Source organism: Mustela lutreola, chromosome 10 (genome assembly GCF_030435805.1).
Source record: "Mustela lutreola isolate mMusLut2 chromosome 10, mMusLut2.pri, whole genome shotgun sequence".
Classification (NCBI taxonomy): domain Eukaryota; kingdom Metazoa; phylum Chordata; class Mammalia; order Carnivora; family Mustelidae; genus Mustela; species Mustela lutreola.
In genome coordinates, this window is record NC_081299.1 from 81,570,477 (window position 1) to 81,714,655 (window position 144,179).

The following is a 144,179-nucleotide window of genomic DNA, read 5'->3' on the forward strand; positions in this document are numbered from 1 at the left end:
ATATGGTGAATTTGGCTGATTATGACCTTAATAAAAAAGAAGTGGATTGCATTTTAATTTCTATATGTATCCTTTGTTTTATATATTCATAATGTATTTCATTGTAATTTTCTTCTGGCATCGTGCCTTTCTCCTTAATTCCAGGTTTGAAATCCTAACATCTTCCTGATTCCATTTCAAAGAACTTCTTTTTAATAAAATGCTTTCTGATATTCTTTTCCTTGATGTCAGTAGGGGTATCTCCTTATTAACTTAAGATAATTCATATTTTTTTCTTTAAAAAATTACTATGAAACTTTTCAGCCACACAAAATGTCTGAAGAATAACATAATGAACACCTGTGTACCCACTGTCTATCTTAAGAATATAAAACATTATTGCATTATTCTTATGAATCAACCATTCAGGAACATGTTGCTTTACTTATCTCACTCATTACTAAATAGTACCTCTTCGTATGATTATATCACAACTTATTTATCTGCTCTCTTATTTATGGGTAATTTCCTTTTTTGGTAACTCTTTATCATTATAAACAACAGTTTTTGTGAACATACTTATACATGTGTCTTTGTAAACATGACTAAACTTATCTGACATATTCCTAAGAACATATTAATACCCAGTTGTTCTCCATAATGACTTCATAAATTTACACTTTTGCTGACAGTTTCTTCTTCTTCATCGACATTTGATACGGTCAAACTTATAAATTTTTGTTAATCTGATGGATATAAAGTGGCAATATAACACTGTAGTGTTTAATTTGCCTAATTAGCAGGATTTGAGCATATCTTCACTAATATATTTTGTCCAACCAAATTCCCTTTTCCTGAATTGCCTTTTATAGATTTTTACCCAATTTTCTTTGGCACTGCTTTGTTTTTTTCTCTGATCTAGTTATAGGAGTTCTTTATATATTCCAGATACTAACATTTTATTGGATATACGAATCTCAAAGAACTTGTTCCAGTTGTTGGCTTGGCTTTTCACTTTTTAAATGGTTACTCAAAATGCACCAGAAAATTTTAACATATAAAAAACTTGAATTTTAACATAGAGAAATTTGACCATTTCCTTTTAATTCGACTTGTCCTCATCCTGAGGTCATAACATTATTTTCTGCTTTCTTTAAAAAATTTTTTTTACCTTGTTTCTAATTATTTAAATTTATTTTTGTTAATATTGGTAGATTGAGAGTCTGTTTGCTGTTTTTTTTTTAAATATGGGGATAACCAGCTGTGTTGGGTTGGATTCCCCAAGAAACAGACTGGTACTCATGAGTTTACCGAGTTTACTGAGGAGATACAAATTTTTAAAATATAGAGTGAAAGAAGAGAAAAATACGGATACAACACAGATTTTTAAAACAATATAACAAATAAGTACATTTGAAAATTTAGATGAAGTAGAGTAATATTTGGAAAATTAGAAAATGCCAAAATCATCACAAGGAGAAAATCTGACCACATCAAAGCCTACTAAAGAAAATGACATATTTATCTAGAAGCCTTCTGATATGGGAGAAACTGTACTCTAAGATGGCCAATCAAATCAAGGGAATTCCAGTCCCTGTCTCAAAGCCCTTCCGTTTCCCCAATTGCACCAAAAGTACCAAGTATTTGGAAGTAGAAGGGTATAAATTACCCTCCCTTCTTGTGCTCAGGGCTCAGACTCTTGGAGAACGGTCTCCTCTGAGCCCGCTGGTGTTATATAAACCTCCAAAGTCTCTGAGTGTTGCTTGGTTCTTCCACCAAGATCTAGTCCAGGTTCTGTAATGTTTGGTCCCCTGACAAGGAAACCCAATCATGTTGACCCATTGTTGCCACCGGTTTGGGACAATGGCGGGCAGTGATGGAATGAGGGATCCTAATGGAAAAGGTGCACCCAGCCTAATCTTTGGCAGTCTCCCACCCCATTCCAACGGACTGCCCCGCTCTGCTGTTCCCACCAGGACTCAAAGGAGATTTGGCAGGTGAGGACCTGGTCCCAAGATTGGATTCCGATAAGGCCTGGGGCCCCAGGACCCAGTCAGGCCCACCCGTGAGGGTGGAAGGGGAAATTGATCACTTCCCAGAGACCTCTCAGAGGTCTCACAGGTAGGACCTCCTGGGGGGGGTGAGGGGTAGGTCTCTCAGGTCAGGAATCCCCAAGTGCGGGGGACAGGAAGGAATTTCCAAAAGGAATTCCACAGGTCAGGGCCTCCCGAGGGGGAGGAACTGTAATAACTTTGGTGTGAATGCGTGAGTGAATATGCAATTTGACTTGGCTTGTCAGGTGGACCGATTCTGTGGCTCCACGGGAGGTACCCTTAGGGTCCCCAGAAGCCTATGGAGTCCGAGTGGGCCCTAAACCTGTTTCCATGGTGACCTCATAAGGTCTAAGGCAAGCGCCTTTGGGGCACCAGTCCAGGGTTTATACAGACTTGCTATGGCTAAGAGGTAACCACGTGTCCTATGGGAGACTGGACAGGCGGGCATCTGACTGGTCTCTCCTCAGGAGGGACACGCACCCTTTGTCTGTCTCTATGCCACCGAACATGGGAAACACCACCTGGGATCAGGACAGAGCAAACCTACAGCCCTGGAGACCATGATCAAGAATGTCAAAAAAGGTTTCTCAGGAGATTACAGAGTTAAGATGCACCCCACGAAGTCGAGAACCCTATGTGAGTTAGAGTGGCCAACTTTTGAGGTCAGATGGCCATCAGAAGGGACATTAGACGTCCCAACTATCCATTGTGTATGGCAAGTCGCCACAGGGGGTCCATGACACCCCGACCAATTCCCATACATCGATTCCTGGCTGGAAATTGCTCAGACTCTTCCCCCATGGGTGTGGTTCATTTGCAACAGGCAGGGACAAACTAGAGTCTTAGTCGTCTCATCTAAGGGGCCCAAAGGGAACCGACAGAAGTCCCAGCCTCCAAAGATCCTGGCCAGAGATCCTGAGGACAATCCAGTCCTGCCCCTCACCATATGTATCCTCAAGACTGTCTGCACCTGGCCCTCCAGTTTCAGACACTCCACCGCCATCAGTCTCTCCAAAGCCCTTGGATCCAGAGAATGCACTGACGCCCCAGGCCCAAGAGATCCACTTTCCCTGGGACCTGCAGCCAGACTGCACCCTAGGGCAGGCATTAAGCACCTTCCAGATGCCAGTGCAGGAAACACGGGAACCTGGAAGGCGCAATGAAGATGGAATGGTCCAACCCAGTTGGACCTATGATGTATTATCTATGATGTATTATCAGCCTTTCTCCACCACTGACCTCCTCAACTGGAAGCACAACACCCCATCTTACTCTGAAAAGCCACAAGCTATGGTAGACCTCATGGAGTCCCTTTTCCAAACCCACCAGCCAACCTGGGAGGACTGCCAGCAACTACTCCACACCCTGTTCAACACAGAGGAAAGAAGAAGAAGAAGAGGAGCAAGCCAGTATCTAGAAGAACACATGCCAGTGGGAGTTATCGATCCTGTTGCCTGGACTAGCACTGCAGCACCCGAGGAGTATCCCACATGGGACTTCACCACAGAGGAAGGACAGGCTCGCATCCACCAATACCAAGGGGCCCTCCTCCAGAGAATCCGAGCAGAAGTGAAGAAACCCATGAACATGACCAAAGTGTCCACAGTCACTCAACAGCCAGAGGAATCCCCCGGGGACTACTACCAAAGACTGTGCGAAGCCTATCAGGTGGATACTCCGTTTGACCCTGAGGCACAGAATAGCCAACAAATGGTAAATACCTCCTTTGTGGCTCAAGCCTCCCCAGACATCAGGAAGAAACTCAAGAAACTGGGGGGATTTGTAGAGATGAACATCACCCCTCTAATAGAGGTTGCTAATAAGGTCTACATGAATAGGGAGGTCACAGCCGAGGAAGGAAGGTGAAAAAAAAGGTCAGCCTCCTCACTGCCACACTGAAGGAAAGGATGATGCAAAGGCAGGAAAACCCCAACCACCAAAAGGGGGGAAGCCCAGAACTCCCTTGACAAGAGACCAAAGTGCCTACTGTAAGGAGAAAGGACACTGGAAAAATGAATGTCCCAACTGGGGAAAGGCTTCAAAGCCCAGTCGTTACAAGGAAGAACCACAAGGAAGGGACCTCGTAGGCATGGCAGAAGTAGATTCTGACGGAGGGGGACAGGGCTCACTCCTCCTTGGCCCCCATGAGCCCCTGTCAGAATGAAAGTAGGGGGCCAATCAATGACTTTTATGGTTGACACTGGACATCCAGATACAGAAAAATCCTTCAATCTCTTTGTACATGAGAAAGAAGATAGCACTCGGGGTACTCACCCAGACTGTTGAGCCCTGGCAACGGCCAGTGGCATATCTCTCAAAGAAAGAGGACCTGTGGCAGCAGGATGGCTACCATGTCTCAGGGCGCTAGCAGCCACAGTCCAAACAATCAAGGAAGCAGACAAGCTCCCTGGGACATGAACTTAATGTCAAAGTCCCTCATGCAGTTGCATCCCTCATGAACACACAGAGGCACCACTTCCTTTCCAACTCCTGGTTAGCACAATACCAAGGGCTCCTCTGTAAAAACCCACGGGTCACCTTGAGACAGTAAGGACATTAAACCCAGCAACATTTCTCCCCACAGAAGAAGGGGAGACCATGACTGCTCCAAGGTAACTGATGAAGTTTATGCCAGCTGTCCAGATCCATGGGATCAAGCCATAAGGAATCCAGAGCTCATACTGTTCAGTGATGGGAACAGTTACCTATAAGAAAGTGCTTGGAGAGCAGGTTATGCAGTGACCACAACCACTGAAGTCCTAGAAGCGAAGGCATTACTAGCTGGATGGTCAGCACAACGGGGTGAACTATATGCCTTAGACCAAGCCCTCACCCTTAGTGAAGGCAAGCGAGTCAACATTTACACTGACTCTCAGTATGCTTTTGCTACTGTGCATGTACATGGGGCCATCTATATGGAAAGGGGCCTCCATACTGCCACAGGGAAAGCTATGAAAAACAAGGAGGAGATACTAAAACTGCTCAAAGCTGTCTGGCTTCCAAAGGAAGTAGCAGTCCTGCACTGTAAGGGACACTAGAAAGGAGATGACCCTATGGTTCAAGGAAATCATCGAGCAGATAAGGCAGCTAAGACTGTAGTCAGTAAGGACATGAACAAAGTTCTTTCCCTCAACATGGCCCTGACGCCTCTGGAAAAAGCCCCTCCTCCCACTTATACTGAAAAAGAAAGAAAATGGGCTATGGCTGACGGGGCCGCCCTGACTAAAAAGGGATGGTGGGTGATGCCAAATGGAGGGCATCTGGTTAAGGAGTACCACCAACTCACTCGTCTAGGAAAAACTGCAATAGATGCCCTCCAGCACTATGCCAAGCAACCAGTGAATGGTGCATAACATGGACTAAGAATAATGCTTGACCTGCACCACAGCCCCCACCAGGTGTCCAGAGGATAGAAGAAACTCCCTTTGAAGACCAAGAAATAGACTTCACAGATGTACAGCCAAGTAGGGGCTACAAATATCTCTCAGCGTGTACATACTCTGGTTCGGTTGAGGCCTTCCCAACCAGAACGGAAAGGAGCCGGGAAGTAACCAGAGCCTTCCTGCAAGAGACTGTGCCCTGGTTCAGTCTGCCATTAATAATCCACAGTGACAATGGACCTGCATTCATAGCAGATATTGTACAGGCCTTAGCCAAATCTCTCAACATCACCTAGAAGCTTCACACTGCCTACTGGCCTCAAAGCTCAGGGAAGGTAGAACGAATGAATCACATCCTCAAGGGAACCTTAGAAAAGTTTTGCCAGGAAACTAACCTTCCATGGCCAGTTCTGTTACCCCTAGCCCTCCTGCATGCTGATTGCATGCCTGGAGCTCTAGGCTTCTCCCCTTTTGAATTGGTATATGGACAGCCTCCCCCATGCTTAGGGAGCCTTCCAGGGAACTTACATCAGATTGGAGATAAGGACATAAGGGAACCGGTTCAGGCACTGGTTCAGGCACTGTCCTAAATAAGCTGAAGAAATTTACCTTCGAGAGAACTCTGATCTAGGATTGCAGGCACACTCATTCCAACCAGGGGACTCCATTTGGATCAAGGATTGGAAAAAGGATCCCCTCAAACTACAGTGGATGGGGCCTCACATGGTTGTTTTAACCACTCCTACTGCCCTCAGAGTCACAGGTGTCACTCCGTGGGTCCATCACTCCAGAGTGAAGACAGCTTATCGTGGATGAGAAGACGCACCAGTGTCGCACCAGACCCCACAAACAGCTCCAGCTTCGCCTTTGACGGGACCCCTAATGGACATCTGCTCACTGTGGTCCCTAGCTCTCATCAGCGTGATATCCCTCATCTTAGGAGCTGGACTCTACACTGTTGCCCCTTCTGACTGGACTTTCCCCCAGACACTTGCTATTGTTACTGCTTATTGGGCCACCTTGGGAATCTTAGGATGAATTGCTATATGTAGCTAATTATGGGTTTCCTCAACCTTGTCTCCCTCCCTGAATAGTTCCAGAGAGCCCCAATGTCCCTATGTAAAAACAAGCCAATGGACATCGGGTTCAATGTCTATACTTACATGCCAGCCAAATACTATCAAAGGTCCACCATATATATATACATATATATATATATGTATATATATATGGAAAAAATATTGGACTGGGCAAATAACTAATATCCAATGGGACTGCCAAACTAGGGGTAAACAAGGGCACCACTGTCTGCTGGGTGTATCTCATCTACTTTGGAATGTGAGATGGAGGAGGGGCCCAGGATCAGGCACTAAAAGAACAAAAAAGGGGTGGGGGCAAGGGGGCCCTCTAGGCACTGGAAAGCCCCAAACCTGACTATTGTGGGATCAACCTCACCGGGCTCCAACAGTTAAGCCAGGTCCTGGACCCCTCCCACCAGGCTGGCCAGGTCCTTACAGCAGCCTATGCACTAATCTGAAACTCGAGCATAAACATGCAAGCCTGCTGGTTATGTCTACCTCTAGTATGCAGAGCCTATATAGGGACCTCTGTAACTGCCTCTATTGGGAGCTGGACCTCTTTAACAAGACCCAGAACTCCACAATATTAATTGGTCCAGTGGCTTTCAATGTCCAGCTCCAGCCGAGCAGAGATAACATTACCTGTTTCATCTCTCCCGGAACAGGAAATACTAGCTATGGTTCAGTCTCAGCTCACCTATGTGCCAGAAATTGCACTACAAATCATTCAGAGATTTATTGTGCCCCTTCTGGAGTTTTTCTCTTATGTGGAAATTCATCTTATAGGTACCTCCAGGAAAACGGGATAGGTCTATGTATGCCTGTCCTCCTTACCCCTCACATCTCTGTCCAATCTGATCAAGAGGTCGAGCAAGCTCTCAGCCCCTACCCAAGCAGACCAAAAAGGGTATCACAAGTCATGACACCGTTAGGTGCAGGGGTACTTTCAGGCTTGGGAACAGGCACGGCAGGCCTAGGTACATCATTCCAGTTCTATTACAAACTTTCCCAGGAACTAAATGAGGATATGGACAGGGTTGCAGACTCTCTACCCTCATTACAGAGCCAAATAAATTCCCTAGCTGCAGTGACCATGCAAAACTGACGGGCCCTAGATCTATTCACAGCTGAAAGAGGTGGGACATGTGTATTCCTAGGAGAAGGATGTTGGTATTATGTAAATGAGTCAGGAGTGGTGACCACAAAAATCAAAGAATTAAAGGAAAGAATATTAACCTGAAAAAAAGAATCAGAAACATGGGGAATCAACAGGCTCAGCCAATGGACTACCTGGCTGCTCTCTTTGGCTGGACCCCTGATCTCCATCCTCCGGCTCATCTCAGTTGGCCCCTGTGTAATAAACCCTCTCACTAGGTTTATAGAGAACACTGTTGCCAGGTGCACCACTGCCCAGATACTGGCCTTGCAAAACTACCAACTCATAGTAGATAATGATGATGACGCCCTCTACACCAGGTGTTTAAAGGGGCATCAAAGGCCGGGGGATGATATGGGAGAAACTGTACTCTAAGATGGCCAATCAAATCAAGGGAATTCCAGTCCCTGTCTCAAGGCCCTTCCGGGTTCTTCTTTCCCTACCCCGTTTCCCCACATGCGCCAAAAGTACCAAGTATGCGGAAGTGCAAGGGTATAAATTACCCTCCCTGCTTGTGCTCGCGGCCTCAGACCCTTGGAGAACGGTCTCCTCTGAGCCCACCAGTGTTACATAAACCTCTGTTCCTCCAAAGTCTCTGTGTCCCGCTTGGTTCTTCCACCGGGATCCAGTCCAGGTTCGGTAACACATCCTCTAAAAAATCTCCTGACTCAGACACCTTGAAAAATAAGTTGTAAAGAAATTTACACAGAACAAATAATGTTTTCTTCCACATTTTTTTCCAAAATGTAGTAAACTAATGCTGTCTAATTCATCTTATGAGATTAGTATAACACTGATTACACAGCAATGTGGAATAATTCAAACAGAGAAGAGTTCCATTTCACAGAAAAGCCACTGATGTAAAAATCCTAAACAAAACATTGGCTAACCAAATACAGTCATGCATTACCTAAGATCACATCAGACAGCCATGCAGTCCTGATGGAATAAGTGGTACCTAAATTACAAGCTCATCATAGCCAAGAAAGCCAGAAAAAGAAAAAAAAAAAAAAAATGAAACGTGGCCCTCTTTTCTGATTTAGCAACAGACAGCACAGCATACTCTCCCAGAAAGAAGATAAAGAAATGAAGCAAACCTTACTATTTCCTCTTCTTTCTTCCTGGGGGCACTTTCGAAACTATGATACAGGGAGAGGAAACCCAAGCAGAAAACACAGAAGAAAGATCAAAGTTAGAGGAGACTGAGGCAACTGGAAAAGGTATGTGTCTATATATCTCTAGGATTTCTACTTCTCTTAATGATGGAGGCACAAGGACTGAATTTATATGGCATCCTAAACAATGAAAACACTGAACAAACAATATGAAAAAAATATTCAGAGTTTCACAGAGAACTTATGAGATCTGCAGAGAAGTCCCTTCAAGTCTTGGACTGAGTACTCATGACTGTGTGGGATGAGCTCCACTATGCTGGGGAAAGAAACTCTGGAAAGCAAACCATCAGAGTTCACATAGTGCTGAGAATGTTTGTGCTCCCATAGGCACAGTGAAGTTGTCTCAGGAAACATGGAGAATTATGCAGTTTTTGTTTTTAAAAATGGAGTGAAATTAGCCCTACAGCTCTGTTGGACTGATCCAGACTAACTTGAAAAAAAGGACTGCAAAGATTAAACTAATTCACACCAAACTAAATGCATCCAGAACACTTTCTAACATTTGTTTTAAAAAATCCAAATAAAATTAGCCATGTTTAGCATTTAAAATGCTATCAGGAATGCAAAAAGGCAAGAAAACTATGACCCACAAGGAGAAACACCCAACTGATGACAGAAATAATACAATTAGCAGGAAAAGGTGCTAAAGCAGCTATCTTCATATGTTCCATATAACAAAAATGTAATGAAAACATAACAAAGAGAGAAATAGAAGATATTAAAAAGACCTAATAGAATTTCTAAAGATGAAAAATACATTTTAAATGAAACATACATGTACAAATTTTGCTGGATTCTTAAGATTAAATAGTATTCAAAAATAAAAAAGAATGAATTACTTATATTCTCAAATCAAACTAAAAACATATTCATCTAAAGAAGGCATATACAAAAGTGAATGTAGTGTATGAACTAATTTATATGAAACTCTAAAAAGGCAAAACTAATCTATGGTAGCACAAGGCAGATTATTTACTTCTTGATTTTAAGGATTGGGATAAAATGAATGCAAAGGTATATATAAATAAAAATATAAATTTTTATTGGAGATGGAAATGATCCATGTTTTAACTGGGATGATAGTTTCAAGGTTATATATGTTTGCCAGAACTCATTGCACTATACACTTAAAATGAACTTACTTCACGGTATGTAATCTTCATACCAAAAAAACTGATTTAAAGAGAAAAATACATCATATTCTAATGAAGTTTATTTTAAGAATGAAATGGTGGTAAATTTTAGATAATACATCCATTTCTGATTAAACTGATAAAACATTATTAAACCAGAAACAGAAGAGAATGTCCTTAACTTCATCGACTGATAAAGATGAATAAAACCCAAACTTGTGTGAAACTTGAAAGGTATTCCCACAAAGGCTAAGATCAAGACAAGGATGCCTACCATCATTGTTATTATTTAATACAATGATAAAGATCCTAGCCAATTTCCTAATTAGAAAAAAAAAGTTTAATAATTGGAAAGAGATAAACTGCCTTTATTTACAGATAATATATTTATCAATATTTTAAAAAAAACCCTCCACATACAATCAATATGCCAATTATTCTAACTAGAGAGTTCAGCAAATTTGCTATATAAACAAATTAATACTATTCCTCTATAGCATGGGTACAACAAACTATTGCCTGCTGGACAAATCTGGCTATCACCTGTTCTGTAAATAATCCTTTATTGGAACATAACCACGCCCATTTGTTTCTACGTTATCTAGGGTTTTGTTCTTGCTACTATGGCAGAGCTGAATGTTACAATAGGGACTATCTGGCCCACAAAGCCAAAATTATTTACTATCTGGTATTCTACAGAAAAAGTTTACCAATCCCTGCTCTAAAACAGCAATAGTCAAATAGAAAATATAATAGAAAAATAAGATGCAATTTATAAAAACAACAAAAATGTATAAATTAACAATAATAATTAATGCATTTATTAAAGGACTTAAAAACAGATCTACCTAAATGTGAATAGGTTCTGTATTTATGGATGGGGCAACTTATCATCATAAGAGATAAATTTCCCTTCAACTGATCTATAAACTCAAGGCAACCCCAGGAAAAATTGCATATGAATCTTAGGAACTTGGCAAACTCCTTTTAAATTTCATATGGAGAATAAAGATCCATAAAGAAGAGTATAGAGGGATAGTTTCCCTTCCACATATTTAGATGAACCTCAAAGCCATTTAGTGAAAATAATATAGTGTTCACAAAGAAATGAGAATTTCAAAGGAAAGTAACTCAGAGAGAGATCTATTTAAATAAATTGTATTTATATAAATACAACACTACAAATGGATGTATGCAGTAGTTAGAAAAGTGTGTTTGGAAACTGCTTACTACTTATCAAAAAATAAATAAACCTGGATCACTAATTTGCCCTGCATACAAGAGTGCAGTTCTGATGCAACATATGGAAATGTAAAAGGTAAACTATAAAGCTATTGGAAGAAAAGGAGGAAGCATGGGTGGTGACAGTCTTCAGTAAAATTCCTCAAAGCATAATTCATGGTACCCCCCCCCAAAAAAACAAAACCTTGAAGGGATTTTGCTATATGTAATTTGCTATTGTTACATAATGGAGGATGCTGTAGCCTATAGTACATGGTACATACTATTCAATTATATAATATATATAATATACTGATACATAATGTATAATAATATGTATGTGACAGGAATTCTTACAAACACAACAAAAAATGATAAAAAAATAAATTCAGAACATGCAAAGGTTCTATATTTATGATTCATGGGAAAATAAGCTCAAACTGATCATAAGCATCCTAAAACTCATTAGTAATAGGGTAAATACCACAAAAATGAAATAATAATTTGCACCCATGAGATAAGCAAAAATTACAAACAAAACAAAATCTGTAGGGAATACGAGGGGATGGGGACACAGGCACTGCTGGCAAATTGAGGGTTATTTTAAACAACAGTCTGCAGCAATTATGAAATTAAGCACTTCCTCAAACAAACACTCTGTGCTGAGTGTATGTACCTCCTGAGTGTATACTCTCATGTATGTGGGTATCTTGACTATGCAGTTTCTGCTTATTCCCACCCACTCTGAACCCGCCCTTAATGAGTGTGTCCTCCTCCTTCCTAAGAATGTGCTCACCTCTAGATCCTTGCTGTGTATGGAAAGAGCATGGATTCATCCTAGTGCCTTGGGTTCATCCTTGCCAAGTATGTGTGCATACTCTCTGAGTGAGACTCAGGAAGCCCACTTTGGTAATATGTCCTAGAAAAATTCTTTCACAGATTCATAAGAGGACATACGAGAGTCTCCATCATGTTGCATAGCAGAGAACTGGAAGAAGTGCTCTAGTTGGGGACAATTAAGTAAATGGGAAAGATGTACACTTTAGAGCACGTGGCTGCAGTGAGAAGCTACAAACTAATGGTATCATAGATAAAGGGATGCATATAAAATTGTATTAAAGGATTAACATAGGAGGGGCACCTGGGTGGCTCAGTGGGTTAAAGCCTCTGCCTTGGGCTCAGGTCATTATCCCTGGGATCAAGCTCTGCATCAGGCTCTCAGCTCAGCAGGGAGCCTGCTTCCTCCCCTCTCTCTGCCGGCCTCTCTGCCTACTTGTGATCTCTGTCTGTCAAATAAATAAACACATAAAATCTTAAAAAAAAAAAAAAAAAGGATTAACATAGGAGAAAGCAATATTATTTATATTAGCTTAAAATATATACATAGGAAGCACTATTTTAAAAGGATACATGCACAAAGATGCAACTGAATATGATAAAATGGATACTTAGTGGGGTACAGGAAGAAAAATGGGGATCAGGATCTAGGAGGAAGGAGGAAGCGGATAAAAGCAGAGAGGGGCCTCACATCAGTACAATGGCTTGTGCTGGTATCTGCAAGTGTTCTGCATAGGCAGTAAGTTTATGAAGTGGTGTAGCCCTGATGATGAGGAGTACAACTAGCTCAACTTTTTGTAATTTACCCAAAGAGAGAATTGAAATCAAAGATGAATGAGAGAACTGAATTTATAACACATGGACATTCGCAAGTAGCACATATTTGGCATATTATAAAGCTTTCTGAAGGTATTTCAGCACATCTTCACCAAAAATTGTATGAGATAATTCAGTCTATCCTGACTAAGTACTTTATTTTGTTTGTATTTAGTTAGAATGATCTCATCATAATTTTAATCCAATTTAAATATATTTTTTCCAAATTGCAGTGAATACACTTTACAAAGTCATTGTTCCTAGATGGAATTAAATTACTTACCTTGGTAATGGAGAGTTACCAGAAGGATGTAAATGAGTTGTTAACATGGCACTTCATTGCCACAATAATTTAGAGCCACTAGCTAGCTTGATGTGTCTGCAATAAATGTTTTATTATTTAGGAAAAATACACTATACAAGTTGCAATGTGCCATGCTCATTCATGCTGTAAATCAACAAAGATCAGCAGACTGAATAGAAAAATGAAAAGCTTATTTAGAAACTGACATAAGCTTTCAGATGAGCAGGGATGGTTGAAGTTAACTGCATTCATTTTTCTTTGCTTGTCATAGTTGCCACTTGAATTTCACTGCTAAAGATAGAAGATAGTTTTGCTTTATGAAATTATATCCACAGAAACAGTGTTTGCATTTATATAGATATAGTCATAATAAAGTAGAATATAAAGAAGCCACACTAAAGTAATAGTAGCCCCAAATTTATGAAGTGTGGGATGGAATTTGCTACCTCACATCTCTAGACTCAGTGAAATCATTCTGTGGAGATCAAAGCTCATGTTAGAAGCCATGGCATGACTTTATGCCCTGGGACTGTATAGTAATGACCAGACAATACAGAATAAAACACCACACATGTAGCATTGGTAAAGCACTTGGCTATTTTTTTCCTTATTTGCTTTATTATTATTTCGACAAGCTTGAAATCCCAGAAAAATTATCTCTCTGCTCACAAACCACATAGTGCCAGCCACAGTGGCAGGAGATCAGCATCAATTTCTGAAGCACGGTCCTCACCCTGACAACCCTCCCTGAAGTAACCTAGAAATTGCCACAACTGACTGCAGGTGATGTCCTCTGTATCGGAACAGTGAAGAGCCAGCTTCTAGCTGTTGTCTCCCTTTCTGCCATGAGGAGACGGTGTCCCAGACTACCAAATGTTAAATTCTTTTGTGTGAAAGAGTCACATATCAATGACATCCACCTGTCTCAGAGTTACCTTCATAATATCATTAGTCATCGGTTAAGTTCATCAGCCTCACATGTTACTTATTAATACAATGGGGACCTTTCTCTATATAAAATTTGTAGGGTGACTGGTAACTTGCTGATTACCATATTAAAATTAACTCTTTTGGAGACAGGCTTGCCACAGATTTCAGGACCTGAAGCCTAAGTTAAAAAAAAAAAAAAAATCTGTTATTTGCTTATGATGGTGAATAGTAATGAGAATTCTAGAAGGAAATCATTTAAGTAATAAGGGAAATGTAGCTAGATGAGAAAGACCTCTTAGCAGTAAACAGCTGTGTGGTGAGTTCAGATGAGGCTCATCTTGTGGAAACCCAGGGAAAGGCCCCAAAGCTCATGAAAGGCATAGAGGCTATCAGGAAAATTCAAAAAGTGACAAGAGAATGCAGAAGCAGACTAAAGCTATATTTCTGGGAGAAGGTGGGTGTAATTTACACGTGGTAAGATACACAGTTCTTAAAAAGTATATACACTTGGGGTGCCTGAGTGGCCCAGTCAGTTAAGTGTTCCACTCCTAATATCAGCTCTGGGATTGATCTCAGGATCATGAGTTCAAGCCCCCTTTGGGCTCTGTGCCAGGCCTGGTGACTGCTATAAAACAAAACAAAGCAAACAAACAAACAAACAAAAAAAAACAAACAGAAAGACAACCAGTATATGCCCTAGTCCCCCTTATCCTCAGGAGATACGTTCCAGGACTGCTAGTGGTGCCTGAAGCCATGGATAGTACCGAGCCTTATTTATACTATGTTTTCTTCTATACACATATACCTATGAAAAGTTTAATTTATACATTAGGCAAAAAAAAAATTATACATTAGGCACAGTAAGCAATCAATAATAACTAATAATAAAATAGAACAATTATAACAAATACTATAATAAATCTTATATAAATATGATCTCTCTTTCAAAGTGTCTTGTACTCTATTCACCCTTCTTCTAGTGATGATGTGAGATGATAAAATGCCTACATGATGAGATGAAGTGAGGTGAATGGTGCAAGCACTGGGACAGAGTGTTAGGCTGCTATGGACCTCCGACGATTCATTAGAAGAGACTGCAGTTGACTGATGGAAACTCAAGCTGTGGAAAGCAAAACTGCAGATAAGGGCAGACTACTATAGTTCAATGAATGTAGGCAGATATATATATATATCCATCCAACTCATATCCCTAACAAAATCTAGAACGTGGCGATTACTGTGGGAAGTTCTTTGTATCTCTTTCCAAATAAAATCACTTCTTTCCATAGGCAACCAATAATTTTACTTTCTTTTTTTTTTTTTTTTTAAGATTTTATTTATTTATTTGACAGACAGAGATCACAAGTAGGCAGAGAGGCAGGCAGAGAGAGAGGAGGAAGCAGGCTCCCCTCTGAGCAGAGAGCCAGATGCGGGGTTGCATTCCAGGACCCTGAGACCATGACCTGAGCCAAAGGCAGAGCCTTTAACCCACTGAGCCGCCCAGATGCCCCAATATTTTACTTTCTATCACCAAAGATTCCTTCTGTATGTTTTTAAACTTTATATCAATAGAAACATAGATTATGCATGCTCATAGTTTCTTTCATTCAAGTTAATCCATTTAAGATTCATCCCAGCTATTGGCAGTATAACTGACCCATTCCTTTATATTCTGGGAAAGTACTGTATTGTGAATAGACACCAAAATTGGTTTACTCTTTCTCCAAAAGTTAATGAATTCTTAAATTGATTCCATTTTTTTGGCTATTATGAATAAAGTTACAACAAACATTCTTAACACAATTCTTTAGGGGGACATATGTTTTCTTTCTTTTGGGTTAAATACCTGAGTGGAATCGATGTACATGTATAAGTTTACTGCCAAACTATATTCCTAAATGTCCCTACCCACAATGCATGAGAGTTCTGGTTGCTTCACATCCTCACCAATACTTGGTATTGTCAGTTAAAAACATAGAATTTAACCTAAAAACAACTAAGACAGAAGTAATTCAAAATTTAAAATTATTTATATTATTCACATCATATGGGTGGGCCTCAAAACATTTATTATAAGCTGTAAGTATAGAGTTATGCTTTACAAAATTAGTATTCATCCTACAATGAAATTTATTTCTGTGGCACTTATCCTTACCTTCCTTTGATAAGTCAGTGTATATATTCCCATTACCTCAATGAAATATCATGAACTGATATTAGCTTGCGAAGATGAATACCAACATCTTTAGGATGCTGAACTGTAAGTGTATTTAGAATTAATATAGAGCCTGGAAAAAAAACATCTTTGTCTAATATTTTTCTGTGCTCAATGTCTTAGATCTTGCAAGAACTCTGGAGACATGGAACACTAAGAGGTAAGAATCTCTTTGATGTGGAATAATTGTGAAAGAATTTATCCTTACTGGATTCTAGTTTTCCTTTTTGAAACTAGAAATGATGTCTTTGTTTGTTGGTTGGTTGGTTTTAAGATTTTATGTATTTATTTGACAGACACAGATCACAAGTAGGCAGAGAGGCAGGCAGAGAGAGAGGGAGGAAGCAGGCTTCCTGCTGAGCAGAGAGCCAGATGCGGGGCTCAATCCCAGGACCCTGAGATCATGACCTGAGCCGAAGGCAGAGGCTTTAACCCACTGAGCCACCCAGATACCCCGAAACTAGAAATGATATTAAAGAGAGGATGAGAGAGAAGATGAGGGAGACATGCAGTGGGAGGGGAGATTCATGTGCCTGGGATGCATGGCACTTTAGGAAGTCTGTGTAGGGTGTCATAAAGTCTGTGGTCATTCTAAAATATTGTGCAATATTTAGGGAGTTTAGTGCATCAGAATTTGTAAGGTGGGGGAAGGAGTGTGTGTTTGAAAAAGTTTATGAGCCAATGACTTAAAAGAGCTTTCTTCCATCTTGATACTTTCTAGATGGTTCTGCTATGAGAGGCTTCACATGCTCTCTGCAATTAACTCCTTTAACTGAGGGAGGCCAGCTGCTGTGAACCTCTGCTCCTAGAAATAGCTCTTGAACATGTAACCAGCAGGCTTCATTACTTCATATGATTTCCGTCAAAAATTTTTGAAAATCTTTCCTTATGAACAGAGTAGACTTGAGTCTGGCAGTCTGAAGTGGATGAAGCTGTTGATATTTATTAGGAAGAAGAAAAATCATTGGGTTCTATTTCTACTTTGATAATAAAAGACAGTCTTCCTGCCACAACTATTTTGTGAAAATAAAGTTGAATGCCTAAACACATCAGAGAACACTCTCAGGTAAGGTTTATGAACCATGACTAACCTTGTCTCTGTGTATTTTAGCACATCTTCCCAAGATGACCCAATGTGCATGCTGCCCCAGTTTAATCTGAAATTAACCTTCACGATGCCATTTGCTGTGTGGCACCTGCCTTTGAGTGGTGTCGTTGTCACACAGTGATTTGGTTCACTAGTTCATGGTGTTCATTTGGACAAGTTACCACTAATGTGTCTATGCTTCAGTATCCTCAACTGTGAAGGAGAAATGACCCTGTTAACAGCGTGCTTCCCTGAGGTGCTGTGATGGACAGCCAATACAATTATTGTGGAACATTTTACCTGATGCAAAAAAAAGGAGTTTTTATGGGAAAGTTATATGACCTTCTCCCTGCCATTACATAATGGTTCAGAGAGCTTGGTTATTGCTTTATGAAAACATTTATTTAGAAAATGCCTTGACAACCTTCAACAACCAGTGTTTTATAGTATAAAATATTAAGACTACTTTTATTACTTTTGCTGCCATCAATTATTATCGTTCTTATTACCACTGGAAAAATGTGAAAGAAGACCCACACTTGTGGACAGAGTAGAATGTTCGAAAGTATAATGAACCAGATGAGCCATAATACATTATTACAGCCCTCGCATTAGCTCAACCATCCTGAAATCTCCACAGGTTCTTATGATAGATGTGGGGATAATATCTAAGAATCTTCTTAACCACATAAGAATAAAAGACAATTAAATGAAAGTTATGAATTTGATTTCAGCCTAAGATACATTAGATAGCTGGATTAGAGTCCGATACCCTATTGATAGAGTAATGTGATGCTACTGTCCAAAGTATAATGACTTTGATTAATTAGAAAACAACTGAAACTGGAACTTCAGTTAACTAGACTTCCCCAACCCCCTTTTAGAGCAGAAGTTCATTTAAAAAGTGATATCTATTATTTAGGGGAAAATTAAATAAATAAGTAAATCCAAGCTCTAGAGGTCCTAGAAAGAAAGCTGCATAATGATCATGATCGTGGTGGTGGTGGTGATAAACCGAGAGCACTTACCTTCCTTAGACATTGTGTTAGATCCTTTGTAGACATGATCTCTGATTTTTTTTTAAAGATTATTTATTTATGTATTTATTTGAGAGAGACTGAATGAGAACATGGGCAAGGGGTTAGATAAGACGGAGAGGGAGAAGCAGACTTTTCACTGAGCAGGGAACCTGATGTGGGACTCTATCCAAGGATCCCAGGATCATGACCTGAGTCAAAGGCAGACACTTAACTGACTGAGCCACCCAGGTACCCTGTGATCTCTCATTCTTAAAAGAACACTTTTATGTTATAATGCTGACTCTATAGGGGAAAATAATGAAAATCAAGGAGATTAAAACTTATATATGGTCATTGTTAAGTCACCAAGTCAGGATTCAAATCTAATTCTGTCAGCCCCTTTGTGTGTGGGCCTTTCCACAACAGCAGCAGCATGCCCCGCTGGAATTCTAGATTAGGAAGTTGACATAAATAAATTACAAAAACAACAACTTCTCTACTCAGGTATTTAAACAGGATCAATGATTTTTTGTGTGTGTGGTGGTTCTTTTTGGTACGATACTTCAGAATTTTAATAATATGCTTTATGACATTGTAGAGGTGGCTATAATAGACAATATTATTCAAACATGATTATGGAACACTTATTTAGAGAAAAGAGAGGGACGTGATTATGCAGGATCAGCATTCTATGGAACTCAACTAAGAAATATTTCACTACATCCTTCTCTACCTGCGTCTATAGATATGCTCAAAGTACTGAATCTCAGCATTGGAAGATTCAGTATTAATAAAAACAAAATTTAAATACACTCATTATGTTGTACTGAGTAAAGAAGGAATGACTCCTAGGTGTCTAAGAAAGATTTTTGATAAAACTCTAAATACTTTTCTAGCTAATCAGAAAATACAGTTAACTAGAATATATCATGCTTTGACTTACACTAATTTACATTGCTCTGAGCAAACTTGAGAGGCCCATTATATTAAGAATTATTCTGTTTTCTACTCAAAATTTAGTGTGAGATGGTGGCAGTCACTCTTGATTGGACAACTCAGTAGCCATTCCCCATTGTCTCTGGCCTTGCCCCTTTCTACCACCATTCCTATTCACTTTCCCAGTCTCCCTTGAAACTGAAGATGGCTACACAGTGCACCCTGGACACTGAAGCATAACTTAAAACTTGAAAATGGATTCTGTGGAGGACTAATGACATAAATAATAGCCTAAAGAATGCTTTTTTAAAAGACATGTGGTCAGTTTTTTAAAATTAAACTTATTAGGATATTATTTGTATACAATACATGTCATCAATTTAGGTGCACAATTTGATGAATTTTGAAAAAAATGTACATATTCACATGACCACTACCACACATGAGATGGAACCTTTACACCATTCCAAAAAACTCCCTTATGCTGAAATACCTCTTTCCTCATCTTTTGTTGTTACCAAAAACTGAGTTTTCTTTCATTGTACTTTGGCCTTTTCTAGAATTTCAGGCAAATGGAATCATATAGTATATAGTATTTGGTCCAGCTTCTTATTTTTAGCATAATGCTTTTGAGATTCATCCATGTTTTATTGTGTACCCATAGTTCCTTTGTTTTCTTTCTTTCTCTGTGTGGACATACCACAATTATTTCATCCATTCACCAGTTGATGGACAGCAGATTGTTTGATTATTAAGAATAATGTGCTGTGACCATTCAAGAGTGCATCTTTGTGTAGATGTATATTTTTATTTCTTTTCAGTGAAATACCTAGTACTTGGATTATCTGGATCATTTTGATACTTTAAACAATACATTCAAACCCATATCACACTGAGGACTCTACACGGTGCCCTCAGGTTCACCAGTCTCTCTATTCTGGCTGGTAGGACTACAAATTATTTCCAGCTTTCTGTGAACTCTAGATGTATCTTGGTGTACTAGCTTCTGGTGGTTCTTTTCTCAGCTTGTATATGTTTCCACCTAAAGCACAGATCCTTATTCAGCAAAAGGTTGAGGGAATTTCTATGTGGTTCTCCAGAATAAACCTCAATGGACAGCTCCCTCCTTGCTAATATTCTGACCTGCCAATCTAAATGACCCAATCTAAGCATTCATGAATTCTGTATTCTCAATTCACCAAGACTGCCAGGTTGTGTGTGGGTCCACTCACTCTGTACTGTGGCCTACAGACTGCTTCTGGGCAGTCAACTGGTGTAGTTATGGAGCTCACTTTCTTTACTTTCTCTCAGGATCAAAGTCCTGTATTTCCTGCTGTCTGATGCCTTCCTGGTTACGATGAGTATATTTCTCTTGACAGTTAAGTCTTTATCACAGAAGTGTAAGTTCACATGTCGGTTTTTAATTAACTGTGATAATGGGGTAGAGAAATGACTCAGCATCGTATTTACTTCCTGATAATAATGTGGAATGCTGAGCGATTTGTAAGGAGAACAGTTTCCAAAGCATTTGGGGTAAGAGCTAAATCAAAGTGTCACAATTTAAAAATTGGTGATTTATATACACTAGTAATAGTCCATAATGTATATATCATAATAGTACCATATATTTTATATGCATTATCTTGACCAAGCCTCCTCACAATCTTAGCCTCCTCCCAATCTGGATCTTCACTTTGCAGATGTGGAGAGTGAGATTCAATGATATATACTGACCCAGGATCCCAAGAGAGAAGATTGTGGAAACCGTTTACTTAATCAATTAACTCAACCCACAAATATTTGCTAAGCATCTAATCTGTGCTAAGCACTGGGTTGAGTTGAATATGTAAAGATTTATAAAATAATTTCTACTCTCAAGAAATCAAAATTTTGCAAAGAAACACTCAAAACAGCACACGGTGTTTATTAGTTCTTAGAGGACAGATACCTTAGAGGACAGACCTAGAGAGGAGGGTAAGAGAAAGTAATATCTACATAATTTAGGGGAATGAGATGAATCAGATTTTTTAAAAAAGAGAGAAAAGAGAAAAAGTGCTCCAATCTAAAGAAGTCCCATGCCATGGCTCCTTCTTAGCACTTTCCAATGTAGCTTCAAATTTGTTTCTCTCTTTGTTGCCATATTTTTAAGAACAAGAAATTCTCCAGGTTCTAATGACTTCCAACACTGAGCTAGTAATGCAAAAATTTGGTTCCTTATCCCTCCCCCCTGCCATCTTCTTAAAAATGAATAGTGTTCATTTTATTTGAATTTTAATACTTAAATGATGGTATGTCATTGTACTTTGCTAATAATTCTTCTTTCCCAGAAATAATGTTATGCTTTTTTCCAAGTCCCTGTCCAGGTTTAACAATTTTTATGATCCAATTTCATAAACATTCTTGAGTTCTCTTTTGATACCAGACATTGTGCTAAGTGCTTCAGGGGATACAAACATGATTAAAATACATTTCCTTTCCATAAAGTACTGAAAATCCAGAGGGTGACTTAAATAAGTACATGACTGGTTATACTACAAGTGCAGGCGAGTCTGTTAAGAAAAACACAGTGTTCAAAGGCAGTTCAAAGGAAGAAGATACTAAAACTGCTTGGGAAAGATCTGAAAAATCTTTACAGAGGAAGAGGCTTCATGAGCTTTGAAGAATGGGCAATCTTGATAGGGAGAAAGGGGGAGAATATTCTAAGCATGATAAAGTATGTAAATGGGGCACATATTATGAACTGAATGTGTCCCCCTTAAATTCATATATTGAAGCCCTAAGCCCCAATGTGATGATACTTGACAGGTGGGGCTTTGGGTAGATAATTTAGTTTAGATGACGTCATAAGGGTCAGGCTCCCCTCCTGGTGTCCTTATAAGAAGACTAAAAGAGCAATGTGGTAGACATAAGACCCTGAAACCTGGATGAAGAACTTAGCATGTATTTTGGTAGACAGTAGAAAAACACAAAGGATTTCTCAGAAGTGATGTGAAGAGAGTGGATCTCAGAAGGATCATTTTGGCTACAGGATGTATGATATATTGTAATTGGGAGATAATTAGAATATGAAGAAAGCTGGAAGGCTAAAGGGGAGTTAATACAGGGTCCTAAATGAAAAGTTAGTGTACAAGGATTGTGGTTGTAGGGATGAGAAGGAGGGCCAGGCAGCTATGAGGCATTTCCAACCAAGGGGATGTTTGACAACCAAGTGGTAACTACAGATTGTAATGCATAAGGAGAAGGAAGAAAAGAATAAAACGGAGATAGGTATATTGAATGAATGATGTTTCCATTCATGGGAACAAGAAAGTCTAGAGAAACTAGCCATTTGGGGCATAAAGTGTTGGTAAGGCATCCAGGCGGAGAGGTATAACAAGTGCTTGGACATGTGGCACTGGAACCTCAGAGAAACACTGGGCATTGTGAAGAAAATATATAAAATATAAGATATGTATTATATATAATATGCATATATATATATATATGTAATGGAGACCTTAATATATATAATATATATATATATATATTATATATATATATATATATAAAGTTCTTAGACACAAGGATTGAGAGAAATGAAAAGGCCAAAAAGCATTATGACTGTTTCACTGACAATGCCTAATGTTCTAGAATTTCTCAGCTTTCTGTAATCTAAAGCAACCATTTTCCCTACGTGACAAAAAATGCAAATGTAGGGGTGCCTGGGTGACTCATTAGGGTAAGTGTCTGACTCTTGATTTTGGCTCAGGTCAGGGTCTTAGGGTCATGACCTGGAGCCCCATGGGGGGTGTGGAGCCTGTTTAAGATTCTGTCCTCCCTCTGCCCCTCCCCCATCCTCTCTCTTACACTTTCTCTCCCTCTCTTAAAAAAAAGAAAAAAGATGTATGTATATGTAAACTCTCAGTCATTTATTTTAACTGATTGTTAGACCTTCCACATTAAAACTATTATTTGATATAGCCTACTGGGAAAAGTTAAAAAGGCTCTGACTCAGTCTTTATAAGTTGTAAAGGTTCTGAGCCTTCTAAGCCTGGCTTTTCATCTATCAAATGGAGTACTATACCTAGGATTTTGGGAATGACTGAATGAGCTAATGGTTGTAAAGGACGTAGCACATTGCCTGTAGCATGCAAGAGTTAGATAATTATAGTATTATCGGCAGTTGTATAGTAGTATGTGTTGAAAGATGGTAAACAAATATCCTTGATTCCCTGAGACTGAGAAAAATAAGAAAATGCCTTAAATTCACTTGCTCTTAGATAAAGCAAATATGAAAAACCAGTCTAAACACCACAAAACAACACACTCACAATAACCCAACAAATCTTAGTTGAGAGTAATATGAATTTTCTATTTTTTTAGAGTAGTATGAATTATTAACAAAAAATACTGCACAGTTTCCTTTCTAAATCTTTTTAAGGAATAGCATTGATAAGCAGCTGCTTGTATTATGTGTTAGACTTCCCAGGGGTTTCAGATACCCTATGCTTTCTATAAGTTTCATTTTTGTGGGTATTGTAATGACTTACTGACTTAGAATAATGAGATGATTTGGAACCTTTAGGTGATTATACCACAAATGAAGGTTAAATGTTTTACTACAATATTCCATCCATTTGGAAGATAAACCATTTGGAGAAATGATTTTAAAATGTAGGAGTGACTCCTTCATAACTGTTATGTCTTTAATTGTGTGCTATTTATAAGACACTGCATATCTTGAGTAATAAGGTAAGTGTAAATGTATTTAAGAAGGTAGATAGGGAAGTGCGTGTGTGTGTGTGTGTGTGTATTGGAGAGTGTGTAAATGTGTATACATGTATAAATGGGAAACCAAGCCTTAACTCACATACACAAAGCAATGCAAATGGCATTTTTCTGGAAGAAAATATCTTATCATACATTGTACTCTTGAGTGCTGCTATTGTTGTCACAGAAAATTACTGAACAAATATTAGTGCAGTCTGTGCTTGGGAGAATAAACATTAAATGTTCCTCCAAAGTATTTCTCAATTATCAATCAGTATATTTAAAACAAGGACATCATCTTTTATGCACACACACCCAGACACACACACACAAGTTCTGCTCAGAGGTTAAAAAAAATGACATATGTAACAACCAAAAGACAGGTTGCCTTCAAAAAGTGATTCATGACATTGGAGAATGTATAATTGATGTGTGTGTTTGTGTGGATGGTGAAATAACAATGCCATCCATTAGAGATGAGAGCTCTAACAACTCAGGCAGGGAGGCAGTATGTATTTTATAGGTCATCTGGGTTCCATTTGGATCTACAGGTTGCTATTCCTTCTCCATACTTGAAAGCATTTAATGGATTATTATAAAAAGAAAAAGATGGTATGCAATAATGGTTTAAATTGAAGCTCTGTGTGTATATCACCACTGTGTGACTCCTAAATGAGAGCTTCATTTTTAAAATTCTCATATGGCATGCTTGAAAGTTTGCCAGCGCATGAAGGAATCAAAACAATGAATTCAGCAGCAGGAAAGAAGGACATAGAAGTCTGGGGAGAAGTGGGGTTTCTTTCTTCCTGTCTTTCTCTCTTTTGGCATCCATGACTATAAATAGTGAAAGTTCATCAGAAAAGGAAATTGCAGAGATTTCTGAACTTCAGAGGAGCAGTAATTGGGCAGTGTTTTTAGAAAACACATTGATTCAGAAAATGGGGGGTAAGGACAACGCTTTAAACCAGCACAAAACAGGCTGGGGGAAAAGATCTTGATGGTAATTGCGGGTGAAAATCAAATCAAACAGCAGCTCATCTGGAAAATACCTCCTCCTTTCTGAAATTGAGATAAGCTGCAGGGTGGAGACTCTTTTCTGCATTGTTAGCCATGAGTATAAAAGTTTATTTCTGCTTTTAATGAGTAGTATTTTAGAAATGTAATGGAAGATAATTTTACTGGATTTCCCCGAGGAAAAGCCTTCGCCCAATTACATAGGCAGTCCTAGCCATTCTAGTGTAATGCACACGATATACATGCATAGAAACGAGTATTTCCCATTAAAATCAAATGGAATGGAATCTGAATACTCCAAAGTCATGAAAGCACAGAAGGTGGGTCAGGAGTGATGAAGTATTATGAAGGTACTATCAGCTTACGATGATGTATGTTCTGAAATGAGGCTCTCTTCACGAGTCCAGAGGGACTGGCATTTCCAAGAACAAACTCAGCTCTCTGTGATTTGGAAGTGGACACTGGGGTGTAGGAAGGAGAGTGTAGTGTAATTAGCTATTTCTTTAGTTCATGTATCAAGCAGGCTCCCTGCAAAAGACCTTCTGTTAAACTATGGTGTTGGCACATGCTGCCTCTAGCAATTACAGACAGACTGGTAACTCAGGGCTTAACACCCAAACACGAAGGCCTGATTCTCAGTCTTTTAGGTAAGTGTGTGCCTTTCGTAGGTACAGTTAGTAGTTCTTGGATGATTTTTGGTAGAAAAGCTTATTAGTTTTTTCCTTGAGCGTGATATTCATGAATGATATTTTTTTCGAAAAGTACTTAATGATCTGGCATTCCGAACCAAGCTCTGTACCTGACACTGAGAATACAAAGATCACTGAAATCAGATTCCTGTCTTATCCTCAAGTTGTACAGAGCTAATGGAAGATAGACATGCTAAGTACAACATTCTGGGATAAATGATCTTGTGTCTAGGATGTTGTAGGGCAGAAAAGAGTGGCTCAGTCACTGTGCCGGTATCTTCTACAAAGGATGGGGAGTTTGGGGAGCTGAGTCTCGAAGGATGAGTAGGGAGTCACCAAGTGAAGTCATCTCAAGGATGAGTAGTGAACTCACCAAGTGAAATCACCAAGTGAAGTCATCTTTCTCAGGATGGAGAAAGCCTAGGACACTCAAACATACCCAGTGTGAGAGAGCATGGGGTACACACGGAAAGGCAAGCCATTTAGAGTGTGGGGCCCGCAGACTGCTTTCGGGAGTGACAGCAAAGCAAGGGGCTTGAGAAGGACAGGGAGCTTGAGTGCTGAGGAGCTACGTGACTTGCTGAAACATCTGTCGGCAATGTAGATGCTGGTGAGGGGTCTAGGGAAATGATTCCGTTTTGTTTTACAGAAGTAACTTTTATATAGAGGTTTGCTATCAGAGGAATGCTGAAGAAGAAAACGGCAGGAATAGAGCAGGAAGAGGGAATGTATTGAAAAATATTAACTGAGTACTGAAGGGGAGAAAGGAATATCAGATGATTCACAGGTTTTTAGTTTTTGTTTTGCAGATTTTCCTGTGAAGTTCTGTTTGTAAAGGGTGGGTCAGCTCCAACTGGTAATTCTTAGCATGATAATGGTGTATAGAAATGCAACAGACAGCTCTGGAAAAAGAGCCCTGTCAACACCCCTCCCCAAGGACTTGCTTCTGGCCCTACCTTCTGATGGGGGTGTACATTTACAGTTTTGTCATCTTGGTGGCCGCCTCACCATCCCTCTTGCCGAAACATCTGTAGCACCTCTGTTAAGTGTGATGATCAAGTAGTCTCCACAGCTCAAAGACAGAACTCTCCCATCCCACAGCACATCACGGCCAACCAACTCTCAGCTTAAATGAGGAGAAATCTGACATACACTACATGAGAGAGATGAGTTCTGAGGGGTGGATGAATCAGTGGCTCTTTCATGATTGCTTTGTCTTTGTGTGTTATTTTTATAACACACTCACTGGGGGGAAGTATTGCAGTTTAGAGGAAGTTGTCTAATTTCTTTATGTGGAATTTCTGTTTAAAGTAGGTACAGATTCACAGCCCCTTCTTTGAAATGTGTGGGACCAGATGCGTCTAGGATTTAATGGTTTTTTTTTTCCCCATGTTATGTTATATTACATCATACCCTGCACTAAGTTATGTAATATCCCAGCAGATTCTGAGATAGCATCTATTACTAAATGCATTAATATCTCTGGGGAGAAGCATATGAATATTTATGCTAAGAGGTATAGACAAAAACTATGAAAATCCTTTTCTCAATTAAGATCAGGCTTCAGTGATAAGATGTGAATCAAACTTAATTTAAGATCTTAGTTTTTAAGAATTTTGCAAGATTCAGGAATTACAGAAGAATTGTGGACTCTATTTCACTCTCCTATCTGGTTAGCCCGACAATTTTCTTTTTTTTTTTTTCTTTTTTCAAGATTTTATTTATTTGACAGAGAGATAGTGAGAGAGGGAACACAAGTAGGGGGAGTGAGAGAGGGAAAAGCAGGCTTCCCGCCAAGCAGGAAGCCCGATGCAGGGCTCGATTCCAGGACTCTGGGATCATAACCAGAGCTGAAGGCAGAGGCTTAAAAACTGAGCCACCCAGACGCCCCTAGCCTGACAATTTTCGACTGGTGGAACAGAAAGATGTCAAAATCAGCCTAATTTCTGGAAACTCCTCTGAGTTGGAAATGTTGATGGAGGTATTAGAACTAAATAATCTGTGCAAAAGGTCTCATTACCAATGCCAAAAGTTTAGAGGTACATATACTGAAACCTGGGTGTGAATTCTATGTCTATAATCTTACCTAAGGAGTTATAACCAACTGCATATATAGGACATTTTGCTCTGTACTCAAATTTTCTGAAACGTTCCAGATCAGAGGGAAAATTATGGTGAAGTCACCCAAGCTTCTGGGTAAAACTGTCATGCAAGCTAAAGCAAGGTCAATGTTTATACAGGGAACAATTCAATGGAAAGAAAAGAGCAATGAGTATTGAAGAGATGCAAATAATAGCAATAAATAACTAAGGATAGAAATATTGGTATGAAATAAATTGATGACTCAAATAAGAATAAATTCAAGGATCACATTAACTATATCTAATTTAATTTGGCGTTTGACATATTTGAGTGTATATGTTATGTGTGCAAGTGTGCGTGTGTGTGTGTGTGTGTGTGTGCATGCTCGCACAATTTTCCCAATTGCTACATATCAGAGTTGCTGGTTCTTAAATTAACTCAGTGCTCTTGAACTCCAGATTCCAAAGGGAATAACGAACGATATTCAAGATGAACTCAAGCTTCCTTGAAATACAATGCACACTGGCTGGTCACACTCTTTCTTTTCATGTATATGTAGACTTTGAGTCTACTCCTCTCAGGTTTCCTTTGAAATGAATGGGTGTACTGGGAACAAGACAGGCACTTACTAGATTATTCCATAAAATGGCATCCAATTGTCTCATTTTTTATTAGTCTAGCCTTACAGAAAACCATTTCTACAGAGGATTCTCTTCAGATCTGATACCAGTGGAATGTACTTTAACATAAATCTCTAAGACTTAGGGTTCCCCCACCACTATGATGCATTTGAAAGTAATACAGAGAAGGTTGAAATATGGCATCTCCCTTCAGAATACTCATGTGATCCTATCACTCCCCTCGCACAGGCTGGTGTCTATGTTCAGCAGGCACTGGTTAAAAGAAAACTGAGTTCTGTGTAATTTTAAAATATTCTTATCTCTAGATATTCCTGGAGATAGGTTGAACTGCAGAAAAGCTTTCACATTCTTCTTTCTCTGCAGTATTGAATGGATGGCAAGCAAAATGGAAATTTCCTCTTCATTTTTGGTTCAGTCCCCGCAATGAATTTAAACCAGGGATTCTTCTTATTCATCTGATTCTCAAAGCCAGCTTTAGCGTGGAAACCAGAACTCATGGAATTGTGGCAGTTGAAAGGGCAAAAGGGAGTTGTTTCCAGAACGTTCAGGAGAAAGCCTTTGCTGAGGAGGGGGCTCTTCCTTCTTGTTCCCTGTGCTCAGAATAGCTGCCTTATCAGACATCTGCTTTACTGATGATGCAGATGGCACTAAAGAACACGGGGACAGGATCTCCTTCTTTAAGGAGGCTGGCTATTAATTTCTGTTCTCCTGCAAGGTAGGAGAACAATGGATGGAATGACAGGAATAATTAAGAGATAGAGCATAAATTCAAATACTGCATAATGCAATCACTTAACATTGTTCAGCTAGCGATGGCTCCTTCCCTTGTTGCCTCTCCTATTTCCCAATATTATTCACTCCCATCATTTACTATGGTTGGACCTCCAGAATTATCAGTTTTCTCCATTATAATTTACAGAAGTTTTAGGTGCTTGTCTATTCTGTTTTTTGCTTGAACAAAATTGAGTAAAGTTACTGAGACTAATAATGGCATATAATTAGACCTTTTGCCCGAGACTTTCAGTGAGATTGCACATGTATTTTGATTACACATATATGTAACATACAACCAAATAACCACACAGTTTCTTTTCTGCTAGAAGAGTATTTTTCAGATATGCCTACTTTAGTGTCTAAATTCTGTTTAATATATTTGAAAGTCATTCATATAAACATGGATTAATAACTGTATGTCTCATTATCACCCATAAAATGGAACATTTAGAAAACCTGCAGATAATCCCTAGTGATAGTTCATGCAATTTCAGGTTTCTCTTCCGCCAAGGCAGGCTGAGGTCAGAGTTTTTATTTTACCCCTTCCACATTCCCAGTGCCAGAAAAAGATTGGGTATGAATTTACTAAAAGAAAGTACTATTAATTTGGACCTTGGAAGATAAAAATCACAAAATCTTCCTGAACAGGCTTTGCGTGAAGAAGATACATAACAAATAAGGAGATAGCAATGCATTTAGCGGTCGAGATCAGTATTTTGACTCTGGGAAATTATTTTATGCGATTTCTTTGCCCAGGTATTTTCAGGCCAGTACATTATAAGGAATCCATACCAGGTGACTTCCTTTCCTCTGCACAGTGATAACTGAAAGTGGAATGGCTGGATTATATACAGACTCAGTAGCAACAATGTCCACACTGAGGTATAGGAATTCTTTTCTGAGAGGTCTACATTTGTAGCTGCCTGAATTCTGTGTCAGAATATCGAATTTTTTTCACCTGTAAGGGTTAATACAGTGCTCAAAAAATGTGTACTGATTTGCACACATCAGGCAGAGCTACAGTTAGATCCCAAGACACATTTAAAATAATGATTCACAAACTTTAATGTACATAAGAATAAGCTGGTTTGCTTGCTAAAAATGCCCCTCAGGCCCCACCTAGGCACAAACTAGGACCCCTGGCAGAAATTCTGATTCACTGGGTCTGCTGCCACTTAAAAATTTGCATTTTAATAGACATCTCCAGGTAATTCTCATGTAGCTTGTCCCTGGATAATATTCTGTGAAACACTGCTTTAGAGCTCACAGGCTACAAATAATCATTTGTTTCTTTATCCTTTCAAAAGAGTTTTTCATATTTGTATTTGAATGTCTATGCACATATGTGTATATGACAATTATAAACACATCCCCATACAATGGAGGTATGAGAGGGCTCTGGAACTGAAAGAAATAAATCAGTGTGACCCAAATGAGCATGTGCTACATCCAAGCCTAACGTGTTTTATGTGGGTTGCTTTTTTAAATTTTTGCTTTTTAAATGAATGACTATTCACCCTACCCTAGGGACGTTTAACTAATGTCACCACTTAGAGCAGGAGTCAGTGCCCACTAAAAAGAGATACTGCATTGGTTTTGCATTACTTGGGGGACAAGCACTCCTCTTTCTTACTCTTTGCTTGGGGATGGGCAATAATTTCATCTGTGATTTAATAAGAACTGCCCTCAAATGAAAGCATTAGAGGATGTAATCATGCATTTTGTTTGATTCACTCATTAGTTTTTCGCCTGGGAGCCTCAGGTTCTGTCATTCCCAAGGTGAAAGAGCCATGTTTCTTTCTGCCTCTTCTGCCCTCCCTCAGCCCAGACAACTTGCAGTTTTATCAGTTCGGTGTGACTCACAAGGAAGATTTCCTGTAAGGTGTACTGCAAGAGTATCTTTCTAGCTTTGATATAATCCTTAACCCTTACTCCCCTTCGCTATGCCTTTCTCTAACTACCCCCTTCCTTTCTTCCACCATCCTCACTATAGAAGCTGTATTTGAAAGAAATACAGAAAGAAAGATCAAAACAAAAGGTCCTGTAAATTCAACAATAGATTATTTACTTTCACGTGTCAGGAGTTTACACCAGATGGAGCCCAGTACCTTTGTGGATATTTCCTCTTTTTATCATGAGTAGAGATTTGCACATGCCTACCTTTGAGATGTGAAATACCAGTGAGCTTTTGCAGGCTTTCCTAGACAAATAAAGCAAACTACCCCCACCCCCCCAAAAAAACCCCAACAACAACAACAAAAATAACAAAAGCCTTCTTCACAGTGTAAACCAAAGGAGAATTATTTTAAAATAAATCAAAGGAGAATTCAAAGTGGGAGGGAAAGTGAGCCTATTAATTAATGACTGTTTTTTCTAATTTTCAGCATTGATGTTAAAATTCAAAGATTCTCCACAAGAGATTGTATTACTATGATTTATATTTCCAGAGAAATATGAAGCTGAGAAAGGATGGAAGAGAGACAATTTCTAAACAATAGAATTTTTTATCACCAGGTGAACATACAACATTTTTTCTTTAAATTCAGCTGTTCTCTTTGTAATCACAAAGGTTTTGCATCCTAAAGAGAGGCTGCAATATTTCCCAAGTAGCCATGCTACAGTGAAAACAAACTTGAAGTCATTAAATTTCTCCTGTATTTCGTTTTATTAATGGTACTTGGTCATGGATGCCCAGCTTGGGGTTATGTATTATTATTATTATTATTATTATTATTATTATTACGCCTTTGGTCTCTTAAAAAATGCCTGAAATCAAGCATTTCCCAGGAATAAGATCTAATGGCAATTAATAATGCCGTTTTATGATTAAATTAAATTGTTTTCCAGGGACCTTAAAAAGTCCAGCATCACATTTCATTTTACTAAAACTCATGTGTTGCTACCGTTCTAAGTGGAATTAATCATTCTCAGCCCACTTTCCTATAATTCTCATGTAGTATTCAAAATAATTTTGTGCGGTAGTTCTCAACTACCTCATTAGAGGTATGAGGAAACTAAGGTTCAAAGGACTGCAGGGGAGGATAAACTCTTCCTCTACTTTCCTAGGTTCAGTTCTAGAGTGCTGCAAAATAAAATGACAAAATACAGAGTAACAAAAAGAAAAAGGACTTGACTTATACATGTGGGACATTTATTCACATGTAGGACAATGCAGTGATGAGTAACTCAGGAATGGTTAGAATTTGAGGCTTCTATACCATCTTAAAAGATGAAGAGGAGGAAGAAGAAAGGCACATAGGGTAAACCAGAAGATGTTTTTGGCAGGATACACGGATTTTCAGGACAACAAACAGGAGATAAGATCGTTTGTGATCATGCTTATGTATACCGGTATGAGCAGTCTTTCCATCTCCTGCAGGGCCACGAAAGCCTTCTGGAGAAAAGAATGGTGGTGGGTGCTTGACACATTCTCCCTTCTGAGAGATCATCTGCCCTGAAGAGGAATTTATGGCGGTATTACTTCCTAGAGATTGCTGCTTTTTTCAGGTGAGGAAAGCTACAAAGTTTCTTTCTTTCTTTCTCCCATTCTCTCTTTTTTCTCCCTCCCCCTTCCCCTTTCCCTTCCTCTTCTTTCCCTCCGTCCCTCCCTTCCCTCTATCCTTCTTCTTTTTCTTTTTTGCTTCCTTGCTTGCAGTGGTTGAATCTCAAATATTTTCAGCTTAAAATAATCTGTGTGACAAAGTGGTATATTTTGGGGTGGCATATCCTGATGCCCTTCAGAAATAAGTGGTTTGAGACTAAAAAGCAAATTTATGATAAAATAAACCACAAATAGATCTACTGACGTCCAGTCTACAAATTTTTCCATATCCTAAACAGGCAAGGAAGAAAGGGATAAAGGGGAGAAAAAAAGACTGAAGGTGGCAGAAATTTTGCTAGCATAGTAACAACAGAATATTCTCATAAGAATAAAAATTTCAGGGGCGCCTGGGTGGCTCAGTGGGTTAAAGCCTCTGCTTTCGACTCAGGTCATGATTTTAGGGTCCTGGGATAGAGCCCCACATCGGGTTCTCTGCTCAGTGCGGAGCATGCTTCCTCCTCTCTCTCTGTGCCTACCTCTCTGCTTACTTGCGATCTCTCTCTGTCAAATAAATAAATAAAATCTTAAAAAAAAAAAAAAAGAATAAAAATTTCAGCGGTGCCTGGCTGGCTCAGTTGGAAGAGCTTGTGACTCTTGGTCTTGGGGTTGTGATTTCAAGCCCCATGTTGGGTGTAGAGATTACTTATAAACAAATAAACAAATTTCTTTAAAAAAAAAAGAATAAAAATTTTATTAATCTTCCAGTTTCACAAATGTAATTTTGAAAATTAATTTGAATATTGACCACTCAGAGTTGCAAAATAGACTCATGTTGTAAGGCAGTGTTCTATTCCCAGAGAGCCATAGTATATAATGTAATTATGATACTCTGCTTTAGGTAATCAGACAGGTAAAAATTTCCAAGCATTTCTGAATCTATGATACTGGTCTTCTGGTAGTTCTCTCATTGGATATGGAAAATCCAAAGAGGCTGTACCAGAAAAATTGGAGGATAGGCCCCATATTTAAACCTCTGCCCCCAGAGTCTGTCTTACCTGGACACATGAGTGAGCAGACTTATAAAAACTGTTCAGAGTTTACTGTAAGACTCCTCACACATATGCAAATGTTGTTGGCTCTGCTCCCCACTGCTACAGAGAAACTGAGGACAAATGAAGACTTCAGGGAGGTCAGACAAATAAAGTGGCCTCTGCTGGTATTAAAGCTGGACTGAGTAGAGAAGCTCATAGAGTCCAGTTATCCACAGGCTACTGGAAGAGTGCCACATGGCAAAGGACATGCTGTGTGAATAGTCAGTCACATTGCAAACACTCTCCCCGATGTTGATGATAAGTACAAGCCAGAAAACAGCACCTTGCTGTAGATAAATATCATCATTGATCAACTGGTGAATGAAACATCGAATTTGATGTAGGAAGGATGACTTAGGGATGTTGCTTATTCTTCTGCCCCCTGGGCTCCAGCCTATTCCTGCCTTTGGGATCGGCCATTACTTCTACATAGAATGCTCTTCTCCCAGATATTCACTTGGATAATTACATCACATTTATCAAGGCTTGATTCAGCTCTAACCCTCTCAGTGAGGCTGACCTGACCACCCTCAGAAATTCTAATTCCCGCTCAGGTACCTCAGGACTCTCAGCCCACCTTACTTTCATCCAATTTTCTTTTTTCTATACTAACTGTCGGGTAACTAACTTACTTCCCCTCTTTCTATCTATCTATTATCTATCTATCATCTCCATCAATCCACATTTTTTAAGTGCCTTTTCTTAATGTCTGTATCTCCCTAGGAAATAAGCTAAATGAGATGGTTGCCTTTTACTGTTCCTTGCTGTATTTTAAGTACCATAAGTGCTCAATAAATATTTTGTTGCATTAATCAAACCATGAATAAAGAAGCTATGAATCTGGCAGTTTTATAAAAATCAAATATGTAAATAACTGAGATCACCTGTATATAATACACAACAATAATTTATGTTTATAATGCGGATCCTGAAGCATGTGAGTGCTTAATAGGTTTTGAAAGATTTTTTTTTTTTTTTCATAAAATGGTTAACATTTTTAAAATTGGCATTTCAACTTATCTGGAAAAATAACTTCCATATTGTATTGGAGCATATCTTTTGGCAATGATATTAGCTTATAAAACCACATTGATAATGTGAAGCAATGGAATGGGAACTGAAATTGAAGACAGGACAGGGTTTAAATTTGTGCTCTATTACTTTCCAGATAACTTAAGTTGGACAAATATTTTTCTTTTTCTATCCCTTCTTCCTCCTTTCCTTTTACTTTCTAATTTATTTCATTTCTAAAAAACTTCATAGTTGCCTATAAAAACACATAAAATTCAATAAGATTATAGATTATTAGATCAATATAATAAATGATAAATCAACATAAAACTTTTTAAAAAAGCAATGGAAAAATAAAGTTAGGATAGCCCGGAAAGATAAAAAAGAAAGTCACAGAAAGCTAGGTCTTACAGCCTATTCTGACCAAGATGGGGGATTACAAAAAATTCAGTTTGAGTTGCCCAAAACTGAAGGCACAATCAGATATACATTTGATAAAAGCAATCCCAACTCTAACAGATCCCAGGGCAAGACTACACATAGAAGCCCGTACATGTCCAAATAATTAAAAGTTAAAATCAATCCAGCATTTAAGAAAATCATGTCCTTCTAACTTGACAAAAACACCTCCAAATAACCAAACTGAAAAATTTTAAGATGCTATACCTAGATAGATTAACACTGTGAAACTGTTCTTGCATATTGCACAACATGCAATAGTTGTGACTACTCTGCTACTTCATGCATTTCCCAAGAACCATGAACTGGAACATGAAGAGAAAAAAGAAAATGGATTCTTGGTACTACTGGGAAATGCTATTTTGCTATGCAAGAATCTATTGCCTATATTTAAGTATCAGAGCTCACTGTGCCAATGTTGAATTTAGATCAGGAGTGAGAGAGACACCAAGTATTCTCCAGAAATTAAACTTTTGTGTTGAGATACGAATGGCTCACTACAACATGGGGCCCAGGGCTCTACCCTCTCTTGCTGAGTTTAATGACTATACTTGATTAAAGATATCAATATCTCAGGAGAGGAAAATCCAAAGTAGAAAGAAATGTCTACTTTAAGTCTTCAAAAGGACATCCTGAATGATACCATCTAGTGATTTCCAACATAATCATTCAAATAGCCTAGGAGATTCAAATTCCGTAGGTCTGGGATAGGGTTTAGAAATCTGTGGTTTTAAACCTCTTTAGAGATGATTTTGATAGTTGTAGATACAGTAGTGGACAACGTCCTCCATGATATTCCTGCATAATACCTTGGTAGACCCATTTATTTCTCATTCAGAAATTAGGGATGATAATGCTACTACTTATTTGGCAAGGTTTTAAATACTATGTTCACAAAAGAAGTGTGTACAACAAAGAGCAAGCATTCTACAAAAGTTAGTTAAGTGTGTATGTATGAAGCATGTGAATCTCATTAGAAATTAGGATATGGATTATTTATGCTTCACCTTTTCTTTTGGCGATTGACAAAAATTAGTTTTAGACCCTTGTTTACAACTCCTGCTTACAGGAAAATTTTCTTCTTTTGAAAAGTTGGGACAGAACATAAAAATCTAACTTAGACCACCTTTTATAGGTATGTCTTTTTTGAATTATTAATCCTAGTTACTCATTCCTAAACTCTGAATATCCATATAACTTCATAATTCAATCTTATTTTAACATGTTCGATAAAAATGTTTTTATTATAGATTGATATTTGTTGTAGAAACTTAGATGAAACAAATGATCAAATAGGAGAAAGGATATATCATGAATAATCTCACTCTTCAGAGATAATCACTGATATATTTGGATAAATCATTCACAATTCTTTTCTGTGAAATATTTATTACACAGACATGTTTATATTTTAAAGGAATCATAATATATACATTTTTTTAAAATGTTCTGTTTAACAGAACATTAGGCCATCTTTCTATGTGCATTCCATTTATATAGTTTGCATAATCATTTTTTTAATGGCTACATGACATTCAACTGTATAGATAGTCTAAAATGTATTCAACTAATACCAAACTTTTGGACATTTAGCTTTTTGCTTTTCTAAACAATGCTAGTTGAACATGTGTATATACATATACATGGCCTATTTTTCCAATTATTTTCATAAGCTAAGCAGCAAGAGAAATTGCTGCTACAGTATCCAAATGTTTTCAAAAAGTCATGTCTAGTTAAATTTGCAATATATGACTAACAGTGAGAATTCTTTTTTTTTTTTTTGTCTGATAAGCAACAGATATGTCTTAGATTTGCATTTCTTTATTGGTTAAGAAAGTAGTACTTTTCTTAATGTATCAATCATTCTTGTATTTTTTTTTTTGTGAACTAATTCAAATCTTTTGTTCAAAAAAAAGTTTATTGCTTTTTTAAATTATTTCTAAGACAGTTTTTTGTATATAAAAATGCCAAACTTTTTCAGCAAATGGTAAGCTCTAGGTAGAATATCAAGAGCCCAAGTGATATGCAGCCTAAGGGCTTTTTTTTTTTTTGGAAAATTTATTTATTTGAGATAGAGAAAGAGAGAGAAAGAAAGAGAGCATGGGGAGGGGTAGAAGGAGAGGGAGCAAGCAGACTCCACACTGACCAGGGAGCTCAACACAGGGCTCCACCCAGGACCCCAAGATCATGACCTAGCCGAAATCAAGAGTCGGACACTTAATAGACTAAGCCACTCAGGCACCCCTATTTAAAAGCCTAAGGGCTTTTAAAATACAGTTTCTATTTCATTGAAGCTTATGGTTATGGCTATCTAAATTTAGGAAACACAGCTTTAATCAGCTACTGTTCTTTTGTTATTTAGTTTAGTCCATTATTTCAGCTTCCCTTTTTCTTCTACCTTTGACATTCCTCTAGCTTATTCATCTGGTGGTGGTTCTGCTGACTCAGCACCACCCTCAGCAGTCCTTGCTGTCAATCACTGACACTTTCAAAGAAAAGCTGACTTGGTGGAAGATAAAAATGCTTCTTTAGGTGGTTAGATCTTACTACAGTATGGGGGTGAAGATTGAAATCAATTAGAACATGTGCACAAAATAAGACAGAAGTAATGAAATTTGAACTGAGTCTTGTAATGACAAAATCTGCAGTCTGAAGAGAAGGAAAGTTAAGAGTTGAGGTATAATTGTTGAAAAGGAGGAAAACAACATAGAAAAAAATAGGATAATGAAAGGAACAAAAAAACCAGGAAAGAATCCAATGACAATACTATAATGTGGAAAGTGGGGGGTCTTTAGGGGTTTTTGCTGGGGGGGTACTAGGATTCACGAGGGTTGATATTTTTCTACATTGAGATAAAGTCATTGGAATACTTTGTTAAGTCAAAATAGCACCAAAAGGTTGTAACCTCTTTGATCAATAGAAAACCGGTTTTTCATAGTAAGTTTTTCATAAAACTGGTTTTCTATTGACTGGTGACATCATTCTCATTAATAAATAAGCAGGGTGTTTACTCAATGCGCATCAACACTAGTTTATGTTTTGTCGTGGACACTCTCAGCCTGTGGGTAAAAAATGGAACAATGAAATACCTTCTCATTTGCTTCAGTGAGTCCCAGAGGAAGATAGTTGTCCAGAAAAGCCCCAGACTCTTGTTAGTGCTTAAAAGTACACATTAGTAATTGCAGTATAGAATAAACCTTGTTTCCAATTTGCTCCAGGATAATTCACACTTAGGTATAACAATAATCCCTATCCTTTGTGTCTGGGTTTTAATCCAGAAGGTGTGAACAATTTTACAGTAATTCACTGGATGCCATGTCTGGGCTCACTATTAAAATGATCTTTCACATAGTAAGTTTGTGCTTGTTCTTGGCTATGCCTCTTGGTAACTGATACTACATAGCGGGGCGTGGGTGGCGGAGAATGACAATCAATGACATGGACATTTGGTAAAATAACAATTATAATGATTTTTTGTAGAAAAAAGGGTGATATCACATACATGGCATTTACCATTTATTCAAACACAATGCACAGTCCTGCAAAGTTTTCCTTATGGCATCGGTCATCTAGAAATGTGGAACAAAAAGGAGATTACAAGTATCTTCTATGGGGCCCCTGTGTGGCTCAGTGGGTTAAAGCCTCTGCCTTCAGCTCAAGTCATGATCCCAGGGTCCTGGGATGGAGCCCCACATCAGGCTTTCTGATCAGCAGGGAGCCTGCTTCCCCCTCTCTCTCTGCCTGCCTCTCTGCCTACTTGTGATCTCTGTCTGTCAAATAAATAAATAAAATCTTAAAAAAAAAAAAAAGTATCTTATATATGTGTGCTCAAATGCTACATACTTTTTTCTTAAGTGGCAATTTATAATCGTTCTAAACTGGAAATTCCTCTGCTCTAGAATTACTTTAGATAGAGAAAGCCAATTGCCAAAGTCTCCTGCTGTGGGACTTAGACTCAAATGCTGCTGAATGTATTGCATGGAGCCAGTGCCTAGAGTTGGTAGCAAATATTTACTTGAAAATTTAATAATGCTTTGTGTATACCAATTTTTTTTTTTTTTTTTTAACTTGGGAACTGTTGGAGGAGAAATGGCTCCTAAGCAGTTTTCTAGTACAACTTTAGATCCCAACAGTATTATGCAATGCTGCAGTATTTTTATGGGATTCATATCCAGTATCCTTATACCTTTTTCAACACCAGTGTTTTTCATTTTTAATCCTTTGGGAATGCTAGTAAAATAGCCCCCAAAGTAAACAGCCCAGGGATTTTTGTTGTTAGTTAGTTATTTTTTAAGCATTTTATTTCAGTCTTTGGTAACAGAAAAATTTTCAACATAAAGTTGACCTAGATCTTTAAGGAACTCAGCTTCCTGAGAATTTAAATGGAGTAACCAAGCAGGGAGGTGGCCACCACTCCAGGATACAGGCAGCAGTAGAGAAGGAATTATTCACATTCACTAAATCCTAAATTGCCATCGCCTTCAGGTACATGGACCATTTACAAAGATTGGGGGTATGGTCCCAGCAATGTGTTACGTGGTCATGTATTACAAAGTTGCAAAAGTGAGGGTTTTTTGTATCCTTTTTCATTAAGAAGATTTACCCAAGTTGTATAAACTCCAAGCCTTGAAAGACCTGTATTTACCTATAGGCAGAAGGCAGTTGTTCTCCCTGTCCCCAGGAATGTTCGTTTGCTTATATAGGCTTGTATTAGTCAGAGTTCTTCAGAGAAACAAAATCAATAACATATAAAAGGTTATTTTTAAAAAGATTTTGTTTATTTGAGAGAGAGAGAGCACAAGCAGGCGAGTGACAGAGGGAGAGCAGGGAGCTCAATACGGGACTCGATCCCAAAACTCTGGGATCATGACCTGAGCTGAAGGCAGCCCCTTAACCAACTGAGCCATCTAGGCGCCCAAAGGTTACTTGTTATGAGGAGCTGGCTCACATGATTATAGAGGTTGAGGAGTCCCATGATCTAGAAACCTAACAAAGCTGTTGGTATAAATCCAGTCTGAGTCCAAAGGCCTAAGAACCAGGACAGCTGAGGGAATAAATCCCAGCCTGATGGCAGAGGAAGACTGATGTTCTAGCTTCAGCAGGCAGGCAGGAAGGGAAAGAATCTGCCCTCCCTCGGGTTGTTGTTCTAATCAGGCCCTCCATAAACTGCACGAAGCCCATTCACAATGGGGAGGACAATGTACTGAGTGACCAGGAAACATCCTCCCAGACCTATGCAGAAGTAATGTTTAATCTGGACACCTCATGGCCCAGTCAAGTGGACACATAAAATTAATCATCACAATAATTCTAAGGGAAACAAACAAAAAAAATTCATATCACAGCTTAATAAACTTTCAAAAACATGAAGGTTGATTCCAGAAGAATTTTCAAGCTTCTGGAATTGTCGTTTTAATGGTTTGCTGGGTTTTCTGTTTTTGACTTTTAGTTCCATTTCTTATTTTCTGTTTCTAAGCGATGATTTTTGACTTAATGGAAGTCGGTTTTGTTTATGCCTTAGTGACAGCCACATGCTTGAGTTGAGTCAATTTAGAAATTTAATTAATGATGAATTTGTACTAGATGTTTACTGTACCTTAATATCTGCAAATGGCAATACCTGCAAATAATACGGGAAATTCATGTGTCTACACTGGGGGCTAATAATCGAATTTTTTGTACTGCTAGGAATGTGTGATCAGAGAAGCTGAAACAATACCCACAAAAAACAAAGAAGTTGAAAGCTGTTGCCCTGCTGAATGAAGTCCAAGCATTTTGCCATGACAGGCCAGCCCTCCAGGCTCTGGCCTTCGCTCTGGCCTCTTCAGTCTCATCTGTGCTCACTACATCTCTTAATAATCTATGTATCCAGGAGACTGAACTACCTGTGGTGACCTGAAAATGTCAATGAGGTTTCTACCTCCATTGCTTTCCCATGGTGTTTTTCTTTGCCTCAAATCCCCTTTGTTTTCTTTTTTGCCTGGTAATTTTGCATTCATTATTGAAAATAATGCTTTCTCGACATTTCTCTTATTTCTTGAGCCCTCAGGACAGAGTCCGTAACTTTTTTCTCTTCCTTCTCTCCTTCCAACACTGTCCTCCTAACACTGCCCATCTGAAATTATTTCTCTACGGAGGCACTGGTCGCCTGTAGACTGAAAACTCCTTGAGGGCAGGGCCAGTGTCACCATCACCTGAAACAGCCGGACACTTCAATCTGTGCTTACTGAATAGAACCGCTTGGATAAAGGTGTTTATAAAACAAAATCTCTTTCTTTTTGTCTCTTTGTTTCTTCATTTTAAAAACTAGAATCTGAAGCCCTCAGTGTCTCTATGTAGAATCGGCTGCGTTTTATTACCTTTGAGAGATGATCTACACTTAGAGATTACTAGGTTGAGTTCACAGAGATATCGTTGAGGATGTTTAGAGACCTTTCACCATCATCTAAATAACTAAATCAGAACTGCTGCTAATGTAAATTGGAGGCCTTTGTAATAAAGTGTTTGATTCCGTTTTTTTTTTAAACGTTTGACTGCTGAAAGCTTTGTTTAAGGCTCACTTCTCCCTTCTTTGCCTTTCTGCCTCATCTCTGGGCAAATGGGCTAGAGGCCAAGTGTCGCTCCTTTGGCACTGTGAAAAGTTCAAACCACGCCTGGAACCCCCCAGCCTGGCCACGCGTCCTAAACATCATAAAAACCCCAGTTCTGTCTCTTTCCCCTGCCCTATAAAGCCAGGGACTTGCTTAGACTTGCTTATGAATCACCCTGCTTTCTCCAAAGAGCCTCATTATGAGAGTAATGGAGTTTTTCATATCTTTGGATATCTGTGTGGTGTTATCCGTCTCGGCATTCAAACCGAATTTGGGGTGCGAATCCATCCTGATTCTGTGGGGCATCTACACAGCAGAATGCCTCTACAGTAACAATAAATTTCAGGGACAAAGCCCCTGGTAAGTGAGACTTGCCAATTTTACATCTTACTTCCCATCATCCTTTTCATTTTCTTCATGTTTCTCTTGAGCAGGGCAATAGGGTTGTATGCTTTAGATGCAGTTCAAAACAATGACATGGAATATAGCAACTTCCTGTCTGTGAAGCAGGGTCACACAATTGACCATATGCTCTTGGATTAAGTCATGTGGTCATGTTGCAACACATTAAAACGTCCAATTACAGCTGTTAACTGTCTCTCCTAATCATCCTTATTTCCAAAGGGAAAAATATATTATCATTGAATAAGCCCCAGTAAATATTTTTATGCTTGAGTTGATTAGTCTCTATGAAATAATATAATTTTTGGTAAAATCATAACATTCTGGTATTTTATATTAAGCAAATCACTCTTTCCCCCACTCTTATGTTTTCAAAGGAGAGGAAAAAACACTTTGAATACTTTATGTACTATGTAAAATGTGTTTTTCCTGAGGTTAATTTTTCCCCCAAATTACAATTCTCTATTTCAATTTCTTGGATTTGATTCAAATCTCATTTACATTTATTGAGTACGCACCTTGTGCTGTGCTCTATCACACATGTGTTATTTTATTAATTTCCTTGTTTGAAATTGAATTCAATGTGATGTGGATATTAAGGAGTGATATTAATTAGTCTTCACATCCATCTCCAAAATGTCCTCTCCTTTCCACCTCACTTTCTTAGAGATACAAATCTATAGTGGGATTTCTCAATAACACATAATTTCCTTAGGAGGACAATCTTTTAAATTCAAATGATTCTTGTGGCTAGAATGAGATTTTCTTAAGGTCAGAGAGTACAGATAATTTGGAGGAAAAAAATGTAGCCAGGAAGCTAGATTTCACAGTCCAAATCTACAAAATATTCATGTGCCTTGTTTTAAATTAGGAGACAGTTCTGTTAGGTATGAGCTCCAACCAGGACCTGACATACAGCCAGAGCAGCGGAAATTGCTCTGAGCTTTCCAAGGAGAAAATTATAAACCAACAGCAGAGAGCAGTATGGAGCCATTTTTAAAACCAGAGAACCAGGACGCAGCACCAAAGAGCCCAGAAAGGGCTGGGGGAGGGGGTAGAAAAAGTTCAAAAGCTGTCCAAGGTCTTGATTACGTTTTTCTTTTTATACACGCTCTTTTCCTATTCAAATAGCAGGTTCATGTTTTGGGTAAAAACATACACACACACACACATATATGTATATGAAATATACATTAGAAAAATATATATATGTATATATGTGTGTGTATTTATATATATATATATATATATATATATATATATATATATTTCCCCCCTTCTGCTCTTATTGCTTGTTTTTTCTTCACTTATTTTTTTTGAGGATACATATATATACACACATGTGTGTGTATGTGTGTGTGTGTGATGATTTTTCTAACTAGTCTTCAACCCTGTTTAGGAAGAATGAATATTGAACTAAGTTGTGTTGGCTGCGGTGCAATTCCACGCAGGATATATTAATCTATATTTCATATGCAGCCTGGATATCCACAGCTTTCTCATTCTTAGATAAGCTTATAGATACAGTGTATCTACATGCTGATTTCCTCTAATGTTTTCTCTTCAATTCCCCTTGGTAACTCTTTGAGTTAGAGGATGTTATTATATTGTTGATCTCAGTTTGGTTAAATTTCTATCCAATTTAAGTCTGGATCAAATGCAGTGTTTGGAGAGCAAGCAGCGTATGTGAACACAGAAAGCAGTCTCTCTGGCCTGGTCATATTGTCCGTAGATGAGTGTGCCTTCATTTAATTAAATGTTCTTTTTTTATATATAGAAACAGAAACATTTATTTATGCCAGTGCCCTGCAAATGACACAATCTGCTGCTCTTGCTTCCCTGCCATCATCATAAAATGCCAACCTTTGAGTCACATTAGCCTTGGGCATCCGATATAGGTGATCTTTTCAAAAAGCCAGGGCCTTTCTTTCCTGTTTTCAAAGTCTGTCTGGGTGATTGCCTCTGTGCGCTCTGTGTGTGCGTAGAACAGAGAGGGTTCTTGTCCAAAACATGGGGCTCTAAGCAACTAGAGTAAGCATTTTCATAATGTAGCACTCCTGTTTGCTGTTCACTTTATTACTTTCTTGATTACTGGGCATTGTCTGGTAAGGGATGGGCTGAAAGAGTTGCTGGGCTTGTCATTTCCACTGGGGAATTTTATAAAACAGCCCGAATTTCTCAGTGATGGGAGTGAATTCAAAGGTTTTGCCACTCCTTCAGGCCACCTTCTGACCATGTAAGCACCGGACAGCTTTTCCAACAACAAGTGTATTTTGAGAACAAAAACAGATCATCTCTTCAGGCACATACACTTGGATTGTAAAGAAAGATGCCATGGCATTTTTCCATCAAGAAGGTTAAACTCACAGGATTGGATGAAAACTCTCATTTTACCCCTGCTAACCTGTAAAGATTCCATTTTGCTTCATTTATCTTCTCTCTTACCCTATGCTAAACCATCCCTGGCTTCGATGAAAGAATCATGTCTCCATTCATTTCCTATCTTGCTGAATTGCCTTCACATTTCCTATCATCTGCACATAATCCTATTCTCTCCATTATTGTCTTAATACCAAGAACAGCACAAGATAATGGATAGGCACTGTAATAACAGCGTGGCCTGTAGGAGCCCCTCGAGGGAAATATCTTTGATGCTGGTGGAATATTAATGCATCCGAGGTCCCTGATCTTCCTCTTTCACTTCATCTTCTGTTTTCTAAACTACATAATGACTTTCATATACATGACAAAAGCATTAGAACAGAAAAAGCCTCACAGATGAGCAGCAGGGCTGTGTGATATTAAGAAGTCCTATTCTTACTTCTTTGTACAATTTTTGACCACCATCTGAGACTGTATGTGCAGGTAATTTCTGATTTGAAAAGATACTGGTGGAAAGAAACGTAATCATATTGTGTTAATGCAAATGCCCTTCAAAAGCACTGCATGAAGATAAATTAAAATATAATTCTTCAATAATGCATTTGTCCATAGGATGATTTTGGACAGATTAAAAACAAACACCTTGATATCACTTAGACAAGGAGTGGATTGTTTCCAGGGAGGCTAATCGTCCGCAGATTATGAATGGGCCAGTAAATCAAAGCCGCCTACATTAAACCTTGTAGATTAGGTTATAGTTACAATTTGTTGGACATAATTTTTCAATAAAAGGAAAGAATTGATTTTTTCTGAGCATAAATAATACAGCCTAGCAAAATTCAGTAGCAAATAACAAGGAACAGAAGGTCAGAGGAAAACAACTTGGTAGCCGAGTGGCAAAAGCCTTCGATTGTTTTGAGTGAAGTTAAGCATCCTCAACAACTCGCATGAAACACTTAACTTTCTAAACTCTACATTTCTCCCCCCATTTGTTTACCCCTCTCCCTTTGTGCTAGCAGTCCTTGTATATCCACTAAAAATGTTTATGATTAAGTTGAGAAGCTTATAAAAAGTGTATGCATCCAAGCTATTTTGAAAAGGGCTAAATAAAAAAAATGCCCCTGACATTTCCTGGAGCCTTCAAAGGAAAGTTCACAAGTTTTCTGTATGAAGAAAATGAAGAAAGTTGTTTGTAGAGGCTTCTTCTTTTGTAGATGTTGTTCCTTCTATTTAAATGACATAAGAAGGGATGAGATCTGAACTTCTGTCTGTGGAACATACTATTTTTAGTAATTCCATAAAAAGCCCCTGAGTAGGATTGTGGTTTTGGGGTTGGTGTGTGTGTGTGTAGGTAAACATTTATTATACATTATTTTGTTCCAGGCACACTGTTAGGCAGCTGGTTACAAAGATGATCAATCCGGACATGTTTCTCCTGCACTTAGGCAGCTCATAACCTAGACTCTAATGGCTAAATGCTACATTCATTCATTTAGTGGACAAGAAATCTACCATGTGGCAGGAATTGTGTTAGACACAGTGAAGGACACGGAGTGAAGCAAGACCTGATTTCCCCTCCCAAGGCATTTCCAGTTGATAAAAGAGGCGCTTGTGTACCTCTATAGTCTTAGTTGAGGTTAAGCATAAAAAGTGTTATAAAGAGAGGTACAAGTAAAACACTAGGAGATTCAGAGGAGATGAGAATAACTCCAAGCCTGAGGAATTAGTGACAAGGATAGGACTATGGGAAAAAGGAGGCACTAAGTATCTATAGGATTTAAACCAAAGGCATTTAGGTGAAGGAAACAGCATGAACAGAAACATGAAATTCATATTTCAGAAATTCATCTAAATGGATAAGAAGGTAGAAGATAATAGGAGATATAATTATTTGACGCCAGATGATAGAACAGCAAAGATTTGGTATATTTCCAGTCAGCGAAGGGGAATTATTGAAGGATTTTGTCCACTGGAGTGTGATTAGCAAATGATTGATGTGATAGTGTTGTGTAGCTTACAGAAAATAAAGGAGAGACTTGAGATGGGTTAACCAGTTAGGAAGCCTGCAAAATAATACAGGTAAGAAACCCCAAAAGCTCAAATAGCAGTGATCTACTAGAAGAGTTAACTGCAATTATGCCAAGAGCAGAGCAGTAAAAAAATACTTCACTATTTTGTAATGAAAATGTGAGTAAGAGCAAGGTCAACCAGGACTCCAAGAAAATAATACTAAAGGCAGTAGTTCTGGAATTTCTGTGAGGGTCGTTCTTGAAAGAGTGAAAAATCAGCATTGGGGTGAATAGGGTTTATGCCCTCAGAGAGCACTGTGGCATATCTTCTCATCAGTGGGTGTAAATCTCTTAGCAAAAGCGAGACTTTCCTTGTTTCTTTTCCTAGGAGTGCTGGTCTCAAAACAGCTGTGTCTTAATTCGGTTTGCAGAGTTTCATCCAAAGCCAGATTGGTAGCCATGAAAGGGGTTCTATCTCCAGGGAATAGAACAGAATTACTCTACAATGATCAACTCCAAGAAGAAAACTAGTGCCTATGCGAACCTATCACATAGCTCTCTGAGCGTTTTAACTTCATTTTAAAAGAGCGCAACACTTGTTGTTCAGTACATTTCAGATTATGGAAGAGTCTAATGATGGACTGAGATAGTGTGGCTTCTTTAAAACCCGTCTTAAAGAAGAAAAATGATTTAACATGGAACTTCACAGCACTGAACTCTGGAAACTGGAGTCCATTGCTTTAAAACCCATTAGGGACAACATTATTGCATTTACTTGATATTTTTCCGTTTACAAGTCTGGACTTGTGACCTAGACACATCATTTGTAACATGGGTAATAATGGAACTAAATGCTCAAGAATGTGCATGGTGTTTTCAACCAGGCTTGATGGCTAAATGTTTCAAATGGTTTCATTTTCAATGCTAAGTGCTTTGGGTTTTGGATAGCTTGGCTTCTCCCGCTTCCACAGACTCAGTGATAAGAAGGGCTGACCTCTCCTTTTTGAGGAGAGAGGACACCAGCCTATTTGCCCCCTTTTTTCTCCCTTTCCTTCCTGCCTTGAGCCTGGAGAAAGCATTGCCTCGAACCTGCTCCTTGTGAAAGAAGGCCCATTCTTTCTTCTTTTCTCCCTCTCTCTCTTCTTTAAAGACCCCTCTTCTTCCACCTGGCAGCTGGCTCTGGAGGACCCATTGCTCAAGGTTTGTGTACTAATCCTCAATCTTCATCATAAACTTACAAGTTATACTTATTATTATCATCATCCTTATTTTTTCTAAAGATTTTATTTATTTATTTGACACACCATGAGAGCCAGAGAGCACAAGCAAGGGTGGGGGAGCACGAGCAGGGGGAGGGGCAGAGGAAAAGGGAGAGGCAGGTTCCCCCCTGAGTAGGAAGCCAGAGGAGGGGCTGGATCCCAGGACCCTGGGATCATGATCTGAGCCAAATGCAGACGCTTAACTGATTGAGCCACCCAGGTGCTCCATCACCATCCTTATTTTAAAGACGAGGAACCTGAGATAAGAAGAGGTAAAGTTACCCAAGTGACTGAATTTGCATGATCCAGAATTTCTGGCTCCAGTGACTGTACTCTGAACTATCTCCTCAAATTGAACCATGTATTTATTTAATGAATCACTCTAGGGTTGTGACCCACAGTTTGAAAAATAATGAACTAGAATATACTCAGGGGAAGGTGAAGTTGATGAATGAGATGATTAGAATCCACATCATTGGATAATGACTAAAGGAATGGGAAGCATTAACTCATGAGTGATTTACAGCTTACTTCGTATGTTTGAAGACTTGTCTGGGAGTGAGAAGAGAAGTTTAGAATAATTCTTTGTGACGTAGAAGGTAGGATCAGTTCTGCAGGGAGGAAAGGTCCATAGAAGGCAACAAGTTTTGACTCAGTATTACAGAATTTTCTAATCATTAGACCTGTCTTAAAGGACAATGGGGTCACTTATGAGGTTATGAGTTCTCCTTTCATTTAATCAGTAATTACTGAACATTAAACCAGATATAAGGCACTTTTCTAGGATAGAGCCATGAGTGAACAGAGCCAGCAAATCCTATGTTCTCATGCATTTCCATTCTAGTGGAGTAAGACAGATCATAAATATAATTAGGTAGATGTGTGTGTATAAGATATATAAATAAATATATAACATAATTATAAATAAATGTGTCATATATTTACATAAAATATATAATAATAAATATTTATTATGACTTATCTTATGAAATATATATATTTATGTATAAATTATAAATGTATCTATTATAAATGAGTATGTAACATAAATATATAATATATAAGTATGATATATACAATTATATATAAAGAATATAAATCAATAAATAATACTGCTACTCTGTGCTAAAGGCCATGAAAGAAAGCAAAGAAACATAAGGTGATAGAGAGTGGTTTAGGGTGAGTGCTAATTTATGGAGAATTTAATAAAAACTTCTTGTAAAGGTGACATTTGAGTAGAATCTCTGTTAAAGTGAGAAACAGAATCCTGTGTTATTAGGGAGGGCAGTACTACAGGCAAAACAAACAGCAAGTCCAAAGGCCTTGAACTCCATGCACTTCTTGGACTTGAAGAATATGAAGGGGCCAGTAGCTGGGTTGGAGTGATCAAGAGGGAAAGTAGTAGCAGATAAAATTCGACAGTTGCTGGGAGGAGGCAAGGTAGATTACGTAGGACCTTCTAGATTAGGCTTTAGGATTACGTGAGTAAGAAGGGAAGGAGTTGGGGCAGAGGAATGACTTGATTTACCTTAATTTTTAAAAGAATCATCCTGCCTGTTGTGTAGGAAACTGTGGAGCAGTAGATTAATTAGGACATCACTGTGCCACTACATTTGTAAGCAAGACAGCCCTAGGTCATTACTTATTCGGGACATGGTCAAGGAGATTCATTGCTTTATATCTTAGAAATTAGACTAGAGCACCTCTAAATTCTCTTCTGAGTTTAGGATTTGTGATCCTGTACTTCATCTTACATTGCAAATTCTTTCCAGTGTTAAAAGGTCAAGTCCTTAACATCTAATGATTATTAAAAAAATAAAAATAAAGGTAGCTTTAACAAAAGGAAGACTCTCAAAAATAAGTTTTGTACCTTGTAATCCAATTGTAACTGGAATCAAAACGGACTCGAGATGATTGATCACTACCACATAATTCAAAAGTGGCCAAATCTCAAAGCACTTAGCTCCATCTCCTTAGTCACGATGACTGAGGCTGTGCCCCTACCCTCTATTGAATAAGAAAAAAAGTTAAATGTTTCTGAGATTCTGTATAGTTTAAAGTATGTTTTGTTTGTTTGATTGATTTTTGGTTTTGCTTTATTTTGTTTTCAGAGAGAGAGCAGAGGGAGGAAGGGTAGGGAGAGAGGGAGAAATCTTAAGCAGGCTCTATGCCCAGTGGGGGGCCTCACATGGGGATTGATCTCACAATTCTGAGATCATGACCCGAGACAAAATCAAGAGTCAGACACAGTCAACTGACCTACCGAGGCACTCCTAAAAATATGTTTTCACTGAAAATATTTTCTAGAGTTTTTAGTAGAAACATCAAATTGTTAAACTCTGATTTGGTCTTTGTTGAACTTTATGTCTTTAAGACCTTATTCTTTCATTTCTAGAACACCATATACAAAAGTCTATATCTATCTGAAGGAACAAGAATTCAGTAAGTTTTATAAGTGACATGATGCCAAAAATATTTGCATATGTGTAGTTTATAACTTTACATTTTCAATTAATTTCATGTTTATTTGCTCTTCAGAGCAATATCATAAGTTAGGTAGGGTAGCTCACAGTATTCCCATTTTTAGGAGAGGATTTGGATATTCTATCTTAAAATAATTTTTAAATTACTTCCCATATGCTTGTTTGCCTTATGAAAGTATGAGCTCCTTCACATCAAGGTTCATATCCAAATTTAATTTCCATGCCTGTTCAGAGCTAGAGAGAAGGTACTAGGCACTTAATAAATACTATTTGATAGAAGCCTAGGAAGACTGAATTTCTCTCCTGGTGCCATCCTATTTTCCCATGATATTAGAAACTCATGACCCTACACTTTTTACTCAGTACTCTATAATTTCCAGGCTGAGACTCCTAGTAACTGACAGTAAATGTGTAAAGAAGAAAGAATAATCAGTCTTTTTCTACCTGAGGAAGTACAGAGCGGAGTTGGGTAGGGGGGAACCTCCCAGGTCACAGAGGATTTCACTAGAATAAAGGGTGATTTCCTTATTCTAATAGTTGTGTGGATTCAACTGGGCATTCAAAGGGCACTGGTAAATAGAACTCATTCATTTATTCTTTTATTTTTCAATGCACAGTGGTAAGAAAACCATAATAAGTCCATGATATAGTTTCTTTCTACAAAGCTTATACATACAAGATGGGGACACAAACTATGAGTATGTGAAAGATGTGAACACTCTACATTAGTAGAGGCTGGGAGAAAGAAGCCAGTACAGTCATGAGTCTTGTAAGGGTTGATAACTTGCCCAAGATCATTTGACAGTAAACGAATGACCAAGAAAACTTTCAAGTCACAAAGTTACATATTAGTTTTCTCAAGACTGGTGATGCACATCTCAGAAGCAGATGGAAAACAATGGGGAGACATTGGAGAAGAATATGAATACAGCAGCAAAAGAACTCCGAAACTGGAAAGAACTTAGATTTACATGATGCCTTGCAGAAAAGGAGAGGTATGTTTTCTTCTGAGAAGAGAAAACGGGCTACTTCCTCTTCTCAGAAGAAGATAGACACGCATCTTCCTTTTCCCCAATGAAAACTCTCCCTTACCCCTTGAAAATACTGTGACTTCATAATATACGAAAGGTACTCATTCCTTTGTCTTGCATATTCTCTTAAGGCTTTAAAGAACTTCTAATTTGACAGCAAAACAATTCTGTTTACAACCCATACTTCTCATATATTTTATCTTACCAAAAAAATCGGTATTAATAGGCAAATCTGCTATTTGACTCTTCAGTGGTTAGTAGAGTCTCTTGCATGTTTACTGAACTTCAAAAATAAACGTGAACCCTGTAGATGGTTTCAACACATCCAAGTGTGATTTGGTTGGGGCAGATGGGCTGAGAGGGAAAATACTCACAAGATAAAAGGTTACTTCTCACTCCTATTTCCCTTCATCATTTTTCATCCCTTAATGAATCCACAGAACCCCTGCTGCAGTCAGGAAAACTTTTTAAAAATGCCATATGCTTCTGATAACCCTACTAAACTTCTTAGTACTTTTAGCATATTTTCCTTGTAACGATCACGGCAACATTTGAAGTTCATTGGTGTGCTATTTAGCCGATGCCTCCACTGTCTGCATCACAACAACAACATCAGAGCTCAACCTCAATGAAGAACCTTACGAACAAACACAATCTCATTGACGGAATCAGTTTATCAGAGATAGGAAAGAAGCTAATTTTGGAGTACATTTTTTCTCCCAGTATACACATATATCGTTAGAATTAACAAGAAAAGACAAAAAGGCAAGAAAAAGGGTAAGTTTATATGTATGCCAGCTACACAGGAATGTGGCTTGAAAGTTCTCCACCTTTTCCAGGCTGTCTTAAAATGACTTTCTTCTATTTCCGTAGGTAGGTCACACATTAACTCATTTTACTTTCAGATGTGTAAGAAAATTATGCATGAACAAGTCTTCTAGGTTATAGATAACGCAACATAACAATTGGGAGATTTTCAACTGATAATGAAAGTCTTTCTTTTCGAACAAACTCTTCGGCCATCCAGTTTCACACCACTGACGGAGGACGATTCTAGAGAATATTCGAGTAAGTGAATAAGCTTTTTTTTTTTGGCCTCCAGTATTTTTCCAGCGAATACTTAGTCCATCAAAAAGTGTTTTTTAAAATATCTAGTTATCACCCTGCACTGTGCTAGGTAACAGGAAATACATCTAAAGCACTTAAAATCTAACCAAGAAGGCTACTGAATAATTCAAAGTGGTACCTACCCAAGTAGTCAGTGAGTGACACAAAAATCATAGATTTTCTAGAGTTTAACAGTTTTCTACTACCTCCCCCCTTGAATTGGGGAAGAAGAAACTAAAGTTCCATGAGGTGATATGACATCCCCGCAGTCACATCTTATTGGGGGGTGAGCATGGAACTAGAACCTATCAATTTTTAACCCACTGTACAGTACTTATCACTAAAATGCTAAGAAAGAAAATGTAGGTGTTGTCTGGGTTAGCTGGAAATAGACATAAAAGGAGCTGAAAGCTGAAATCAAATACTTGTATTGAATACTTGAAACTGGAAATGGTATTTTATTCATGAATGCTTTCCAAATTTTGATAACTGCATGATGCAAGCTATTGACAACTAATGAATTTATCATATATGCTGTGTTCGTAATTGATGTCTTAATGCACTTGCAGTTTTTCACCTGAATTTATATGAAAATGAGTGAGAAAGCACTTCTGTTGCTTTACAGTGCTTTCACTTATCATCTTATAAATTTATCTCTGCGTTTCTGTTTCTCTCAACTTTTGGAAAAATGATCTTTCATACCAGTTATCTATGTTCTAAGGAAATTTGTTCTCCTTTGGTTATTTTGTCCTTTCATTTCTATGGGGCCTATTCAACTTCAGAGTGATCAGATATTTCTCTGATAAAAGTCTTGCAATTTCTAATGCTTGGTTTTAAAATTTCATATGGGAGTATAATTCTAAAATTATTTTCGTGTAAAATGCTGTCTTTTGAATTATTACATGTTTAATTTAACAACCACCTTGAAAGATTTTTTTTTTAATTCATTTATTTGACAGAGAGAGAAATCACAAGTAGGCAGAAGTAGGCAGAGAGGCAGGCGAAGAGAGAGGGAGAAGGAGGTTCCCTGCTGAGCAGAGAGCCCGATGCGGGGCTCGATCCCAGGACCCTGGGATCATGACCTGAGCTGAAGGCAGAGGCTTTAACCCACTGTGCCACCCAGGGGCCCCCCACCTTTAAATACTTTCTACTACATGTTCTTTATCCTTTCTCTGTCAGAGTTCTAAATTAACACTTTGATTCATTTACTTTAAATCATAAGAGATCGGAATTTGTTTAGCACGGTAAATATATATTTGGATTTATTATTGTCTGCTTTGTTAAAACACAGTGAATGATCCTCCTTATAAAGCCTTTCATGCTCAGTCCTATACCACATTATTGTATAATACCTAAACTATAAACATACCCATAAACACATAAGATTTGGTGATTCCATTTTATTGTTCATTGGAATATTCCATAAGTATTTTTTTCATGTAATGTCTTTCCGACTCAGAACTTCATTTAAATCATTCCAGAAATATTTCTATATGAATTAGTTACTAGGCTAATATCCATTTCACTTAATTATTTCAGTTTTTTTCTCAGATTTCATGTATACATTCAGTTTTAATATCTTTGCGGTTTATTTGAAAATCAGGATATAGAACTAGTATTAGCAGGAGATGTCTAATTAGCAGGAGATGTTTCAAGTCATTACACTTTCTGTTGTTCCATATAGATCAAGTGGACCTTCAATACTGGTTCATTCATTGGTCTTGACCTTGGTTCTGAACCCCTTCTCTAAAGTCATTGTATGACACTTCTCTGCTCCTCCAGCTTCTAACCTTGTGATTAAATTTACCTTTTAAGACATTGACTTTTTCTCTGAAACTTGTTTCTCTCCCTAAGTATGCTTTCAATTCTCCCTTGAAAATCCTATCCAATTCAATTAGATGTTGTTCCCTCCGGTAGGGTTTGCCCACACCAAAAGAGGAGAGAATGCGACTCATTTAAGGTAAACTTTAAACCTCAGGGTCTGACTGTGGTATCATGTTAGTGTCACTGAATGAGATATTGGGATTGTTATTTTCTTTGGCCTCTATTTTGTTTTCCTCATATAGAGAAGAAAAATTCCAGTCATGCCAAAGGCTATATGTGGTAGTGAAATTATCCTCTGGGAGGATATGGCGTTTGAAGTCAGCGATTGCTTTGCGTAGGTCTTGCCTGAGTTCCCCGAAGATCTTGAATTATGACATTTTCTACTTCTTCTATCACCCCCAGAAAAGTAACTTATAAATAAAACGTGCTTCGTAACTATCATTCCTATTTGTTGACACAGCTTTGTGCAAAAGAGAAAATTATTTTGCAAATATCACCAAAAGTTCTGACAATATTTTCCAACAGTAGCTAGAAAAAGAGGTTGTTCAAATATCAAAGTAATGCACAAGGGCTTTAACTTCTCTAAAGAGCACAGTCCACCTGAAGAACACACATAAAAGCCACTGTAACCAGTTTCTCTTCTCCCCAGATGTTGAACATCTGCATTAACTACTTCCAGACGCCACGGAAGAATCTTAAGACACAGGTGGAAATGTCTCTAAACCTTACATGACTGGCTAGGCCTTTCAGCAGTTGAAGTCAATTTATTAATATCTTGCTATAGATTATCAGGGCTGAGCACACAGGCCCTGTTTGTTTTGGCAAACCTCCGGTGAGTCATGCTCGAGCTCCATGATTCCCACACAGATTTGTCTCGTGAAGCTTCTCTCAGTGACTCGGGTCCTATCAAATTCTACGTATAAGGAACCAGAGTATTCATAAGACTAGAAAAATAAATAAATAAACACTGTACACTTATATCTCAATTAAGTATTTTCACTTATTTTTGAAGAGAAAAATACAAAAGTTGAGCAAAAACATTACTATTTAGAGACAGCTACTAGGATTGAGGGCTTCGTTAACATTTGGAAAGGGAACTGGGATTCTAAAAAATTTCAAGCAGGCAAAAGTGCAGAAGTTGTTTTCCAAAAAGCTAAACATTATGTACTGAACACTCCTCCTAAAAACCCCAAGTCTCATTTCCTTATTTGGCGCCCTGCTGTTTGAGGCCTTACAGCCTCTTGTAAACCTATACTTGGGAGTTTCATCTTCAAACCCTTCAAACCTTGTTACTATTTATTCTCTTCTTGCACAAACTTTTCTCCTGCTTCCTCCCTAAATGTCCTCTTATCTAAAAAGGAATTTTTCTCTGCCTCAGAGAAGTACTAGCATTGAGGAGGATTCAAATCTTAATCTTTTCCCACTGCATTTCATCAAAATCTTTTTCAGTTTATCATAAGCTTCTCTTTTCCTTTATAGAATAAAACACAGCAGAGGAGCACTTGTTATTGACTCCTCTAGACAGTGGTTACAGTATTATTATTTTTAAAAGGAAAAGAAAATGACACAAAATTTGTCTGATATATTGGTTTAAAATAACAGGAAATCACTTCAATTCATATATGGTTTATTCCATATTCTGTGTTTCAAATTCATCTTATTTGAGTATTAGTTGAACACTTTCTTTTTATTTATTAATTTTTAGCATGTATTGAATAAAATAATTTTTAAATATTAAAAGAACATTCCTCTTGCAATTAGTTTGGATCTTACACCTCTAAATTGTGCAACTGTAAAAACAAACTGATAAAAAGAATACTATACTGTAAGACAGAAAACAAACTATAGATCTATAAAGTGAATTACAAGGTAAGCTTTCTGCATTCCCAAAGGCTAATGATGCTGGAAAATTTTTTTCAGATCGAAATTACCCTTAAATAATTCACATTATCTGCTTTTAGGGGATTTCAGTTCAGGTATAAAGTATTAATTTTTGATGCTTCAAACTGTATTTCTATGTATCATATTGTGACAAAATATTTTCTATCGTACGTGGAGGATTCATACTGTTTTTAAATATTGGCTTAAATGGAGAAATTTCTTTAGTGATTTTTCACATTATAATAATAAAATAGAATTTCATCACAGGCAATGAAACACCTATACCCTGAAATTTGTGTTACCATCCCCACGTTACTTGACTTTTAAAATAACCACTTATGCCCTTCCTCTGGGTTAGATAGTGACCTTTATCGCTTTCTTTTAAGAATATGTTTAAGAGACAGCATAGCAGTATAGAAAAATCATTGAACAAAGCATCAGAAAACCTAGTTTCTATTCTAGACTCTTCTGCTCGTTCAAAAATTCAAAAGCAAGTTATTTAGCATGCTTCCTTCTTCATTTTATCATCTAAGGGAAGTGGGTCAGCAATTCCTAAATACTGTTTTAAATTTTAAAATAACATGGCTCTAGGGGAGCCTGGGTGGCTCAGTGGGTTAAAGCCTCTGCCTTCGGCTCAGGTCATGACCTCAGGGTCCTGGGATTGAGCCCCGCATCAGGCTCTCTGCTCAGCAGGGAGCCTGCTTCCTCTTCTCTCTCTGCCTGCCTCTCTGCCTACTTGGGATCTCTGTCTGTCAAATAAATAAATAAAATCTAAATAAATAAATAAATAAATAAACAAACATGGCTCTAAGAGTATTACCCATTTTGCTATACCTTAAAATGCAGCGAAATCATCTCAACCAGCTTTTCTATCATTTAATTTGTCACCACTCATATCCACTTAACCTCTGGATCCTAAAATATTTTCCTAAGTATCATGTATCAAATGTTGACAACCCCCAAATTTCTTTTGCCAGATTTTTCTCCTGCTGCCAAATCTTTCTTCAAAGAGGCAGAGGGTTGGACTTTGGACCAAATACTAACTGCTTTCCAGGGAATATGATTAATTTCAATTTTGTGATTAATCCAAACATGCATCTTATGACTAACATTCAATTCAATTAAGTACAAATTTCATTAGCTCTTTCCATGAATATGACACTGCTCTTTAAATTTACATCACCCTTCATTTTACATCAATGTCATGTGCATTTTGTTGTATTCAGATATTTACTTTCTTCCATGATGAAACTTCACAAATCCAGAGGGCTTGGACTTGTGGAGGGTGGTGGCCTATATCCTTCAAATGTAGAAAGGTATGGGTTGTCGAATACTGTCATTTTCCAGTAGTTCTAGGATCAAAAAGAGAGTACTGGGAAATTGGCTCTTTTCCAAGTAATCAAAGAGAAACAGTCAGCATTAAGCAGAAGACTCATAAACCACAGGAGCATTCTTGTCCATTCTGCCAGTGAGAAATTGCTTCCAGCAACTAAGGAAGATGCCCATTTGGTCTGCTTACATTGCAGGTCCTTGTAATCGGCTTTATTGAGGTATAATTTTAAAACAATAAAATGCATCCATTTTAATTGTATAGTTTGAGGAGTTCGGCAAATACGTACCCTCCTATATCTAGCACACACTCAAGATAAAGGTCATTTTCATCACTCCACCAAATTCATTTATGCCTCTACCCAGTCAACCCCTTTTCTCCACATCCTGACCCAGGCAATCTGCCTTCCATATAACAATTGCAATTTGTCTTTCTTGGGTTTCTTCTATAAAAAGAATCATGGTTTGTTCCTTTTTGTGTGCCTAGATTCTTTTGCTCTCCATAATGCTTTGAGATTCATACATATTTTCGTGTTTATTGCACTTCCTTCCTTTCAATGCTACGTAGCATTCCACTGTATGGATGTACCACAACGTGTTTAGCCATTCTCCAATTGATGGGCACAGGAGTTGTTTCCAATGTTTATACTGATTGTGAATAAAACTCCTATAAATATTCATGCACAAGTCTTTGTGTGAATATGTTTTCATTTCTCTTGGGTAAATAAGGGTAGAATTACTAGATCATATGTAAGTACTCTCTTAACTTTATAAGAAAATGCCAAACTGTTTTCCAAAAAAAGTAGTACCAGTATATACCCACAAGCAATATGTAAAAGTTCTTTCAGTTACCAAGATAGTAGTGCTGAAGACTCTAATTATGTTCCACTGCTATTTATAATCTAACTTATTTGTATTTGCAAATGACTGCAATATACTGTTATGGTGAAGACCACAGACTTAGAAGACAAACTAGCTAATTTGAGTGTTTGGAGTAGAAAATATTAAAACAAAGGAAACTATTAAAAAGTTATAATGACACTACTCTTTATTTGCCAGGAAAAAACAAGACAGTATATAGCACATATCCTCTTCCTACAGGTGTGTTTTGAAAACAAAAACTTTTCCCATTAAGTAATCAATAAATTACATGTAGCTTCTTAAGATGTGCTTTATAGACACTACAAAGATTCTTCTCATTTTAGTATTTTAGAGATAAGAGATAACTATTTTTAATAAGCTTGACTAATAGAAGTGTAAAAATCTTCCTCCTTAAGTAGCAAAAAATAGTACAAATAAAGGATTCTACTCCCACACTCGCTTGTGAACACCTCAGGTCAATATCCCTATATAACTCCTCTTTTATTCTCTTTGGGATAAGATGTGGGACAGGAAACAAATGTTCATTAAATGAATTAATAACAAATGAACAGATGAATAGGCTCCTCTTGTACCCTGTACCACTTTCTACTTTGTGTATCTCATCTCTCTTCCTGGATTAACAAATATTTCAGGATGAGAACAATGTGATCCATTTTTACATCCCTTACCCCAACCCACTTTAACACTTAAACTTTTTAACTAAATGAGTAAACCTCTTTTAGAATTCTTTTTTTAATTCTACCTAGGTTTTTGTGGAAATGAGAAGTATCAAATAGGGAATACTCACTAATTCATTATCAAAATATTCTACAAGCATGTCAGACCTTAGGGTATACCTGGGTCCTTTATAATTCCCCATAAAAAAAGGTGACAGGAGCATTGTATCTATAAAAATGCATGTGCCGCAGGAAGGAGCATTGGTTGCTGTGTTCGCTGCTTTCTCCTTAGCATCTGAACACTTGATATATATCTCTTAAATAAATGTATCCAAAGATCAGTTTTCCAACACTTGTTTAACAGTCTTTTAATGAATATTTTATCTGCAATGATATGCCAACTGTTATTCTAGGCACTGAGGAAACATTGATCTATACGTTTTCTGCCCTCATGAAACTTATATTCTACTAATGGAAATACATAAAAAATATTCTAGTATGGGGACAATTAATGAAACAGAACGTGGTTAAGTGCTTTAGAAAAACTAAGTTAACATGAAGAGAGCATCAAGCAGTAGGCAAGGAGATTAAAACACAGTCTGATCAGAGAAGGTCTCTCTTTTAATGATTGCAACATCTGAGCAGAGAGTGGGAGAAAAAAGGGAGATATTCATGATTTTGCTCAAGAAGGAGCCCTCTAGGCAGAGGAACAACACATGAACAGGCCCTGATGTAAAGGTGCACTTGGCAGATTCCAGAAATGGCAAGGGGGCCTGTGTGGCTGAGTCCAGTGAAAGGAAATGAGTAGGAGAGGAATAAGGGCATTTTTTTAGCCTTCATTTGACTTTTCTCACTCTGAGTGAGACAGAAATCCATTAGAGAGTTTTGAGCAGAAGAGGGAAATGATCTGAAAATATCACAAAAAGTTACAACCATATGACTACACTTCTCAGACTTGGACCTTTCTCATGGCCTTGTAAATGACCTGTTTCAGTAAAGGGACCCTGATGCTTAAGCTTCATTAGTGCCCTATAAATCCTGCCTCTGGATCTCCCTCATTTTAACAGGCTCCCTCCCTGTTTGTTCTAAAAATAATTTATAGGAAAGTCAAGGGTAGAGGCATGAAATCCTGCTAGACTATTGCAGTTTAGGCAAGGGATGATGGTGACTCAAACCAGGTAAGTATGGTAGCAGTAGGTATGGGGAGAAATGGTTGTATGCTTGGATATATGTGAAAAAATAGAGTTAATAGAATTTGCTGATAGATTGATTATAGGCTTTGGGAGAAAAAAAAAAAGTCAAGGATGACAACAGGTTTGGAACTGAGTAACCAGAAAATGGAGGTGCTGTTTACTTAGCAGTAGAGTAAAAAAGCCTATAGTGCAGTAGGACTGCCAGGTACCACTAAAAATTCATTTGATGTTGAAAATCATGTATTCTAAGTAAGACTATATAATATAATTATGTGTTTGTTTCTTCTCCATCCCCCCCCCCCCCCAGTAATATTCAGTTTCCCTTAGTGTATGCTCAGAATTGGCAAAGATCTTCATTTAACCAGGTTTGGGATCTTTCTGGAAGAGTATGAAGGAGAGAGGAATAAAAGGGTTGAGGGTTTACACAAAGCTCTTCTAATGACAATCCAGGGGACATAAGCTTGCAAAGGAGGGAAGCAAATACTGGAGGGAGGAGGAGGAGACACTGAAAAGGTGGTAAGGTACATGGATTGGATTGGCAGTTCCAGAGAAAACAATAAATGCTGGAGTACATGCACGAGAGAGGTAAAGCTGGAAACACAGGACATGGTAGTTGGGGAGTGGTTAGATTTTTAGAATTTAAATCATGGAGGACGTACATTTATTGGTGATGCAAGGCTCATGGCCATAGCTAATGCATGTGCCTACACTATGTTTAGAATGGTGGTACATTTAGGGTTGAGAATTAGGGTACTTATTAGAGAAGATGTCAAGGAAATAAAAAACCTGGTCATGCCACCCTTAAAAGTGTAACTTCAATCATCTGAGTACAGATTCTCCCTAGGTATAGCCTATGTCTATAAAGATAGAACTAACCAAGTACCTGGTAATAATCACACATATTTTTTGCTTTGTTTTTGCATAAAAGAGGAAGAACTGTGGTAGTTAACTTGTAGTGGTTATTTGTGGAAAATAGCAAAAAGGGAAAATAATTTACAATTGCATTAATAATTTGAACACATTTTTGGAGAAAGGAAAGACTTGGGAATTTAACTGGAACATTTTAAGTACAGGGAGATGACCTGGGTCCAGACTCTATGCATTTTTTTCCCTCCAAATTATCACATGGAATTTTAATGAGGCATTTATTAATTAGTAACTTATTAACATGATATGTAGTTCTACTTCTGCAAAATGGAAATACATTAAAATAGTCTATAAGGAACAAGAAGCAAAAGAGTGATTAGAGGATTTACTTGATTTGGAAAGTTATTATTATTATTTTTAAAGATTTTGTTCATTTATTTATTTGAGGGAGACAGAGCATGAGCAGTGTAGGAGCAGGGGGAGAAGGACAAGCAGACTCCATGCTGAATGCAGAGCCCAATACGGGCTTATCTCAGGACCCTTAGACATGAACTGAGCTGAAATCAAGAGTTGAATGTTTAATTGACTGAGCCATCCAAGCAACCAAATTTTGGAAAATTATTTTACTGTTCTCAAATTTTGTTATGAGTTTCTTTTTTCTCTCTCTCTCTCTCTCTTTTTTAAAATTCTCATCACCTATTTCACCCATCTTATCTCCCCTGTGGTAACCATCAGTTTGTTCTCTATAGTTAAGAATTTCTTGTTTTGTTTCTCTTTCTGTCCTTCCTTTTCCTTTTCTCATTTGTTTTGTTTCTTAGAATCCACATATGAGTGAGATCTTATGGTATTTATCTTTCTTTGACTTCTTTCACTTAGGGGATAACATCAAGTTCTATCCATGTTGTTGTAAATGGCAAGATTTCATTCTTTTTATGGCTGAATAATATTCTATTGTATATAGATACCACATCTTCTTTATCCATTCATCTATTAAAGGATACTCTAGCTGCTTCCATACTTTGGATTTTGGAAATAATTCTGCAATAAACATAAGGGTGCATGTATCCCTTTGAATTAGTGTTTTTGTATTTTGGGGGGTAAATATCCAGTAGTGCAATTACTGGGTCATAGGGTAGTTCTACTTTTAACTTCTCGAGGAACCTCTATACTGGTTTCCACAGTGGCTACACCAGTTTGCATTCCCACCAATAGGGCAGAGAGGGTTCCTTTTTCTCCACATCCTTGCTAAAACTTGTTTCCTATGCTTTTGATTTTAGCCATTCTGACAGGTGTGAGGTAATATCGCACTATAATTTTGAAAAAAACTCATTGTGGTTTTGACTTTCATTTCCTTGATGATAAGTGATGTTCATTTCCTGATGATGAGGCTGTTTTCATGTGTCTGAGTATTTCTGCATGATTTGCCTTCAATAAATCTTAGTTTATTTTCATGGATGATATTCTCTAAAGCTGGAGTGGTCTGGAGGATTTGATGCACGGCAATTCCACACAAGCAGTTGTCAGCATACTGGACACTGGAATTGACCACTATCATTTCTTCATTCATTCTAACAGTATGTGAATTGAGCACCTACTATGTGCCATTGATTTTATTATGCCTTATGCACATATAGATCCTGTCCTTGAGAAATTCTGGGCCATGAGAAGGGAGAGATCCTTTAACTCATACTTCCAAATTAATATAATGGCTGCTGTGATGGAATTATGTAGATAGTTCTCTAGAGATCCAAAAGAGGGTGTGCCTAAGGCATCCCAGAGGGCAGGAAGTCACCCTTAGGGAAAAGGGCATTTTCACTGTATCTTAAAGGGCTAGTTATGGCAGTTTTGCAGTCATAGAACACGAGGGATAAGAACTCCCAAAGAGAACAGCAGCAACAAGTTCAAAGGCATGGGAACATTAAAAAGCCTGGCAATGGAGGAGAAAGATGCAGAATTGCCAGACATTGAGAAAGTAAATACAACTGAGAGGAGAAAGGGGTCAGCAGAAGAGGCTGAAAAGGTGTAGAGGGCCCTGATCCGATTGTGATGCATCTGCAGGATCATCCTCAGGACGGATTTTTTCTTTTTAAAAGATTTATTCATTTGTTTGAGAGAGAGGGCACAGTGGGAGGGGCAGAGGGAGAGGGAGAGAGAGAATTTCAAGCAGATTCCCTGCTAAGGGCAGAGCCAGGCACAGGGCTTGATCCCAAGACCCTGGGATCTTGACCTGAGCTGAAATCAAGTCAGACACACAACCGACTGAGCCACCCAGGCTCCCCAGGGATGGATTTTATTCAGTAGCCAAAGAGTAAGATTTCTAAGTATGTGTTCAGTGTGGAAGAAACAAAGAAAATAAATAGAAATAGGTCCTTGCAACCCCCCAACCGTCTTTTCATTTTAATTTCCCACCCCCTTCATTTAAGATTGAAACTTTGTTTAAAGCTAAAATGCGAACAATGCCTCCTCTCAGATTGTTCATTGAGAAAGAGACTCGGTCTTTCTTTCCTCCATGCCTGGCATTTGGTAACACTGATGTCCCCTGCCATGGCCCACACTGTCTGGTCAGTATTTGTTGGGCATGATGGGAAATATTCATATTTCAAGCTCATGCAGCAGAAGGTAGCTATGAACAATGAAAAATTGTGGAGGCAGTGCTGATTGGGACAGCCATGCATTTCTCTGAATACTTTACTGTCACCGTTTCCCAGAACTGGAGATGTGTCTTTAGAGTGAGAGTCTTTGAGAGCTCACCAGTTTTTTAAGAGTCATTGCTGTGTATGCATTTATTTTAGTCAGGGTAAGAGCTTGCTTCTGAGGCCTTGGGAAGTGTTTCTTACACTCTCTGGTAGGTCCTAAGCTACCCTGAACTTCATATATTATTCTTCAGTAACAACTTTCCATCTCACGAGAGTGGAACGCAGGAAGGCTCACTAGAATCAATGACCAGGTAATTGAACCGTCAGGAGCTCTGTTTTGCATGATGCTCTGGCTTTGAGAATACTTGAGAGTTAGCAAATTTGCTTTTTCTAAAGGAAACCAAAGTGATTCATAAAATGAAATTCAGAAGGGTCATGCATAGAGGCCAAAGTGGTTCTGATTCTGTTTTCCCTCTCCCAAGTATATTAGCAAAGATTGTTGACAAAAATGAACACTTAAACCAAAAAGAAAATTTAATATGAAGCTGTCTTAGATGCAAAGGGACAATAGCTGAATAATATATTGTGCAGCCATAGGTCTTTTAATGCAGTCCTCTTTATCGAAAAAATAAAATATTTTTCTCTAAGAATGTTTGTGTGGCACAAACGCTGTATTTTGTGGTGCATTTAGGTCACACCAGAAATTACTGTTTTATTCTGAAAATGAAAACCGAATGAATCTCAGCTGGCCATTTGTGTAAGAAGAAAACAAAGCACCATTTTTTTTTTATCCTTTTAGTGGAGAGCGCCCCACCGTCAATTTGTCTGCAGAATATATGAAATAGTTTATTACTTGTATGCTTCTGAGAGCAGATGAGAGAAAAGTAAGATTTGATAACTCAACTTTATGAGAACCAATCTGCCTTGCCTAGACAGAAGGAAGCAGAGTTTTATAGGATTTTCCATGGGCTGCTACCAACTGGAGTCACTCAGGAGTGCTTTCTGACCTGTAATAATTCATGAAATTTATTACTACTTAAGCTTGCCTGGACAAGTTTTGGCCGTTAGAAGAGTAAATAATTTATTTGCAGATTATATCAAGGTTATCTTAAATACTTCATCAGAAGAAGGAGATGTGATTGCATCATCTCTCCGACCAAACAGCACACCCCCCTTAGGTGAAACTGGGGGCTTATCCAGAAAGGGGCTGCAGGACTGTAGCAGATTAGCATAAGTGACGCAGTCTGAGTGGAGGAGACCAGGTTATGCCATTAACTCGGTGATTATCAGTGCTGTTGCTAGAACACAGTCTTCCTCTGCCAGGTAGTATTAGCTTGAAACTATCTGTGGGGGAGAAATTAGACTTAGTCTGAGCCTTCCCGCTTCCGCCACAAGGCTCAAGACTGAGCCTCCCCCTAGCTTTGCTAAGGGCAAACTTACAGCATGTACCGTGAAGGAAACGCCTGAAAATGAAGGGAACAAAGGGAAATCCATAGCAAACTGGTGGGAGTTTCTTTCTGACAGGCAGAAAACAAACCTAGTCTCAGAATCAAGGTTTCTGTCAGCGGGGAAGTGAAACAGGAACTGCTCTGGAGATCCGGAGGCCTGATAGGGACTGGCCTCTTTATCATGAAAAGTGGAAAGCAGTAATTGTGGAGGCAGCTGCAGTCTTTAGCAACCCCCCAGACCCCACAAGCAATTATAAGATGGTTTCAGCAACTATTGGTGGTGGTAGCCTTTATTTCTTTTGAAGGTAACTGCATCTTTTGACATATCTTAAATCATGAGAGGGGTTTATGTCCTATCACTTTTTGTATATCTCAGCAGTTCCCATACTGGGCTCTTGATACAAAAACACGGATGCTCAGTAAATGCATGATTTACTTTTGGTAATAGGTGAGGATTATTCTCCTGGTTCATAGTCAAATTTAATAGTTTCTCTTTGAACTTTTCTCTTTTTTGCTTTTATTAGTTATATGCTGTTATAATTTTCATCAAGTTATTCACAACCTTTTCTTACACTGCATTTAACATAATATCACAATTCTTAAGGAATGGAAATTCAGAAATTATAAAAATCATTTAATTTGAATCTAATTTCACTGCTGTATATATTGACAGTATATCAAGGTTTAGTTTTATTTTAAACTGAAATCAGTAGTTTTATCTCTGGGTTCTGCCAATAATTTGTTAAAGGTTAAAAGGAATATTTTCAAGAAATACTGGGACAGGGGCGCCTGGGTGTCTCACTTGTTAAGTGTCTGCCTTCAGCTCAGGTCATGGCCCCAGAGTCTTGGGATCAGGCTCCCTGCTAGGAGGGACATCTGCCTTTCCCTCTCTCACACCCTCTGCTTGTGTTCCCTCTCTCGCTGTGTCTCTGTCAAATAAATAAAAATAAAATCTTAAAAAAAAATAAAAAAAAGAAAGAAATCCTGGCACAAAGAATCAGTTAATCCTCTCTGAAACTCTATCACTTAACATTATAATTAAATTCATATTCATTTTAATTCATTTATTCAACAAGCATTTATTAAACCCCTATTGTGTGCTTGTTACTCTGCTGGCACTGAAATTTTTAAAGAAATTATACATAATAATCCCATCAAGAAACTTATAGTTTATTAGAGGGTTATAAGACATGAGCATAATTAATTTGAGACATAGTAGAAAGTGATGTGTTATAACCAAGTATAAGTAAATGGCAATGGGAATCCAGACAGAGAACATCTGCAGCCAGAGAAAGCTTCCTAAGAGATGTAATTTTGAATTGGACTTTAAAGGATGGATGAGGGCGAAGTCAACTCCAGATAAAGGGATAAACATGAACAAAGGCACAGAAATGGGAAGTTGCAAGTTGTGTTCATTGCTAGGGTAGAAGGTAAGACAGATGTTACGCATACAATGTCTTTTTTTTTTTTTTTAAAGATTTTATTTATTTATTTGACAGAGGCAGAGAGGCAGGCAGAGGAAGGGGGGGAAGTAGGTTCCCTGCTGAGCAGAGAGCCCAACGTGGGGCCCGATCCCAGGACCCTGAGACCATGACCTGAGCCAAAGGCAGAGGCTTAACCCACTGAGCCACCCAGGTGCCCCAAGCATACACTATCTTCATGGATGAATTTCTTCAGCTCCTGGCAAATTCTATTTTGCAATTTAGAGGTAAGACTTAAGATGGGGATCATATGCTAAATTAATTTCCATTAAGATATTAATTACTGCAACTAGATCCTCTCCTGTGGAGCTTTGGTTTTGTAAAGAGACTTTGGGTATAGAAAGTAGAAATAGCAGAGTCACTATGAATGAGGGGAGATGGAATAGCACCTAAAAATTATAGAGAAGAAAGGTGTGATAGCACAAACAATGCACAGAGATTATCTTTGCCTTTTCCTTTGTGATATCTAGAAAAACACATATGTTTTAAATGCAAATTTCGTTCTGTTCTAGTACTGACACTTCGTATTAATGTGTTATATTATCTTAGGTGATCCTGTCTATGTAGAATTTCAATTTGTCTTTTCAGCTCGGTAACTTCAAACTTTACTGAGGCTTTCAAGGTTCAGAGTCAAAAAGACTCTGAGGGGGGAAAAACCCCCTCCATTTGAACCAAGAAATAAATTTTGCTAGGAAAAGTGAGAACTCAGACTGATTCTCATATTTGATTTTCTTTAAAAGCACATTCTTCTTTTCATAGGTCTCAGGCAGTTAGGATAATGATGGCTTGCATAAATTAACTAGCTCTTGGGTAAGTTGGTCAAATCAGAGATAACCTGGTATCGAATTACTAAAGATCTTATTACCTATCAATTTCTTAGTAAAGGATTTCTTGGACAATAACATTTTGTATAACAAGAACTACCACCACCCCAACAGCAAATGCTGCTTAAACAAATTGAAGCTATAATCATGTATATTTCTAGCAGAAAGCCAAAAATGGCCACTGAAAAAAATCCTTAAAGATAGGTTAGTTATATAAAATATGAACAATAACTAGACAGTATCCAATTAAAATGCATTTTAAAACCAAAGGAAAATCAGACTGCCTAAAATGAGGAAATGGAATTAAATACTCCACCAGCCGAATCTCACAGAAGAGCCTCAAAGAAAGATGTTTGTGTAATATTAATATAATTCTGGGCATTAACTAGCAATAAAGTTCACATCACTGTTTTTGGTTATTCAAAAAGTTCCTAAGTTTAGTCACTGAAGTTGACAGGCTTGTCTATGTGATTCCAGCTTATGTTAGGAAATGTGGTTTTAATTTTCTCTCCCATTTCTGTGACTTTTCTCTTACAAATATCTTTCTGTTCCTCTGTCTTCCCTCCCTTTCTTTAACATTCAAATGCATTTTCCTAGGTCTTCACTCTCACAGAAGAAATTAGTTGAAAATGTTCATTTAATGTGTCTTAGTACTTTTTCTAGGAAGGCTTTGTATGTATAATAATAAAACTATCTGGACACAGATATAGATACATATGCATATACTAATCTGTTTTGAAACGTCTGCCATTAATGATGGTAGAGAGTCTTCATAGGTAGTCTTCCCTATGCTTTCAGACCATCCCCACAGGCAGTGCCTTGCCCATTTGATGGATGAGGCCAATTGTTCTTGTGTGTGGCAATCATTTTGAGGAAGACAGGTGAGCACAGATAAAATATCAATCAAGTAGTTGATCTTCAACATCATCTACTAAGAAAATTCTGGATTCCCATAGAAAAAAGGCACTATCCATCCTATGCCCTATTCCCTTGAGGCTTCCATCAATAGCAACTTTCTCTGGGAAAACACAAACTAGAGTAATCTAATCCCCAAACTGCACCATCAAACCAGCTTTATAAACTCCAAAGGCAAAGACCTGTTGCTGGGAGCAGTTTCTCAGGGGGCAACTGTTTCAGCAGGCATGTGGAGTGGCTGCTGGTGGTGACACAATAGAGCAGCCCAGTGTACTTCCACCTGTCACCCCTGCTTCAGTTCAAGGGTTATTTGATAACATTGCTTATTGACATCTATGGGAATACTTGTGAGAATTACTGTTTATAACATTAAAATTCTGGCATTAGGCTCAATTAAAATGTATAGATGCTTAGTTTATAGAAGAGCAAAGAGAAGTAGAATAGGAAGGGAATGGATCTGGCTCTCTAGGCTGGACAGTTGTGTCTGGATAGCAGTAAAAGTGAGGTAATATGAGGGTTATGAACAGGGACCTTGGTATTAAGGGGTTAGTTCTTATCCGCACTTCTTAGCTGTTGACATTCAGTAAGCAGTGCTGCCGTGAGGATAAAATTAGGTAACACAATTTATGCATTACAATATCTGGCACATGAAAGGCGTTCAATAAATGGCACTCTATTGCAATGTTCTTTTACATTTTGTAAGTTGCTTTTAATTGAACATTTCTTAATATATTTTGGAAAAGAACCCCCTTTGACATTCTGATGAAAATGCTGAACTCTTACTTCTCAAAAATGCCTGTGTATTCTAAATTTGATATTTTTCAGTGTTTTTATGAACTTTCCTAAATATAGTCAATGTGGTGTTTAATTGTATATGTTAACTTGGCTAGGCTATGGTACCCAGGTGTTTGGTCAAACATTAGTTTATGTGGTGCTGTGAAGGTGTTTTTCAGATGTGATTAATATTAAGTCATGAGACTGCAAGTACATCAGATTAACCTCTATAACGTGTGTGGGTCTCATCCAATCAGTTGGAAGTCTTAAGACAAAAGACTAAGGTCTCCTGAAGAGGAGGAAATTTTGCCTCCAGACTACCTTCAGACACAAGACTGTAAGAATGACTTCTACAGGAATTTCCAGCCTGCCAGACTGTCCATAATCCATGGATTGTGGACCAGCCAGGTCCCAACAAGCCTATGAGCCAATTCCTTAAAATACCATTCTCTCTCTCTCTACCTCTCTCTCTCTCTCTGTCTCAGCAGACAGGTAGACAGAGAGACAGATGGAAATAGTGGTAGAGAAACATTCAGATCTATTCATCTATCTCTCTGCATCCTATTAGTTCTGTGTCTCTGGAGAACTCTAATATACCTAAGGACTCACTAGGGAGTTCAGACAAACACACACATACACCCCACTTGGAATTCTCTGGAGAAGACATTCAGAAAACAACTTGATCCAATTGTCTCATTATTAAACCATGCATTTCTCACAGAATGGTTCTATCCTTCTCCTAGTGGTAGTTAATTAGGAGATAGGGAACTATTCAGTGTTAAAGTACAAAGTGAACACTTCTGGTAAGTATTGAATAAATGCTTCCCACTTTACTCTTTTAATTCCGAAGGTGATTACAAAAGTGATTACAAAAGTCAGTCATGCTTTTGGAAGCACCTAATGACAAGGATCAAAACCCCTTCACCTGGCGTTTGGGACAAGGCTCCCTTAGTGCTGCTGTGTGAGGCCCACTATTTTCTGGAGGACTATTATACTAACTTTAACTATCTCAGGCGTGCTGGTGAGAAGATTTTAATAGATTCTTGGAAGAAGCCTAAGTGAAGGAAATATAAAAATAAAAAGCATTTTTCCATCATTTTTCCACACATTTTAAGGATTGTTTGAGGTTTTTCATTTTTCTGAAGGGCTGTGTGAAATTTTATAAAAATCAGGATGAAATGTTTGGAAAAACTTAGAAGCAACAATCCAAGTGAACCCCTAAAAGCTTCAATAATAAAGAATAAGAAGAGTAGAAAAATTGGGAATTAATTATAGATAAAATTTCTGGGCATCATCACCTACAAGTTTAATTAATACTTTCCTTGATGATCTGTACTAAGAGTCTGTGAGACCTATATAGTCTCCAGTGCAGGAAACTTACTTAAAGGGAACTGTTGTTATCACATGAGATATATGATAAATGGATAACTAAGTCATTAGTAAGACTACTTTTACAGTTCTTTGGAAGGACAAATCCACTAAACTATTCAGAAAAGAACAATGTTACTGACAGTGTATTGGTCAAAGAGAAGAGCATCTTCTTCACATGCCCTATTCTTTCACCCTTTGTCCAGTATTGCCTCTGACATACTTCATGACCAATTTGTGACAGGTTTTATCTGTAAAGTGGAAATAATATCTGGTTTTCTCACAGAAACATTGTGAGGATAAATGAGATAAATCATTTGAAGTGTTTTGGGCTTCACTGATGATGAGTTCTATATTTCAAAGCATTATTATTTACTTCACAAGTGACTTGTCACCATTCCTAATCTGTGTAAAGCACTTTGAAATCCTTAGAGAAAGACTTGCTATTGAGTGAAATTTTAATACGAGTGGATAATATGCAATACCTAGAATCTATTCTGTTAGAGACCCCATTACTACTGTGTGGGGGAAAATAATGCATGCTGTAGCATGGTAGATAAGAAAAAATGTCAAGGCATACTTAACCTTTTAAACTTATTTTCTGATCAGTCCTCCCAATCTAACCTAAGAAACTTAGGTTAGAGACAGAGCATATAAGTATATACTCAGTCAGTGTCACAGTGGCCCTTAAAACTCCCCATCTTACATTAGTAGTCCACCTAAAAATTAATTGACATACCCAGTATTTACTGAGCATTTACTGCTTGCCACTGACTAGATTCTAGTGATTAAAAAAAAAAATAGTCAAAGTAAGAAAAAAGCCTGGTGGACAATGAAATAAATCATATTAAGAAAATTGGGGCAAGCAATCTAATCAGTTAAATTAGAAACACCAGTGTGACATCCTGACCTTAAAAGACCCTTTTTTTTTTTTTTAAAGATTTTATTTATTTATTTGACAGAAATCACAAGTAGGCAGAGAGTTAGGCAGAGAGAAAGGAGGAAGCGGGCTCCCTGCTGAGCAGAGAGCCCCATGTGGGACTCGATCCCAGGACCCTGAGATCATGACCTGAGCCGAAGGCAGCAGCTTAACCCACTGAGCCACCCAGGCACCCCTTAAAAGACCTTTTTAAAAAAGTTTAATACTAGAGTTAACAAAGATGGCGGAGAAATAGCAAGCTGAGACTGCTTCAGCTAGCCGGAGATCAGCTAGATAGCTTATCTAAAGATTGCAAACACCTGAAAATCCATCGGCAGATCGAAGAGAAGAAGAACAGCAATTCTGGAAACAGAAAAACAACCACTTTCTGAAAGGTAGGACCAGCGGAGAAGTGAATCCAAAGCGACGGGAAGATAGACCCCGGGGGGAGGGGCCGGCTCCCGGCAAGCAGCGGAGCAACCGTGCACAAAATCAGGACTTTTAAAAGTCTGTTCCGCTGAGGGACATCGCTCCAGAGGCTAAACCGGGGTGAAGCCCACGCGGGGTCAGCGTGGCCTCAGGTCCCGCAGGGTCACAGAAGGATCGGGGGTGTCTGAGTGTCGCAGAGCTTGCGGGTATTGGAACGGGAAAGCCGGCTACAGAGACAGAGCCGACAGTAAGCTCACAGCTCCGTGTTACCTTGAACCGGTCGCAGGCTCGGTGAGCTCGGAGCGCGGCCGGAGGTCAGGCAGACGGGAGTAACTGGGCGCGGTTCTCTGAGCGCGCACTGAGGAGTGCGGCCCTGGGCTCTTAGCTCCTCCGGGCCGGAGACCAGGAGGCCGCCATTTGTATTCCCGTCCTCTGGAACTCTACGGAAAGCGCTCAGGGAACAAAAGCTCCTGAAAGCAAACCCGAGCGGATTACTCACCCCGGCCCTGGGTAAGGGCGGTGTAATTCCGCCTGGGGCAAAGACACTTGAGAATCACTACAACAGGCCCCTCCCCCAGAAGATCAACAAGAAATCCAGCCAAGACCAAGTTCACCTACCAAGGAGTGCGGTTTCAATACCAAGGAGAGCAGCAGAATTCCAGAGGAGGAGAAAGCCAAGCACGGAACTCATGGCTTTTTTCCTGTGATTTTTTTTAGTCTTGCAGTTAATTTAATTTTTTCTTTTTCATTTTTTTTTTTCTCGCCTTCGGGTAAAATTTTTTTTTTTAACTGTTACCTTTTTCTTTTTTAACGATTTTATACTAGTTTATCTAATATATATATTTTTTCTTTTTTACATTTTTCTTAGGTGTATTCTTTTTTAAAAAATTCTTTTCTTTTCTATTCTTCTTTCTTTTCTTTCTTTTTTTTTTTTTCTTTCTTCCTTTTTCAACCTCTTTTTATCCCCTTTCTCCCCACTCACGATTTTGGATCTCTTCTAATTTGGTTAAAGCATATTTTCTTGGGGTTGTTGCCACCCTTTTAGTATTTTACTTGCCCCTTCATTTACTCTTATCTGGACAAAATGACAAGACGTAAAAATTCAACACAAAAAAAAGAACAAGAGGCAGTACCGAAGGCTAGGGACCTAATCAATACAGACATCGGTAATATGTCAGATCTAGAGTACAGAATGACAATTCTCAAGGTTCTAGCCGGGCTCGAAAAAGGCATGGAAGATATTAGAGAAACCCTCTCGAGAGATATAAAAGCCCTTTCTGGAGAAATAAAAGAACTAAAATCTAACCAAGGTGAAATCAAAAAAGCTATTAATGAGGTGCAATCAAAAATGGAGGCTCTAACTGCTAGGATAAATGAGGCAGAAGAAAGAATTAGTGATATAGAAGACCAAATGACAGAGAATAAAGAAGCTGAGCAAAAGAGGGACAAACAGCTACTGGACCACGAGGGGAGAATTCGAGAGATAAGTGACACCATAAGACGAAACAACATTAGAATAATTGGGATTCCAGAAAAGAAGAAAGTGAGAGGGGAGCAGAAGGTATACTGGAGACAATTATTGGGGAGAATTTCCCCAATATGGCAAAGGGAACGAGCATCAAAATTCAGGAGGTTCAGAGAACGCCCCTCAAAATCAATAAGAATAGGCCCACACCCCATCACCTAATAGTAAAATTTACAAGTCTCAATGACAAAGAGAAAATCCTGAAAGCAGCCCGGGAAAAGAAGTCTGTAACATACAATGGTAAAAATATTAGATTGGCAGCTGACTTATCCACAGAGACCTGGCAGGCCAGAAAGAGCTGGCATGATATTTTCAGAGCACTAAACGAGAAAAACATGCAGCCAAGAATACTATAGCCAGCTAGGCTATCATTGAAAATAGAAGGAGAGATTAAAAGCTTCCAGGACAAACAACAACTGAAAGAATTTGCAAATACCAAACCAGCTCTACAGGAAATATTGAAAGGGGTCCTCTAAGCAAAGAGAGAGCCTACAAGTGGTAGATCAGAAAGGAACAGAGACCATATACAGTAACAGTCACCTTACAGGCAATACAATGGCACTAAATTCATATCTCTCAATAGTTACCCTGAATGTGAATGGCCTAAATGCCCCTGTCAAAAGACACAGGGTATCAGAATGGATAAAAAAACAAAACCCATCTATATGTTGCCTCCAAGAAACACATTTTAAGCCCGAAGACACCTCCATATTTAAAGTGAGGGGGTGGAAAAGAATTTACCATGCTAATGGACATCAGAAGAAAGCAGGAGTGGCAATCCTTATATCAGATCAATTAGATTTTAAGCCAAAGACTATAATAAGAGATGAGGAAGGACACTATATCATACTCAAAGGGTCTGTCCAACAAGAAGATTTAACAATTTTAAATATCTATGCCCCCAATGTGGGAGCAGCCAACTATATAAACCAATTAATAACAAAATCAAAGAAACACATCAACAATAATACAATAATAGTAGGGGACTTTAACACTCCCCTCACTGAAATGGACAGGTCATCCAAGCAAAAGATCAGCAAGGAAATAAAGGTCTTAAATGACACACTGGACCAGATGGACATCACAGATATATTCAGAATATTTCATCCCAAAGCAACAGAATACACATTCTTCTCTAGTGCACATGGAACATTCTCCAGAATAGATCACATCCTCGGTCCTAAATCAGGACTCAACCGGTATCAAAAGATTGGGATCATTCCCTGCATATTTTCAGACCACAATGCTCTAAAGCTAGAACTCAACCACAAAAGGAAGTTTGGAAAGAACCCAAATACATGGAGACTAAACAGTATCCTTCTAAAGAATGAATGGGTCAACCGGGAAATTAAAGAAGAATTGAAAAAAATCATGGAAACAAATGATAATGAAAATACAACGGTTCAAAATCTGTGGGACACAACAAAGGCAGTCCTGAGAGGAAAATATATAGCGGTACAAGCCTTTCTCAAGAAACAAGAAAGGTCTCAGGTACACAACCTAACCCTACACCTAAAGGAGCTGGAGAAAGAACAAGAAAGAAACCCTAAGCCCAGCAGGAGAAGAGAAATCATAAAGATCAGAGCAGAAATCAATGAAATAGAAACCAAAAAAACAATAGAACAAATCAACGAAACTAGGAGCTGGTTCTTTGAAAGAATTAATAAAATTGATAAACCCCTGGCCCGACTTATCAAAAAGAAAAGAGAAAGGACCCAAATAAATAAAATCATGAATGAAAGAGGAGAGATCACAACTAACACCAAAGAAATACAAACTATTATAAGAACATACTATGAGCAACTCTACGGCAATAAATTTGACAATCTGGAAGAAATGGATGCATTCCTAGAAACATATAAACTACCACAACTGAGCCAGGAAGAAATAGAAAGCCTGAACAGACCCATAACCAGTAAGGAGATTGAAACAGTCATTAAAAATCTCCAAACAAACAAAAGCCCAGGGCCAGACGGCTTCCCGGGGGAATTCTACCAAACATTTAAAGAAGAACTAATTCCTATTCTCCTAAAACTGTTCCAAAAAATAGAAATGGAAGGAAAACTTCCAAACTCATTTTATGAGGCCAGCATCACCTTGATCCCAAAACCAGACAAGGATCCCACCAAAAAAGAGAGCTATAGACCGATATCCTTGATGAACACAGATGCGAAAATACTCAACAAAATACTAGCCAATAGGATTCAACAGTACATTAAAAGGATTATTCACCACGACCAAGTGGGATTTATTCCAGGGCTGCAAGGTTGGTTCAACATCCGCAAATCAGTCAATGTGATACAACACATCAATAAAAGAAAGAACAAGAACCATATGATACTCTCCATAGATGCTGAAAAAGCATTTGACAAAGTACAACATCCCTTCCTGATCAAAACTCTTCAAAGTGTAGGGATAGAGGGCACATACCTCAATATCATCAAAGCCATCTATGAAAAACCCACCGCAAATATCATTCTCAATGGAGAAAAACTGAAAGCTTTTCCGCTAAGGTCAGGAACACGGCAGGGATGTCCATTATCACCACTGCTATTCAACATCGTACTAGAGGTCCTAGCCTCAGCAATCAGACAACAAAAGGAAATTAAAGGCATCCAAATCGGCAAAGAAGAAGTCAAATTATCACTCTTCGCAGATGATATGATACTATATGTGGAAAACCCAAAAGACTCCACTCCAAAACTGCTAGAACTTATACAGGAATTCAGCAAAGTGTCAGGATATAAAATCAATGCACAGAAATCAGTTGCATTTCTCTACACCAACAGCAAGACAGAAGAAAGAGATATTAAGGAGTCAATCCCATTTACAATTGCATCCAAAACCATAAGATACCTAGGAATAAACCTAACCAAAGAGACACAGAATCTATACTCAGAAAACTATAAAGTACTCATGAAAGAAATTGAGGAAGACACAAAGAAATGGAAAAATGTTCCATGCTCCTGGATTGGAAGAATAAATATTGTGAAAATGTCTATGCTACCTAAAGCAATCTACACATTTAATGCAATTCCTATCAAAGTACCATCCATCTTTTTCAAAGAAATGGAACAAATAATGCTAAAATTTATATGGAACCAGAAAAGACCTCGAATAGCCAAAGGGATATTGAAAAAGAAAGCCAACGTTGGTGGCATCACAATTCCGGACTTCAGGCTCTATTACAAAGCTGTCATCATCAAGACAGCATGGTACTGGCACAAAAACAGACACATAGATCAATGGAACAGAATAGAGAGCCCAGAAATAGACCCTCAAATCTATGGTCAACTAATCTTCGACAAAGCAGGAAAGAATGTCCAATGGAAAAAAGACAGCCTTTTCAATAAATGGTGCTGGGAAAATTGGACAGCCACATGCAGAAAAATGAAATTGGACCATTCCCTTACACCACACACAAAAATAGACTCAAAATGGATGAAGGACCTCAATGTACGAAAGGAATCCATCAAAATCCTTGAGGAGAACACGGGCAGCAACCTCTTCGACCTCTGCCGCAGCAACATCTTCCTAGGAACAACGCAAAAGGCAAGGGAAGCAAGGGAAAAAATGAACTACTGGGATTTCATCAAGATCAAAAGCTTTTGCACAGCAAAGGAAACAGTTAACAAAATCAAAAGACAACTGACAGAATGGGAGAAGATATTTGCAAACGACATATCAGATAAAGGACTAGTGTCCAGAATCTATAACGAACTTAGCAAACTCAACACCCAAAGAACAAATAATTCAATCAAGAAATGGGCAGAGGACATGAACAGACATTTCTGCAAAGAAGACATCCAGATGGCGAACAGACACATGAAAAAGTGCTCCATATCACTCGGCATCAGGGAAATACAAATCAAAACCACAATGAGATATCACCTCACACCAGTCAGAATGGCTAAAATCAACAAGTCAGGAAATGACAGATGCTAGCGAGGATGCGGAGAAAGGGGAACCCTCCTACACTGTTGGTGGGAATGCAAGCTGGTGCGGCCACTCTGGAAAACAGCATGGAGGTTCCTCAAAATGTTGAAAATAGAACTGCCCTATGACCCAGCAATTGCACTATTGGGTATTTACCCTAAAGATACAAATGTAGTGATCCAAAGGGGCACATGCACCCGAATGTTTATAGCAGCAATGTCCACAATAGCCAAACTATGGAAAGAACCTAGATGTCCATCAACAGATGAATGGATCAAGAAGATGTGGTATATATACACAATGGAATACTATGCAGCCATCAAAAGAAATGAAATCTTGCCATTTGCAACAACATGGATGGAACTAGAGCGTATCATGCTTAGCGAAATAAGTCAAGCAGAGAAAGACAACTATCATATGATCTCCCTGATATGAGGAAGTGGTGATACAACATGGAGGCTTAAGTGGGTAGAAGAAGAATAAATGAAACAAGATGGGATTGGGAGGGAGACAAACCATAAGTGACTCTTAATCTCACAAAACAAACTGAGGGTTGCCGGGGGGAGGGGGTTTGGGAGAAGGGGGTGGGATTATGGACATTGGGGAGGGTATGTGATTTGGTGAGTGCTGTGAAGTGTGTAAACCTGGTGATTCACAGACCTGTACCCCTGGGGATAAAAATATATGTTTATAAAAAATAAAAAATTTAAAAAAAAAAAGTTTAATACTATTAAAACTTTCCCAACAGAGGAGGAAGTAGCCGTAGTTCTAGAATTTACCCACTGCCAATTGTTAAGGGCACCCCTAATATCGAGATTTTCACTCCACTATAAAATACCAGGATGGCTTAGGGGGGAGCTACTTCCATGCCTTATATCTGGATAAAATTATAATGGGCTTGGATATTTTGTTTTTGCCATTAATTGAGAATATTTATAAGGGTTAGAAACGGTGCTATAAAGGACAAAAGAACAAAATTGAAAGGAGCTCCAGATGGCCATGTTGAAATAGTTTGATTATATAAGAAAAGTTATAATAATACTACAGTTAATTGGAACAAATTGAATTTGTGAAAGGACAGGAATTCTTACTGATATTCAAATTTAAATGCATTGTACTTAAATACAGTCCTTCATTCAACCTGTATTTATTTAGTGCCTACTACGAGGCCATCTTCTGGAGCTCAAATTCTAGTGAAGAGAGAAAGACAAGCAAATAAGATTAACAAATAAGCAAAATACCATACATCAATGGTGATGAGTACTATGGAAAGAAATAAATCAGAAAGAGGCTAAGAAATGGCAGAGAGGAGAAGCTGCAAAGAAAAGGCAGAGAACCAGGAGGTTATCCATGGAAAGAGTCTAGGCAGAGTAAAGTTTTGGAGGTGAAGTCAGAGATGTCCACAAAATATCCAGAGATGGCTCATGTAGAGTCTCATAGACCACTAGAAAGAGTTTGGCTCTTCCCTGAGTGAAATGGGCAGTGATCTGTGGCTAAGTGGTTAATGGACTGTGGGTGGGGCAAGAGCAAGAGTGAAACACCACCTGGGAGGTTATGCAATCATCAATCATGTTGGCTTGAAAAGTCATCAGAGTCTATATTTCCGAGTCAACACTAACAGGATTTTCTAAAGGATCTGATGTGGGCTACGAGACACAAAAATGTGTTAATGGCAGTGTCATAACAGTGGCTTCAAGACCTGGAAGAATGGAGCTGGCCATTTACAAGGTTGGGGAAAAGGTTTAGGGAGGAACACGGAGATATGGTACTGAGTTTATTCGGTTTGAGATGCCTACTAGGCATGCAAGAGATGTAGAGTAGGTATGAATATGTGAGGCTGGCAGTCTGGGAGGACTGAGCTGATGAATTTGTCATCTGTGTGTGTGTGTGTGTGTGTCTGTTCAGGTATGCACGTGTACACTGGGGCATGTGCACAGATTGATGAAATGAGGAGGAAAAGAAGAAGAAGCTGGCAGAACAGATTAGGAAAGACAATTAGGGAGACCCATGAAAGTGTTATCTTGGATTCAAGCAAACACAGTGCTTCAGAGGTTAACTGTAACAATAAAGAAAGGTGAAAAACAAAAAAAAAAAAAAAGAGAGAGAAAAAAAGAAAGGTGAAAAACAATAAGGTGTATAATTTTTAAGGATGTTAATAAATAAATTTTGATATATTATTTTGATTTTTAAATTATATCATTATTGATAAAGTTTCTCTGAGTGTAATTCAGTCATCCTGGAAAATGTAGGAGTACTCTGAGAATAGAAAGGGTTGATAAATGATGATGGTTACTTATAACAACAAGATAAAAACTGGCTCCAACTATTCATGTGTGTCTACAAAATCCAAGTGGAAAGAAGGTTCCAAAGTATTTAAAAATGATTTATTATCTAAGAAACTAAGGAGAGGAGCTAACAATGCAGCCTCAGTCATTCCCTCATCTCCTCTGAATTGCTTTTGAATTAAAATAAGATATTAATGAGAATTTCATTAATATATCAGAATATATCAGAACATATATATCATTAAGATATCAGAACAGGTTACTGTAATGCAAAGACATTTCAATGAGTTAAGTATTGCAGGCTATTTGAAACTTAATGTATTGGAAAGACAAGAACTTACAGAAATAAAAATATACAATAGTATATTAGGGAGTGAAGAGAAGAAGGGAGAGAAGGAGAGAGAGAGAGAGAGAGAGACACCAAATACCGAACAAGTGAACATTACTATTAAAAGAGATTCAGCTGAGCCACCTGGGTGGCTCCGTCAGTTAAGAGGTGGACTTCTGATTTTGGCTCAGGTCATGATCTCAGGGACCTGGGATTGAGCCCCAAGCTGGGTTCCATGTTCAGTGGGGAGTCTGCTTCAGGATTCTCTCTCCTTCTGCCCCTTCTCCCATTTGTGTACACACACACACACTCTCTCAAACATATAAATCTTTGGGGGGAAAAAAAAAGGAATTCAGCCAAGTAAATATTTCACTAGAGTTTAATTCCCTTGAATGGCAGGGTCAGAGAAGGTCTTCAGTAACTGATTGATAACCGAGATCCTGCAACATTTGTTGTTCTGAGGAAGATGATCTGTACAGAGCAATAAAATTGCAGAGAAGAATCAATATAATGCTTTCTAAAACCACAGGAAAATATCAAAACAAGGATTAAAATAACCTAGGAAGGTATAAAATCTGGTACAGAAATAAAAATAACAAAAATCTGTGGTGTTGATTTTTTTAGACTAGAAGTTAAATGTGAATGTCACAATAAATTTTGTAATTATTGCATTTAGTTTATATTTTATCTGTTCTTTAAGGCATTTGTAAATGTGTTAGTACTATATAAGTTATTGAAGAGAGATTAAAACTGTAATTGATGTTTACATGTTTAAGAAAATTTAATTTTCATAGTTTTAGCTTTAGGTATGAGTTCAATACTTTAACTATTAACTTATAAAGGGAGGTAAGCATCCTCTTCCCCATAAAAGCTCCTTGGATACTGAAGAATCAAACACAAAGCTGCCTGAAAAAGAGACCAGTCTTCAGGGATATAAGTGCAGGACTGTAGAGACAGATTGACACATATTTACAAGGCTGTGTGGTACATAAAACTGAGGCATGAATTAGGGAAATGATTCTTGAAATTTTTGATCTCAAAACCCTTTTATACTCTTAAAATTACTGAGGATCTGAACAGATTTCATTTATGTGTATTAAGTCTATCAATATTTACTGTAATAAAAGTTAAAAAATAAGATATTTAAAAATACTTATTAATTCATATGAAAATAATAAACCTTTTACATGTTAACATATTTTTATGACATATAATGATATGCTCTAAAATACAAATTTTGGGGGCACCTGGGTAGCTAGAGTTGGTTAACTATCTGCTTTTGGCTCAGGTCATGATCCCAGTGTCCTGGGATCAAGTACTGCATTGGCTTCCCTGCTCAGTGAGGAGTCTGCTTCTCCCTCTCCCTCTGCCCTTCACCCCTGTTTGTCCTGGTCTCTTGCACGTGTGTGCTCTCTCTCTTAAATTCATAAATAAAATCTTTTAAAAAATAAAAATAAAATACAAATTTTAGTGACAATAGCATTGTATTGCATTTTTGAAAATCTACTTAATGTCTAGTTTAGGAGGATCTCTATATGTGTCTGAAATAATCTGTAGCAATATGTTGTTTTGTTTGGTATATAAAGTATATACAGCCTCCCACTGGTATGTAGTTGGAAAAAGGAAGAGAATTTTAATAGTCTCTTAAGATCATTCTTTTATATTATGCCAAAACTCAACAAGCAGTTTCTTTCTTTTTTTTTTTTTTTTTTAAGATTTTATTTATTTATTTGACAGATAGAGATCACAAGCAGGCAGAGAGGCAGGCAGAGAGAGAGAGAGAGAGGAGGAAGCAGGCTCCCTCAGAGCAGAGAGCCTGATATGGGGCTCGATCCCAGGACCCTGGGATCATGACCTGAGCCGAAGGCAGAGGCTTTAACCCACTGAGCCACCCAGGCGCCCAACAAGCAGTTTCTTAAAGCTTAGTGTTAAAGTGGAATCTGAAATAATATAAACTTTTCATGTTCTATGTAAATATTCATTCATTTATCTTTCATATGAATGAAATTTTTAATCCATTAAAGTTTTATAACATCATCATTGATCATGTGGAAAATATTGATTCACTAAGTTATATAAATTCTACAAAAGTTGACACATCTCATTATATAATGTCAAAAAATCACATTTGTTAACATCACTGATCTCAAGAAAAGATTTTATGTATTAGGAGAGATAGCAAGCTCATACGCTGATAAGAGCTTTCCAAAAAATAATTTTCATTTAAAATCTCAAATTTTATAACTATAAGGACTATTAGTTATTTTTCTTGAAGTGACAGATTCCACTTATTTTCAGGAAAATGTCTGCCAAATCTGGTCTAAATAAACATAATTTCCAGTTTTCTTTCAAGTAAAAATAGTACTACATTTAAAAAGCAACTAATTGAGCTTGTAGCAAATGTGCTTTATGTGTGCTTTCCATATCATTACTCAAAATATTGGAAAGATATATTCTCAAGGATCAAGATTAAATAAAATTAAATTTTTATTGCTTTATTGAAAAGTTCTTAGCTGGCCTTTTTCCCCCCCTTTCCAAATGTGTGACTTTAAAACATAATAACTCCTAGTACAGTTGGGTGTGCCTGCTTCAGTTTGTGGTAAGGTGCTGGCAGTCAAACCCCCTATTGCTTTTGTAACATTTGTTCAAATGTCAACACAATGAACAAGGCACATGTTATCTTCATTATTATTGTGAAAATAGTTTTGAATTCACAGCCCCCCAAAAGGTTTTGAAAACCTCAAAACTCTGTGAAGCACACTTTGACAACCACTGTATTAAGCTGTCAAGGGAGCACAGTGAAGTAGCACCCACCCCCAAGCAGGGTATTAGAAATTAGAGACGGAGCGAGCGCTTCTTAGAGAAAAGAGATGTGAGCTGGGCCTAAGGGAGAATTAATTAGTATGTAGCTGCGAGAAAACACAAATAAAGGCGGGAAGGCAAGGCACAGCATGATGTAGGCAGAAACCTCAGTTAATGATGCTGCAGTAGCAGAACCACAGCCAGATAGGAAGTGTCAGATAAAACTGGAAAGCTAGGAAAGTGCTGGATCAAAGAAAGAGAAATATACCACATTAAAGATCCTAGGTTTTTATCCTTTAGTCAAAAGAATGTAGGTTGTAAGAAGAATGGAATTGTCACATTCACTGTAGAAAGATCACTTACATGAAGCATAGATTTGAGAGCAAAACTGGAAGCAGGGAGACAAAGTTCAGAGGATATTCTTCTTGCAGTGGACTAAATGTTTGTCTCCTCCCCAAATTCACATGCTGAGAACATAACCCCCAATATGATAGTCTTTGGAGGCCTTTGGTCATGTGGTAGAGTCCTCGTGGATGAGGTTAGTACGCATATAAAAGAGAACCATCCTGAGAGGATACAAGAAGACAAGCCATCTATGAACCAAGAAGAGGGTCATTTTCAGATGCATCTGCCAGCACCTTGATTTTGAACTTCCCAGTCTCCAGAACTGGGTTTCTGTTGTTCTGTTGTTTAAGCCTCTCAGTGCATCATATTCTGTTATGGCAGTCTGAATGGACTAAAAGGCTGCTCCTTCTTTTTTTTTTTTTAAAGCCTTATTTATTTGAGAGAGAGAGCACACGAGGGGGAAGGGCAGAGGGAGAAGGACAGAATCTAAAGCAGATTCGGCACTGATCACAGAGCCTGATGTGGGGCTCAGTCTCATGACCCTGAGATCATGACCTGAGCCGAAACCAAGAGTTGGATGCTTAACCTACTGCACCACCCAGGCACTGCCTCCTCTTCCTTCTTATCTGTCCTTCTCCTCCTCCTCTTTCTGCTCTTCCTCCTACTTCTTCCTTTTCTTCCTTTTCTCCTGCTCCCTCTCCTTCTTCATTTCTATTTGGTAATTCCAAAACACAAACATATGTTTGTTATAAAAAGTAAAATAAAATAGAAAACAATATGGAAAAACAAAGCTGATCTTCCTGTCTGCCTTCACCCCCAAGATCCCGAATAACCAGTTACAGCATGGTTTGCGTCCTTCAGAGGATAGATCATTTTTACAGTTTCTCTGATTTTGAAGTAGTTGGATATGAGACCGAAGCATGTAGAAAGGTTAGATCAGACACGTGGAATGTTATCATATGAGGAGTGGTTAAAGCCATGAGTGTGGGTGATCACCGTCTTGGGATGTCACACCAAGAAAAGATGAGTGCACTGCAGAATGACATGTGGGGATCACCAAGGGAAGACATGTGCAACAGCCCACAAGTCCAGGGAAGGATGATGGGTTTTAGTGGGAAAATCCTGAAAATAACTTTAGTTTAAAACATTGAGGATGTGCCTTCACAATAAGAGTATGCTGAATAAGTGTTCTGAAGAAGGTTAGTGGGTTTTAATAGAAATGGAAAAGGGAGGCTTTTTGAGACTATAATAATTTTCCTATGGTTTTGTGCACATTATTTACGTATAAGGTAACTTGTCTTCAGTCAGGACTTCAGGAAGGCTCTCAGGAAATCAGCACCCTGAGAAACAAGCGAAGGATGGGATTTATTATGTACTTAACATCAAACAAATGGGTAGACATTTGTATGTCCTACTAGGGAAAAAAAGGAAATACTGATCCATTCTTGAAATATTAGGGAAACTGAAAAATTTCCGGGAAATATTAGAAAAAGGAAGACAGAGAAAGCAGTTACTTCAGTTTATGAAGTGGTGAGAAAAATCTCCCATAAAAAAGTAAGAGCTTGGAAGATGAGAAGGATAGATATGTGGTGACTTTCTAATGGTTAACCTGCTTAAATAGTATATATATATATATACACACACACACACACACACACACACACACATATATATATATACACATAATTTTTAAAGTAATGTATATTTTGGCACTTATAAGTATTGCTTTACCTTAGTTTTATTCAAGTGGAAATAAATAGCATTCTGGAGCCCTCAGAATGAGATCAGAATGGGTGCACATGTGAAATCGGCAAGCACTTACTATTGTCACAATGAATGGATATTGACATATTTTCCTATGCAATTATCTGTACTCATTACAGCACATCTGACAAAATTTAATTTTTCTAACATCTATATATAAGACACTCTGGTAGGTACTAGGGATATGCTGATGATGAAATACTGTTTTTCTCTTAAAGAATTTGCATTCTCCCTAACACATCATTGACGTAAACCACCAACAATGAATATATCATGATAAATATGGTGCAGGGATTGCCATTCAACAAGTCTAGTAAAATCAGTTCTACTATACCTTCTTATATGGTAGAAAAGTGTTTAAGTCTTTTATCTCTTTTCTGTTCCCCAAGTGCAAGCCTTTGACAAGAGAAAATCACCTTCTTACATCTGATCTAAATATCTCTTGATAGGAAGTGTTGTAAAATGATGTAGTACAGTTGAGCACCCTATGTCCTTCTACCCCATAAAATGGAGTCACAATTTAGCTAAATGGGGTGACATGTAAAGAGATGTACTAATTGTTACGTGGCTAGACCAGAGTACTCTGCAGTAGGTGGACTGCACAGACTGGGTTTATTTGAAATGCTAATTATCTCAGAACAGATTTTTTTCCCTCTCTGGATGTGTTATATTTTGGGATACATGGTTTGTACAGTTTGTTGAAATCCATGTAGTGATGAGCCATTTAGTGGTGAGAGTACTATTTGTGTAACATACAATGTTTTTCACACAAATCTACTAGGTCTAACAAACTGACACTTGCTTTCCTTAGAGATAAATCCTCTACAGAGGACTAACTCATCAAACTAGGTCTAATTAGAACAAGATCTGGGTATCCTTACTGTTAGTTTTATTCAAAGAGTAATATGATCAAATGGGTGACTAAATTGGGCTTAGGCAAAAAATCTACCAGAATGTAGAAATAGTCCTACATTCATGAGGTCTGGGTACTTTTAAAAACATCCTTAGCCTTAGCCTTCTTTTTTTTTCAGCCCCCTCCCCCAAATAAAAGCACTAAGACATTTTCAGAATCATGTACACAAAACTATAAAACTAGAATTTAATACAGGAGAAAATCCAGAGGACTTGGGTCCAATGACTTTTTAAAAATATATATTTTATTTATTTTTTTAAACTTTACATCCAATATGAAGTTTGAACTCAAAACTCCAAGATCAAGAAGTCTCATGCTCCACCACCTAAGCCAGGCAGGCACCCCTTGGCAGGCACTTTTTAGATACAACAGTAAGGGCATAATACTTGAAAGAACAAATTGATAATTTGCATTTCATTAAAATTAAAAGAATCTTCTCTGTGAAAGATGCTATTAAGAAAATGAGAGGACAGAACACAGACTGGGAGAAAATATTTGCAAAGGAGATATATGATAAAAGATTGTTATCTAAAATAGACAAAGAACTCTTATTGTATTGACAAGAGAAAATGACCTTCTTACATCTGATCTAAATATCTCTTGATAGGATGGGACCCCTGAGTGCCTCAGTCAATTCAGCATCTGCCTTTGGCTCAGGTCCTGATCCCAGGCTCCTGGGATGGAGCCCTGCTCAGTGGGGAGCCTGTTCCTCCCTCTGCCACACACATATCCCACCCCGGGCTTTTGCGTGCTCTCTCTCTCTCTCTCTAATAAAAAACCTTTAAAAAGTAAATCTTTTTTTTTTTTTAAGATTTTTATTTATTTATTTGACAGATAGAGATCACAAGTAGGCAGAGAGGCAGACAGAGAGAGAAAGAAGAGGAAGCAGGCTCCCCGCTGAACAGAGACCCCAATGTGGGGCTCGATCCCAGAACCCTGAGATCATGACCTGAGTTGAAGGCAGAGGCTTAAACCACTGAGCCACCCAGGCGCCCCTAAAAAGTAAATCTTAAAAAATAATTAATAGCAGGGGCATCTGGGTGGCTCAGTGGGTTAAGCCTCTACCTTCAGCCCAGGTTATGATCTCAGGGTCCTGGGATGGAGCCCCGCATAGGACTCTCTGCTCAGCAGGGAGCCTGCTTCCCCACCCCGCCTTCTCTGCCTGCCTCTCTGCCTACTTGTGATATTTCTCTCTCTCTGTAAAAAAAAAAAAAGAGAGAGAGAGAGAGAGAAATCAATAGTAAAAAAACAAATGAGCAGAAACTTGAATAGATACCTCACCAAAAAAGATAAGCTGGTAATAAATAAACATAGGAAAAGATGTTCCACATCACATGTCACCAGGGAAATGTAAATTAGAACAATGAGATCCTACTACACACCTATTAGAATGGCCCAGATCCAGAACATTAACTACTACAAGGGTTGGCAAAGACATGGAACAAACAGGATTTTCATTCACTGCTAGTGGGAATGCAAAATGGTACAGCCAACTTTGGGAGACAGTTTGCTGGTTTTTTACCAAACAAAACATACGCTTTCCATACAGTCCAATGAACTGTACTCCTTGATATTTATCCACAGGAGTTTAAAAATTTAAATCCACACAAAAATCTAGACACAGATGTCTAGAGAACTTTTATTCATAACAATTCAAAGTTGGAAGCAACAAGATGGCTTTCAGTAGGTGAATGGATAGATAAATAGACTGTGGTATAGTCAGACAATGGAATATTATTAAACAATAAAAAGAAATGAGCTACCAAACCATGAAGAGACAGTCAGCGAAAGAAACCAATTTGAGAAGGCTGACTACAGTATGATTTCAACCATATGATATTTTAGAGATGCAAAACTACGGAGGCATATAATGATCAGTGGTTGCCAGGGGTCAGGTGGAGGAAAGGATGAATAGGCAGAGTACAGAGAATTTTTAGGGCAATGAAACTATTCTGCATGATACTATAATGGTAGATACATACCACTATACATTTGTCAAAACCTATAGAATGTACCTCACTGAGAGTGAACCCTAATGTAGACTATGTACTCTGGGTGATGATAATGTGTTAGTGTAGGTTCATTGATTATAACAAATGTACTACTCTGGTTCCAGATACTGATGGTGAAGCAGGCTGTGCATGGGTGGGGGTAAGGGTTATATAGAAACCCTGTGTACTTCCTACTCAATTTTGCTATAAACCTAAAACTGCTTTAAAAATTAAAATGTTTTAGGGCGCCTGGGTGGCTCAGTGGGTTAAGCCTCTGCCTTTGGCTCAGGTCATAATCCCAGGGTCCTGGGATCAAACCCTGCATCAGGCTTTCTGCTCAGCGGGGAGCCTGTTTGCCCCTCTCTCTCTGCCTGCCTCTCTGCCTACTTGTGATCTCTGTCTGTCAAATAAATAAATCTTCAAAAAAAAATTAAAATGTTTTTAGGTGAGTTGTTTGGGAAGATCATCATCATGTTACTATAAAGAGTCAAATTTTAAGGTACTTATGAAAGGCATAAGATCTATCATAATGCTCTATTCATACAAAATCTAGTTTCCTTGGTTTGCAATGAGGAATCCAGGAGGTAGAAAACAATACTCATTAAAGAGGAATCCAATGAGTCAAAATGTGTTTTGCAGCCACCATGGTAGGTGTTTATAGCCTTCAGAGGTCACAACTAATTTTCTCTATTAACAACTAGTTATTTTCATAGTGACCCAGCAGAATACCTTTAAAATCCCATTATTTAAATTTTTAGAAGATATTTAAGAAATGGAGAAATTGTCTGTGTTAATTAAACTTTATAAAATACAGAAAAAGATTGACTTAGGGTTTAAACTTTCACATATACTTGACAGCTCTCCTAGTAAGCCTGAGGAAGGGTTACAGGTGTGCATGGCAAACGTCCCCTTATTCCTTTAGTTGGTTCCTGCTTTGCCTATCTTCAGAGTATGTGCAAGCCCTTGCCTTTCCTTTAGTAACTTTGCTAAGGGTGTCAGCACGGAGAGTTCCTTATTTTGGGAATGGGTGTTTATGATTTTAGATTTTTTCTCTATTCTGTTCCAGCAGTGAACAGACTCTTAACAAATCTCCAAAATAAACTCATTTACCAAGGCTTTCTCATATTTGTCATTTTGAGAGACCGAACAAACATCAGTAAAAGAAGCAATCCAAGTTCTCATGCCAAATATGTGTATGTCCAAGATCAGGATTTCTTCATGTTTAAATGTGGATTTGGAGCCTCAAGTGCTAGGTATTTTTAATTTTCTTTCTAACTTATTTTTGTTTCTCCTCCTTCACTTGCTCCATTTTTGATGGACTTTAAAGGTAGGGCTGCTTGCCACTTACAAAAAGATGGGCTCTAGCAGACGGAAGGCTGAGTTACCTTCTATTTTATATGGAAGAACACTTGATTTCAGGCCAATGAATTACTAATTGTGGCTCAGAGAATGCTTTCCAGATGACTGGAGTTTGGTCCAAAACACAAAAGGACCCAACTGGTCTGAAGTCTGAATGACAGTCCCAGAGGGAATTGGACAAAGGTTGGAAGGGATTATTTTTGTTGCTGGAAACACATCAATAGTATCTGCAGAAGTAGGCTAAACTGGGCAAGAAGAGAGGACAGAGTCCATCTTTGGTTCTTTCTCCATTTTTTCCACTTTTTTTTTTTTTTTAAAGGGGAAGTAATATAAGAATTTGAACTCAATTGTTCTCCCTGTAACTTTCTGTTAGTGGAGATACATGGTTGGCTGTCAAGTTCAGGCCTGCTTCCCCACCATCCTCTTCTGTATCTGCATTTCATTATTTCTTACTCCTCTCCCCATTTTTTGGACTTCCTAATTTCTTTCTATCCCTATTGCTCGCTCATTCTAACCTTTAATGTCATTTTCTTTGTATAAAACCCAAACACTTTCAGAGGCCAGACAAGCCTTCTAAATATGTTAAGTGACAAGGCAGTGAGTGCATCAAAGAGTTGTGGAGACTCAACAAACTGAAATTCATGAACTATCCAAATGTGGTCAAATTCTAACGTGAATTTATTGACTAATAAACAAAATCCAAGTGCCAGGTCCCCCCAGTCATCACTTTGCAACTGCTGCTCTATTTCATTCATAGCTCCCTTCTTTTCCTTCATCTTTCTAAAAAATTTCAGGGTTAGGGTGGAACTTAATAATCTTCAAATTCTGGTTCTGCCTTACTTTGCCAATCACAAACTTATTTATAATTATTTATTTATAAATTGTGCATAAGTATTTATAATTGATTGATCAAATGTATCAATCCAAATTAATCTCCCTGTCCCTCAGGTTTCTTATCTGAAAAATGGGATGATAATGGTATTTACTCAGAGTTATTATGAGATTACATGAATGAGTACTTATAAAGCACTAAAGAATAGTCCCTCGGTAGGACACAGTTACACTATATAAATGTTTTAAAAATAAATATTAGATTTTATTATGGCTAGGAAATCTGCCCAAATCTGAATTTCACTTTTCTGCCTGCCTGCCTCCCTTCGCTCCCTCACCTCTGTGTTCCTGAGGAAACATGCTTACAAATCAACAAGGAGATAAGACACAGATTATGATTTGATTGATTCACCAATGATTGGCTATTTGGTTGAAACACGCTGCTTCAGCCTGACACCTAAACAATTTCCTCACTACCCTTAAGTATGAGTTTAAAAATTGTAGCTTATTAGCAGAATCAGATGTTAGAGCTTCAAAGAAATCAGCATGATCTTTGTCATGCATTTTCGCACAATTTGCAAAAGTATGAAACTTTAATTACAATTTGTTCTTTTCCTTACTGACTCCCTGCTCCCCAACCCCTTCCCTCAACACATTTCCCCACACATCGAGAGGCATTCCTATGCCTGTGGGCATTTGGGGGGATCTGACTACAGAAAAATTGAAGGAACATTTAATTTGAATTTCTGGGGTTATATCTACGAGGTTTATAGTCACTCCTTGTATAGTTCAATTACAGCTAACTGTCCCAGGGTAAAAAAGGCTTCTAAGAATGTTTCTCATGCTTTTCAATTCAGCTTTCAAATGTTTGCAAGAATGTTTGAGATTAGCTACTACACCAGAACACGCAAAACGTCCTGAAGTCTTATAGCCCATTTATGAAAGAATTTGAAGGAGATTTTTAAAAAATCAACAACAATGCTAAGAACATGTATGATATTATAAACAACTCATCATAAATATAATATATTATAATGTAAACTTCCCTTTTTTAAAAAAATATTTTATTTATTTATTTGAGAGAGAGAGAGAGAATGAGCAAGAGAAAGAACATGAGCAGAAGGGACTGGCAGAGGAAGAGGGAGAAGCAGGCTCCCCGCTGAGCAGGAGCCCCAGGATCTTGACCTGAGCAGAAGGCAGCTGCTTAATTGACAGAGCCACCTAGGTGTCCTAAACTTTTTCTTAAAATGAACATGAATCCTTTTTTCTCTTTCAGGACCCAACTTAATTACAGAAAAATACTGTTATTAATTTTGTTGCTCAAGTTGTACTGCTTTGCATTTAGCTGTACTGTCTCCCTAGTGTCCTCTGGTCTGTGACAATTTCTTGCCTTTCCTCATTTTTCATGACCAGGACAGTTTCGAGGGATACTAGTTTGGTATTCTGATGTGTGATTTTTTCAAACACCACACCATGAACTCAATTCTGACACTATCTACCTGAAGATAGCATCAGATCCCATAGGTTAAAAGCTCCATCTGACAAGACTCTCCCCATCCTCTTATCCCACTTTGGATGCCAACTGAAGTTCTAGTTGTCACCTGTGCTTCTAACCCAAGAGCTATAAAACAGAGGTTACGACAACCCCCTCCTTTAGTCTGATTACTTTGCTAGAGCAGCTCACAAAACTCAGAGAAACCTTTTACTTTCTAGGATGCGATTTTATTATAAAAGGACATAATTCAGGAAGAGTCAGATGGAAGAGATGCATACAACAAGGTGTGGAGAAAGGGCCCAGAATTTCCATGCTCTCTAGGCAAGTCATCTTCTCTGCATCCTCTTGTGTTCACCAACCTGGAAGCTCTGGAATTTCATACTTTTGGCTTTTGTGGAGGCTTCATTATGTAGGCATGAGTGATTAAGTCATTGGTCATTCGCAACTGATTCAACTTCCAGTCCCCCTCCACTCTTCAGGGATCAAGGAGGTGGGTCTGAAAGTCCCAACCCTCTAATCTCTGGGTCTGTCTGGTAAAGCTGCATCCCAAGTCTGTCTAAGGCCCCACCCTAATTTACCTCATTAGCATAAATCAGTTGTGCTTGAAAAGGACACCTAATGAAAGACCAAAAGACATTCTTATCACTTAGAAAATTCCAAGGATTTGGGGAGTTCTCTGCCAGAAATTGAGGACAAAGACCAAATATATTTCTTACCATACCTCAGTTTTGGTTTTTCTTTTTCTTTTTTCTTTTTTTTTCATGATTAGACTAGGGTTATGGGTTTTTGTATGAATACTGAAGAGGTGAAGTGTCCTTATCATACATATTCATAGGAGATTGTTGTGCCCAACACCACCAGTTAACTTTCATCACTTGGTTGAGGTAGTGTTTATCATGGTGTTTTGTTTTGTTGTTGTTAAATGCACTAATCTTCTGGAAGTGAGTCACTAAGTCTAACCCATTCTCAAAAGGAAGAAGGAGTGTTGGGAAATTAAGCTCCACTTCTGGAAAGAGCTTAGTTATTTATAATTGTCATGTAAGGAACATAAGCCTTCATTTATTTGAATCAGTATGGACTCTTGAATATTTATTTTATATTATATTATTTACTTTGTTGTTCAAATTGTTCCAGCTTGAGCTATTGGGAGTTCTTTCAGTTGGCATCTGTGTCCCTTTGACTTTTTTTTTTTTCTTTTAACCACTCCCTTACTTTCTGCCATCCTAACATATTTCAGACTCATCCTGTATTTTTCCTGCTCCAGCACCAGAATCAATTATTTCTCCAAAGATTCTTGGTTACTTTGATTAAAATGGTATTTAGAAACCAAGATCTTGGTGTATGTGCGCTTATCATTAGTGGGGTATTGTTGTTTCTAAGACCTCTCCACAAACAGAACTAAGTAATACATACATGTATATATACTAACTTACATATATATATGTTACATATATACATATGTCTAGGATTGTTTCTACATCTACTAACACACACACACACACACACACACAATTGTTTATATATCTACCATCTGTACTACTATTAAGTTAAACATGGGTTCACACTAATGTCTCCCAACTGTGATCCACTACCATGGAATTTATTCTAATTGTCCTCTCTAGTTTGTCTGTAAGTTCTTTCTCCAACAGTAAGAAACCTATCACCCACTATCCACCTTTCTTTTACTTTTTATTCAACCTCAATACAGATGTAAAGTCTCTCATAATTACTAACTGTACTTCCATGAAAAACGACTGCCACTAGAGTAGTGTTTATGTAAAATTCCTTTCTGTTTTTAGTTTTATAGTTTTTAAATTTTTGTCTTTAAAGTTTAACTTTATAGCCAAAACACTATTTTTCAAAGTTACATAAATCATCTCTTCTTCCTCTTATCTTCTTCAGTGCTGATATGTTATACATTTATAACAGTTTAATCCATTTGCCCTTCAACATCCTGGTTGGTGCTTTCTTTTAGTTTGCATTCATTAAAGTTTACTCCTTTTAATATACAATTCCGTGGGATTTGGCAAATACATGGAGTCATGCATGTACCACTCAGTTCAACTCCTTTTTGCACCCAGTAAGGTTAAGTTCAGGTCCTGACCTGCCATTAGAGAACACCTCATTAATGCCTTAATGTGACCCCTCTTTGTTCTCCAAAGAACACTGGATTCTTCCTTTTTCTCCATATACTCCAACTATAGAGCTTTTGAGTGGTTGTGCTACCTGAAACAAAGGCCTGAAACTTTGAAGAAGCCTGCAAAATACAGAATATTACATCTATGTCTAAAATATTCTCTTGAGGGGCACCCGGTGGCTCAGTGGGTTAAACCTCTTGCCTTTAGCTCAGGTCATGATCCCAGGGTCCTGGGATTGAGCCCCGCATTGGGCTCTCAGCTCAGCAGTGAACCTGCTTCCCCCTCCCTCTCTGCCTGCCTCTCTGCCTACTTGTGATCTCTCTCTCCGTCAAATAAATAAATAAAATCTTTACATAAAAGAATAAAATATTTCCTTGAGTATAATATTTTTAAAAAGGACTAATCTTAACATTTAATATTTTGTGTGTTTTTCCTTCTTTATTTTCTCTCTTTTCCTATTTATCAATGTGTTTTTCAGATTAGGATCAATAATAGATTCCAAATTGCTTCCACAATTATAATCTAGGTTTTTATCATTTATAACCAATTTAATTCTTAAAGTTTGCAAATTCAGAAGCATTTCATTTCACAGAAAATACATCATGAATAACATGTCTCATTATCATCTATTTAAACCACATAAACAATTTCAGTAGTAATGTCTTGACTAATCTTTTAGTATATAATTCCTTTGTTGTTAATCCAGCATATTTTTTTGCTAAAATATTTTTCTAATTGTTTAATTTTTTCTTGGTTTCTTTAACAGATTTTGAATCTGAATAATTAACACCTTTCATTTAATTTTTTCTTTTGGAGATGTAGAATACATAGTTGTAATACCTTATAAATATCTTTTTCAATTGACAAATTTATCTTTTCCTGGATTTCTATGGACATTAATAGGAGATGCTTGAAACCGTATTTGTTGAAAGCTGACCTGGAACACAGAACTCTCAGATCTGTACATTTAAGTATTTTTCTTTGGATTCAAGGTTGTCAACATGATGTGTGGGCTTCTGCTTTTGCAATTATTTTAAATGTGATTGTTAAGTCCCTTTGGGAAATTGTTCTCCAGTTCTTGCATTTTTTTGTGTACCCTCCTTTTATTTAGTCAAGGTATTAAAGTATGTTTCTTCTTTTGAGAAACATTGTTTTCATTAAGAAGTGAAAAGAGATGAGGCGTGGAGGGAGGCTGGCAGAGGACAGAAAATTTTACTCAGAGAAAAGAGAAACTATTATTGTTAGTCTGAATTTCAATTTTTAAATGAAAACCTGAAGGTCAGAAGAAAGAAACTAGTATTTCATTCAAAAGTAGAATTTAAGGTAAGCCCAACTTTAACTCAGAAAAAATATCCAGTCATTTATTTGCATAATTATTTTCTAGTTTCTAGTTTCAAAATAAAACTGAAGTAATCATTTACAAATTGTGTTATTAGAAGATGGAACTGCTATGAAATTTAATAACTCCAATTGAGTATCTTCTGAGTGAAACAGAATATGTGCATTTTTATTCTTGTCAAATTTAGGGTAATCAACAATACGATTAAAGGCTTTTAATTGAGTTGTCACCAAAGACATAAGCCAAAGATGGCAAATAGCTAGCAAAAACAGCACCATTCTAGACACTCCAAGGCAGACATCAATAATCAATCACAGTGATTTTCCATTATGTCAAGACAAGATCCCAAATCCTTCTTACCACAGCTCTACTAGTCATCCAGTGCTAAGTATGTAAAGGACAAACGAAAAATTAAATTTATTTGCCATTAACCAAATAACTATAAACTTCTCACCTCCCTGAGATATCAAATGCATGACAAAGGATTCTCCTTACTTGCAGGTTGTATAAGTTGTATAAGTTGCACTATTTCTTGAATGACCCAAATAAAAGTCTTTTTAATGCCATGCAATTTTTTCAGACTTATTCTAGCATATTTTATTTCCATATACACAATATTGCAAAGTAACAAAAGACTCTTACTCAAGAATATGAAAATTTTTCAAAAGATCTGTTATAGATATATTCTTTCCATATACAGGATGTGCTTACTGAAACGGACATGGAGATTAAGTGATAAAGTCACTTAACAAAATAGTCAAATATGTAACGTCTATTTTAATGAAACTCAGAGAATATGAGGATTATGAGTGGAATTAATACAGTAAAATAATGAGCAGGATTTACATTTACTGGAAGCTACATAAAAAACAACAAATCAATCTGCACTAAGTTCATTTAGCCTCAGTTTTACATCTCCTAGGACAGGAATTGTGTAGCCTACAAAACAATTTATATTTTATCTGTACCATCTAATTAATTAAATGGCCCCAGAGTACCAGACTCACAAATCTCGTTAATAGCTGAATACTGAAATAAAGGCTGTTCACCCCTACTAGAATAATATTTGCATATCCCCACCTGTGATGGGTAATAAGTACCTGCCACAAATCAGAATTATGAATTTTGTACGCCTAACAAAACCGCAGGGGAAATTATACCTCAGACATTCCATAATAATTGCAGCTAAGCTGTTTAGTGCCATCCACTTATTCTGCCTGAAGTGTTTAAAACAGCAACAGTTGTAAATGAATTCAGGCACATATTCAAGGGAATGTTTTTTTTTTTTTTTTTCAAAAAGTTTTTCTGTCTTGCCATATGTAATTATCTTTACGGAAGTATTCAACTGCAAGTTATAATGCATTCACATTTAAAGAAGCAAATTAGAAAAAAATAAAGAGAGTTCCTTCCATCAGCCCATTAGGTGTGTATTAGACATCTGTTATTGAAACTCTCGAGTAGCTCAAGATGGGTTTCAAGGTATTGACATTCTGAACTTAAGTAGGCTAGATGGGTTGGGATTCTCATTGTACAATCTGTAAATTGGTAAAGTGACATTCAGAGTAGATATCCAGGAAATAGTGATAGTATGATGAAGCAAATGCTGGACAAGTAGTCCCAAGTTTCAAGATTGCATAAGGTGGCCCATCTCTAAAATGGCTTCTCTGAGCTCCAGAATTGGTCTGTGGAGTCTACAAGCTCCTAGGAGGAATCTAGCCTAAGACCACCACAGTCCTGGACCATTACCTGGGAACAGTGAGAGTTGCGAAGGGCATACATATCTCTTCTCAGTGTTAATTAAGCTCCTACATGGGAAGCGCCATTGTAGTATTCAGCACAGAGAATCACACGGGAAGAAATAACAAATACCTTAGTATTCGCTGTTAAATACCAGTGACCATGTTATGGTGAGCTGAACTATCTGATTACTTGTCAAACATTTTGGGGAATTAGTAACTGCAATAGGAGCAAGACATGACCTGTTTAGGAAGTATGGAAGCGGTTTAACAATGTAAACAGCAGTGAGGTATACCAGAGAGATAAGTTAACTAAATATTGGAGGAACCAGTTTCAACTCTTGCCAGGAATTAACCTTGAGATCTTGACCAAGTTAGTTTCTCGGAGTTTCTCTTCCCTCATCTATAAGATGTTAACAAAAATTGTTTCATCTATCTAGCAACGCACTGACCAAATTAAACTGCTTAGGATGGCTGTGTGCCCCACAGCCACACTGTACACACCTTAACATCTCACTGTAAGTGGCTGTCACTATTTATTTTCCCCATTAGGGATTTGGCTGATTGGCTGTCTGCCTTCTAAAGCAAGTTTTTCTACCTAAGAGGCTTGACTGAAAATGGGAAGGAGGGGCACTGGAGAGAATATATGAATATAATCCAATCCTTTGGAGACAAAGGGTCTCTTACTATTTTTTCTGTGTATGCTTAGCTTGAGTACAAGAAATCAACCTCATTTTCTAGAAAAGGGCCCTAAAAATAATTAGGATTTATATATTTTCAAAAGAGTGGGCAGGGCACAATGAGTCACTAAGAGGTGATTAAATAAGGTTGTTTGAGGTTCCCTAAGGTGACAAGACGGTCTGTAGGCTTTAGAAAGGAAGCGTATATAGCCTATTACCATGATGAAGTGAAATTTAAAATTACATTTTATATTTGTAAAGGACTAACAGGCAAGGTCCCTATAGATTGTCAAATACTACATAAAACGCTATAAAAACCAGGCCATAATCTCTCACTAACTTACACATTAGCCCGAGGCAGTAAAGATGGTTTTTATTGGAACTAGATTTTGTGAGGGGAGAAAGAAAGTTACGCACAGTTTATCCTGGCTTTTCAGGCGCTTTGCTTCTTCCTTGAGTTAACATGACGTATTCCAAGTGATTAAATAAACTTGTCTAGCAACTCTTCTCATGCACTTGAAAGGAGGCAAAGTAAAGAAGGATTTACTCTGAAGAGAGGTCTTAATTCTACCACTGAAAAGTGTCCCTATTCTAATCATCACTACAGCAACCAAGAAAGGCAAGAAAAATTAAGTCTTCTAAAATAGCTGATTTCAGAGACCCACTTATACTCCATGTACTAGTTCACTTACCACATTATACCTTTGCATATCTAAAATGTGTGGGAAGAATTCAGAAGATGGAGGAGGGATCATTGTTAGCACATGACCCCAGTGAGGCGATAGTTCGAATTATCACTGAAGTGCTGGGAAAGGCTTGTCAAACATTTTGGAGAATTAGTAATTTTTTTTGTCTTCAAGAGTTACTGTGAACAGCTTAAAGTCAGATTTACAGTATGTGGCAGATTTATCAATGATCTCCAGATTCAAGCAGTCGACCAATATGCATACTGGTGTCTTCTGTTTCATTCACCTTTCAAGGGCTGGGGATTTGCAGTATCCTCGAAGCTAGGACTAAGCTTTTATGAGGGGACAAACTGCTAGCTATTTAAATTTGTCTCTTTTACCTCTTAATTTAATATCCATAAATTTGGACTATTTCCAGGACTAGCTTAAGCAGAAATACAAAATTCTGGCCTCCCCTAATATTTAGACTGTGCCAATTGAGGATTAACCTTCCATAATTTAGAGACGTAAAATGTAGGGGGTGGTGGGTAGTGAGCCTGAATTCTGAAAATCTCAAGTAAAAGACCCATGTTTAATCTCATGCTTTATGAGCTCCTGAAAAGTTGGTGTGGTAGAAAGCATGTATGAACTTTGCTGTCAGAATGTCCTCTGTCCTAATCCCCACCCTATCATTCCATACCTCTATGACTTTGGGTAGCTAAATTACCTTCTCTGAGCTTCAGTTTTGTTTTGTTTTGTTTTCCCTCATTAGCAAAATAGGAACAATGACAACCGTCTCAAAATATTGCTGGGAAGATTAAATAAGATCTCATATAAGCCTCAGGTTAAGTCTTCTTACTGGAACTGGATTCAGGGTTTCAGCCAAGGAGCCCTCAGAGTCTGGGACATAGTGACCAAAGAAAGAAAATGCTCTAAAAAGAAAGAAGAGATTAATGTTCACTGCTATGGAAAGATCTAATAAAACACAACCTAAAACAATCCCTTCTCCTTTTACCTTTCCAACCGCTGTTTCATTTCTGTCCTTTGCTAGCATCTTCCTTCACCTTAAACTTTATCATCAAGAGGACCTATGAATTCCTGTTGCTAAACCCAAAACTCACTTTGGTCCTCGTTTTATTAGGGTAAAACTGGTACAGTTTGGAGACTTAGAAAGGAAGAATTGTAGGTGCAAAGAGCTTGCCTGGATTCAGAGTGAGAGCCTGAATGGCAAATTGTCATTTTAGTAAATGTGTCAACTTGAGCAAGATATCTGACTATTCTGAGCTTGTTTTCCTCCTCTATTCCTAGAAAAAAAGAAACTTACTTGCAAGTTCTGATAAAGAAGAAGAGCAGATAACAATACACAGAAATATATAGTACCCTGCTTGGAATGTGGTAAGTGCCCACTAAAAGTTTTGCTTTTCCCTTTCTCCTGACATAAATGGTACCACATAGCAGCCGTCTTTTTCTTCTACCCTTTGTCATGCAAAGTCCTCCAGGTTAGGAAACTTATTTTAATTATCTGTACATCCATAATGCCCAGCACACTATTTGAAACATTAGAGCATGTTCAGTAAATTCTTAACTGATTGAATGAAAATGGAATATAGGCATGAGTAAGTACACAGGGGAGTTCCTACAGAAGAAATGTCTCATGGTGCTTACACCAGTTTCCTGATGGAAGTTTCTTCTAGAGGGTCTATTGAGAGATCAAGTATAATGAAAAGACTACAAATAATTATCAGTAACATTTTATAAGAATTCATTACGTGGACCTTCGATTAAGTGTGTTTACGTAGTATCTTAGTCATCACGCAATCTGTAAGAAAACTGCTCAGTGTCCATTTTACAGAAGAAATATTTGCTTACACATTTAGGTCACTACATCAGCTAAGAGGGGATCTGGGTTTTGAAACTAGAGCTGCATGTAGAGTCTATGTTCTTAAGCATTATGCTATGTTCCTGACTCCCTACCACATGTATGTTGTGAATTCATGATCGACAAGGCCCTCTGTGAGGTGGCTGCTGCCCCCCTGTCCAAATTTCACATTTTTGTCCCTGCTTTCTTTTCCAGGCCTATTTTCCTTTTTAAACATCCTATGAACTTTCTCACCATCAGGCCTTTCACAAAGGTTCCTCATCTCCTTTCATTAAGTCACCTCTACTGTCACTGTCTTGTGTGTGTTTCTTCTCCCTGCCACTAAACTATCCTTGACTTTAAACATTTTGAAGCATCACAGTGATTGAAATGGAGCATGAGCTTGAAGCCAGATGAAGCCTGGTTACAATATGTATGACTCTGATCGACTTGGCCTTTTGAGTGAGGCAACAACCATATGCACTTCACAGGATGTTCTAAGGACTAAACGAGAAAACGCATGCAAAGCACCTGCTATAGTAAGCACTTCATAAATGGCATCTATTATTAAGATGATGAATACTTTCATTCTAGTCTTAAGATTCCTCACACTGAAGTCATGGTCTAAAAGTTTTTTAAACATTTTAATGTTCATTTCAGTTGTACCTAAAATAAATACTTATTATTTCCTTACATATTACATCTTCAAGATAGAAGTAAGACTTGAGTATCAGTAATTGAGCTTGGTATGTGAATGAAGGGAATTTTTTCAGGGGCTTCTGGGGAAAGGGATTCACATGCAACATTATGTATTTGCTTTTGCATAAGACCAGAAAGCTATGATAATTAATTTTTGAAATTAAAATCAATATAGATATTAAATTATAATTGAGCATGATTTTGCCCTGGACTGAAATTATTGTACTTAACTGTTCCAGTTTTAATTTAGGGCTAATTCAAATTAGGTAATACATTTCTCTCATTGCTATTTAAATTAGAGACAGATTACATGTATTTTATATATTTGTACATACATACCATGTGTGCTATTAAGCTTTGGAGAATATTATGAATTCACAATGAAGATTATTTTAAAACTACAATAAAAATACTGTATTTAGTCCCAAAACTATATTCTACAGTTCATAAAATATGACTGTTTTAATAAATACAGGAGTTTTCCCATAATTCTCTTGGGTAATTTATTTACCAAAGGTTTTCACGTGCTTATGACTATATCAGGAATTACTGAAACCATGATATATTTAAACAAAATCTTCACAACCAACTGGGTTATTCATTGTCTATTTAGATGTCTTTGATTTCTCAACACTGATGCAGATGCATATTCTCCAAGCTATGCTAAAGGCTGGTCAAAGCTATATTTAAAAAGCATGTGAAAGGCAATTTTTATGTCTATGTGCTAGGCAGACCTTGGTTTGTTTGCTTTTAAATCTGTTTTTACATCTCTACAAAATATATCTTTTGTTCTCCTTTCTCCATTTCCCAAAATTCATTCTGAATAATGTCATTTCTATTTTCAAAGATCTTTAGTGTCTCTTTAAGATTTACCAAATGAAGGTAATTAGTACAACTTTCTTATCTTGGCATTTAAGAACACCCAGATACCCAGATTACTCTACAAGTTATCACAGAAACAAAAATGGGAGTAGGGGGAAAAAAAAAGAAACAAAAATGGGAATGGACATTTAAGAGACATTTATCCTTGGCTATGAGGATCATCCCCTTGACATATATCACATTGCATAAATAATTTCACCTTTTCTGAACCTTTGCTATCTCAATTGTAGGATGAAAAAGTTAAACTATGGTTTCCTAAATTTTTTTTTAAAGATTTTATTTATTTATTTGAGGGAGAATGAGTGAAAGAGAGCATGAGAGAGGAGAAGGTCAGAGGAAGAAACAGACTCCCCAAGGAGCTGGGAGCCCGATGTGGGACTCGATCCTGGAAGTCCAGCATCATGACCTGAGCCGAAGGCAGTTGCTCAACCAACTGAGCCACCCAGGCGCCCCTGGTTTCCTAAATTTTGCTATAGGTCTAGAAGTCCGTGTGTCTCCAACTTAATCCTTGCAGACATATTTTTTATGAGGTCCTTAAATGTTTCATTAGTTTCAGCTAAACCACACTACATACTGATTCATGCACATACCCATCTACTTTTTGGCTTCTATTCTCTTCGTATTACTGACTTCTTTCAAAAAGAAGTTCTCTTCATTTCTGTCAGTTCAAGTTCTCACAGTACTTCAAGATTTCCTTTCAGATTACCCTCTCCATCAAACCTTCCCTAACATCTTCCAACTCATGGTGTTATGATCTCTGAAATTTTGTTTGAAACTCTTCAATATATGCCACACACAGATTTTTATTATACAGTAGTCTCCCCTTACTCATGGTTTCACTTTTCGCCATTTCAGTTACCCGCAGTGAACTGCAGTCTGAAAGCAAATGGTCCTCCTTCTGACATGTTGCCAGAAGGTCAAAAGCACCCTAAACCTAGGTCACAATGCCTACATCATTCCCCTCACTTCATCTAAACACTTGGGCATTTTATCATCTCACACCATCACAAGAAGAAAGGTGAATACAGTATATTTTGAGAGACCACATTCACACAGCTTTTATTAGAACATATTGTTATAGTTGCTCTATTTTATTCTCATTGTTAATTTCTTACTGTGCCTAATTTATAAATTAAATTTTATCACAGTTGTATATATATAGGAAAAACATAATAGGGTTCAGTACTAATTGTGATTCAGACCTCCACTAAGGGTGTTGAAATGTACCCCTGCAGATAATGTAGGGATGCTACTATATTGTTTCTTATTTGGTCTTCTCTGTTAGACTTGGAACAAAGGCATTCTCTTACTGACTTCTGCATATTTCTGGAGCACCCAACAGTGCATGGCACATGATAGGCTCTCAATAAAATCCCTGTGGAATAAAAAGTCTGGTGAACCATTCTGATACACTGTAAATGGTAAAATTATCTCCTGTTGCAGAAAGCGCTATTAGCCTTTTATTTGAATTCCATTTTGTATGTTGTTTTTGATTGTTCAAAGATGCAGTTTAATACTGTTTTTTATTATACCATATGAGTATTAGCGCTCCCCTGACACTAAGACAGGCAGAAAGATGATGCAGTTTGGCTCTTTCTTTTCTCCAAGCCATTATGCAGAGAATAAGCTCAGTGTGATGAGGTCATACCCCTGAGTCTAACAAAGAAACAGGTTGCTTCTCAGAGTTACACATCTCAGACTATTTCCTGTAATCAGTTAACAATTTCAGCTTGATTAAAATGTGTACAATTTTCCATTTGCTTAATTTTTTTTTAATTTAAATTTTGGATCAAACTAAGAAATTCTCTATGTCCCCTCTCTCCTTCAAAAACATTTTTCCACCATAAATGAAGCTGTAATTGGAACTTAAAGGTCATTCCCCAGTGATAAATGCTATGTGGATGTTAAAGCAAAGACAGCTCATGTTTCCTACTATCCTTTCACCCTTGTTATTATGATGGAGGCTGCATAGATCCAGTGGAATTTGGCAGGTAAAGGGATCCGGTTGAATCATCTCAAAGCCTGGGAGTTTTGAGGCCTCTGGCTATTATGGCTGAGTAGCTACGAGTATGCAGAAATTGTTGCTTTGTTTGCCCTGAATCCCTGAGCCATCTGTACCACACAGAAAAGCACTGTGAACTCAGTCATTCAAAATGAATATTTAAGAGTTCACTTTTGACATGCTTTTTTGCTTTTTTTTTTTTAATTTATTTTTTATTTTGTGTTTGTTGCCTCTTAAATCTCTTGATCCCAGCTGTCCTGTCTTTCCCTGCACTGGCATCATTCTGTATTCCGCGTAGTAGGAACAGAGATTGCAGATAATCAAAGAGAAGCCATCTTTTAACCCTTGAATTATTTGCATGGTAAACAATCAGGACGGTCTCATATTCCATCAAGATTTTGCTCATTTGTGCTCACTAAAAAATACAAACACACAGGAGGTATTTTATGCTGCCTTCTTCTTGTTGATTTTGTTAGTTTTGTATGTTTTAAACCATTCTCTTTTTCAGAACATCGTACCCATGTGATGAATTAAAATTAATGTCCTTTCATAGATTGTTTACTGAATGTCTATAACAATTCTAAGCAACTCCCAAAGTGATAGTATATATGAACTTTTTCCATAGGTATTCCAGATTGGAGATATTTGTGGCGATGCAATGATTATACTGTGGTATATAATACCTATAAGCATTTTTTACTAAGGTCAAGCGTTGTTACTGGTCTCAAGGTTGAGAAATTCTAAGGAACTAGTTTTCATAGCAAAAAAAAAATTGCTTTTTCAGTTTTACACATTAAAATGCAGAATTTAGAGCCTTAAGCCTCTGAAAATTGGTAAAAGGCCAATAGGAAAGATGTCAGAGAGAGATCTGTTCACACTTTTGAATACCATATGTGACTTTTTAGGATCTGGTCCTGCTCAATAATAAAAAGCCTAATCTTCTACCTACAACCTGTTGAAATCCTACTTTCGTCCAGGATTTCTCCACCTTACTATACTGATATTTAGTGCTGGATAATTTCACTGTGTGGCCCGTGTCTTGTGCATTGTAGGATATTTAACAGCATCCTTGACCTCCACTCATTAGATGCCAGACACTACTAGCAACATCCTCCTGATTTATGACCAAAGGGGTGGGGAGGGGAGACGTCTCCACACATTGCCAAATGCTCCCCAGGGAGTGATGTTGCCTCCCTACCTCCATTTGAGAACCTCACGTGACCTTTTATAATCCCAACATACCATGCCCATGGATCAGAATTTAGTGTCGTTTCTAGATATTTTAACAAGGAACTCAGTGTTTTCAACAGGAGTCAGGACTAAAGGAGAGAAATTCAGGAGAACCCCATCAGACTGCAGGATTTTAAGGGTGTGCTGCTTGACCTGTAGGTCAGATTAAGGAAGCAGCTTCTATCCCTGCCTCACCACAGCTGCCTCTCACACCCACTAAGCCTCTGACTAGATTCAGAAAATCAGCCTGTATTTCTTGCCACCTAACTACAAGGACAAAGAGAAGCAACAATATGCCCAATCACCTTTATCCTTTTAAAGCTCCCATGCCTATATTATCATTCATTGATTGAACCTAATTCATAAACAGACTTCTAGCTTCAAGGAAGTTTGGAAAGTATCCTTTATCCTTTTCTGGCTCTTACAATACACGTAGAAAGTAAAATCTGCTGTGGCTAAAATATCACATCTAGCGTGTCATACTGTGGAACACCTGCTTGTTTTGGAGTCATTGTGCCCTCTGTAGAGATATGCTTTACTCTTTGTTCATTCATTCATTCATTCATTCACTCATTCACCCATTCAACCCTCAGCCAATTTTTCAACAAGTTTTTATTGAATAATGTGCTGGGAATTTCCCTGGTGCCAATAGCTTGAATTAGTTTATTGAGACATGTTAGTGGAGAAGACAAGAACTTGAGAGGGTATTGAGGAGACAGACCAGGACTTACAAATGCCTTTGAGACTGTCTCTCTCTCCTCTCTTTTTCCATCCCTCTCTTTCAACATACTTTTCCTAGAATGGGCTTCTTCATGAGGTACTGAACTGAATTACTAGAAGTTCCAGATTCACTCCCTAAGAGCTTCCTCACCATATAATCATTTTTTTCAACAAATATCAATCAAGAACCCACCAAACATTTATCTCTGTTAGGTGCGCTGAATGGGGGCTGTGAGAATCTGAACAGAAAGGCTTTCTTCTTCCAAATAAAGTTGAAAAAGAATAAATGAGCAACAAAGAAGAATCCTAGTTTTTGCAGCATCAGTCATACGCTTCTTCTTGAACCAAGCTGTGGATAAGATATTAGGATTGATCCAACAGGAGTACAGTGTTGATGCACTTGGATCATTTAGCTAAGGGAGAAGTAGATGGTGGAAGTTAAAGTAGGAGGATTGCATGGCTTGACTACCAGAGGAATCTCGGAGGAGAAACCTGCCGTACTCTTGTCAACGACAACTGCCTGCTGTGTACTGGGTACTAGGCCCAGTATCGAGAATAATGAAGGGAACAAGACAAATTTCCCTGGAAAGGCTCTTCTGTGAAACCTGATCCTGTCAACACCCACTCATGACCAGCAGGGCTAACCACTACCTCTTCTGGGCTACTAGTCATTTGCAGATATTATTAAGTTGCTGTTATTTGTATCTGTTTTCCTCAGGAGGCCATAACACCTTTGAAATGGAAGCCGCTGGCATCTTACCTTAATACTGTGCCTGGCATGCAGATGTGATTCCATGAATGTTTGGTTATCGGCTAAAGGTTGAAAGAGTGAAAGAACAAATGACTGATTGTTTAAATAAATGAATGAATGCCTTCCCCTCATACTGAGACAACTGTAGGTGGGGGCCTTTCTCCTTTCCTAAAGCAACCCCACTGGAGAGGCGAATTTGGCTCACTGGAAAAGTGATGGAAGGGCATCTGATCTACTCTGACATGTTTCAATTTAAGCTTATCCTTCTCTTGCTCCTTTGCTGTAAGTCTATCTTTTGGGCTATAAGATTTTTATTGAATTTTTGATGTGTGAATGAATCACCATGTAAAATGTAAGCTCTTTCTTGAATAAAATTACACAAACAAAATACTCCTGGAAAAATGAGGCAAATAAGTCTCTTCGGAGGTGGTTATTTATTAAGAATGCCCTCCACATTTAAAATGCTCTCATTTCAATAGCCTTAAATGTCTCTAGTTGGAATTTTAGTAAGAAAGACATATGATCTGTGAGAAGTGGCACTTTATCTTGGCCGGCTATAAAAGCATTAAAAAGTTTTAATGACTAAAAGTATTTTAAGTTGCCATATAAAATGTTTTCAGATTTCTTTTATCTTTTTATGGGGGGGGGCAGGGAGAGTGAGGTGGCTATGACTATGATTAAAATCAATGAAGACCCATTGCTGGTTTTAACACTTGATGACAATATTGTATACCACTGTGGCACATAAAATGATATCACCCATAAATCCCTTGCCCTTTCTGATGCTTCTAAGAAAACACATGAAATCATTTTGACTGATTAACAAGGCTATGCTCTGCAGGCACTACTGACCCTGAAGTTATTGGTATTACCTAAAGTATCTGAAGCTATAAATCAGGGGCAGTTTGCATTATTAGCAGCAGGAAGATGTTTCCTAGGAAGAAAGAAGAAGGCAACAATTATTTAGAGTTATTTGTGATGTATTTCCAGTGTATTATGCTTTGGATAATATTAAAAAATGTATGATATTCAATTCTTGCAACTAGGGTTACTAAAAATTAAAGGAGGCATCTCAGATTCAGAGGAAGGCAAGCAACTCCCCACAGTAGATTTTACCTTTTGGAAGTGCTGTTTGTAGTTACTTAGTTGGAACAGACATGACCAAATGGGGCCACTGATTTTCTCTATCTCCTATCCTCACTCACAGTTGCCCATCTCACTCTTCATCTTCCAGTGAAAATAGTCAAGCTGCTCATGGGTTTGTGGTTATAGTGCAGTGCTGGGAGAGAATGGAGGAACACTAAATAACTTCTGATTTAAACATAGAAAAAATAAAATAGTGGTACATTTGTCAAAATATAATGCCTAGATGCACCTGGGTTGTGCACTTGGTTAAGTGTCCTCTTCTTGGTTTCTGCTCAGGTCATGACCCCAGGGTCATGAGATTGAGCCCCGAGTTGGGCTCCACTGTCAGCATGGAGTCTGCCTAAGACTCTCTCTTCTGCACCTCCATCCCACTCATTCTCTCTCCCTCTCAAATAGATACAGAAGTCTTAATAAAATAAGATAAAATAAAACAAAATGCCTAAAGCCCAGCAAATATTCTACACATTAGATGGTGTCTGTTGTTTAAAATCACAAAATAACCAACAGGCTGTGTTATATTAATTGGAGGGTACAGAGGCCTATTCTCACCACCAGTCATATATGGACCTCTCCAAAGTGTTTCTCATTCCTCTATCAAAACCTCCTGAGACAGACAAACACCAGCTAGGCTTGTGGGTGATGTGATTTATGTGATGTTTAGTGCTACTGAAGTATTATACTGGCATCATCCTGGATACAATCTGTAGTTGAGAAACATGTTAATAAATATTAGATGCAAGTTTACCAAGAAACTGTTCACCAGGTCTACTGGGTATTATTATCATAAATTCTTTTGGTTGCAAACAATGGCAATGAACTCCAATTAATTTAATTACAATATTGGATTTTTAGCTTCATCTGAATTGGACTCAAGGATATATATCATTCTTTCCCTTATATATCTGTATTCTTTAGTTTTAATTTATTTCTCAAGCCAGCTGATTTGATGTGATAGAGAGAACAAGGGACAATTTTGTACCATATTAGTCATGTGGTTACTGGTATTTAAAGTATCCATTTATTCATCTGTACAGTAAAGTTAATAATATCTGTATCTCCTGGGATTCCTGAAAATAAAATAGTGGTATGAAAGCACTTTGTAAACTGTAGGACACTGAACAACTATAAGATATCTATGTATCCTCACTTTTAATGTCATAGTCTGAATAACTGCAATCTAGAACCTCCTCCCCCACCCCCACAAAAATGTAAGATTTTTTTTCAGAAGATACTAGTTGAGCTCAGAGAATCAAAGGAAAAAGAACAACCTCACATCAGGAAGTAGATAGATCACAGTGGCTGTGGGGACCTAAGCTCTAAAAAATATATGGCACTATCTTCCCCATATATAATTTAAAACTTATAAAGTTTTACTCCATATGTATAAACATATATATATAGGCTTATATATGTAGTTATATATAGAAAACTCTTTTATTGATAGGGATCTATATATTGATTGACCAATAGATCCTTATCAGTAACATAGTTTAGAGAAGCTCCATAAAGTTCTCATTTTTCTTGTTACTACCTTAATTTTTGGAAATATAAAAATTTCAAATATTTAATATTTTGATTGACTTTGATGTGCAATATCACACATTTTTCCATTTTTCACTACCTCTGCTTTGCTGGTACTTTAAGCAGATGCTTAGTCTGTCACTTGGCACTGCCATTAATATGATTCAATCCCAATGACTTTCAAGTTCTATTTCTCTGCCTTCTTGTTTCAAATACACCATAGAGAGAATCCAAATAGCTCACCTTGGGTCAGTGATCTATTCTTGTATATCAGAGAGTACAGGAACAAGTAGTGTAGGCATGGCTACTGAGGATCCACTCTTTTCACCAAGGCCATTTCCATAGAAGACAGATCACTATAAGCTGGAAATTCATCCCCTTCCTCCCTCCCCCCCATCTCCTTTGTGTTTTATCTACGAGTTGAGGCTGTCCATGTCCTTATCTCCATCTACCCAGTCCCTCAGTATTTAAAAGTTCCTATTTAAAACTGAAATTACTTGGGGTGCTTGGATGGCTCAATCTGTTCAGCATCAATTCTTGGTTTCAGTTCAGGTCATGATCTTAGGGTCAGTAGATCGAGTCCCATGTCAGGCTCCACACTCAGTGCAGAGTCTGCTTGAGATTCTCTCCATCCCCTTCTGCTGCTGCTCTTTGTATTCACCCCCCACTCTCTAAAATAAATAAATAAATAAATAAATAAAATCTTTAAAAAATAAAAATAAAACTGAAATTATAAACTATGTAATAATATAAAAAAATGAATTAAAAACTGATTAGATATTCATTCTGCTACATGGCCAATGTAAAAGTTTATTTAAAATAAATCACAAATGGGAGAAAGAAAAATCTTCACTCAGGAGATACAAGGTACAGAGAATTCCTCATCTCTATAATGGTTGTGACCTCAATTTCATTTGTAATTCAGACCTCAGTTCCCACAAGTAGGAATCTTGAGATGATACTTCTTTGAATCTACTCAAAAGTGAGTCGTCAGGTTTTTGGGGGACAATCTGCCATTTTCTTCCCTTTGTTTTCTGGAACAGCTCTTGTGTTGTCTATTGTCAATGCCTTTGATATAGCAAGAGCATTTAGATTCTTCATTTCTTGTTCTAATAATCACACATTAGTTTTATTTGTTATGTACTATCTCCCACTGGAACCTGACAATCCTACTCTACCTCAAGAAATAGTTATTGCTAATGCTGTGAGCATTCTTGAAAGATCAAAGGTGGCAGAGACCTCTATGGATCCCTCAATGCCCAGATGCCCAGGTGGCTATTCTGTGTACAAAGAAAAAAATGTTTCTTTCTCCTTATTAATATGCATATTCCCAAATATATATGAGAACAGGGTTGCTTGTCTCATAACCTTCTCACTCATACTCTGACACCTGCCCTTTCCATTTTTCTTATTCATGAATGTTGAAAGGCTGGATTAAGAGACTAAATGTGCTGCATAACAAAAAGCTCATCTTCCACTGGCCATTGTCATATCTTCATGTGATGACAGAAACTGGTCTCCATGAGGAAAGATAAACTCATATGCTGAGGAAAACAGACTGGAAAGATGGAAATAACCTGAGTTTTTAAAGACATTAACGATGTACAGAATCCACCAAGCCTGGAAACGTTTTACTCATAGCCTTCTTGGTTTTTGAGCTATTACATAGCCTTTGTTTGTTTTTTAAGGCCACTAAAATGTCTTATTTTCTTACATAAACCTAAAAGACCATAACTCATGATCTTATAGCAAAAATGCACAATAAAGACAGTAATTAGAAAATTTCATTTACTAATTTGTCTTTCTCTTCCATGTTTCCATCTCAGCAGATTCAGTTTGTCACTGGATAATTATCAGCCTCTAATGGTCTCTAGCTCTTTGATACAATATTAATTTTAGTTAAGAAATAAATATATACTTGATTTAGGATGACATCACTATCTCCATCTAAGTGTTTCTTTAAAGCTTTTCATAAGGTACATTTCATAAGGTGTATTTTCCATGTCTAGTACATTAAAATAGTTCTTAAATGGAAAGAGAAACAAATTTCATTTTGTTTCCCATAGGTATAACAAACGGATGAAACTGTTTTTATATACCATAAGTTCTTTAGTTAGAAGGGTCTCTGAAGGACTTTTTCTCCTTACTTTTCCATGAAAAGTAACATATGACTATACCATTATAACCAAGATGTAACTATATTGTTACAATCGATTTTATTATTTAATAAAGAGGAATTTTAAAAACAAGAAGGCTTTTTCAAGATAGCAGAGTAAATACATGTTTCTCTTCCTTCTCTCTACTGACATGACTTCAAATAAAACAAAAGGGATACATAAAGGCATAAACCAAGAAATAATGGGAGTGAAGGAACTATGCATCAATCTAGTTGCTCATAGAACTATTTCTTCTGGAAAAACAAACAACAACAACATATAAACATATTGAGGATTGGTGACCAATAAGGCAAAATGAGAAGGATAAAGTCAAGGAGACTTTATAAAATGTTCAGTTAAGGATGAAACAGATTTTCTCTACAGAAACTCAGTAGGCCTTGCAAGTTGTAAACACTGTATCTAAAAGACTAGGAATAGGATACAATTAAAAGTCTGTAGAAGAAACAGTTGCTCTTCCTATCTTTCTCCTACATCTGCAGGCAGCTGGCATGAAGGATTTAATTTACATGGAGAAAAAAAATGTCAAAATATTCAAGGAATGCTCTTCAAATAAACTAAACCATCTTTTGCAATGAGAACTAAGGTGACTAGTGTGAGAGACAGCATTCCAGGTTTAAGTGATGCATATTCTGTCATTTAGGGATCTAGAAACTTTAACTGCCAGGTCTTTGCCCACTCATAATAAGTGCAGTCTGCCAAGCCCCACGGTGTTCACAGTCAGATTTGCTGCCGTCTCTTAATTAAATGAAGAATAAGCATCTCTATACATTAGGGGAAATCTTATGCAAAGAATAAAAACTCGAATACTTCTTTAGAGACAGAGAGAGAAGGGAAATCCTCTCGATGGGAAAAAGAGGTATTTTGAGGCACAGAAAATACTTAGAAGGTATTCTAATTAGTGTTCTTAGTGGTATCTGGAAGATGCTGCCTTAATAAAATGAGAGCAGCCTTACTTGAAAAGGAAGAAATACCAAACACATACAGGAAAGCATACTGGAACTTGAATATATATTCCAACAAACCTAGCGTATTTAATGTCAAACTGTTAAATATCCAGAAAAAGCACTAAAAACTCTAGAATTATAGCTTAACTACTAAACTAGAAAGCTGACAGGAGTGGAAGGATTAGGAAAAATTAATTGGATGTATCATATATAATAAGAGATTTTTAATGACTGTTTCAATCTCCTTACTGGTTATGGGTCTGTTCAGGCTTTCTATTTCTTCCTGGTTCAGTTGTGGTAGTTTATATGTTTCTAGGAATGCATCCATTTCTTCCAGATTATCAAATTTATTGCCGTAGAGTTGCTCATAGTATGTTCTTATAATAGTTTGTATTTCTTTGGTGTTAGTTGTGATCTCTCCTCTTTCATTCATGATTTTATTTATTTGGGTCCTTTCTCTTTTCTTTTTGATAAGTCAGGCCAGGGGTTTATCAATTTTATTAATTCTTTCAAAGAACCAGCTCCTAGTTTCGTTGATTTGTTCTATTGTTTTTTTGGTTTCTATTTCATTGATTTCTGCTCTGATCTTTATGATTTCTCTTCTCCTGCTGGGCTTAGGGTTTCTTTCTTGTTCTTTCTCCAGCTCCTTTAGGTGTAGGGTTAGGTTGTGTACCTGAGACCTTTCTTGTTTCTTGAGAAAGGCTTGTACCGCTATATATTTTCCTCTCAGGACTACCTTTGTTGTGTCCCACAGATTTTGAACCGTTGTATTTTCATTATCATTTGTTTCCATGATTTTTTTCAATTCTTCTTTAATTTCCCGGTTGACCCATTCATTCTTTAGAAGGATACTGTTTAATCTCCATGTATATAACATATATAATAAGAGAGAAATTGAAAATATGGTAGAATTTTGTGGAGCATAAAAGCCCATGGAACTTAACTCTAGAAATATTCTTCATCAGTGGAAAAGTGGATGGAATACTACATCATGGGAAAAGAAAACCCTAGCACATAACTCGGTCTTCTGTAATAACAGTTATGTAGCCATATAATACAAGTGCAATTTATTGGTTTTAACTTTTAGAAGCCATTTATAAACAAACTGTGTAAGATTTCCATGAGCTCTCAAAACATGTTAGATCTTTCAACTTCGTTATAGAAATCTGTAGCACACCTGCCATGTTACTCCTGCCGTAATAAATTAAAACAGAAACCAAAAATTATCTGTTTTTAACACATTGGACAACTGTGGACATAAAGAAGCCTAAAGGAATTACATCTTAAGGAATAGATATATCTAAATAAACAGGAATCATCTGCCACTTTCCTCTTTGGATAGTCTGCCAAGTCTGGGTATAGGTAAGCTAAAAATCATGACTGCCAAAGGCAGAGGCCTCTTCCTGAGATTTAATAACATTGTGTCCTGGCTGACATATTAGATCTACAGGATCCCCAAACATGAAGCAGAGAGATCTGCTTGCAGATTTTTTTCCCCACAGGACTTTTGTTGAGTGTTTGGCTGTGGCATCACAGAAGACAAGAGTTTTGGCTAGAAAGCAAAAAAGCTCTCACAGTTCTTAGATCTTGCAAGAGGGAAGAGATTGCAATGTATACAGAAAGAGCTCACCCTGAAAATATTTGAAATAAGAGGTGAGTAGAAACTAAACAAAGCTGTAACCTAGCCCTAAAACTACTTCAACTACTGTTTGGATTGAAGTGATCATTTTCTTATACCAGTCCCTAAGTTTCCATCTGAGCAGCAGCATTGTCTTCAGTTTATAAGGTTTAAAAAATATTAAGTTGGTATACAATAAACAAATAAGAGCTATGCAAAGAAACAAGAGAAAGTAAATGTTAGTCAACAGAAAAAAACGGTCATAGAAATAGACTTGGATGTTGGAATTAGTAGACAGAAATACTAAAGTATCTATCACAAATACGTTAGAAGAACACATGAATAGTGTACAAAGAGATGGAGAATTTAAACACAGTAACTGGATCTACAAAAGGGAGCACAATGGACATTTTAGAACTAAAAGATATAAAACTTGAAATTAAAAATTAATTGGATGGTTAAACTTCTGGGAAAATGGAGTAGGTGTACTTTTACATATTCTTCTCACTGAATACAATTTAAAATCCTGGACATTACGTAAAAGGAGACTAGGAATGGTAGAGAAAAGAGGGCAGACCAGCTAAGACCTCAGGACTCAAGAATAAAATACGAGTGAATTTCTCGGGTTTTCTTTGTGTCTCCTATGTCTTAGACTTGGGGTTGAAGAAGCCAACAACCTAGAAATACCAGCAGGTATGTATAGACAAAAAAGCCACAACAAAGCATATTTTCCCTAGCCAAAGAACCAGGAAAGTGAGAGCCTACCAAAACAGTAACCACTCCCTCCAATCAAAGAGCACAGAAAATACAGGGGCCCAAATCCAGCCATGGCAACAAAGCTGAATGGGGGCTGAGGCCGCAATGTGGCATCCTCTGAGAGTGGTTTTAGAGAAGGTAAAACATGGAGACTGGATTTTCACCTGGACCAGGCAGTAATGAGGATTCCCCCCACAACTTGGGTGGTGTCAAAGGAAGCCTGTGGTTGAATCAGGCTGTTCACTACATCAGGTGGTAATGAGGCAACACAGGGATCTCAACTTTCCACAACTGCCTAGTACTAACAAGGAACCTCCCACCTCCAGGAGTGTCAGCCAAAGTTCAGTGTAGAATGCAGACCTCAGGTCCTCTGGGTAGTAATGAGGCAGTGCCACTCCCACCTCCAACCCCCACTTGGATGTTAGAAAAATCCATGTAAAACAGAAGGTTTTGATAAGATCTAGAATCTCAGAACACAGTGCAAAATTGTAAAGATGTCAATCAAATATCATTCATACCAAACACCAAACACATCTCAAACTGAATGAAAAGGACAAACAATTGATGCCAGCAGTGAAATAATAGGTTGTTAGAACTATCTGGCAATGATTTTAAGGCAGTCATGAGTAAAAACAAAAACAAAATCAATAAAAACCCACAAAACTTCAGTGAGCTTTTATAAATACATATGAAACAAGTAAAAAAATTCAAAGCCTCAACAAAGAAAATCCAACAAGAAAATGAAAGATATAAAGAAGGACCAAAAGGAAAATTTGAAACTGACAAATACAATAATTGAAATAAAAAAACTCAAAGGATGGGCTCAACATTAGGTTAAAGGGGACAGAGGGAAAAAAATGTAGAACATAGAATTTACCCAAGTAAACAAAGAGAAAAAAAAAAAACTGCACACACACACACACACACACAACAACAACAACAACAACAACACACCTTCAAGGATCTGTGAGATTATAGCAAAAGATATAAATTTTGTGTCATTGGAGTACTGGGAGGAGAAAAGTAAGAGGATGAGGTTGAAAAAATATTTGACAAAATAATGGCTGAAAAACTGTGCATTTGGCAAAAGACACAGACATAAAGATTCAAGAAGCTGAGAGAACCCCCAACAGGATGAATTCAAAGATACCCATGATAAGACACATCATCAAATTTTGAAAATTAAAGACAAAGAAAACATTTTGAAAGAAGCCAGAGAAAAATGACACCTGTAGGTAATACAGGGTAAAAGCAATTTGAACAACTGAGGATTCCTCTCAGAAACCACAGAAGCCAGAAGACAGTGGCACAATATTTTTTCAACTTCTGAAAGAAAAGCCCATCAGCCCAGAATCTTTATACCCATCAAATATGTTCTTTAAAAGTGAAAGGAAAATCAACAATTCTCAGATGGAGGAAAACTAAGAGAATCTGTCGCCAGTATATCTATCCTAAAATAATGGTTAAAAGAAGTTCTCAAAAGAGAAAGAAAGCAGTGAAAGAGGAACCTTGCAATGTCAGGAAGAAGAAATAGCACTAGAAGCAAAATACGAGTGAATACTTTAGTTTTTCCTTCTCTCCTAAATTTTCTAAATTAGGCTTGATGTTTAAAGCAAACAATCATAACACTGTCTAATGTGACTCTGAATGGATTTAGAGGAATTATTTCAGACAACTACATTATGAACAGAGAAGGATAAAAGAATGTAAAGGGAGGTAAGTTTTCTATATTTCACTCAAACTGGTACAGTGAAAACACCTGTAGACTGTGATACGTTATGTAATATAATGTAGAACAAACACTAAGAAAGCTTAAAAAAGAGGTACACTCAAAAAAGCACTATCGGTAAAGAATTCTAAAAAAATATACAGGTAACCCATAGGAAGGCAAGAATTACAGATTAACATGTCTTTACTTGGGAATTTTATCAACGTTTAAAAAAGAAATATTCTCCCCCTTGCAAAATTCTTTGCAAAAGAGGCCAACATAAACCAAATACCAAACCCCAAAAAAGAAATTACAAGAAAAGTATAGAACAATATCCTTCATGAACATAGAAACAAAAAATCACAAATATATTAGCCAGTAAATTTCAGTTCTGCAAAAAATGGAAAAATCAATCTGACCAAGATAGACTTTTTATGAATGTAACATAAGAAGCCTTTGCTGGGTCATAAGGTAGCTCTATTTTTAATTTTTTGAGGAATCGCCACACGGTTGTCCAAAGTGGCTCCACCAACTTGCATTCCCACCAACAGTGCAAGAAGGTTCCCCTTTCTCCACATCCTCTCCAACATTTGTTGTTTACTGCCTTATTAATATTTGTCATTCTAACTGGTGTAAGGTGGTATCTCAATGTGGTTTTGATTTGAATTTTCTTGATGACTGATGATGAACACTCTTTCAGGTGTCTGCTAGCCATTTGTATATCTTCATTAGAGAAGTGTCTGTTCATGTCTTCTACCCATTTTTTGACTTATCTGTTTTTTGGGTGTTGAGTTTCAGAAGTTCTTTATGGATCTTGGATATCAGCCCTTTGTCTGTAGTGTCATTTGCGAATATTTTCTCCCATTCCGTGGGCTGCCCCTTTGTTTTACTGACTGTTTCTTTTGCTGTGCAGAAGCTTTTGATCTTGATGAAGTCCCCAAAGTTCATTTTTGCTTTTGTTTCCTTGCCTTTGGAGATGTGGCTTGAAAGAAGTTGCTGAGAAAAAAGAAAAAAAAAAAAAAAAAGAAAGAAAAGTTGCTGAGGCTGATGTTGAAGGTGTTACTGCCTATGTTCTCCTCTAGGATTTTGATGGATTCCTGTCTCATGTTGAGGCAATTGCACCACTGGGTATTTACACCAAAGATACAGACATAGTGAAAAGAAGAGCCATATGTACCCCAATGTTGATAGCAGCAATGTCCACAACAGCCAAACTGAGGAAAGATCTGAGACGCCCTTTAACAGACGAATGGATAAAGAAGATGTGGTCCATACATACAATGCAATATTACTCAGCCATCAGAAAAGATAAATACCCAACTTCTGCATCAACATAGATGGAATTGGAGGAGATTATGCTGAGTAAAATAAATCAAGCTGAGAAAGCCAATTATCATATGGTTTCACTTACTTGTGGAACATTAAGAAATAACATGGAGGATATTAGAGAAGGAATGGAAAAGTGGAGTGGGGGTAATCAGAGGGGGAGATGAACCGTGAGAGACTATGGACTCCGAGAAACAAATTGAGGGTTTTAAGGGGGTAGGGGATGGGTGAGCCTGGTGATGGGTATTAAGGAGGGCATGTATTGCATGGAGCTCTGGGTGTTATATGTAAACAATGAATCTTAGAACACTACATCAAAAACTAATGATGAATTGTATGGTGACTAGCATAACATGATAAAAAGAAAAAAAGATGAGCCTTTAAAAAATGAGTAAGTATAATTCACCAAAGATAAAAGAAAAAATATAAATGTCTCAATTGATACAGGAAAAAGTAACATTCAAATCCACTTAAATAAAGGAGATTGTTTTTTCAATTTCAGCTTTATAATATTTACTAAAATCCTGCAACCAATAGTATATTTAATGATAAAATACTGAGAGTACTCTGCCTAAGATCATAAATACAACAAATATTTCTGCTATCACCACTGCTACTCACCATTATATTGGAGGTCCTAGTCAGTGTGTTAAAGTAAGAAAAAGAAGTAAAATATATGAACATAAGAAAGGAAGAAGTAGAAGTGTTTTTATTTGTAGATGATATGATATATACATAGAGAATTCAAGGAAATCTACAAACAAGGAGAAATTCACAGGTTCACAAGTTCAAGATTAATTTATGAAAGTCATTTGTCCTTTATGCTAGCAGTAAATAATTAGAAAATAAAATAAATAAATCCTACACTAGCACAAAAATTATTCAATTCCTGGGGCACCTGGATGGCACAGTCAGTTAGGCATCTGGCTCTTGGTTTCAGCTCAGGTCCTGAGATGGAGCCCTGAACTCAGCAAGGAGTTGGCTTCAGGTTCCTTCTCCCTCTCCCTCTAACCCTCCTATTCATGTTTCCTGTCTCAAATAAATAAATCTTTTTAAAAATTACTCAATTCCTAAGACTATTTCAAAAAGTATGTATCTTTATCCCGAGTCCAAAAAACACTGTTGAGAAAATTAATCTACAGAGTCAAAGAAACCCAGTGTGCTTTATTTGTGGAAATTGAAATGATGCTTCTAAAATTTATATGCAAAATAACTAGAAAAAAAAATAAGCAAACAAAACCCAGAATGGTAGTATTACTAACTTTGACAATATAAAAGTCGAAGTACTTTTGATAGACATAACAAAAATGCGGGGCGCCTGGGTGGCTCAGTGGGTTGGGCCTCTACCTTCGGCTCAGGTCATGATCCCAGAGGCCTGGGACCGAGTCCCGCATGGGGCTCTCTGCTCCGCAGGGAGCCTGCTTCTCCTCATCTCTCTCTCTGTCTGTCTCCCTGCCTATTTGTGATCTCTCTCTCTGTCAAATAAATAAATAAAATCTTTTAAAAAAAATAAAAACAAAAACAAAAAAACAAAAATGGAAGTGGTAAAAAAAAAAAAAAAGGAAGTGTATAAGAGGAGGAAGAAGAGAATTCTACTTTTGGAATCATACCAAGTATGTGTGAACACTGACCAAGACTGAAGAACAAATAAACTTTGAATTATGTTGTTTTGGAGAAAAGATATGACCAGTGGAGATACTAATAATGATGATAAAAACTATACAGATTGGTCATAAATTAGGGAAGGAGGAAGTAATATATATGAACTATTTTCTCATCTGTTTTGAAAGTAAATCAATAGACATGTCTAAAACTAGGGAAAAAAGGTGGGGTGGGGGGTTGAATAAGAAAGGAAATCCCAAATAATGAAAGTTAAGAGGAATTGCTCTGGGTACCAGGACTAAAAGTGAGGAGAAGTGAGATGGGAGATGGCTGCTTTTTATTATATTATTTAAATCCTTTGTCTATCTTCCTATAATATAACTTTTATAAAAATATAAATTGATAAATTAAAAAGCAAACTTCTTAAATTCAAAATATGATAACCTGGTGGAGAATGTGCATTAGGATGAGCTCTATCATGAATTCAAAGTAGGTAATGGCCAATTAAGTCAGCTTGGGTTATAGAAAGCAAGGGACTTTATTACTGAGGTGCTAGTGAATGGCTCTATAGATTTTTTACATGATTTTTCCTTTTTTTCAAGAGAATGACTATTTTGCTTAATAAACAATATATTGTTTACTGTTTTGTTACCAAAAGCCCAATAGAAAATTACAGAAGAAAAAAGTAAAAATTTTCTTCTAATTTTTTCTCTATTACAGGCATGATCCCAGGCAACGACTCTATGAGCTATAGCTATAGGTTGGATGGATGATTGGTGAGGTAGACAAAGAGGCAACTATTTCAAAATAGCATCAAACTACTATTCTAAACAAAATAATTACATTGCTATGTACTTGAGTTTAACAAAGAAAATTTTCATAAGAGATAAAGGATAGCTAAACTTCAAAAAAATATTTGTTTTGAAAGACAGTATTTCATAATAGAGTTCTTTAATACTAAGAAACTGAGAAAAATAAGCATTGAAGTTGCCATCTCTACCTATATGTTTCAACTTTGGTCAGTATCAATTCTTTGGCTATGAGAGATAAAGGTATTAGCTGTATACTTGCTCCCAGCTTCTCTCCATCTCTCAAATTTTTTTATTAGTCATATTTTATAATACTTAATACCTATTAAATTGCATATTATGTTTTTATTATATGCATTATATATGTATTATATTATATGTATTTATTATATGTATTTATTATATGTATTTATTATATGTTTACCTTTATAACTATAATTACTATTGATTTTATTCAAATGATTCCTGTTCCAGTTCTTTTATGGTGGCTTCTTCATTCTGAGGTGTTGAGTTGAGTTTAACTCTTGAGGTCTGAGTAGCTTACATAAGAAGTGTTCATCAGATCTCTGCAGAGAATATAGGACTTCTGATTTTGTTTTTCATGATAGAAGAAATACAGAATCATGTTTAAGAATAGTTTTGGTTGCCACTTCACTTGACTTATATATTGTCTGGGTCTAATATTTTGGGCCACACGCTCTCTCAGAACCTTACAGAAATGGCTCCCTTTTTTTCTGACATTGAATGTGGCTTTGAAGAAGTCTGAAGTCAACTTAAACTCTTTTCTGCTTGAATTTAATGTGTCATTTTCAACCAGAATTACAGAAGACTGCCTCCTTTTAGGATTTCTACTTATGATAATCAGAATTTGTCTCATGGATGGTTCTTTGTGTAAGACTTGTCTTTGCAGAACAGGTCATTTCTGCTGTATTTCCATGAGAGTTTCTCTCCACCCTCGCCCACGCCCATTTATTTTATTCTCTTCCGTCAAAATTAGACCATGCATATGTACAAACTTTTTGGAAGATTGTCCTTTGTACTACTAATCACAAAAAAAGGCAGGAGCAGAGGTGTACTGATCCTTCCTATGGAAATAAATGTTAGCACAGAATTGTGCAAAGACAGCACAATAGAACGTTACTTTTAGTAAACACCATACATTTAGAAATAAACACATAAGTCAGCGGCTGCTTTCATCTATAGCAGCCTCTTAAAAGCAAAACTTGTGAGACATTGTATCTGGGATACACAGGGGCTTGCCTAATTTTGAGATATACGGTTGCCCTCTGACTATCATCTAGCAGTCAGGGGAATTTCAATAGTGAATTAAGGCTAATCTGTTCAGATTTCTTAAGGAGAAAAAATACAAGTGTTTCACAATGTACTGAACGAATAGTTTATTTAACCATTTGCTTAAACCATTGAAATTAATGGGGCTGGTCTTTTGTTTAAGAAAATTTCTTTAATGTTTATGATTTAATATCCTATCCTACATTGACCAGGCATTTGCTGACATAAATTTAGTGCAAAATTGCCAGTTATTTTAATTTATGAATTGCTAGTACTAGCAGAATGTGTAGCACAGCTGTTACTCAATATTAGAAGGACATTTTTAACATAATTTTTCTACATGATTAAAGACTATTGTACACACAGAAGCTTAAAGCTCCCTTCCACAAGCGATTTTGTATTCTCATTGTTACACTATGATATTTGAAAAAAGGCGATCTGAAAGTGTAGGATGTGTGTTGGTCACTAATATTCTATTTTAAAAACAATATTGCATTCTAAAATGCTAGGAACGTTGTTTACCTTTTTCTTTTTGGAAGACCTGTTGCAGATTCAGTGCAACAACAAAAATATATTACACACACTGCTCTGGAACTAGACTGGACACTAGTATCACAGGTTACTGTCATCTTGGAATTCATTTGTATGGAAGAAGAAAACAGTTGATTTTTAAGGGATTTCGTGAAATAACAGAAAATATTTAGACAAGAAAGGTGAATCTAATACAAGCTCCTTATTTTACAAAATGGGAGTATTTTTCTCCATACTATGGAAAGCCTGATACAAGTTTTTAACATAGGGCAAAAGCAATGATTCACAGAGTCCTTTCTTCAATAAATAGAAAACAAAAGTTAATTGGGCTTGCAACAGTTTAGTAACCTAGCTCTTTATCCCAGTTTCTTTTTACTTTATGCTTAAGTTTTTATGTCTGTAGCTTATAATGGAGTTTATCGGAAGCTTGGTGCAACTGATATTTTAGCAAGTAATCCTAATGCTGTTCCCTGTAGGACAAACTAAGAATAGCAACCACTGATTTTATGTAATGTATTATATCAGAAAACTTGTCATCAACTCTTACAGGTTCATTAAGAGGCCAGATTTCAGCTTGGTTTCTTCATTTATTGGGATTTTTTTTTTTTTTTTTTTTTTTTTTTTAGGACCGTCTGCCCCAGTAACAAGTCAAGGAAATAATTTCCCACTGTTGTGTTGTTTTATGTTTGTTTTGTTTAAAAGAGAAAGAGAGAGTATATACTTGCTAGGATTCTGAAACGACTAAAATGTGAGAGTTTCCTCTAAGCTCTCAATTCTGTATTTTGTAGTTTGAGTGGAAAAAAAAGGAGGGGGGTCTTGGCTATGCCTTTGGAAAGTGTGTGTGTATATATATATATATATATATATATATATATATATACACACACATATATGTATATATAGTTGCTACATGAAATTGGCCTGTTGCCATATAAGCATAAATAGATAATTTCATTTGAATTGCAAACTGCTCCCTTTGTAAGGAGTGGGAAGAGAATCCCAACTTTGCAAGACAGTCAAGTGATGGTTAAAGATGATAAGCATTTGGCAAAACACCAAATTTGACAAGATCTTAGAACCATGTTTTCCACAATCTCTTTCACATGTTTCCAGGATAAAGAAATCATTTTGTTCAGATGTATCATTGTCCATAAAGTCCCTGGACCCCATTTCTAGGACAGCACAAATTCTTCTAAATTTTTCTTCAAAAGGAGATACGAGCTATTTATTTTAATCCCCTTCCCCCTACCTTTCAAGGTTGCACTCCCAAGATAATAATCTCTACTATTAACTTGGAGAATATAGGAGGAGGTAACAATGTACATTCATCCATTCATTCTTTGTTCTTTCAACAAATATTTATTGAATGCCCACTACTGACCAAGTACATTCAACAGAAATGAATTAGAACATCTTACTTGCACTCGAGTAGTTCATAGTCTAGCCTCAATGGGATATACATAATTAACTCCAAGAAACAGGCACCAAGAAAACACTCTTCAAAGTACTCTTTATCTTGACTTTGTATGATCTTTACACTATATAAAGACCCTTTTACAGTATGGTGACAACTTTTGAATAAGAGGAGAATATGAGTGATTGCTCAGTCTTTCAAGTCCTCTAAGGTAATGGACAGTTAGTTTACAGTTTTGGTATGTTCTGAATGAAGAATGTGATGTGCAGAAGTTATTGCAGCTTCCAGTATTGTCCAACTGGTTCACATGTGAATGAGGCTCACACAGTGAGAGGTACCTATGAAATGAGGTTCACAGCAAAAAATCCTATGCAACTCCTCAATTTCAAGCTTGCCTTAAGAGTCAAGAACTAAGTTACCTTGGTCAGTGCTTCAGGTACTGTGCTTTGGCAGAAACTCAGAAGATGGGTTCAGCAACTTAATGAAGCCCTCCCAGGAAAAAACTAGGCCATTTCTGGACGGTGAGATTTCCTTCCCTGTTGGATTCTAACTCACCTCAATGTCTTAGGCGACTTCAGTAGCAGGAAGATGAAAATTTGGTACTTTTGGTTCCCATTTAAGTGTTTGAAGCAGACAGCAAAGTGAGGTAGCTATTTTTTAAAAAATCAGTCCCAGAATACACAAGAGAGAAATCGTCATTTCTCAAAAGTCTAAAAGGAAGTCTGCTAACACTGAGTTTTTGAGAAAGAAAGAAACAAAATCAATGAGGAGAAAAAATTCCAAGATTACTGTTTGAGTGAAATGTTCTGATTAACACTAAAAATGTAATCTCTATACAGTAACATTTCAGACTGAAGGGTGATTTCACCAGAGATGTTTCTAAAGCACAGAGTGAGTAAGGCAATCAAATTTTTTTTTAATTCTCTAAATATGAAAAGAAATTTTAATCTGGAAGTTTATTCTCTCTCTCAAATTTCACAACACAACAGCAGCATACTTCTGCCTCAGACTGCTGAGATGCAGTTACAATGTCAGGGAAATTTCCTAGTCTCCCAGACTCCGCATGCGCCCTTCGCCCTTCGACATCTTTAATTCAAACCAGCCCACATTTGCATGTAGCTCCTTAATTTAGCAATTCCAGTGCTGGTCTTGGTTTTGTTTTGCTGTCAAGCATTCTACTATGGTGTCTTCTTCACTGAAGTATTTCCCCATTACATTGCCCAGGACAGAGCTATTTTGTATGCGCAGGAATTCACTTCAGGACTTTAAACTATTTTCTATTCGACAGTGGTTAATTTTTCATTTATGTAGCACCTTACTGAAGAGTAGTCAACACAGTTAACAATACATTGTTCAATAATAAATATTTTACTGGGTATATAATCTTCACAATTGAAAAGTTTTATTTTCTATGTGGTCCTGTATAAAGCTAGAATTGTTAACATTTTATAAATGCACATTTTTAATAATATGCTCTATAATCACTATTAAACAAATGACCTGCACTTTAATAGGCACTCCAGACATTAGCCGCAATTTCTGCTAAACTCAGTAAACTCTAATAAAGGTATTTTATGGGCAGAAGGTTTATTTTTTTTTAAAGAAGATATATTACATAGATTTCATCAGCACATAAAAATGTTATCCTGGGAACACTGGATGATTCATCTATTTCTAAATTATAGCACATTCCTGTCACTTTCACATGAGATCATTCTAATTTTGAAAAAACTATATAATAGTTTGGATTGGGTCATGTTTCACACTTTATTCCATTTGAATTAATGATGTTATTTACTTGGAACTTGATTGTGTACTTGTCTCACTTTCTACGAGGTAGTTCATAAGAGGCAGCCAACATAATAAAGAAGGAAAATGTTATTTACTCCCTTTCTCAATTCTCAGGAGCTTGGTGTAAATTCTACCCAATAAAATGTGTTTAGTTTGTTTCTGTATTCCTTTAAGGCTCAATATACAGAAGCAGGCAGCAGGAGTGCTCAGAGTCACAGCCTTTGTAGGATTTTACTCCTGAGCACCTGCAGTGCTTGCCCTTGATCTGGGAAACAAACGTATTCTCAGCTCTGGAACTCCTTGATCCACGAAACAAAACTGTCTCCTGCCGTGGAGCTTCAGGAGTTCAGCTTTTGCCTCCCTAACCCCCAGGAGGCCAACAATACCATATCACATAGCAAGAACTCAAGTGAGTTGGGCACAATAAATATTTTCTCTGAGCAGCTATATGCATTACGTGCGGAGTATGTACCAAACAAAAATCCCCCTATTTCTGGAAATAATTTGGTGTTCATCAAGTAAATCTAAACCTAGACCTGAGCCTGGTCCAAGGCCAGGGGGCCCACATTTTTGGTGGGAGTGGCCATATAATCCAAGGGATCATGAGGGAAAACAACTCCTAGCAGCAGAGCATGAAGGGAAGAAGGAAGAGTCAGGCTCCTGTTGGTATGCATTTCAGCCTTAAGAGATCCCTACTATACTTTCATCATCAAAGGAAACTGTGGAGTTGAGCAACAAGGCCAGCATGTCAGGCACCTCAGGCCATGGTTATTTAAAATGTTCATAAGCTTGTGGATCTGTGGTGGTTATGACTCACGGGTTTGAAGGAAGAAGGCATTTCAGCGCCCTCTGGCTTTGCCTCAGTTCTGGGGCCCAAATAGCATTTTAAGGTAGCATTTCAAGCTAGTATTTCAAGTACCTGTGAGCGACATGCAGACAGCTATACTCCTGAGGCTGCAAATGACCAGCGTGAGGTTAAAATCAGCTGCTTATAATGGAGAAAAGCCATGAGAATCAGCAAACCTGAATTGTGCTGGGCAATCCTAGGCAACCCACTGGAACAATTTCAGTCTCAATTTCTCCATTTTATACAATCCAGATGCAACCAGAAATACCCTGACCTTTAAGATTCAAATGAGATATGGTCAAATTGGGTTTGTTAGAGTCTGAATGCTTGTGTTCCCCTAAATTCATTTGCTGAAATCCTAATGCCAAAGGGAAGGATACTGGGAAATGTGACCTTCTGGAAGTGATGAGAGAATGAAGATAGAGCCCTCATGAATGGAGTTAGTGCCATTATGAAGAAGTCCCAGAAATTCAACTCCTCCCATCCACCATGAAATGATGAGACATGTAGTCTGCAACCCAGAAGAGGGCCCTCATAAGACCCTCACTGTCACCCTGTCCTTGGACTTCCCAACCTCCAGAACTGTGAGAAATAAATTTCTGTTGCCTGTAAGCTACCTAGTCTATGGTATTTTGTTATAGAACCAAATGGATTATGAAGGGCTCCACTAAGCTATTGGCTATTATTCTTTCTTGATATTTTGGGGAGGATAAAGTAGCTTACATTGTCCTTTAAATCCTGTTTACCTGCTTATCTGTAATTATCTACCAGTCTTTCTGAACTGTCACTGTTCTACAATGAACCAGACATGAAATTCAGTCCATTTGTCTTTTTATCACAAAATAACCATAATTACAGTCCAAAAACAAACTTACACAATTACCCACCCCCAAAGAAGACCAACAAATAAATGCAAAAAAAAAAAAAAAAAAAAGAAAAAGAAAAAGAAAAGATCTTGTTGTGTAGAGCAGAATTTAGTGAATACATTGAGAGAGAAGAGAGGATTTAGGTTTCAACAACACACCACTTATGATTGATTATTGGGCCTTCCTGTTCTTAAGAAGTCCTTCAGCAGCCATTTATGCCCATTTATTTATTTCTATAATGACTTGATTTTAAATGTTCTCCCACTCTTTTCCTGTCACATGTAATATAAGAATCTGATACTGAATTATTTTTAAGGTTTCTACCAGAAATCAATGAAATATCTCAACATTGTATAGTTTTGAAATACTTGAGAATGGGCTGAATCTTTATGCTCATGATGTAGAGACAGCGATAGCTCCACATGCTAACAGAAGATTGGCTGAAGGATAATGAAGATTTGAAGTGAGTATGTTGATATGCTGTGGGCAGGGAGAAGGTCAAGAGGCCCATTTTATGCTGGCGTTTAAAGATTAGGAATAGAGTGCATAGTTGGTGGGACTGGTCCTCTGTATTTCTCCACTGATGAGTGAAATATGTTTTCCCTTGGTTATAGAGATCAAATTAGGTGTTGCAATGCACAAAGAGGTGCCACTGGGGGATAACCCAAGAGGACCTTCACACTGTCATTATTTTGCTAAATTTGTATGATTCATAAGAGTATGATAATCACTTTTGTAGGTCTACGGCTAAAAATACTCAGGATGGAATAACCAATTCACTAAGAACACTGAAGTATAACCTCAAGTACAAGTTTGTGAATTTACAATGGAAATCATTGTCTTTAGATGCCACATGGGTCTTTGGTCTGAACTATAGTGTGTTGGTTTTAAAGTCTCATTCTCAGAAGCAACATTATTTTTCCTATTTACAGTTGCTTCAGGGTCATCTTAATGTAGCATACAACTTATAAAAGAAAAAAAAAATGAAGATCAAAGAGGTGTGATAGGGTCAGATTTGAATTAGGTGTGTTGATACCAAATTCAGCTCCCTTTTCACTATGCCAAACTGCAAACTTTTTTTTTTTTTTAACTGCAATAGTTTAAACACAGCAAATAAATATAAAATTTCTTGCACTGTAACATTTTATTAAGAATATGTTCTTGGGGGGCACCTGGGTGGCTCAGTAGGTTAAATCCTCTGCCTTCAGCTCAGGTCATGATCCAGGGTCCTGGGGTGGAGCCCCACATCAGGCTCTCTGCTCAGCAGGGAGTCTGCTTCCTCTACTCTCTGTCTGCCTGACTCTCTGCCTACTTGTGATCTCTGTCCAATAAATAAAATCTTTAGGAAAAAAAAGAGAATATGTTCTTGAAATTATTTTGTTCTCCCTGTTGTGAAAAACATGATAGATGTCTAAAAATAGTTTTAGATATGATAAAATTTAAATACCAGTCTTTTGTATTTTTCTTTAGGATATAATTTGTAAGGCAACCACTTTGGCATTGTAATGCTTGCACTTTGAAATTACGTTAGCATTTGGTTACATAATGTAGTCCATTCAACATCAGTGAAACCATTGGAACTGAGTGTTGTAAATAAGAATGATAATTGAAGACAACCTGATATCTGACAGGTCATTCCATAAAACCTTTAAAAATTTAGGATTTGACCATGAAAAGGACCAACTATGACTATCAAGGACAGTAAGGATTTATTTTATGTCATCAGGTCTGTCTCCCCGATTTTGCCTGATTTTTTCTTATAATAAACTGCTAAGTTTATTATGTGTCTTAGGCTGGATATAGAGAAAATCATTTATTTGGGGCCTTACGTTATGTACTTTCCCTTTATGTAAAATTGATACGTTCCTGGTAAATTGTGTACAAACCCAATGGTTATACATTAAATGGTATTTTAAATTCAGCTGCTCTTTAAAGAGTTTTGTTTTGTTTTGTTTTGTTTTTGTTTTTGTAAAGCCAAACAAAATTTTCTTTTTCTGTGTGTGGAGGGGAGAGGATGGAAGACCCTCTTTATTTAAGTATTTGGGAAACCAGATGTGGTCAAGATCATTGGAAAACATTCATGATTCATCACAATATCTAACATTTGTAGAGTTTGCAAAGCATTTACACTTTTTCTCATTTTCCTTTCTCAACCGTACATGAGATATGTAATACTATTTCCTTTATATGAACAAGAAAACCATATTTTAGAGTTTCATGGCATTCCTTTGGATGATACAGGGGCAATGGCAGAAACAGATCTTACAAAGGTGCTTTGCTTCCAAATTTAGCAATTTTTAAAATAGAAAGCATAGTGTGTAAGATTTGGGAAAAGAATTTGGGGTAACTCAGAACTGTGTGGAGTCTTGGTTCTTCCACTAACTCTGACTACCATGAGAAAATTGAAAACCTTTGTGAACCTGATTTTTTTCATTTGAAAATGGATTGGATATTCTATTCTTCCAAGACAGAATATGTTAGAAAAGATAACCAATGAAAAATTTATCTAAATAGGTAAAGTACACATCACTGATCCTTCCTCTCTTATTTTCATTGCCCACTGCAATGAATATATAAAATTAGATTTCCAGAAGTTAGTTATGACTGTCTTCTAAGGTCTCAATAACCATGTCTAACAGAGAGGTTTTTGCAGTACAATATACATCTCCAATGTCCCATGAGCTATTGCTAGGTGTTCCTTAAAAGAATGAGGCATAGTTACAAGAAATACCTTTATTATTGTCTATTCCATCATCTGATGTTTTTGAAATTAAAGAATAATAACAAATATATGAACTAAATTTTACTCGGCAAAATCATTGGTAGTCTAAAATAATATTTATTACACTAAGAGATAGTTACACCAAGACTTTCCTGGGGTAATCGGGCATGAATTGCTTTAAGTAGTTCTCCCACTTTACAGAAGGAAGGCAGAGCCCACATTCATTCTAAATGGCAGTGTGGTACATTGCCACGGAACACAAAATCTCCCAGAGCCCCCCAAGATGAGATATATGGATGTACTGGTTAGGGGATGTCCCCTCAAAAGAACTCAAGGAACCTTAAATTAATAGCACTTCCTATAGTTTCCTTGGCATATGATGGCCCATATTGGGGTGCTCTGAATTCATAACAATATAGATTAATGACATTTAGTCTTATCAACATAACAGGAATGTTTTACAGAAAATGCTGAACTTTATCAGAGCCTTGGAATTCTAGAAAACAGCTATGGTGAAAGAAATCTGCCCTCCTCTGTGTTCTGGGAAACAGTTTACTGCCAAGAATTGCTCTTTCACATATGACTTAGATAACTGTTATGGATAATCCCTTTGTTTTCCTAGCATGAGTCAGAAACAGACCCTCCAAATTTCCATTCTTTGCCTCACAAACGACTGTCTGAACTTTTTGTCCTCTCGAAACCATCAGAATAAAATGATTATTAACCTAACCTGACCAAACTTCTATAGTTTAACTTCTCTTCTCCACATTGGACCTTGAACTTTGACCCACCCTCAGCTTGAGCCAGTATCAGAATAAAGAACAGCTTCTTGTAATGACTCCTCCCCCAACTGATCACAAAGGGCAATATTCCCTGATCAACTGTCCAATTCAGGTTCTTTCTAGCCTGGTTTATTCCTCCCTGTGAAATAAAAGCCCTTTTCTGCCTGACCCTAAAGACACTTGCTGGATCTTGTGTTCTGAACATTCTTATAATTGTAATAGTCTTTTCAAATAGTTTATCCTTCTGTAAGTCTGGATTTGCCTGTATTTTAGAACATATTAAATAAAACATAAAATTTTATAAGATTTCTGTCAGACTTGGTGATCTTTATTTAATTATATACTTAATATATATTTTATCAACTTGTATTAAGAAATATTTATTCCAGTTACAATGAATTCTCACTATCAAGAAATGAACTTATTTAAACTTATAATAAAAAAATTTTCATGTCAGCTTAAATTGTGCAAGAGGGTACACAGTGTTTCAAAAATTATTGTAGGAGTTACATGAAGAAAAGAATTTGAGGGCTTCTGCTCTAATAAATGGAATCCGGAGAAGAAAATCATTGAGAAGATACAGTTATATTTCAAGTTTGCTTCCTGAAATCCACAGATTCATTACTTCTCCCTCTCAGCACTGAAAAGAACATTTGTATTCACACCTTTTCAATAGATGTTTTTAAAAAGGTTATTCGAATTTCTCTTCTGGGTGAGTGTGTGTGTGTGTGTGTGTGTGTGTGTGTGTGTGTGTGTGTAAGGGGTGGGATCTTGCAAGTTGGCAGTCAGCGTTCTGGTAGCTAAGACTGGGCAGTGGGGAGGAGAGTACTATAGCTTCAGAAGACAGAGGAAAGCAGAACTCAAAACAGACCTGCACTAAAGTGGTTTGGGGAAGCCTCAAAGCAGCCTAAAGAGAAGAGAATGTGCAATCTCATGACAGAGATGATAAAACAGAGATATTGACAGAGCCAGGAGGAAGGGTTTGGTCCCTAGGGAGCAGCCATTTTTTGGTGGAAATCTTGCCCAAGAGTGTTGCCCAAGGACAGAGAGGGGTTTGAACTGATTGGGGTATGCCTGTGACCAAACTTTAGAGTGAAATATTTAGACGGACTTTACATCTTAGCTCATACATAACAGTGACTCTTCTTGCTTATCCATGGCCTGCAGCTTCATTTTACCAGATATAAATTTTAAAAGGTTGTTACTGCTACTTTCCAGGGTTTTTGTTTCAGTTTTGCTTCCCAATTAACCTCCCCAATAAATATTTTGCAGCATATTAGTTTAAAATGCATTTAGTTAATGTAGACTTCCTTCTTAGCTCTCTAAATTTTACTTTTGCTAAAACACTGGTATCCTTAAGAGGTCTCTCTCATATCAGCCGGAGTCAGATGTGAGTGAACGACTACCTATTGAACAAGTATGGGCAAGGTAAGGGAACAAATAAAGAATGCCAGGTGCAAGAAACTAACAGCAGCAAGAAGCCATCACCACCCCTAAGTATGAGAGGATCAGGGCTGGGGAGAGCAAGACCAACACCCAGTGAGAGGGAAGAAGACATAATGGAGGGGCTGTGAGACTGGAGAATAGGATTCTGAAGCTGTGAGAGGCACAGGATCTACCAGAGATACAGCCACCAAACACACGGGGGCAGTAACAAGAAGACATTATGGCCTCTCTCACTTGGCTTTCTGACTTCCTGATGGTTCCTCCCATTGGCCCCACAAACGAGAAGCCAAAAGGTAAGGGGGCCCAGAGGAAGCAATCCATAAGACCCTGACCACCTATTCACAGAAAGAGCAGAGAAGAGTGCAGAATGTCCGGGGAGGGAGACAAAGGGAACCTAATCATCACAGTACTTCTTAAGGTTGGATGCCTCATGTATAGTACTAACTTATTTTTTTTGATGTATGTAATTATGAGAACAATTCCCTTTTAAAAATCCCTCTTTCACTCAACACGATTTGAACATTCTCCTCATCTTGCTTCTCTTTTATGCAGCAAGCTTTCATGTATATCAATTTTTGTTAATTTGGTGAGACATAATGCTGAATATAAATAATAATTATGACAAAATATCAACATTTTTATTAAAATAAACATAGAAATTGATTTGGTAAAGATACTCATCTATTAATCTTTTAGCTTTATTAAATAATCGAAAATTCTGGCATTGATTTGTTTTTTAAAAATTGTATTTATTATTTCTGATTGAATTAACTTATTGATATTTTAATTTTTAAAAAAATGATAAATTCCAGAATTGATTTTGTTTACTCCCATGAAATTAAGCACTGGCCTTTTCTGTTTTCTATCTCTCCTTTCATATCTTTACTCTACAATCTTTTCAAAAACATTTTTTGTTGTTCAAGGTGATTATAGTTAACTAAATTTTTATACATATTTAGATTTGTAAGCATGTCTTTTCTTAACATATTTTAATAAATATTTTTTCATATTCATTATCTTCAAATAATGTTGATCCATTGCAGATAAAATTGAAACATGAATTTAGTATCTCATTATGTATTTATGTAACAACTATCAACTAAACATTCACACTGTAAAAGATATTAATGGCTGATACTTACTGGGTATTTAACATGTGCTAGTGAATTAAAGGGATTATTTCACTTGACCTTCATAATAACTCTCTGGAGCAGGTTTCATTATTGTCATAATGAAATTGTCATGAAAACCATGAGAAAAACCATCAGGTACAGAGCAGTTAAATGACTTGCTCACAGTCCCAAAGCTAGTGAGTAATAGCTGGCATTTTAATTCAAAGTCAAATAGAGAGGCCATATTTTAAATATTATTATGTACCTGATACCGTTTACAAAGAATTGTAAAGCACAGTTTTACAATGAGTTTAGACTACTGGCATAGATCAGGGATCAATAGTCTATAAACTTATGGTCCAAATCTGACCTGCTATGTGGTTTCATAAATAAGGTTTTATTTGTATACAGCCACTTGCTCATGTAGTCTCTGGTTGTTTTTGTGCTACAAAGGCAGAGTTGAGTAGTTATGACAAAGACTGCATATATTTATGCATATAAGACCGATAATATTTACACTCTGGCCCTCTACAGAAAATTTGCTGACCCTTGGCACGGATGTCTACAAAACTAACTAGAATGTAGGCAGTATTTTTTTAAGTATTATTTAGCTTTAAAAGTGCAGTTGGACTTCACTAAGCAAGTGCATTAATTGCAGCTTGAAAATATGAGGAATGGGACATTTTTATGAAAATGGTATTATGGCCTAATCATTGAAAAGTGAGTAGACTACTAACCCAGTGCTCTAAAGCAGAGACCAGATACTGTGAATCTCCTCCTTATCTTAAGAAGATTGAGGCAGCTCTATTTTCATTTCGTCCCTATCACCACCCTTGCCAGATCAATAGTCCCAAAGTCTCTTCCAGACTAGGAAATTCTACCAATACAATGTCACATTGTCTTCACTAAAGTGTCCCAGAGATGGGCAGGCAAATAGCGCTCTTCTCCCTCCACTGAAGATCCCAATACTACCAACATGAAAGTGAAACAACCCTTCTGCTCCCAGGGTTATGTTTTAGTCCAAGTCTACATCACTGATTGTACTTCTAGGACATACACATGTTCTGTTTTGGTCTATGCTGCAGACTGGTACTCTGCTGGGAGCTTAGTCTCAAAATGATCTTGCCCATTCTCATGACAATTAGTTACAGTCCAGTTGTTTTTGGTTAACTGGAAAGTGCTTTCAAAACTCAAATTGTTTCTCTCTCTCTCTTTTTTTTTTTTTTTTTAAACTCAGAATGTTTCTTAAGGAATAGATCTCTTTGGAAATTTTCAAACATTTATGAACATACAAGGCAAGATAAAGTGAGTAGAGGGTACACTCAGAAAAGTCATTACCAGAGTTACTCCTGCTTACTCATATGAAAGGCTAAGAGAGTTAGATGTCAGAATAAGAAGGCAATAAAGTGCGAAACTGTCACCGAAACCAGAAAAGGGACACATTTCTGTAATCTTCCTAAAATCTTACTTGGAGTGCTTACTTGCTCAGAGTGTGTACTTAGTGATGCAACCTTGCCCTCTTTCATTTGTTTTACTACCTGTGTGTTTCCAGTTCATCGGAGGTTACTGAATATGCATCATAGCCCTGATTTCCTAAAAGGAGTTATTACTTGCACTATTACTATGTGAAATTGAAAATGAAATACTTTGTTGAGAAGGAATGAGAATTAACAGGAACTAGAAGGTGAAGGAGAAAGCTGAATTGTCAGCAGGGGAGTAGATTTGGCTCTAAGTCCAATCAAATCCTATTTCTCTGGAAACAAACGTACAGTTGCCACAGCAGCAGTTTCAATTAGGGAGAAAGCATTAAAAGAGTGTGGTATGAACTTGGATTCCTGCCGTAACACAAAAAAATTTGGGGAATCAAAGCACATTTTCTTGACTTACATATATTCATCCATAAGTGGAGTAAATCTAAGCAACTGATTGGCACTATGGAAATGTAAATACTACTGTAATTCTAGCATTTTTTATTTGTTAGTTCTTGCTATAGGCTTAGTTTTAATCCTTAGCCATTAATTATATACAAATCAATGAAAGATGATTTTTATTATAGCCATAAGAGTTTAAATCAAAGAAGAATAAAAGAGAAAGTACTACATGCCTGATAAGTGGGGCTGAGACTATAAGAACCAAGTCTAGACCTCAAAGTGAAGGACCCAAACTTTCTCCTCTGACTTCCACTGTCACCTCTGAAAGAATAGTGGATAGTGAAATAGATTAGTTTACCTCTGTTGTCCTTCTATCTCATCTTCTTTTTTCCCTACCACCTTCTAAAAAAATTCTGGACAATCTGGGAAGAGAGATAAGGCAGAAGCCTTGATCATCCCTAAATGTGGGAGCCCAAATTTGTGTTTCCATTTATAACTGCTATGTTTTGCTGAATTTTTTAAATAAAGTTATGCTTACAGCAAATGCTTTCCTATAATGTGATTCCCTATACTCATGGAAACTCTCAGTTGTCTATCAAATTTTATGTCCTCCATCTTCTATGGCAGTAGACTTGTAGCTGGGCACTTAGTTGCCCAAGGAGGGATTGCATTTCCTAGGCCCACCCCTGACTGCAGGGGTGTCTACAGGACTAAGCTTCTGCCAGTGGAGTGTGAATACAACTGATATACACTTCTACTCTTTGCCTTTCTAGCTAGCTACAATGGTGATGACTGGAGAAACATGGCCACCATGCTCTGAAGTTGGCAAAGATGCTGTCAGCCTGAGTTTAGGAAGGACTGCTTAGCCACATTCTAACATGGAACATTCAGCTCAGTCTGTTAGGGGAGAAAGAATAAGCAACTGTGTTCTTATGCCAGCTCAGTCTAGGTCTTATGGCAGCAAGTTAAGCCTTTACCCCAAATTATGCTATATCCATTCACATTTAATGAAGAAAAAGTAAAACTCTTTTTTTATAATACATATTTTAATATACATGATATATTTACTATATGTAAACATATTTTTTAAATATTCTTCTCTCTTTTTAAAAAATATTTTATTTATTCATTTGACAGAGAGAGAGAGATCACAAGTAGGCAGAGAGGCAGGCGGGGTGGGGGGCGGGGAAGCAGGCTCCCTGTCTGCTGAGCAGAGTGTCTGATGAAGGGCTTGCTCCCAGGACCCCAAGATCAGGACCTGAGCTGAAGGCAGAAGCTTAACCCACTGAGCCACCCAGGCGCCCCAATGTTTTTTCTCTTAACTGAAAAATGTCAGTTATTACTGAGTGAAACAGATACCTTCAGCAGAAACGTATTTTCTTTCTCAGCCTTTCCAAAGCCTAAATCTGACACTTAGCTTTTAATAATGATTTTCAAGTATCATTTCCAAGTTTAATCCAAGTTTAACATGGACTCAAAACTTCTATAACCTCTGTCTCCCTAGGCCTCCTGTGTGAGGATCCATTGGAATAACCATAGCTTCCTATGGCTGTACTTCCTACTGACCCACACGGTCCTCAACGTCCCCAGTCACTGTCCCTAGAAGTCTCTAACTATTATTCATCTTGTGAAAGAGCACTACCCCTTCTTTCCCCTTATTATTAAATTCTTAACAGTAGAAATAGATTGCCTTTTTACAAAAGTAAAAAAAAAATTTTTTTTACAAGTGTTTCATTTTCATAGTTGAAGTGGATTACAGAAATAACAAAGACTGCAACTTTTATCAGCAGCATTGGTATACGAAATAACCACAGAAAACTATTCCCTTTATTTATTTGTCTTGCATGATAAGCTACCTGAAGTCAAGGATTAGGTCTGTCTTGTTCATCATTTATTCTCAGGAACCTAGCATAGATATTAGCCATTATAGATACTGACTAAATGTTTATTAAATGAATAAATAAATGCTGACTTTTTTTCCCCTCAACAACAAGACACAGTAGCCACTTTTATTAATGCTTTGTCCTTGAGAAGGTGTTCAGTACATATTTCTTTGTCCTGGCATTAGATAACTGGCATGTGACCGGGGATGTGATATGAATAGAGACTGTGCTTTGGACTGTTTATACATAAATGCTCATGATTGATTACTACTTCCACAGGTTGCTACCTGAGACACAGTGAGAACCACAGGTGAGAATCCAACCAACACATTCTGAATTTTTTTTAGGTACTAGTTATGTTACTTATGTTGCTTTAGTGTCTGTTACCTGCCCAGTTGCAGTCAACTCAATCTGCAGGCTTAGCACAGATGGTTAGCATATCTAAAGGAAGTTCACAGATAGGATGAGCATCTCTTCAAAGTTGTTGATTTCCCCACCTCTCCAACACTGCCAAAATGAGGTCCAGTGATTGACCTGAACATTGTGTTCCATAGGAAATTGGTTGGTGATAAAACTGGTAGTAAACTCTATTTTAACTGGCATCAGAATAAAAATAGCTCCAATGAATTCAGCTCCTTTAAAAATAAAATAAAATAAAAAAGACTGTCTCAAATTGTTTCTGCCTAGTTAGGATCTATGGTTTGCATTTTGCTTTTTATCTCTACCTTTCCTTTGGCTCTCAAAGAGTGAAGTTAAAGGTCTATAAAATGAAAATAAAAATAAAAAAAAAATAGAAAAAAAATAGACTTGTGATAGAAGACTCACCCATAAAGCAAGGACCAGGCTAGGGTACTAACTGGCAAGAAGAGACCACACTGACAATGCCAGTCTGGTGGGCTTGGATTTACCCACCCTTTCCCTGCAACTACACTGATGCCTGCCATCAACCAGAAACACAATTGTATTTGTAGTGTGTGATTCACATCCCCCCATCATCTTCGATCTCTCTGCTACAACACCATGTCCAAGGCAAAGGACTGTGCACTAAGGAAGTTCTATCATACCAAATCCTATTAAGAGAGAAAAACTGATGGAGAAGCAAATGGGACTCTTTGGAAATCAAAAGTTATAGATCCTTAAGTTTGTGCTGAAACATCTTTATCAAGAGGGAACAAGTATTGGAGTTTCCCCTAGCTCATTTCTAGAAAATAAATATTAAGAGTGGCTCAGCAGTCTTGTAGTTCGAAAGTTCTTTAACCTTCCCCTTCCTAAATTCATATTGCCATCACTTTGCCCTAACACTGGGGATATCACTTCCTACCTAGAGGGGATGACCCACAAAGGCTTTAAAACAGGATAAGTTATATGGCAAATCATCAGTAAATGTTGGCTATTATCATAAGTACTGTTATTAATTTTAGCCAGGTATCACCAACCTGTACAGAGAGGAACCAGTTTTGGGCTGAGATCCAAATACCAACTCTGACAATTACCAAACACAAAATATTATGCTAGCCTTTGTACAGGACACCCTTTAAAAGGAATTGAGCCTTTCTTATATGTCTGTTGTCTTATCTCTAGCAAATAGTTCAATTTCTCTGTGGCCAACTTGGGAGAAAATTATAATTAAAAACACAAGAACTACATGTGTCCATTTAATAATGTAAAAGTGCATGTTCTCCAAAAGTTTGGTGGTATTCAGATACATTTGGGGATTTTATCTTTCATCTACATTTTCTTAGAATTTGTCTTCCTAAAGTCAGATAACTCAGAAACTGTACGGAAGAAAAAAAGGGAGAAAGAAAAATAACTGTAAGTGTGTACAAGTAGACATTCAACTCATTAGCAAGTAATATCCAGAAAAGACAGTTACCATATGGACTGCTGTTACTGAAAAACTTCTTGCTTCCATCAAGAAGCTCAGGGGTAGTTGTTAGAATGAAACCTCACGTTTATAGCTTCTCTCCTGAGCAAGTTTTTATCCCCTAGGCTGACAAAGGCTGCTGCCTTTAAGGCTTCATTTTCTTCGTGAGCCTTTTTGAACGTTAATGTCTTTGCGACTCATTAACCTGGGGTAGTTGTTTTGCACTCTGAGCACCAAGACATCTCATCAGGATGAACTGGGGCAAGGCAGCCTCCAGAAACACACCTGGGTCTCTGGGCAGTCATCTGCAGGTGATTGCCTCCAGGTGTTTGCCAGTGGGAACCTATTGAAAGTCAATGCAATTTAGAGCAATTTCTCTGGCAGTGGAAATTAACCTGCAGGAATCTGCCTGCAACAGGTGTATTTTAGGGCATTCATACCAGCGTCCTGCACTGAGAAGACAGGACCTTGACTACCAGGTGTAGTGCAGGAGGCTGCATAATTGGCGGAGGCAGGAAATCAGTGCAGAGAAGATGGCCAAATTGCCAGTCCATATGGGTTGTTTATAATTACTGTTAACCCTCTCCTGCCTGTTAACTAAAAACTGTGTGCTTGAGGAGCCAGGAAATCTTTACTGATGGGAAGAGAGTTATCACTCACTGCTCAAACAGGCTGAATTTTTTGATAACCGAGGTTTTCTGCAAATTGTCGTTAGTTTAGTCTCCAGTACTTGGGATAATGATTACTAGGAGGAAGGCATAAGAAGTGAATTTTGAGCGTGTGAAAGCCTCCTTCCTCAGAAATGAACTTAATTTTACTAGTGTGTTTGGCTCTTTCTACCTCTTTTGAAAAGTATGAGGACTATATGGATGTAGGAAAAGCCATTCATGCTCTCTACCTTTGCTGCTTCTGGGTTTGTATCTCTACCTGTATCTTTCCCTTATGATCCTAATTTTGAGACTCCTTGGTATAATTCTCTTTTCCTAGGTTAATGCCTATTGTCTTCCATAAAACTTAATTGTTTTAAATAGAAATACAATTAAGTAAAGCCAAAACTATGAACTAGTCAAATTTCTAACCACAGCATGACTGTTCACCCACATCTTAATACTGATGTAATAACCATGTCATACACCAGTGGAATTTATGTGATAAAGGCTTAGTTTTCTGATACAACACTTATGCCATTTTTAAAAAGATTTTATTTATTTGAGAGAGAGAGTGAGAGAGAGCATGAGAGGAGAGAAGGTCAGAGGGAGAAGCAGACTCCCCACGGAGCTGGGAGCCCAATGCGGGACTGGATCTAGGAACTCTAGGACCATGACCTGAGCGAAGGCAGTGGCTTAACCAACTGAGCCACCCAGGAGCCCCTTATGCCATTTTTTAAATTTTTTTTTCCTAGATTTTATTTATTTGTTTGATAGACAGAAATCACAACTAGGCAGAGAGGCAGACAGAGAGAGAAGGGGGGAAGCAGGCTCCCTGCTGAGCAGAAAGCCCAATGCAGGGCTCAATCCCAGGACCCTGGGATCATGACCTGAGCTGAAGGCAGGGGCTTTAATCCACTGAGCCACCCAGGCACGCTTGTTTTTTTTTTTTTTTTTTTAATAATTTTTTTTTCCTTATGCCATTTTTAAGAATGAAGTAGAAATGTACATTTATAATTGCCAAAGAAATGTGTTGCCATAATTAGTGATTATTGTGAAAGTAACTGACTTTATTACAAAAATAATTATTTGGCATTTTCAGAAAATCAAATAGATAAACTGTTGGTTCTTATGAATACTAATAAAGTGTTAGATAACTTTAGGAGAAACATATCCTTTTTCAACAAAATTTAAAGACTAAAAGGCAGAATATTTGAGATTAATTTTAATCTTTGTAAAACTGTTTGACATAATAATATTTACAGCATTATATAAAATTATACTTAGGTATTGTATTTAGTATTCAGCTAACTAATTCTACTAATGCCAACATACCCTTCATGAAAAATTCTTATTATTTTTCATGATTTTTGAGGCTGAATTGAATGTGGATATCAACTTTGCCACCTCAAAATTTTCATGAGGAGGAAAGCTTCCCAAATAATTTCAACAATAGCAAGTATTAGTAAATATTTGATGCAAACAAAATAAAGAAAAATGACACGAAGGTAATAAATTACTCTACACATTTTGTTCTTACAAATCAAACTTTAAAGCAACAGACATTGCAAAAAAACTTAAAGTAAATTACTTGTAATTTTGAGTCTTTAGAGGTTGAATATGGTGTTTGGATTTTGTCAAACTGAATGTTCCTGTCCAGTATTTCTCAAAGTGTTGTCCCTGAATCAGCAGGCCAGCATTATCTGTGAGTATGGGGCCCACAGTGGGTTTTCTTAGGAAACTTCCAATGATCCAGGGTTTCAGCAAGTATGAGAATCACTGTTCTAGACTGCAAACCCTTTTTAGTAGTTGAAAAGGAGGAGTTTTTGAAAGACACCCAAGCTCTACATCGGAGCCACACAGTTTCTTCTAGAAAAGAAATTACTGAAAATCATGTGTCTGAGTTTCTGCTGAAAGTAAAAAGGTTGTTAGTATTACTAAATGTACTCATTCAAAGCAGGCATATTTTAGCATCACAAATATAAAATGTAGTGATGGTGAATATAATCTAGCAGCTGATAGTTCTTGAAATTACTGTTCTTGCACAGTTTCAAACTGTTAAGACTATCGGAAGTTTTAATAATAAAATTTGCACTCATAATAAAAATTTTGGTATAATTAAATCTTATTCTTTCTTCCATGAGTTATCTTCATGATGGTGACATTTACCTTCAATTGACTATTAGTGTTAACAATGACAATTCTCCATTGGACCAAAAAGTGTATTTGGTTTACCTAAAGTGTGAAATTATAGTTGCTTCAGAAATCTAATTGGAAAGATACTCTTTTGGGTTTTTTTCCATTCATTTATGTAGACTTCTTTGTTTCTCTGTCTTGCCTCTTGTTTCCATCATTGCACATTTTGTAATTTAAAATTATTTTATTTATTCATTGACTTAATGGACTGTTTCTTTCTTTTACTTGACTATCAACCACATAAAGCAGAGACATATTTGATGTTTTATCTCTAATGTCTATAACAGTACCAGATTCAAAGTCAGCACTCAATATTTGTTGAATAAATGAATGCATACACAAATGCATTAGTATATTCAATTAGAATGTACTGAATGCTTGATATATGAACCATGTGTCAAAATACATGGTAAATGCCCAAGAAATGCTCCTTAGTTATAATTACTTTCTAGTTCTTCAATATGAAAAATAGGAAAGGGGTTAAAGTAGTTCTAAAATTTATAGATTGAAGGATTCTCCCATGTAGTTCTCCAGGTTTGCATTTAATATAAGATTATTATGACTGAAGATGACACAAACAAAAAGAAAGATACTCTGTACTTGTGGGTTAGAAGAACTAATACTGCTAAAATATTTGTACTACCTATAGCAATCTACAGATTTAATTCAAGCCCTATCAAAATACCAACGTTTTTCACAGAACTAGAACAAATAATCCCAAAATGTGTATAAACCACAAAAGATTGCAAATAGCCAAAGAAATCTTGTGAAAGAAGGAGGTAGTACATACCAGATTTCAAGATACACTACAAAGTTGTAGTAATCAAAACAGTATGGTACCAGCACAAATACAGAAACATAGGTCAATGGAACAGAATAGAAACAGAATAAATAAATCCAGAAATAAACCCATTATTTTATGGTCAATTAATCTATGACCGGGGCATCTGGTCGATTTGGTAGAGAAGAATGAGATGCTTGATCTTGGGGTTATGTGTTCAAGCCCCACTTTGAGTGTAGAGATTACTTAAAAAAAATTTTTTTTAATTAAAAATATTTGACAAAGGAGCAAGCAGATAAAATGAGAAAAACACAGTCTCCTCAACAAATGGTGTTGAGAAATTGGACAGCTACATCCAAAAAATGAAACTGGTCTACTCTCTTACCCCATACACAAAAATAAGCTAAAAATGGATTAAAGACCTAAATATGAGATCTGAAACCATAAAATCTCTAGAAGAAAACATAGACAGTAATTTCTTTGACATTGGCTATAGAAACATTTTTCTAGATATGTCACCTCTGGCAAGGGAAATGAAGGCAAAATTAAACTATTGGAATTACACCAAAAGAAAAATCTTTTGCATGGTGAAGGAAAACAACAACAAAATGAAAAGGCAACCCAGTGAATAGGAGAAGATACTTGCAAATAATATATCCAATAAGGGGTTAATATCCAAAATATATGAAGAACTTATACAACCCAACACTAAAAAACCTCAAATAATCCAATTAAAAATGGACAGCAGACTTGAAAAAACATTTTTTTTCCAAAGAAGACACAGATGGCAAACGCACACATAAAAAGATCCTTGACATCACTCATCATCAGGAAATGAAAATTAAAACCACAATTAGATAAAGTACTCATGAAAGAAATTGAGGAAGACACAAAGAAATAGAAAAATGTTCCATGCTCCTGGATTGGAATAATAAATATTGTGAAAATGTCTATGCTACCTAAAGCAATCTACACATTTAATGCAATTCCTATTAAAGTACCATCCATCTTTTTCAAAGAAATGGAACAAACAATCCTAAAATTTATATGGAACCAGAAAAGACCTCGAATAGCCAAAGGAATATTGAAAAAGAAAGCCGATGTTGGTGGCATCACAATTCCGGACTTCAAGCTCTATTACAAAGCTGCCATCATCAAGACAGCATGGTACTGGCACAAAAACAGACACAGAGATCAATGGAACAGAATAGAGAGCCCAGAAATAGACCCTCAACTCTATGGTCAATGTGAGAAAGGAATCCATCAAAATCCTTGAGGAGAACACAGGCAGCAACCTCTTCGACCTCAGCCGCAGCAACATCTTCCTAGGAACATCGTCAAAGGCAAGGGAAGCAAGGGCAAAAATGAACTACTGGGATTTCATCAAGATCAAAAGCTTTTGCACAGCAAAGGAAACAGTTAACAAACCAAAAGACAACTGACAGAATGGGAGAAGATATTTGCAAACGACATATCAGATAAAGGGCTAGTGTCCAAAATCTATAAAGAACTTAGCAAACTCAACATCCAAAGAACAAATGATCCAATCAAGAAATGGGCAGAGGACATGAACAGATATTTCTGCAAAGAAGACATCCAGATGGCCAACAGACACATGAAAAAGTGCTCCATATCACTCGGCATCAGAGAAAGACAAATCAAAACCACAATGAGATATCACCTCACACCAGTCAGAATGGCTAAAATCAACAAGTCAGGAAATGACAGATGCTGGCAAGGATGTGGAGAAAGGGGAACCCTCCTACACTGTTGGTGGGAATGCAAGCTGGTGCAACCACTCTGGAAAACAGCTTGGAGGTTCCTCAAAATGTTGAAAATAGAACTACCCTATGACCCAGCAATTGCACTACTGGGTATTTACCCTAAAGATACAAACTCAGTGATCCAAAGGGGCATGTTCACCCGAATGTTTATAGCAGCAATGTCCACAATAGCCAAACTATGGAAAGAATCTAGATGTCCATCAACAGATGAATGGATCAAGAAGATGTGGTATATATACACAATGGAATACTATGCAGCCATCAAAAGAAATGAAATCTTGCTATTTGCGACAACATGGATGGAACTAGAGGGTATCATGCTTAGTGAAATAAGTCACGCAGAGAAAGACAACTATCATATGATCTCCCTGATATGAGGAAGTGGAGATGCAACATGGGGGGTTGAGGGG

The 144,179-nt window shown here is 37.4% G+C and overlaps 1 long non-coding RNA gene across 3 annotated transcripts; it reads left to right on the forward strand.

Annotated features, from left to right (window-relative positions):
• Window positions 1-22,971: 22,971 nt before the first annotated feature.
• Window positions 22,972-104,557, forward strand: LOC131809450 (uncharacterized). 3 transcript variants are annotated; one of them, XR_009345180.1, is made up of 5 exons: window positions 22,975-23,039; window positions 31,655-31,784; window positions 32,650-32,777; window positions 99,502-99,588; window positions 104,260-104,557. It is a non-coding gene; the product is annotated as an uncharacterized LOC131809450 (long non-coding RNA). The 3 variants fall into 3 exon arrangements; XR_009345179.1 differs by lacking the exons at window positions 99,502-99,588; window positions 104,260-104,557 and adding an exon at window positions 41,061-41,609; XR_009345181.1 differs by lacking the exons at window positions 31,655-31,784; window positions 99,502-99,588; window positions 104,260-104,557 and adding an exon at window positions 41,061-41,609 and having other exon boundaries at window positions 22,972-23,039.
• Window positions 104,558-144,179: the final 39,622 nt, after the last annotated feature.